The sequence below is a fragment of the Mustela erminea genome, chromosome 3 (assembly GCF_009829155.1).
Source record: "Mustela erminea isolate mMusErm1 chromosome 3, mMusErm1.Pri, whole genome shotgun sequence".
Taxonomy (NCBI): domain Eukaryota; kingdom Metazoa; phylum Chordata; class Mammalia; order Carnivora; family Mustelidae; genus Mustela; species Mustela erminea.
In genome coordinates, this window is record NC_045616.1 from 4,080,124 (window position 1) to 4,224,302 (window position 144,179).

Below are 144,179 nucleotides of genomic sequence, written 5' to 3' on the forward strand. Positions count from 1 at the left end.
CACATCCTCTCCAATATTTGTTGTTTCCTGTCTTGTTGATGTTGGCTAACTGGTATAAGCTGGTATCTTAATGTGGTTTTGATTTATCTATAAAGAACTCCTCAAACTCAACACCCAAGGAGCAGATAATCATATCAAAAAATGGGTAGAAGACATGAACAGACACTTCTCCAAAGAAGACATACAAATGGCTAACAGACACATGGAAAAATGTTCATCATTAGCCATCAAGGAAACTCAACTGAACTAGTTATTTTATCAGCAAGAATGGGTTTATTCCAGGATAAGACAGAATTGCAATTCCTGGCACTAACGATTTCTCATCGGCTGGACTGAAGGGTGGTCGATTTCTGGTAGAACATGCAGTGCATACCTTTTCCTTCCGGGCCTGTAACTGATGACTTTCTGGTTGAGCGTGCTTCTCTTGGGGTCTGTGATTCTGAAATGACAGCAATTCATGCACCCCTTCTGGCCTCCCTGGCTAGCATTCGAGTCAACTTTAGGGACTCTTCCCTTCATTTTCACTTTCTTGCCTTACAGTTGCTGCCCCCACCCTCCCCAGGGCATCTGGGCACCTCTACGCAAGGATCGGCCTCACCAACTTCTGTGCCAGTGTGTGGCTAGGCCACTGTATGTGGGTGGGGCAGCCTCAAGGGCAGTAGTGTTGGCTCTGTGAGCACTTCCCGGGAGGCCTGTGAGGCCCTGACCCTCCTCCACCTACACCTGGGTTTCTGCGCCCTGCAACCAGAGGGACACAAGCCCTTTGCTCCTTCTTGGGAAGATGCACTTTTCCTAACCTCCCTGTCTGCTCCAAGCAGGTCAATTGGGGAAAGCAAGCCATCTGTCCTTGGCTCAACTTCTCTTCTTAGGGTGAGAGAAAAAGGCAGAGGTGGGGACAGGAGATGGTGAGCAACATCTAAAGGACCCTGCGGAGTCTGGTGGGAGAATGAGCCAGAGGGTCGGTGTGGAGCCACTGCCCTGGGATGGCAGGTGTGCCTGACAAGGCACCAACTGTGCTTGGAGGACATGCTTGCCCACACCTGCTGGAGCCCTGGGCGTGCAGGCCTGGCTGATGGAGCCCAGTCTACATGCTGGTCCTGCCCACCACTCCCTGCCCCCGCAGCCTAGGGCTGCTTACCGGGCAGCATGGCCCCCCACCCTGGACACGGAGCACGGCCCGTGTGGCTCTCCTGGGCTGGGAGGAGCTCCTGGGATCTGCAAGGCGATACCCTCCCTCTGCTCCTGCCTGCCTGCTTGTGCTGAGGAAACCAGGGGCCAGGACTGAGCCGCCCTTCTGGGAAGCAGGACCACCCTTGCCTCCAGCCCTGTGGCTTTTCACTTTCAAAATGAATCAGGGAAAATTACCTCCTGGACAGGCTCACTGCTGTTCCAAGTTTCCAGATGGGTGCCAGAAGTTTGAAATACTATGTGAATGTGGAAATCAGTTGCAAATGTGAAAACTGACTACAATTTGCATCTTTCAAGTTTTACTCAAACCTGTAGCTAATAATTAAACTGGCAGCAGGTGAGAATGGAGGGGGCTCCTTGCAGGTGAGGCTGGTGGTCTCACGCCAGGATTGAGCCCCAACCAACAGAGCTGCCTCCGAGAGGGAGTTTTATCAGACCCCAAACCCAAGCAAGAGCCCCCACCCTGACTGCCTGCACATAGTCAAGTTTTGGTGTGTGTGGTGTCTGAAAATCTCAAGGATGTTTGTTTTTTTCTCTCCTAAAATTTCTGCGTGTGCGGATTTGGGGGCCTGTAGAGAAAACCACTGTAGAAACCAGCACCAGTCATTTCTCCCCTCACCCTCCTCCCCTCTCCCAGCTCTGCCTTTTAAGGGGATAGGACTATTGTCATCGCTACAGCCTCTGAAGCTTGGGGCAGCTGAGCACGGACCAGGAACGTGTGGGGATGTCTCGGCCCAGGCCACACTCGAGTTTGGGGCTGAAGAGGGCCATGTGTCACCCTCCAGGACAAGGCCAAGTGCAGCCTCATAAGGAACACACACCCCTGTGCAGGTGGTGGGCCTGCCATGCATCCTACAGCTTGCGTGCTGGGACGAGTTTAAAATTCAAGTAGTTCAAAGGTAACATCCGGAAAAGAAACATTTCACAACACATGGAATTAATGCCACTCAGATGTCATGGGCAGCTTTATCTGAACACAGCAAGCCCATCTGCTTACAGGTCCAGGCTGCTGTCTTGTAAACAGCCACCTCAGGTGCTGCAATAGGCATCCCACGGCTCAAAAGGTGAAGGAGTTACTTTGGGCCTTTTATAGAAGATATGTGCCCATCCCTGCCCCAAAACACTGAGTAACTCAGGACTGTTTGCTCTTGAGAACCAGCAGTCTGTCAGCACAAGGCTGGAATAGCAGTTGCAAAGAGTCTTGCTTCTAGCCCAGTTATGCCGAGCAAAACCCAACTTAAAGCATGTTGTGTTTCAGGGTGTGCACACACCTCACAGGGTGACAACGGACCAACACAATCCCACTCATCAGTTGAAAGGCAAACAAATTTTGATGCAGGAACAAAGCACCTGGGGACCTCAACCCCACACCAGGACTGAGTGCCAACATCAGAGTTCAAGTGCACAACAGGAAAGTAAAACAGGAAGGAGGAGATGCCAGAGGCCCCATTCCAAAGAGACGGCTGTTGCTGACTATGGTCAGACCAGGATGGTCCTCCTCACACTCCCCAGAAAATCTACTCACCTGACCCAGAGAACTCGGCTCCAGCCAACACAGCAATTCCCAGGCTACCTGAAGATCACAGGAGAGACCCTAAGCCAGACTACTCACCTGCTTCCCCTAGTCCAGCTTCCAGGAGCTATGTTGTGGCCACTCCCAGTTATGTTCTCGACAAGACTCCAAAACATGGAGGCAGAGGCAGGCAACCCAAACCAGGGTATAGTAGGAGGAGATGGAGTGAGTGCACATAAAGAGAAGAGTGATAGAGATAAAGTTAAAGCACCTGAAGAGGGGAGCACTGAAGAGTGCAGTTAGAGCACTCTGGGTGGGAGCAGTAGAGGTGCAGTTAGAGCACTCTGGGTGGGAGCAGTAGAGGTGCAGTTAGAGCACTCTGGGTGGGAGCAGTAGAGGTGGAGTTAGAGCACTCTGGGTGGGAACAGTAGAGATGGAGTTAGAGCACTTGGGGTGGGAGCAGTGGGGTGGAGTTAGAGCACTTGGGGTAGGAGCAGTGGGGCGTGGGGTTATAGTACTTGGGGTGAGCAGTTGGGGTGGAGAGTTAGAGCACTTGGGGCGGGAGCACTGGGGGTGGAGTTAGAGCGCTTGGTGTGGAATAGTGGGGGTGGAGTTAGAGCACTTGGGGTGGGAGCAGTGGGGCATGCGGTTACAGTACTTGGGGTGAAGAGAAGTGGGGATAGAGTACTCAGGGTGAGAAGCAGTTGTGGGAACAGTGGGAGGTGGGGGGTACACCTGGGCTGTAGTTGGGCTTGAAGTTACTGCCTGGTTTCAAAGTGTTTTGTACTTTTGTGTCTACCATGGAGACGAGCAGTCAGTGCCATAGGTAGGGTTCGGTGCTGAGGCTCCAGGCAAATCGGGTTTGGCTATGGATTTTTTGCCACTGGAAGGGTCTAAGGTGAACACATTGGGGTCAAATCAAGGTTAGTAAATACTATGAGAAGATCCTGATGGACCTTTCTTTTCAACACTCTAATTCCGCAGAGAAACAGAGTGTAGTTTCTATCACTGAGGTGTTTGTGGGAGAGAACAGCCCAGACAACAGCCCTCTAATAATGGTACAATGCCTCAGTCCCACAGATCTTCTCGCCTGGTGTCCAGGGTTGTAAGCATCCCAACAGCAGCAGACTTGCTTTGGGCAGACTCCTGTCACTGGCCAAAGTGTGTGCAGTCCCTGGGCCCCACAGGTGCTGAGCAGTGCCTGTCTTCAGGACAAGTGGACGCTGGCTGACCTCCCTAGCAGCACCCTCTAGCAATTCAGGACAGTGTCACTGATGAGGTTTGTTTCCCCTCGGCTCAGGGCTCTCTCCACAGGTGGATATGGAGAGAGAGAGCAGTCCTCATCCTCACTGTGCTGGGAAAGCTTGGGAGCAACCCCTCGCACCAGTGCCAGAGAGGACAGGAACACTTCTCATTGGGAAGGTTGTGGAGTACAGAGCAAATACGGCAGCTGGAGATGAGGAACAGAATTCAGGACACAGAAAGAGGGAAGAACTGGAAGGACCCTGGGAAGGCTATTCTCTGTGACTGCTCCTTCCTGTGTCTTCAGGAACAGGTCAGCCTCCAGAAGGCAAAGTGCTCCTAGATGACTCCACCAAACCTTGGAATGCGACCTTAGTGGAAACTGCCATACAACACAAAGGTGGGCCCAATGAGAGAAGGGATGGGGGATTTCAGAGTGGGCAGTGGCAAAGGCCAGGATGGGAGGAGATGCAGCCATGGGCCCAGGATCCCTGGTCCCGTCCCCCCCGAGCTGGGAGAGGCAGGAGGGAGCCCCTGGAGCCTTCAGAGGGAACAGGGCCCTGTGACATCCTGCTGGCAGACTCCTGGTCTCCAGACCCAGGAGAGGACATAGCCTGCTGTCCTAAGGCCCCTCATTTGTGATCACTCATTAGCAGCGCCAGAAAACCAGCTGGGACTCAGAATGCCAGGACAGGGCCTGTGGAGGAGAACCAGAGAAAAGGCGCCTCAAAGGGTCAGCTTGACAAGGCTCAAGGGCAGCTGTGGGTGCACTGCCCTCAGGGACCCTACTCCAACGGCAGTCTGGAGGGGGCCTGTTCTGCCAGGACAGGGGAAGGGGTCACCTTCTTCTCCACTCTGCCCTGTCTGTCCTTCTCCGAGGGGTCCTCCCAATAAGACACTCAAAGCCAAGCAAAAAGCAGCAGAAATGCATGTCTTCAAAATATATTCTAAAACTATGATTGCTCTTTTGTTTCAGGATAGAAATGGGGCATTTTAAGAAAAAAAAAATCAACAGTTTTTAAAATAGGTACAATATGTATTATCTTCACACTTGGCTATAGGTGAGCAGTGAAAAGAATATCCCAGTGTTCGCAGGACAACTTTGAGACATACTGGACTTCAGGTAAAAAGTCAGTCTGACCAACAAGAAACCAGCCTCTCTGTCAGAGAAAACCAGAACCTGCGACTAGGGAGGGGCACATGCAGAGGAGCCTCAGATGGGAGGCGGGCTTGGGCCTAAACATGGTCCTGGAGAAGAAGTTCTGTGAACACAGAAGGCAGGGTCCAGGTGGGCGGACTCAGAAATCAGCACATTTCTTTCACAGAGATTTACACTGCCCTTTTACAGCTAGCAAGAACAGAAAGAGAAGACAATTCAGCCAGTGGGGATGCTGGCCATGCAAAGCAGTCAATGAGTACTCTGTGCAGCCGGCCTTGCAGGGAAGGGCTGTCCTGCTGCTGTGACCCTCTGAAGCGCTCAAGTATGAGTGGGGAGCCTGGGCCTGCCTAGAGCCGGGCAGAAGGAGCTGTGCCCTGCAGGGAGGGGGTCAGAAGGAGCTGCGGCCTGCAGGGAGCAGGGGAGAAGGGAGCCGGAGCCTGCAGGAGGCAGAGGAGAAGGCAGCTGAGGTCTGCGGGCACGGGGGCAGAAGGGAGCTAGGGCCTGCAGGTTGTTGAGGGGGGGCGTGGGAAAAGGATCTGGGGCCCAGGGAAGCAGGGGAGTAAGGAGCTGGGGCCCGTGGGAGGCAGCGGGGAAAAGGAACTGGGGCCCTCAAGAAGCAGGGACTTGCAGAAGGCAGGGGAGAAGGGAGCTGGGGCCTACAGGTTGCAGGGGAAGAAGGAACTGGGGCGACCATAGTGGGTGTGCGGCTAGAGGGTGGCCTGCTGGATCTGCAGGCAGAACTCCCCTCTCCGGGGCCTCCTCCTTCCTGCATGTGCTGTGCTCTGGGTCACATCACACAAGCCCTCCACCCTGAGGCAAGCCTGTGCCTTCTGGGGCACAGCCTCTGACTACTAACGGGCCCCTGGGGTGACTCCCGTGTGCACGTGCTGAGAACAAAGTACTCAGGGCAGTGACTGTCATCAAAACCAGTCACTTCTTCGCTCCCCTGTGCTAGGTCAGTTTTTTGGCACGTCGGGTGTGCTTGTCGATGGTTAAGGTGGTCCGGTCAACGGCCGCAGTGATGCCGTCCAGGGCCTCATCCTGCCTCTCCAGCTCTGTCTCCGTGTCCAGGGCGAGACTCTTCAGCTTCCTCAGGATCTGTAAGAGTAGCGCACAGAGCAGGAGGGGCTGTCATTTCTTAAACTCTCAAAAACAGACATTATCTCTTTCCATCACTTTTACAGTACTTTGGAAATTGTGAGTTGGGGGGATGACAAACACTCTGTCCTCCCATCCTGGGTTTGGGTCTCAGCTCTGCAGCTCACGAGCACTGACCCCCAGGGTGGCACCAACCCCCAGGGAGCTCTGGCCCCCAGAACACACTGAACCCCAGAGAGCTCTGACCCAGGATGGCACTGACCCCCAGGGAGCTCCGACCCAGGATGGCACTGACCCCCAGGGAGCTCTGACCCAGGATGGCACTGACTCATAGGGGGCACTGACCCCCAGAGAGCTCTGGCCTCCAGGACGCAGTGAGCTCCAGGGAGCTCTGACCCCTCGGGAGCTCTGGCCCCCAGGATGTACTGAACCCCAGGGAGCTCTGACCCAGGATGGCACCAACCCATAGGGGGCACCAACCCCCAGGAAGCTCTGGCCCCCAGGACGCAGTGAGCTCCAGGGAGCTCTGACCAAGGATGGCACTGACCCTCAGGACACACTGAGCTCCAGGGAGTTCTGACCCAAGATGGCACCAACGCCCAGGAAGCCCTGACCCCTAGGACACAGTGAGTCCCAGGGAGCTCTTACCCAGGATGGCACCGACCCCCAGGGAGCTCTGGCCCCCAGGACACACCAAGCCCCAGGGCAGCAGAGCTCAAAGAAAGGTGAGGAATCAGCCCTCTGGCCCTGCTCCAGGCCACAGCCCCCATGCCTCCTGACAAAGTCCCTGGGGCACTGCTTGCTCTTCCAGTCACATAGCAGTAGGGAGGGCTGGCCCAGGGCACAAGCATGACCCAGTCCTGGTCTTCATTACCTGTCTACACCCATGTCCTGACTGCAGAATGGGATTTAAAAGGAAAAGCCAGCCCTGTTTCTTGTTGATCTGTAGAAAACACCTCACTATACCTCCACATGGCTTGAGGGGAGGAAGCAGCTACCAAACACAGCCCTGGGGGCACTGTAAGAAGAGCGGCTAACCCTGGAAAAGCAGGCCCCTCAGCCTTCTGGGGACTCACGTCATGCTGCAGGCGTCTCAGGCACTGCTGGAACGGCCGCTTTCCTGCAAGCCCGTCGAGACTACTTGCACTGTGAAATGTGGTGAGCCTGTGCTGAAAAATTTAATACCCTCAAGCTGACAACAAAAAGGAATGATTTTAAGAGGAATCATAATGACCACCTACTTGCAGTTAAGTGTTACTACCTCTTGGAAGGAGAGTTTCAGGCCCCTGGCTGCGTTAGGATGAAGGACCTACAGACTGTGGGTCCTCTGAGGAGTCCTGGGTACCATTTACCAACTCCCAAGGGATCTAGCGGGTACAGCTGCGTTCCAAGTCCGCTGCCCCATGGGGATGGGAGTCAGCAGTGAGGGCCCCAGACCTAATGCAGCCAGCAGCACGCCACACACGGATGTCATGGTCATGGCTCGGCCGGTGGCACTGCAGACTGGGAGCAGCCCAGGCCTAGGAGAGCATGTGGCACCCTGAGGGCAGGGGGATGGCGTGGCCACAGTGCCCGTGCGCTTCCATGAGGCAGCCTTGTGCCACCCACCACCACGTGGACCAGATCAGAGGCAGGGAGGTGGTCAGAGGCTAGTAAGATCAAGCCCTTCTTCAGGAGCGGGGAGGCTGGAATGAGCTCACAAATGCGAACAAGCTGTGAAAACTATGAAGTGGGGCGTGAGGAGCCCCCGCCAAGTCCTGGAAGGCTCCGCGGCAGGGGCCCCGCTGCACCCGTGCCATGGAGGGTCTGAGGCTGTGTGCAATCAGGTGTTCGGACACAGGCAGGCTATACCGCACCTCTGTGTGCACACATGGACTCATCCCTGGGAGCCCCGTTCGGGCGCAGGGACATATCCCCGACCCAGGCAGCAGGCTCAGACGCCAGGCTCTGTGCCCTCTGGGAGCCGCTGAGTCACTGGAAAACCTGGACGTGGCTCTGGAAAGTACATTGTGGGGTCAGCCGGCTCCGAGGGATGGGCTGCATGACCTCATGTAGGAGGTCTTTTCCACCGCGTTCCTATGACCTCATGTGGCTGAGGCCCAAACGGCACAGTAAACAGTCAGCTCAGCACCGTGGGAGGCAGGTCCTCAGTGCCGCTCTGCTCAAAGACCCCTCTCCATCGGCCTGCAGGTCCCCATGCACCGGGCACATGCACACCACAGCCTTGGGGAGGCTGGCCGTGGACACAAGCTCACACCCGGCTTAAAACCCACGAACGGCCTCTGCCCTGTGTGGGTTCCTCAGGCCGCATGTGCTGTGGACAACCTCTGTGTCCTCGTCAACCACCATGATGGTCCTTCGGGCTCAGTAGGCTCTGTGAGCTGTCAGCACTGTCCTGCTCCAGGACTCACGCTGCAATAAGGTCAGGACACAGGACTAGAGAAGAAAAGGAAACGTCCTGAACCCGCTCAGATGAGCAGTGGCACAGGGGCGTGACCCTGTCCACGCAGCTCCGTCTCCTGCTTCCTTGTCCCCACCTGTACTGAATGAGGGTGAGGGCCGCGGGGCTCTATGAACCCTTAAACGGACTGTTTCACACACTGGGCTGAGAGGGCATGCCCAAGACCCCACGCTCTGTCTGCAGCTGGCCCACAGCACGGCCCAGATGCAAAGAGCCGACACTTGCGTGTCCCCACGTGATGACACAGACGTCACAGCACCGGCACTGACAGGAATAGCACACGTCCCTTAACAAGGCAAACTGACCTTCCCAGGGATCAGCAGCCATTCAGACAGCCCCTGGAAGGGGGCTCGAGAGCCTGGTTTGCTCCTGGAGCTGAGAGCAGCTATGGCAAAGGTCCCACGTAACCACGTGGTGGGTATTAGAGAGGGCACGGATTGCATGGAGCACTGGGTATGGTGCAAAAACAATGAATACTGGTTACAATGAAAAGAAATTAAAAAAAAAAAAAAAAGGTCCCACATAAGGAGAGCCACACCTGTGACTTTAGATTCTCCAACGCTCACATTCTTAACGGTAAAAAAGAAGCATTTCTCAAAATGCTTTAAGTATTTCTTTAAATAATCTCTACATCCTCACACGGGGCTCGAACTTATGACCCCAAGATTAGTCGGCTCCAATGGAGCCAGTTGGTGTCCTGCAAAAATGAGAAACACCGCTGGTGTGACCCAATCAGATAAAAAGTCATCGTCTCCACACGAAAATAACACACGGAATAATGCATGAGATTGGTCCTTTGCTACTTGATGAATGGTGTGCTCTCTGCACATGTCCATAGGGCTCCCTGGCTGAGGGCCCTGCTCTGGGATGGCCCCACTATCCCCCGCCCAGAGGAGAACCACCATGGCCCACAGGTGACCCACTCACGCACAGACACGCAGCAGTAACAGGTACTGCACTCCCTTTGTGAGCAAGACCAATCAACTCTAACCCTTCATGGAGTCTGGGGCATCCACACAGGGCTCGTCCCCGCCGATTGGTCCAACCGCAGTGCTGTCTCACTGGGACCCCCCCTCCCCGTTCAACGGTCCAACTGCGATGCCATCTCATTGGGACCCCCAACCCTGTCGATTGGTCTGACCACAATGCCGTCTCTTGGGACCCCCTCCCCGTCCAATGGTCTGACCGCGATGACATCTCATTGGGAACCCCGACACTGTCGATCAGTCCAACCGCAACGCTGTCTCACTGGGATCCCCCCTCCCTGTTCAATGGTCCAACCATGACGCCGTCTCATTGGGACCACCCCCCCCCCAGCAGCTGTGAATGCCTCACACTGCACCTGAAATGACCTCACAGTGCAAAACCCCAAGGGACCTGCACGGCTCGTGAGTCTGCAGAGAGGACTGAGGAAGCTTCCAGCTAGGGTCCCTCTGGAGCACTGACTGGTCCGGCGCTTTTCCCTTTAAGGAAGAACATGGGTGGAAAGAATGGGGAACGCCAAGTCTGGCCAGACCGTCATGCAGCTGTGACTTCTGCGGCCCAGAATGACAAGCTGTCCAGTCATCAGTGTGTCAGGCTGCCAGACTCTGAAGTATCAGCTGGAAGGAGGCTGTGCGCTTTCTTCCTGGAGCCCCTGCCTCGCAAGAAGTGGGCCTGCAACTGGCCCTGTCTGCGGATGCATCTACCCCCACACAGCACATGCACAGAGCTGAGGGGGAAGAAGCGCAGACTCTGTCCTGGAGCAGCATCAGGAGAGAAACTGCAGAAATGCTCAGTGATCTGGAGCCCGAGGGCCGCAGACGTTCCACCAGGTCTGCGCACGGATGGGGTGCATCCGAGACCAGAAGGCGGTGGGGACACGCGCATCTAGAGAGCCTGGGCTGGAAGCGGGATATGGTCCCCGGGACAGAGCACACACTCCTGTGGTTTCTGCTGCCCTGGCCACACATGGTGTGATGGCTTCTACCTGCCAACAGCAGACACAGAGACGTCTCCGTTGTGTGCATATAGACGGGGGAACGGCTCCTCCATCCAAGGAGGTACGCTCACTGAGGCAGATGTGCTCAACCACACGTGTGACCCTCGGGGAGGCCGTCCCAGTGTGGGCTTCGGGGAGCCCGAGGTCCTGGAGGGCTCCGCCTTGGGTGTCCACCACGTACCTGCAGCAGAGGAGGGCACACAGCGTGTTCCCACGACCCTGTAGTGTGCTTGTGGCCTCACCCAGGGTCTGAAGGAAGACGTTCTGTTCTACTTTGCGATGAGACTCCAGGATTCAGAGCACTCCTATGTTCACAAGAAGCACCTACAGTGAGTTTAGCATGAGCTAGACTGTCTGCCCTCATTTTGTTTTGCAGCTGACTCACTGGAAAACTGTGAATTTTCTTGCAGTGAGAAATTAGCAACCATTTAAGAACAGAGCTGGGATAAATCAAGCTGTCTGCACGTCCAAACAGTTCTACCAGTTGGGGCCATTAAGTGCTACAGAGAAGGCAGAGAGGGAAAAAGTGGCTTCCAGCACAGTCAGAATTCTGGAGACTGTACAGAACATTCTAGGCTACGATATGTCACATTCAGCCCTCACAGACCACCCCCACGTCCCACCCGTCCCTTCGGCTGCATTCCTGCAGGCCACAAGGGCCATCTGTGGACAACAGCACAGGCTTCCTTCCAGGGAGGCCCCTGCCGCGGCCCCTCCTCCACAACCCTCCGAGCAGCTGTAGGGGAAAGCTGACGCTCCAGGTCCCCATAGCACTGCATTCCCAAAGCCAGACTCTGAGCATGCAGTTCTCAGGGATCTGTCGGCCCTCACTGCAGCTCCCAGTGGCCTCCCAAGGTCCAGACACAGCCAGCATATGGTGAACACCTCCCAGGGCTAGAGGGGGACCCTGGGGACTGGCCTGCTCGTTACCAGGTCACGATGGGTCCAAATAGGATTCATCCCAGAATGTAAGAAAATAGATGAAAGTCCTAAAAACCACACATCGCACTGAAAGAAATTAAAGAAGACCGAAACAGTGAGGCGGGTCCTGTGTTCCTGGATGAGCAAGATGCCCAGACGCCTCCAAGTGACCTACATAGTCAACGCAATCCACATTAGGTTTCCAGCAGCCTCTTTACCCGCCCCAGAAATGGAAAAAAGGATCCGCAAATCCATTCAGAACTGCGGGGAGCCATAACAATCCTTTTCTTTATTCGTGTGAGAGTTGAAGCAGGGAGAGCTGCAGAGGGCGAGGGAGAAGCAGCTTCCCTGCAGGGCGGGGGGCCCAATACGGACTCTATCCCAGGACCCCAGAATTGTGACCTGAGCCAAGGCAGGCGTCTGCTTCACTGACTGAGCCCCCCAGGTGCCCCGGAGGAATCCTGAAAGAGAAAAAGGAAGCTGGAAGACTCACTTCCCTCACCTGTTGCCGGCGGGAATGTGAAACGCTGTGGCCATTATGGAGAGCAGCCTTGCTGCTCATGAAGTCCACGTGGAATTATCCCAGAACGGAGCAATTCCACACTGTGCATGCTATGTGCCCCCGAGGAGCAGAGACATGACCCACAGATGCCATGTGTGATGTTTGCATGACCGCTGCAGACAGCGAGCTATCCTGCAGTATGCACTACTCCACTGTGAAAGGAAAGACAGATCAGCTTGAAAACACAGCGGGAAGTGAGGACAGCCAGGCATGGAAGGTCATGTGTGTGAGAGAGAGAAGACCATCTGCGGCGGGGCAAAGCACAGCGCTCGTGTGCCATCGCTGGGTGGAAAGGCAGTAGTCACCACCCTAAAATCAGCATTCTAGAAGACAGCCAGGCGCTCAACAGTAAGACTCCCGCACATCAGAGGTGAGCACTTCAGGAAGATGGGAAGGCGTCTGCTCCCTGGCCCTCAGAGGCCCTTGCGCTCCTCCCGCTCTGAAGATGCTTGCTGAGTCATGACAATCTCTGGAACCCTAAGGCCCCGTATCTGGCACTCCCACCCCGTTCGTGTTTCTGGGACAGTAGAGGGGACAGGATGTGGTCCGTGCCTTCACGTGGTCCAGCTTTGTCCCAGCTCAGTCAGTGAGGGCAAGGGCCCACCAGCCCAGACAGCACACAGGCCTGCCCTGGAGTGGGGGCCACTGCTGACAGAACGTGAGCCCTGAAGCAGTCCAGCCCAGGGGAGGGGTGCACAGGAAACCAAAGGGGGCCGGGGCGGGGTGGATGGGGGGGTGTGACAGCAGGCTCAAAGCTACCAGGGACCACGGTAATGGCACAGCAGATGGGAAACCCATGACGTTGTCCTGTGAGTCAGTTTGCGTCACTGTGGACGTTTCTGCAGAAGGCAGAGACTGGCCCAGGGAGGCACGCGGCCCCCCCAGGATGTTGGGGTTGACAGGGCAGGGGCTCATCCTGTGACACATGTCCTCTCGCTGAAATGTCAACTGTCACAGACATCATAAACTACAAGGCTGCTCCTGGGTCATCCCCATGACCCAGGCTCTTCTCATGGTTTAATAGATGACACAGGACAGGACGAACACTTGTGAGTAACACCTGGCCTGGTATTAAAGCCACAAATACAAACACTGACAACCTCCTCCCCTTTTTACTGTGCCCCGAGAGTAATGAAAGGAACGAACCACCTGGAAAACAGCTCACAGGACCTGTCTCCCCTGCCTGGCACAAAGGTGCGGGTCGGTGGGTTTGTGGACACGAGTGGCTCTTCGCATAGCCCACTCCAGCAAGGCACCTACATGCCCTCCCAGGGCTGGAAGGCATCAGCCCTAGCCTGCACTCTGACCCACTTACCCGCACAGCCAACCCCTCTTCCAGGGACATGTCAATTCTGGAATGCCTGTCCTGCCATCGCTACAGATGGGAAGCACGGTGGCAGGCTCCATGGCTGGCGTGATACCCCGGGACTCTGCGCGGGTAGCCATCCAAAAATCCAAGCTCTGTCGTCCCTCCAGACGTTAACACTCCCAGACCATGGAAAGTGCGACACGGACAAGACATTAATTTTGAGGCGAAGAACAATGTGTTAAGCCCGATGCTCTTGGGTCAAGGCGGTATGGGAGAAAGGCTGAGAAAGGATACACGGGCACTAGGACAGGCTTGAATACTGGGTATAGACAAGGGAGAGCAGAGCTGACGTGAAAGGCATTCTACTCCTCCTACACGGGAATGAGACACTAGTTCTGCAGAATCCCAGCATACAGCCTGCACCAGCAGGAGAAGGCACAGGCAGAAGGGATGCTGGTCCTTGAGCTGCTCCTGTGATCCCTCCCGCCATGAGCCCTACCCTGTGTCATCTGTGAACCAACCCCAGTCTCCCTGCTGGATCCTGGGCTCTGTGGTTCCTGCTTATGGAGAATCACACGTGGATGGCAGAATGCCTGCACTGCCTAACCACAGGTAAGTCCAAAACCACGACCTGAACCCTGGGGCCCCGCGCTGCACCCCCGCCATGGGGGCTGCGACCCAATGCCCAGGGTCCCTGTGTCACCCCACCACAGAGGCTGCAACCCGAAGCCCCGGGTCCCCGTGCCGCACCCCCACCATAGGGACAGCGACCTGACGCCCCGAATCCCTGTGAAGGACAGGAGCGCCTACTGTCCCGTCCTGTGCCGTGCTCAGTTTCTTCAGGTCTGGGGTGCGGAAAGGCAGAGGCGGGACCGGACAGAGCAGTGAGGGGAGAAAGTCTGGAAGAGAAGCTGGGGACACTGGGATGCCCTGAGGCAATAGGAGCGACATAACTAGGGGACAGACACAGATTTCGTAACAAAGCAGCAGCAGCAGCTCTAGGGCAGGACAGGCCAGCACATCAGACCAGAGAGGGTTCAGGGCGCTCTGCCAAACCCATCCCAGCACATCCACTTCCTTTCCGGCTGCCGACACCACACACCCTCCCCATGGCTGGTAGACGCTGCAATGACGGCTGTCCGGGGCTCTGTGTGGTGGGAGCTGGCACAGGCAGGGAGCACACTGGCCCCGGGGAAACCACAGCCGTTTGTGTCTCTCAGCATCCTGCTGCAGGGCAAGTCACCAGGACCCACTTCCACGTAAGGACGGTAATGGCATCCACCACAGAAACCACAGCTGAACATGGGGGGGGCGGTTCTTGCATTTCTGTTTTCCCCAGAAATTTACCTCATTCCTACTTATGCTAGAGCTTCAAGTGCACAGCTAAGAATTCTTCTCTAAATAGGAAACATGTGTTTTACCTCCAGAAGACAGTCTCTGGGCGAACTGGACAGTCCCTGCAGGGAGGAGGACGGGCAGCCAGCCGATGTGAATCCCTGCTCTCCCGCGGCAGCCCTCCCCAACCCCACGACTCAGGGGTCACCACTTCCCCAGCCTGTGTTCAGTGTCCTGACTTGTGGCCTCTGCTGCTCCCAGTACAGACACCAGAAGGCTCAGGGCTGAGCCCACGGTCCCTCTCTCGTGGACATAGCAGCTTGTATTTTCATCACGACCACTGCCGTCTCAGCTTCTAGGGCAGAGACTGCCGGTTTGACACAAGGGCCCTCTCAAACTGCACAGCCATCACCAGAATTTACAGAGAGAATCCTGACATCTCCCACACAAAGCCATGGGATGCCTTTGCACAAGGGTGGGCAAAGGGTCCTCAATCCCACCAACCTGAGGCATGTTGGCTCGCATCCACCCTCAGGAGAAGGGGAGCATTTCCTGCAGAGGATTAGGGTTTCTCAAGCCCCGAAGGCATGTTCTGGGGTTAGTAAGCTGCAGAAGCTGCAGGCTGCAGCGAGAAAGCAGCGTTTTTGTGGGTCGTCACTCAGAGTGACTAAGTTAGACCGGGGAAAGAGTGACAAATCGTGCATATTTAACATATCCCATAGCAAAGATGAGTGCTTTTTTTCCAGAAAGGAAAGGGCCAAGCTTAAAGGAGGCGATGCTGATGCAGACACGTCAGGAAGACTTCTTTAAAAACGTGGGAAGACACACAGTCCCCCTGTGCCCTGGTGGAAGTCTGCGGCACCATGATGACAGGGCCTCCTCACGTAGAGCCCGGATTTGCAGAACCCCTGAGCAAGGAACCAGGGGCAAACCAAAATCTCAACGGAGAAACAACATAGTTTTCCCTACAAATACACCGAGAAGCAAATGGCAAGGACAGAGGGAAGCCATACCCTAAGACAGTCTTTGCTGAGTGGCCGGCACAGGCCTCAAGTCGGCTGTGAGCCAATAAACACGCAGCACATGTCCCTGAACCAGACTGGTGTCTGATGACCTGAGGCAAGCACACCATGGCGTAGGGCTTTTTAAGAGTTCTACGTCCTAGGGGCGCCTGGGTAGCTCAGTGGGTTAAAGCCTCTGCCTTCAGCTCAGGTCATGATCTCAGGGTCCTGGGATCGAGCCCCGCATCGGGCTCTCTGCTCAGTGGGGAGCCTGCTTCCTCCTCTCTCTGCCTGCCTCTCTGCCTACTTGAGATCTGTCTGTCAAATAAATAAAATCTTTAAAAAAAAAAAGAGTTTCTACGTTCTAAAGATGTGCACGGAGGATGCGTGAGTGATGAGACACAATGTCTAGGCATCTACTTCAGAATTACTTGAAAAGGAAAAAGAAAAAGCACTGAATCATCTAGCCCTAGGTTGAAGAGAACCTAAAAGTAGTTCTATCAAACATTGTTTAAATTTCTACTTGCTGGACACAAAGTGGCAAGCAGCCTCAAGAATCCACTGGCAGGCCCTTGAGAGAGATCTGGGAGAGTGAGCATGCTCCGCTGTACGTGTACCTGTGGAGCCATGCCCACACAACGACAGGCCCGCAACACACACAGCACGCACATGGACACACGCACAGTACACACATGGATAGACACATGGACACACACAGCATGCATGCGGATACACACAGCATGCACATGGACACACACATAGCGCCCACATGGATAGACACATGCATAGCGCAGACACATGCTTAACACTCATGTGGAGAGACACATCCACAGCGTGCACACAGACATGCAACACACACAGCATGCATACAGACAGACACACGTACAGTACACACATGGATAGACACATGCACAGCATGCTCACACACAGACAAACCCGCAACATGCATAGTATGCACACAGACTGACATACACACATGCACAGCATGCACGCAGACAGATACACACAGACACACACAGTTCACACATGGACAGACATATACAGCATGCACATGGAGACCCATACACAGACGCATGCATGGTACACACATGGATGCATGCACGGCATGCACATGGACAGACATACACACATACAGTACACACACAGACACAGACATATCATTCACACACGGACAGACATGCAACACGCACAGCACGCACACGGACACATGCACAGCACACACGTAGACAATTACACAGTATACACACGGAGAGACATACGCACAGCATGCTCAAACACGGATACACATGCACAACATGCACACAGACACACCTGCACAATACGCACACGGACGCATGCACAGTATGCACACAAACACACACACAGACAGACACAGCATATATACAGAGCACACACATGTGCACACATGTACCTCTACCACACACGGGGACGGCACACACATACACACACACAGAAAGCCACCATGTGCCTGCATATCCCACACTCACACAGCCCACATGTACATGGGCATATGCACACATTCTAAAGGGGGATGCAGCCATAGGCTGACCGCATGTGCATGCCAGGAAACACAGGAGCTTCTACTGGGCACCGCTCTTGCTCTATGTTCTCCAGCTCCAGAGAGGAGAACAAAGCGGGTGGGCACACGGCAGGCCCTGTTGATGAGGGGCCAGCATCACGCAGCGGGGAGCTGTGTGCAGGCAGGAAGGAGCCCCATGCAGGGGCATGGTGACCCTGTGAGTACACAGTACCTGTCTTAGCTCCTGGGCATCCCCCTCGGAAACCAATGGCTCACTCATCTGCGGTGGAAGCAGCTGGGCCTCCTGGCTCGCCAAGCAGGGCTCGCGGTGCACAGCATGGTCCATCAGCCCAGATGCTGAAATGGAAAACCAAACGGCAATGACATCGTCCAGAGGTGTGAACCACGTGAGAACTTTCAGACCTTCCCATGGGAGGCCATCAGGGCTCTCTGGACAGACGCAGTGTTTCCAGCTCACCCATGGTCTGGCAGGGCTTAGCTCTGCTATGCTGAGCTGGGGTAGGGGCTGCCTCCGTGCCCTCGGACCCCTGTCCAAGCTGCCTCCACACCCTGCGGGCACAGACTATGCTCTGGGTTTGGCTCCATAACTGCTCTTGCAGGAAAGGGCCTTCATCGGCGTGCAGACATTTCTCTTCTCTGGGGGAAGGGCTATAGGTAGGAGCCTGGAAAAACGCACACAGAACACCCTGCTGGAAACTGCGGCATCATCTTGTCCCCCACATGGTGCTGAGGCTCTCTGAGTGCAGGAAAGGGCCAGTGGGCTGGGCCAAGCCACACTGGTTGTGTGGCTGCATGGATGCGGGGGTGCATCAGAGCCCTGCACATGGCCAGGCCCCACTCAGGGGCCTGCACCTGGCCAGGCTCCCCAAGGGGTGGAAGGGCAGCCTGGAGATGAGGTTATAACCAAGAAGATCTCGGAGACTGCCGTGGCGTGCAACCCGTCCTTTGTTTGAAGCGCTGACTCGAACCCCAACCCTGGCACCACAGGGCCCAGAGAAGGGCCTGCGCCTCCCCCCAGGACACAGCACAGCCACATTCATGGACAGCAATGTCGGGAGGCAGATGGCTGTCCGGAGGCCAGACCAGCTCCTCTGAGCACTTCTCTGCTCCTGAGCAACGGGAGGCCCAGAGGGCCCATAGGACCCTGGCAGCAGGGAGCAGAGCTGCGTGATGAACACACCATCAGGAGGGGAAGGACCAGGCCTGAAGAGTAGGAGCCAGACTGGCCATCCCCAGCACACACAGAAATATCCCTGCTATGCTCATTTCTCAAAGTAATCCCTGAAGACAGCCTGGCTGAGCAAAGAAAGCATGGCCTCATCCAGGAGAGACACAGGCTGGAGCGAGAAGACACAGGGTTCTCAGGGTTCTGGAGCAGAAGAGGGACTAGGCCCGATGAGGAACGCTTGGGGACTGGTGCATGAGCAAGAGCTGTGCAGAGGCAGGACTACGGGTTCCGGCCTGCCTCTGCTGGAGGAAGCTGTGTGTAGAAACCCCCCTGCTCTGTGTGCGCCCTGGGAGAGCCTACAGAGACCCACCACACCGCAGGTGTATTCAGGAAGCCAGAAAAAACCCTTACTGTACACCATGCAACGGATGCCTGCTTGTCTACGTCCTTCTGTAAGAAAAATAAAAGCTGATCGCAACCCAGCAAACTGATCTCACAACCTGTGTTCTAAACCTCAAAGCTCTGTCCGAGTCCCGCTCCCTAACGGCTTTTAATTAGCAAGGAACTTTCTGCAGCATGCAAATCAGCACTGTTCAGCCTCATGGGATCTAAATGTCACTACCTAAAATGTTACATAATGACAAGCACTTTTCTGAAACCGTCAGAGTGAGCTGGAAGACATGATGGCAGAAATAGCAAACGCAGACGTTAACTACCAGCTATTATTAGCCTCAAGAAAAGGCCAACCCATGCCCACGATGTTAACCAGTCCTTGGTGCTAATGTGATGACAAACGCTGGTTCCACCTCCCTACTCGGCCTTGGCTCTCCCCTTCCCAGCTTTCTACTCCCCAGGCTCCTGGACTCCTGCTCCAGCCAGCCTGGCAGCCCCATCCTTGGAGGCTCACACACCATCCCCGGTCCCCATCCCTAGCTCCCCATCCACGGCCTGCTAGTGCCCTGTCCCCGGCACCCCGTCCCAAGCAAGCCCCCTGGTCCTCTGTCCCTGGCACCCTGTTCGTGGTCCACTGGCCCTCTGTCTCTGGCACCCTGTCCCCGGCTCACTGGTCCTCTGTCCCTGGCATCCTGGCACCCTGTCCCTGGCCCACTGCCACTCCGTCCCTGGCCCCCAGGGCCCTGCCCGCCCTGCTCCTCATCTGCACACATCACATACACAGACAGCCCCTAGCACAAGTGTGACTGTGTCTCTATGAGAGACAACCTTCCCTCATCTGTCCTGCCATCATTCCACTTGCGCACCTTTGATATTAACGTGCTTGGTACCGCACTGCTTTTCTGAGACCAAGGCCCACGTCTGACTCACATGTGGGCCTGGCCCTGGGTCCCTTTAGCACTGCTGTGCTTTCCATTCCAAGACCCAGAGCTATCTTCCGGAGGGACATGCTAATATTTCTTCGAATATTTAATGGAACAGGTTTTACTTAAGCAGAAAGCCCAAACAGAATTTTTCTTCCTGGAATACACTGAGTCACAGTATCTTTCATAGCCAGCAGGATGACACCTGGCACGGAGCTTGGCACCCCTGGTACTCTGTATTAAGACCTGAGTCACCGACTCAGTTCAACGCTGTGAGCTATCTTCTGAAAACATTGATTAAGATGGTTTCTGTCTCTAGAGCCACTAATGATCACAGTCAAACACAATCAGCACAAAGTGTTCAAGCTGCAAGGGGACTTATGCATGATCTCATTTCCTGGGAACAACAGCTGGGCTAGCAGGGGCATCTGCAGATGCCAGTGTCCTTTATGGACAGGTCTGCATCTGAGCAAGAACTCCCCAGCCCACCCTCACCCGAAAGCCTGTCTGCTCACGGGCCCATCTTCCCCCTTGTCCCTGGGACCCAAAAGCCTCATCCATGACACAGGGAAGGAAATGCCTACCTTACCCAGGGATGGACCCAGAAGATTAGAGAACTGGGGTGGGAAGCCCTTCCACAAAATCCCAAGTGCCCAAGCCCTCAACACTGCAGGAAGGTAACAGAGAGGGCAAGCCTACTCAGCAGAGTGAAAGTAAATCCCTCGGCAAATGTATCTTGGACCCAAGCAAGAGTCCTCGGAAAATCAAGTGGGTGAGAACCGACAGCCCCCAAAGATCCACAGGGGCCAGGGGTGGTCTGTGAGAGGTCAGCGTGGTGTCCGTGTCCTAGTGACCGCACAGTTGGGGGGGGGTCTGTCAGTGGTCAGCATGGGGTCTATGTCCTAGTGACCACACAGGGAGGGTCTGTGGTCAGCATGGTGTCTGTGTCCTAGTGACCACACAGGTGGAAGGGGGGGTCTGCCTGTGGTCAGCATGATGTCCGTGTCCTAGTGACCACACGGGTGGGGGGGGAGGTCTGCCTGAGGTCAGCATGATGTCCGTGTCCTAGTGACCACATGGGTGGGGGGGCCTGTCTGTGGTCAGCGTGGTGTCTGTGTCCTGGGATTGGAACTCTACCACTTAAAGCCCAAGTCTTAAATGACAGTGTCCCTAATGTGTATTACTGTGACATAGATGTGTGTGCTCCTGATGCCAGGGGCTGTTCTGGGTACTGGAGAGGTGGTCATCAGGAGACCAGCTGGGTCCAGTCCGGAGAGTACATGTCCCAGCGTGAAAGTGTGGCAGACCACCAGAGGGCGAGTGTTGTCTCTTAAATGAGGTGGTCAGAGAAGGCTTCTCTCCAAGGCGGCAGTTGGCAAACAACAAAGACAAAAATAAGTACCAAAAAGACCATAAAATGCTACGCACAGGCCATGCTGTGAAGTCTTCTTCCTAAAACCTGTCATGCCAGGACCCTGAGACAACATGAAACAGACTGAGAGACAGTCTATAAAACTTCAGCACAACTCCTGCAAGCTGCTGAGACCCTCAAAACAAGGAGAGCTCAGGGAGCTGCCACAGGTCACATGAGTCCAGACGAGGGTCCTGGGACAGCAAGCACGGGGGGATCTGGAGAGATGGTGGACAGACTTGCTAGCTGTGCCAGAGAGGAAGGCAGCTGCAGGGGACCATCCTCCCAGCTTGTCCCCAAGCCTGAAAAGACCCTACTTTAAAGGTGCTATACACACAAACAGCCATTTTCCACTGCTTTTCCCCAGGGTGGATGCAGTCCACCAGTGTCATTCCCAGCCCCTGAAGCCCAGGAGACCCTGGCGCCTGCCCCTGGCCGGTCCACCTCCACCACGCGGGACTGGAGGTCTCTGGAAAGTTCTCTAGATGCTGACTCAAGGCAAACCCGGGTCCCGTGGCAACACTGCCACCTGCTGGCCATGCATTCTACCCAACCGGCTTCTGGAGGAGAGGCATCTGTTTCTGAGAAGTCAAGTCATGGTTTCCACCTCCACGGCCTCTGTTTTCCAGCCTGGGAGAGGGAAAACACCGGTGCTGGCAAAGAGCAGTAGGGGAGACAGAGAGGGCCTGCCCAGACCTCCCGCGGAGCCCTTGGCAAGCAGGACACTGTCCCACGTGTTGGACTCCTCCCTGCTTCCCCTCCTCCCCCACAAGCATACCCATACTCTGGAGGCAGGGTGCCTCACCGAGGGAAGATAGCACCTCTCGGTCCACGTAGACAAGACACACTGTGGGAACTCCCCCTGCTCCCGCCCCCGAGGCTCAAGTGAGCACCAGGGTGAACACCCATCTGTCATCACAATGTGGTCCCATTCCCTCTGCACACATACTGTGGTCTGTGACAGTGATGGGTGAGGCCACATATTCCCAGTCCAGATCCTGCTGGGAAGGTGTCTGAGGATGTGGTGAGGGCCCAGCACCGGCTGACCTTTCGTGAGGGAGGCTGTCTGTGCTCTCCCTGAGGAGGAAGACGTGCAGCCCGTGTACCCTTCCCAACGGCAGGCCCTGGGGAACCTGCACTCACCTGGCTTCCTGCCGGGGGACCACAGTCCTGGCATGTACCTTCCACCCTCCCTCCCTGTCTGCACCTGGACACGCAGGGTCAGAGCGGGCCCAGCCAGCCTCTTCTCCCCTGTATGGTATGTGCTTCCCCTGCCAACTGTCTCGTGACACTCTGTGCCGTGTCCTCTCTCTGGAACCACCCACGGATGTGCTGGAGCTCTGAGAGAACAGGATGGCGAGTGCCTGGCCCAGGGAGTTCCCCATAAGCACTGGCAGAATGAATGGCTGGAGGCGCTACCAGCCCTGGGGCTCCTCATGACCCAGGCCCCTCCCAGAGAAACAGGAGGGTAAGGGCAGACAATGTCCTGCCTGAGGCCTCTCTCAGGCTCACTGCGACTGCCCACCCTTCTCAGCCCCTTTATGGGCTGCCCAGTGCTGCCTTGAGAAAAGGGCCAGAGAAAAATCTGGAAACGCCACGAAATTATATTTGTACACTAACACTTTCGATACTTTGGTGCTTATGGGACCACATCTATTTTCAGGTACATTTCTCTTGAAACATGAAGTCATGTAGAATAACATAAAAATATTTATGTGTTAGGGAACCAGGTTACACATTAGCACTGAAAAACAATCACTTCAGAGCAAAAAGAACCTAGAACAGTCATAAGCATACTCCTCTTGTAACAGGCATCCAGCAATCAGAGTTAATAAGGAAGGACTATTGGCCTCTTAGCAGGATCACGGTAACACAGACACAAGGTCACCTGGGACAGTAGCAGAAAATAGGGTATTCTGTGACTCTGTGATTTCTCAGGCTGGGCACAAAACAAGCTGATGGGGAATTTACCCAGGTAAGGATTTCTGTCATGGAGAATGACAATCTGGCAGAGGGACAGGTAGCTTCCGAAGCCAACGGGACGCACAGCTACAGCATGGCAAGGACTCCTACAGAGCCAGGAAACCAAGCAACAGCAGAGCAGAAAACAAACACAGACAAGGCAATCCACAGAGAAAACTCATGATGCCCGAAAACAAGTAAGCGGCATCAGACTCTCGATGTCACCGTCAATCACATGAGAACACACATGAACGAGATGCCACCTGACAGCATCCAGATGGCAAACCCGGGATGTCAGACGACCATGGGCTGGGACCCTGGACCCAGGACCCCTGCTGCAACTGCCCAGCTCCATGCTCCCCACAGAGAGACGCGGAGGGACAGGAGAAGACCTGCAGACCCAAAGAAGCTATGCTGCAGTTTTCAGAGATTGATTTGTAAACAAGTCCCTGGAAGGTGGGCCGGGATGACTCTGATGCTGCGCTCAGGAGTGGAGGGACTGGACACCCACCAGGGTGGGCAGGTCGGTGCCAGCAAGTCCCATGGAGGAAAGTAGGAAAGCCTCATGTGGAGCCTTCCTCTGTTCTGAAAGGGCCACCAAGCCCTGCCAACCTCAGGCACAACCTATCCAGCCCTCAGGTGCGAGACACACCAGAGCTTTGGGACTAGGGAGAAAGATCTGCAGGGTCTTCATTTACAAACAATGGACAGTCAGTGGTGCACTGCAGGCGTGCTGTGTCCGACCTCGACCTTGGAGACCAGTGCGCAGGCCGAGCCGGGCCGGAACTCACTCACCCGCCTGCCAGACGGTGCAGCCCTTCTCTGCTGGGGAAGACATTCTGGCACTTTTGGGCATCAAGGCGCCTTCTAACAACTCCATCTTCTGGCTGAACTGCACCTCCAAAATGGGGAGAGCCTCTGGCATCCTGGCGGATATTAGGCGATAAGTTATATCTGGCTTCCCAATGAACCGCTGGCGAATGCTAATTTCATAAGGCGTGTGAACCTTAATGTCATCTATATCTTCTCTTTCAAATCTGTGCATGAGCAAAGAGCTTGAGTCATGGATTTCCAACCCCGACACAAGGAGGGTGAGACTTCCTGCTTTAACATGACACCCAGTCCCCTGGGAGACAACAGCAGGAATTCGGACCACCACCCCTTCTTTTCCAAGAGCTTTGGGACCAGCCGTCGCGGTGCCTTTCTTGGGCTTCGATTCTGCCGGCATCTTCCAAAGCTTGGAGCTAAAGGGCCACCAAGAAGGGGACTCCAGCTCTGTCAGCAACCTAAAAGCCCAAACAAAACATAGAAACACAGTGAACTGAGTGTTAATGTTTTCTTGAGAACCACTTTAGCCTTTATAAAGCAGTTAGCCTTTTTATAGTGTTCTTTTCCACAAGCAACCCACGAAGCAGAAGAGCAGGAAGCACTCTGACTGTTTCAGAAAAGAAAACTGAGGCTAAGAGCAGCGTCTCTTAGGGTTACAGACACAAGCCCATAAGCAGTAAACACAACGGGAACACACGTCTTCTGACTAGAATGCTGCCCTTTTCACATCGGACTCTGGGAAATTCTGACTCAAAATAATCTGCAGTAACCTGTCCTGTTCGATGTGGTAACAAGCACATGGGTCTACAGGCACCCGAGTGTGACTGACGTAAGGGGGGACTGAATTTTCAACCAAAGTACCTGTGGCTAGTGGCTACCGCCTGATGGACCACTGTGAAATATCCACGAATACCAAGAGATCTACCTCGTAGCAAGAAAATGGAAGCAGAAAAGAAGAGCAAAGGAACACAGATCAAATGGCATAAGCAGAAAATAAAATTCAAGAGGGTGAGGTTAGACTCCACCATATTAGTAATTATGCTACATATAAATAGATGAAATCCTCTAAAGCAGATTGTCAGCCTGGATTAAAGAAAAAACCAACAACATACAGCGGCATCTTCTTCACATTAGAAACTGTGAAACATAAGGACACAGAAACATCAAAAACACTGGGGACGGGGGCGGGCGGGGGGAGATACATTGTGCCAAAAGAAAGCTCTCAGACAGAGCGTGTTACCAGGGAAAAAGACAGACAACACACAAAAAGAAAGTCAATTTGACAAAAAAACTTAGTGCTAAACATGAATATCTAACAAAACTCCTAAATGCACTGATCAAAAATTAACAAAATTATAAGGAGAAATAGACAATCACAGTTGTAGACTTTAACAAATTTTCTCCATAATTAATATAGCAAGAAGACAAAAATGACTAGTAAGAACATAAACACTATTCAATTTACTCAGCCTGGTGTTTACTGAACATTATCCAACCACTGAATGCACTCTCTTTTAAAGTACTTTCAGAAAAAAGAAAAAATTATTTAATTTCAATAAATTCCAAGGTCTGAAACCCTACAGAGCATACTATCTGTCCCCAAAGAAATGAAATCTGAAATTAATGACAAAAGACTAATACAAATTCCTCAAATATCTGGAGATTAAGCATAATTCTAAATAAAGGGAATCGGAAAAGTGAATGAAACAAAATGGAATGAATGAAACAAAACCTTATGTAGGAAATGGCAGGATGCAAACAGTGCAGTCATGAGGAAAATTTGTAGCTCTTAATGCATGCATCTGAAAATGTCTTAGAAAGGGTTAAAATCAGTGATTTACGCTTCTGATCCAAAAAGTTATAAATTAAACCCAAAGTAGAACAGAAAAGCAGAAATCATTGAAATTGAAAACAGAAAAAAGAGAATATTAACAGAGCCCAAAGATGGTTTTTTGAAGTTATTTTTAAAAAGTAAACCCTTACAAGAAATGATCAAGAATAAAACAAAGAGGGACGCCTGGGTGGCTCAGTTGGTTAAGCCTCTGCGTTCGGCTCACATTGTGATCTCAGGGTCCTGGGATTGAGCCCTGCATTAGGCTCCCTGCTCAGCAGGAAGTCTGTTTCTCTCTCTCCCTCTGCCCCTCCCCCTGCTTGTGCTCTCTTGGTCTCCATTAAATAAACAAATAAAATCTTAAAAAAAAAAAAAAAGAATAAAACAAAGAAACTGCATATTACCAATATCAGGAACAAAAAAGGCATTACCATAGATTCTTTAGCACTTGAAATAAGGGGATATCATATCCAACTTCACACCAAGAAATGGGACAACTTACATGAAACAGATAAAGTACTCCAAACACCCAACCTTCCAAAAGTGCAGCAAGAGGTAGTTTACGACTATAAATACCCGGGCGCCTGAGTGGCTCAGTGGGTTAAGCCTCTGCCTTCCGCTCAGGTCATGATCTCAGGGTCCTGGGATCGAGCCCCACATCTGGCTCTCTGCTCAGCGGGGAGCCTGCTTCCTTCTCTCCCTCTGCCTGCCTCTCTGCCTACTTGTGATCTCTGTCTATCAAATAAATAAATAAACTCTTAAAAAAAAATAAATACCCATAACGAAGTGGCAGCAAGAGAAATTTGGAAAAAATCCCATTTACGAATATTCCAAAAATACCTTATGGATAATTTGAACCAAGGAAGCGAAAGACTTGTATTCTGAAAACAAAAACAAAAACTGAAGACACAAACAAATGGAAATACATACCATGCTCACGGATGGCAATAATTAATACTGCTAAAAATAAGTCCACATTACCCAAAGCAACAGACAGATTTGATGCAATCCTTATCAAAATACTAGAACATTTTTTTCACAGAACTGAACAAATAATACTAAAATTTGTATGGAACGACGAAAGACCTCAACTAGCCAAAGTGATCTTCAGAAATAAGAACAAAGCTGGAGGTATCACAATCCTAGATTTCAGGACTTATGACCAAGTTGTAGTAATCGTAACAGCATGGTACTGGCACAAAAACGGACATGCAGATCAAAGGAACAGACCAGAGAGCCCGGAAATACACCCACACTTATGCGGTCAGTTAATCTGTGACAAAGGAGTCAAGAATAGACAACAGGACAGTCTCAACAAATTCAACAAATGGTGTGAAAACAGCCACATGCAAAAGAATGAAACAGGACCCCTTCTTATACCAGACACAAACATTACCTCCCAATGGATTAATGGATTAAACGGAGACTTGAATCCATAAAACTCCTAAAAGAAAACATATACAGTAAAATCACATTGACATCGGCCTTAGTACCATATTTACAGATACGTCTCCTGAGGCAATGGAAACAAAAGTGAAAACAAACTATTGCGACTACATCAAAATAAAAAGCTTCTGCACAGTGAAGGAAATCACTTACAAAACAAAAAAGTAGTCTTCTGAATAGAAAAAGATATTTGCAAATGATACATCTGAGAAGGGGTTAATATGCAAAAGATATATAACTCATAATCAAAACATACAAACAACCCAATTAAAAAATGGGCAGAAGATCTGAATAGGCATTTTTTCAAAGACAACATCCATGTGGCCAAAAGACACACCAAAATATCTCAACATCACTCATCATAAGGAAATACAAATCAAAACCACATTAAGATATGGAATGGCTAAAATTAACAAAACAGGAGAAAACAGGAGTTGGTGAGCATGCAGAGAAAGGGGAACCCTCATGCACTGTTGGTGGGAATGCAAATTGGTGCAACCACTCTGGAAAACGGTAAGGAGGTTCCTCAAAAATTAAAAATAGAATTACCATATGATCCAATAATTCCAGTACTGGGTATTTACCCAAAAATAAAAACACTAGTGATAAAGATATCTGTATCCCTATGTCTACTTCAGCATTATTTATAGTAGCCAAAATAAGGAGGCGACCCAAGGGTCTCTCCACTGATGAATGGATAATGAAGAGGACACACACACACACACACACACACCAGGGACTATTACTCAGCCACAAAAAAGAATGAAGTCTTGCCATTTGCAAGACTCCGTTGTGGGTGGAGCTAGACAGTATTACGCAAAGTGAAATAAGACAGAGAAAGACTAATGCTACATGACTTCACTTACATGTAGAATCTAAACACCTAAGCAAAAGAATAATCAAAGAGCAGAAACAGACCCATAAATAGAGAAGGGATGGTTGCCAGAGGGCAGGGTTGGGGGAGAGGGTGGTACAGGCTTCCAGTGTGGAGCAAATAAATGATGGAGGTAAAAGGTACAGCCTAAGGAATATGGTCAATGATACTGTAATACTAACACAGATGGTAGCTACGCTTGTGCTGGGCACAACATTCACCTGTCAAATCACTGCATTACACACCTGAAACTAATACAACATTGCGTGTCAATGATACTTAGTTAAAAAAAGGCGGGGCATGGACGTCCTCCCTCAGTGAGCTGTCCTGTAGTGTGCTTTCCCCTAATTGGAGCAGTGTCTGAAAACGTATGTGAGGAGTCACAGGTAACAAGGGAAACTGTACCGGCTCAGTAGAGGGGGCCAGTAACAAGACCCCACCCTAATTCTCCCAGCCAGGGTACAGGTGCAGGGAAGTGAAATCTCACCCCCAGCCAGCAGTGACAGGTGTCTGTAACTACTGTAAGGTACAAACTAGGGCCAAGTGGGGAATTGGGTCTCTTGCCCTCACATGGCAGTAAGAGGAATCAGTGTTTTTCTTTCTTTCTTTTTTCTGGAAGACAGAAGGCGAGAGGGGAAGGAGAGAGAGAATCTCAAGCAGGCTCCATGCCCAGCATGGAGCCCAACATGGGGCATGATCACACCACCCTGAGGTCACGGCCTGAGCTGAGATCAAGAGTTGGAAGCTGAACCCACAGAGCCACCCAGGTGCCCTAAGAGGAATCAGCTTCTTACTCCCAGGGCATCATCAGGGAAAACTAAACAAAGACCCAGAGTTGTCCAGGATACAATGAAGAATCACCCCGCCAAGAACCAGGAAATGTTCCTCTTAAATAAAAAATACAAGCAAATGCCAAAGCCAAGATGAAACTGATGGGATTACTAGACAGGGATTCTAAAGCACCATCATGTTGGAAATAAATTAAACCACAGTCTTAGCAGAGAAACAGAAGACACAGTAAAGTATCTGAGAATTTTTGAACTTAGAAATACAATTACTGATATAAAAAATGGGTCGATGGAGACTGCAGCTAGAGATGAAAGATAAAAGAATCCATGAGATTAAAGGTCAAAGAAGAGAACAACAGAGAGAAAACACTAAAAACAACAATGAGAACAAACCCAAGGGTCCAAAACAAAAGACTGAACATTCAAATCACCAGCACTCCAGCAAAAGAGAAAGACTACAAGCTGGAAAAGTACGCAAACAAATATTGGCTGACCATTTCCCAAATTAGGCAGAAATACCTAAGCCCGTAGGATCAAAATACACTAATCAGACCCACACAGCATACCAAAGAAATCACTATGACATTTTATGTTAAACAAACAAAGAAAAGATCTTGACAGTGGTGTGAGAGACCTCACCTACAGGAGAAAACCAAATCGAATGACAGCACACTTCTTGTCAGAAACCATGGAGCCAGAAGAAAGTGGCACAGTGGTTTTCAGTGCTCAAAGAAAAGAACTGTCAGTTCAAAATTCCACACTGAGTGAAACTTTTCTTCAGGAATAAAGAGAAAATGGAGTTACTCTCAGAGGAAGAAAACCCACAAAGAAACTGCTGCTAGCAGGTCTGCCCTGAAAGAACGTCTCGAAGAAGTTGTCGAATCAGAAAGGAACTGAAAAGGGTAGCTAGCAATTCTGGAACATCAGGAAGGAGGGTAGAGAAATAGAGTAAATATACAGGGAACTAAAATACACTCACTTTTTCTCTTGAGCTGGCTAAAATATATAAAAGTGGTTCTCAAATAGGTACACCAAGTTAAGATAATCACCCTACGGGATTCCCACAAATCGTCTGTAAGTTAGAGACATAAAGACAGGTTAGGTTCCTACACAGCACTGACCAGTTACACGTCAACGCCAGCACACTGTGCCCAACTGCACGTATACAACATAGTACCTAGAGTGACTGGCGAAGGGTCTATGTGAGGCACACTGGGGACAGTGCACGGAAGTCACCATGGAGTTCTGAGATAATATTCAGGTAACCTGTAGGAGGTGGGTGGGGGGAAGGAAAAAAACAACAGAGGGAACAAGTAACACAAAAATAGAGCAGCAGATGTCAGTGTTTTTACACCACACTAATAATTATATCACCAGGATGGCAAAACTGTTCCATGTTGAGTCCACTTTCTGTCAGACTCCTAGCTGGCTCCCGTGCAGAAGCTGGCCAGTGAACCCTAAAGTTCATAAGAAATGCAAGGGACCCGGAAGAGCCAGAATGGTTCTGAAAAAGAACAGAGCTGGTGGACCCCACCACCTGTGTGCAAACCCTACTACAAAGCTCTGGACATGAAGCTGGTGTGGTGCTGTCACAAGGTCAGACAGACGGATCAGTCTAGAAGCAAACCTTCATGTGGAGGGTCAGCTGGCCAAGAGCAAGGATGACAAGACAGCTCACCAGGGAAGCACTGAACTGAAATACTGCTGAGACCACTGGATATCCACATACAAAGAAAAGAAGTTCAGCCCATTTCTCATGCCGTGAACTCCAAGTGGATCACAGACCTTAACAGAAAAGCTAAAGTTTGGACCATGCAGTGAAGCAGACATGACACCAAAGGCAAATGATCAAAGAAAGTCAGATACACTGGACCTCGTAAAACTTTAAATCCTTTAGGTTGGCACCCAGGCAGGCTTGAGCCATAAGCAGAGGAGGCGGTCAGGCCCTGGGACTCTGGCATCCCGAGGAGGAGCTGAGGATGTGGCCAAAAACAGGGACCAGGTGCACGTCTGCCATGGTAATCTGTCACAGTCGAACCATGCTCCAGGGAGGGAAGTCTGCTTGGCAGTGTGTGAAGGAGGCAACTGCAAAGCTCTGAAATGCTCACTGCTTGAATGCAGAAGATCAGTGTTGCATGCCGTATCAAGAACATGAGTAAGAAAGGGACACTTGGTACTCTTATGCTGAAGCCAAAATAAAAACAACAAAGCATTTTCTCTGGTCACTTAAAACAGAGAAGCCAGAATAGGACACAGACACTCATCTGTCAGGATGGACCAGTTTTTCCCACAAGGAACACAGGAGATGGGGGAGGAATTCTGTTTTTTAACATGTACAAAGTAAACGATTCTCTTGCTCTAAGTTATTTTAGGAATAAAAAATGAACAGTTATGAGCTGGGAGCATCCTAACATGTTTTGAAAGCTGTTCTAAAGCAAAGTGGAGTACCTGGATGGCTCAGTCCACAGAGCATGTGACTCTTGATCTCGGAGTTATGACTTCAAACCCTACATTTGGCAGAGAGAATACTTAAAAAAATCGGAAGCACTAGAAGTGGACTCTTCAACCAAATGACACACTTTGTACATCTTTTGTGAATATCATGAAGGCCACTGATGGGACTTAAAATTGTTAACATGCAGTCTGAGGAGAAAATGTCTATTGGGAAAGTTGAGGATAAAACTTTCTTTCACTCAATCTGTCCTATTTAGTTCAAAAATAAATTGTGTTGGATTCCTTGGAGAAAAAAAATTAAAATTCTCTGCTTCAAAGAATATCTTCAAGAAAGTAAAATGGGGGCACCTGGGTGGCACAGTTGGTTAAACATCCAATTCTTGATTTCAACTCTTGATCATGATCTCAGGGTCATGGGACTGAGCCCCTGGGGTTCATACCTCTGTGCTCAGTGGAGAATCTGCTTGAGATTCTGTCTTTCCCCCTTTGTCCCTCCTCACTACAGGTCTAAAATAAATAAAGAAATCTTAAAAAAAAATAAGATGATAATCCACAGAAAGCAAACAATATTCTCAAATCATATATCCAATAAAGGGACTTCTTACAGAATATATAAAAAACTCTTACGGGGCACCTGGGTGGCTCAGTGGGTTAAAGCCTCTGCCTTCGGCCTAGGTCATGATCCCAGAGTCCTGGGATCGAGCCCCACATCAGGCTCTCTGCTCAGTGGGGAGCCTGCTTCCTCCTCTCTCTGACTAGCTTCTCTGCCTACTTGTGATCTCTGTCTTTCAAATAAATAAATAAATAAAAATATTAAAAAAAAAAACCAAAAAACTCTTACAAACTCCATAATAAAAACACAAGCACATAAAAGATGGTCAAAGACTGAAAACAAATCATACGCATGGAAAAAAGTGTATGAAAAGATACTTGTTATCGTGAGGAAAATGGAAGTCAAACCCCCCAGTGAGACGCTACCTCACACCCACTAGGAGGGTTACAACGGAAAAGACAGACGAGAAAAAGTATTGTGAGGTTGTGGGGAAACCAGAGCCCTCACACATTACTGGTGGGGATGTAAACTAGTGCAGCCACTTTGGAAAACTGGTCAGTTTCTCAAAATGCTGAGGAGACCCAGCAATTTCCCTCCCAAGGGAGATGAAAACAAACATCCACAGCAGCTCTACTCCTAACAGCAGCAAAGCTGAGACAGCAAATCACCTGTCCAAACTGGTTGACGGATAAATAAAATGTGATCCATCAGACAACAGAGTATTAGCCAGAAACACAGAGCAGCAGGATGCCTGGCTGGCTCAGTCAACAGAGCATGTGACTCTTAACTTCAGGGTTGTGAGTTCAAGCCCCATGCTGGGCACAAAGCCCACCAAAGACATGATGCTTATGCAAACTCTCTAGAAGAGACAAGGCTATGCACAAAGAGTAGATCAGTGATGCCCTGGGCAGGATGAGGACAGAGTGACTGCTAAAGGGCTCGAGGCAACTTTTGGGAGTGACGGAGAGGTCCTAAAATTGGACTACAGTGAAGTCTGCACAACTCTGTAAATTTACTAAAAATCACTGACTCGTTCACATACAACAAGTAAGTTTTATGGTATATAAATGGGAAGACTGTTGTACAAAGTCTACAAAGACACCTCAGAATAAAACATCGTGTATCTAGGATGGGCAAAACCAGCAGTCACAATCCTACCCAACTTAGCACTAACATACACGAGGAAGACAGTGGAAAACATCCTCAAAGTGCTGGGCTACATCGGGCTCAACCATGAAGTTAAACAGTCACTCAACAGTGCCACCCTCCAACATGTGACACCAAGGCCACACTGCTTACTCACACACAGCAGTGCAAATACAACCAAAGTAATCACAACTAGATTCTAGCCAACTCCTAATATCAAAACCAGGTTACCAACTTGGGTTCGTTTCATTTAGAGAGAGATACGGAATACCAGAAAGTAGGACATGTATATCCCAGAGTTTTAGCGTATATGAACAAATTTGTTATCTAGATGTCAATGGGGGCCCTCTGGCTGCTTTGAGTTGTGACCGTGGGGAGGTCAGCAGAGAGGTCTCAACTACCACGGACTGAGGCAGCTTTCCAGCCATATAGATTCAAGGGGGCAAGACCTATTTCCTTCTCCCCTCACAGGAGGCAGGTGTCTAAGAACATCTTTGTCAGTCCACTAGCTGAATGGAGAGAGACAAAGGAAGAGAAACTTCAATGACCACACACAAGAGAGACATGGTTTGCAAGCACAGTTTGGAAAGGACACAAAAGTCCACCCCGACCCTCAATAAGCAAAGACCACCGATCCCCAAGGAGTAGGAAAATTAGGGTTCCAGATGGAAAAAGTCAGCTCAGGCTGCTGTAACAAGTAGCACACATCATGGCCTGACCAACAGCCTGATTTCTCAGTTATGGAGGCTGCGAAGTTCAAGATTGGAGGGCCAACAGACTCAGTTTTGGGAGAGAGATCTCTCCCTTGGCTTGGTGATGGCTGCCTTTTTGTGTCCTTACACAGCAGAGAGAGACTTCCAGCCCCTTCCTCTTATGCCACTGTGGGGGTTCCACTCTCGTGACCTCATCTAACCCTAATCACTTCCCAAAGGCACTGCCTCCTAACACCATCACACCGAGGGGTGACCTCAACATATTAATTTCAGGGACACAAATACTTAGTCCATAACAGACTTACCACAACATAATAGAATGTGTAGTTCTCAAGAAAACAATTACAAAACATACAAAGAAAGAGGACATATGGCCCATTCATAAAGCCCATTCCCGTGTCTGAGGAACCTCTAATATTTTAATTAACTAGTTAAAGATGTTACACCAAAATCTTAAAATGTGTTCAACAAGCTAAAGGAACATAACAAATAATTGAAAGAAATCAGAAAAAAATGTCTGAATAAAATAACAACATCAGTAAAAAGACAGAAATTATGAAAAGGAAGCAAATTCTAGAGCTGAAAAATAACAATAACTGAAATGAAATACTGACCAGAGAGATTAAATAGCATATTTGAGCAGGGAGAACAGAGAATCAGTGAACTTAAAGGTAACACCTCTGAAATTGCCCAGTCTGAGGAAAGAAAGAAAAAAGAAGGAAGAAAAATGAAGAGAGCTTAAAGGGACTGTGGGACTCCAGCAAACATCTACAAATGCATTGTAGAAATCCTAGATGGATGAAAGAGAGAGGACAGAACACTCCTTTGAGGAAACAATGGTTGATGAAATATGATGAAAGGCATGAATGTGCACATTCAAGCTCAACAGAGGCCCCAGCTCCTGCCCCCAGAAAGATAAACATAAAAAGATCAGGACCAAGACATGCTATAGTTAAAGTGTTGAAACCAGAGCACAAGCGGCCTGCCACATTCAAGAGGTTCACCATAAGAAGTGGTCAAGTATCCAAGCTCTTGGATCGGAAGAATAAACATTGTTAAAATGTCTATACTGTCTAGAGCAATCTATACTTTTAATGCTATTCCGATCAAAATTCTACCGGTATTCTTCAAAGAGCTGGAGCAAATAATCCAAAAATTTGTACGGAATCAGAAGAGACCCCAAATCGCTAAGGAAATATTGAAAAACAAAAATAAAACGGGGGGGCATCACGTTACCTGATTTCAAGCTTTACTACAAAGCTGTGATCACCAAGACAGCATGGTACTGGCATAAAAACAGACACATAGACCAGTGGAACAAAGTAGAGAGCCCAGATATGGACTCTCAACTCTATGGTTAATTAATCTTCGACAAAACAGGAAAAAATATACAGTGGAAAAAAGACAGTCTCTTCAATAAATGGTGCTTGGAAAACTGGGCAGCTATATGTAGAAGAATGAAACTCGACCATTCTCTTACACTGTACACAAAGATAAACTCAAAATGGATAAAAGACCTCAGCGTCAGAATCCTAGAGGAGAACATAGGCAGTAAGCTCTTTGATATCAGCCACAGCAACTTCTTTCAAGATATGTCTCCAAAGGCAAAGGAAACAAAAGCGAAGATGAACTTTTGGGACTTCATCAAAATCAAAAGCTTCTGCACAGCAAAGGAAACAGTAAACAAAACAAAGAGGCAACCCACGGAATGGGAGAAGGTATTTGCAAGTGACAGTACAGACAAAAGGTTGATATCCAAGATCTATAAAGAACTCCTCAAACTCAACACACACAAAACAGACAAGCATATCAAAAAATGGGCAGAAGGTATGAACAGACACTTCTCCAGTGAAGACATACAAATGGTTATCAGACACATGAAAAAATGTTCATCATCAGTAGCCATCACGGAGATTCAAATTAAAACCACATTGAGATAACAGCTTACACCAGTTAGAATGGCAAAAATTAGCAAGACAGGAAACAACATGTGTTGGAGGGGATCTGGAGAAAGGGGAACCCTCTTCCACTGTTGGTGGGAATGCAAGTTGGTGCAGCCTCTTTGGAGAACAGTGTGGAGATTCCTCAAGAAATTAAAAAGAGAACTTCCCTATGACCCTGCTATTGCACTCCTGGGTATTTACCGCAAAGGTACAGATGTAGTGAAAAGAAGGGCCATCTGTACCCCAGTGTTTATAGCAGCAATGGCCACAGTCGCCACACTGTGGAAAGAACCAAGATGCCCTTCAACGGACAAATGGATAAGGAAGATGTGGTCCATATACACTATGGAGTATTATGCCTCCATCAGAAAGGATGAATACCCAACTTTTGTAGCAACATGGACGGGACTGGAAGAGATTATGCTGAGTGAAATAAGTCAAGCAGAGAGAGTCAATTATCATATGGTTTCACTTATTTGTGGAGCATAACAAATAGCATGGAGGACATGGGGAGTTAGAGAGGAGAAGGGAGTTGGGGTAAATTGGAAGGGGAGGTGAACCATGAGAGACTATGGACTCTGAAAAACAATCGAAGGGTTTTGAAGGGGCAGGGGGGAGGGAGGTTGGGGCACCAGGTGGTGGGTATTATAGAGGGCACGGATTGCATGAAGCACTGGGTGTGGTACGAAAACAATGAACACTGTTATGCTGAAAAAAAAAAAATTAAAAGAAAAAAAAAAAAGAAGTGGTTAAGTAACTGGCTGAACAGCCCACAGTGGAGACTCAGTGTTGGTCTCCAGACTGGGTATGCGGCAGTGGCCATGGCCAAGCTGGCCTTGGTGAGTTGGCATCCATGTTGCCGAGACCCATCATAGCTTCTGTCTCTGTCACCACGGCCACTTTACTCATGGGCCCACTGGGCAACCGCAGGAGACACTGGGGAAATAGGCTGACTGGGATCCGGAGAACAGGTCACCCTATCCTCTTAATTATCACAATCCTCCTCTGCTAAAGAGACACTGGTGAGTGTTCTCATGGAACGCATCTTTGCTTCCTGTCCCACTCACAGAAGTGGGACATCTAGCCACATTCTTCTACCCCAGACCTCCCTGTCATCAAGTTACCAATCGAATTTCTTCCCTTCCCCACATCCAGCCAAACCATTGGCCACAGTCCATCAGTATACAGCCGAGCCTCTGGCCATATGTCCTGCCAAGGAAACTGTTTAGCAGAGTACCACATGACGGTCACCTGTCAGGAACTCCAAACACTTCTGCCCATGTCATCTTGGTGTTGGAGTTACCACAGAACACAACATGGTCAGGCTTTGTTCAGCTTTGTTCACATACAGAAGAGAGAGTTGCAGTAGTGGACACTGGTCTCTCACCGCCAGCAGGTGCTCCTGGCAGCTGATGCAGGACAACTGGCTTACATACTTCCCTCTAATGCTGCAGTGCAATGACCACTCCGCCCTAACAGAGTCTCAACTACAAGAGGCTGGGGGGGCCTGAAAGCCATTGACAGGCATGTTTCCGTAGAACAAAGAGCCCCGGTTGAGCTTGTAACAAGGAAAGCTATATCCCTACAAGGGAATGAGCCTGACACAGGCTGTGTGTTCCCCCCCTAAAGCCCATTCTTAGGAGGCTGAGAGTGGGCTAACAGACTTTATGCACAAGACTGCCTTCCTGGCACAATGAATTTTCCAGGTACATGGCCTGAAGGGTTCCTGGGTGATGCCTACACATTGTTCAAAACCATCTGTAACCCAGGTCCCACTATTCTCCTCCTCAGTCAACTGACCGTGGGGCTCTCCCCATGTAGGAAGTGTGCCCTGGTGCCCTAGGTGCAGGCGGGGAGAGAGAGGCGGTGTGGCAGGAGTGTGGTCCCTGTGACCTCACCTGTGCTTTCAGGGCCTGCTTAAAGCCTGATCTCCTGCACCCAATCGTTCTGTGGTGCATGCCACACTTCACAGCTCAGTGGGTCAGACAACACCTACATCAGATCGCGTGATAATCTGGTTGTCCACGCTCAGGCGTTCTGTTTCTACAAAGGCCCAGAAGCAGGCCAAGAGCTGTTTCTCAAAAAAAAAGAAGTTATCCATAGAGGATGGCGGGGGTGCCTTGCTCCGAAACCCTATAGGCATGGACCGTGGCCCTGTGACTCCCTACAGAGGTGTGCCAGTGGCTCCCAAGAGAACCCCACAGATACCTGGCATGCCATGGCATCTACAGGACTGTGTGCCCCAGTAGCACCTGGACCTGCATGGAGCCTTCCTGCTCTGGGCCCCACTCAAAACTAGCAACTTTCTATGTCACTTGGTAAGCTGGCCAGAGCATCACACCCAAATGAGGACTGTGTTGCCTCCAAAATGCCAAGGGGCTCACTAAGCGCTGTGTCTCCTTTCTGTCTTGTTTTAGATTTTATTTTTCTGACAGAGCGAGACAGTACGTGCAAGCATGTGCGTGAGTCAGGGAGTAGCAGAGGGGAGGGCAAGAGTCTCGAGCAGACTCCCATCTCGGTGTGGAGCAGGACATGGAGCTCAACCTCATGACCATGCGATGACCTGAACCAAAACCTGGGTACTTAGCAGACTGAGCCACCCAGGAACCCCAGCTGTGCCTTCTTTCTCATTGTAAGAAGAACTTATCCTTCACCATAAAAGAGATACTTCAGGGAGCCCCACTCCACTGGCTCCCTAGAAATTTCCACGAGGAGGAAAGTCCCTAACTGCATGCAGAGTAGCTCCTGCTTCTTACTCACTTGACCCATGTGGGGCCCCCTAGGTAGTAGGCCAGCATGCTATCCTGGGATGGGAAAGACAGTTGGGGCCCTGTGATACACAGCAGGAACCAGGGCTGCAGAGCTGCAATCCCCAAGCGGGGATGGTGGCTGAAAGGTCTGCTGGTCCTCCCTGGCAGCACAGAAAGACAGCATTTGCCAGACGGACCATCGCACAGCAGGTTCCAGAGGCCGTGTTCATCCACGTAAACACCTGTGCAGTGGCTGGAGTTAGAGTGCCATGTGTAAGCTAAAGACAGCCCCTCCTGGTTCTGCACATCGGGTGCGTGAGCCCAGGGCCGGTGATGCAGGGTTCCCCGTCCACGCACCCTTCCAGTCCTCGCTGGGGACATGGACCTCCAAAATCCCTCCAAGAAGGGTTTACTCTTCTAGGCCATCCAGAGGCTCCTGCTTGGCCTCAGCCAGCAGAAAAGCCCTCACCACACAGGTCAGAGAAACCGTGTGGAATTCCGCCAGTGGCTCAATGATGTGTTCCCAGACTGGGAAAATAGCCCTGGGATAGGTCCAGGCCTACTAGGCCCACTGTGAGCCTGTGAGGTGGACCTGAGCCAAAACTCCACTGATCCTGTAACCCCCGGAAGCCCCTACTCTGGCTGGTCTGCTGGAATCAGCGTCCAAGGGTCCCGAAAAGTCTGAGGGCTTCCTGCTCCCCAACGCACAGCCACCCTGGTTTGATGCCACAATTTCTATGGGAGAAGGCTGGGAGAAAGAACAAAGGTGTAAGCCTCTAGCAGCAAACTGGGGTCCTTCCAGCTTCCCCCTCACTCAAGGGGTTTCAGACCTGCAAACTCAGTCTTCAAGTCTGGGAGCTGATTCAGGGGCCAGCACCACTTTTTCCATTCAAACTACAGGCTTGCTCACTAGGCCTAGCCCGAGAAAGAACTGGGTTGACTGTCCGTCTACTTCTCCTCCAAGGGCACAGATGTCTGGGAGTCAGACCATTCTGATCATGGCTCTGGCTCTGCTGTCCATTATGGTGATCATCCAGCTTGTCTTCAGTGGACAAGGGCCAGCATCTGGCCGCACCACCCCAGGATCTAGTTATGCCCACTGCGGAGTCCTCTATGTGGAAAGAGACAGAATACCAGGGATCTCTGAAAACAGGTGTGAAGTTGGGCCTTGAAACCCAACAGACTGGAAGTTCCCTTAACAAGAGCGTGCTCGGATCACCAACGTCACCCACTGGTGCTGCTAGGCTCCACCTCTGTCTGGTCACCATGGAAGAGGGTGTGCTGAGCTGAAAGCAGGAAATGGGAGCAGATGCCTCACCCAAGCTGGGACACATACCCCTGCCCCCTCCTGCAAAAGGCTATCCAGAAAATCCCAAGAGATAAAGAAAACAGCAGCCCAGAAAACAAAACAGTCTATCCAAAAAGGAACACTTGAAGATTAAATAAATCTTAGAAATTAAAAAGATCACAAAAATGGAAGGGTAGAAAGAAAACTCAAAAAGCAGTAGAATAAACAAGGAGAGAATGTGAACGCTATCAAAGATCAAAACAGAAAGGCCAATAGCTAGATGAGGAGAGTTCCAGAAGGAACACACTTTAAAAGGGAGAGGTAGAACATGTCTCATGCTCACCGAACACCTGAGCCAATGACCCCCACGAGCCAGGATGCCCCCACAAGCCAGGAGGCCCCTATGAGGAGGGCCCTTGGGCAGCTCTGTGGGAGCTCTCCGTAGAGCTGTGGTACGTATGGCCGGTGCACACCCCTCCAGCTCGGGCTTCCGCAGGTCAGTGCTCCCTGCGTTTTTGCCATCCTGCTACTTTGCCCATCTGAAAACTCTTAAAGTGGTGCTCTGCTGTCCACGTCTACGTGCAGCTTGGTTTTGTTTTATAACCCGGCTTTGAAGTGGATCCAAGTCGGTTTGTGCAGCTCCACAGGAATCTGAGCACTGCGTCTGAGTCAGCAGTGATGTGGGAAACAAAGGCAGAAGGACAGGCAGGTGAAATGAACTGTCCTAAACTGCAGCCCGCTGGCAAACCCGAGGCAGGCAGGCTATCCCGCTCCTCCAGGAAGCTCCCTTGTTATAAGGAGAACCACCTTGGCTTGACAAAGCAAGGGCTCCGGTATCCTGTGTCTTCCTTAGCAGACAAAGACCCTTCTGAACCTCCCTTGTCTTTACTTCCCCCACCCCCAAAGTATGGAACCCTCTGCTCATCGTAACCCCTGGCAGCAGGTGGCAGCAGGGAGCAGCAGGCAGCAGCAGCTCTCTCTGCCCACAGGTCCGGTGCCCAAGCTTTGATGCACTGAAGGTGTCTCAAGAACTCTTCCTCAGCTGGCAGCTCTGACTGACCTCCATTCAAATACTGCAGAGTTGTGACTCATCACTGCATCCCCTTGAGGGCCGAATGACTACGGCTGCCTCGGCACGTGTGCCCTAGCACATACACAGGGCTTGATCATGGGGTCTGTGCACCTTCGGCTTTGCTAGGTCCTACGGGTGGCCAAGCCAAGTCCTGTCAGTGATGGTGACATGAGACTTCTCATCCCGACCCACACCCTGTCCAGCCGTCGGTGTTATCCCATACCTACACGTGTTGGTTTAATCTACCTTTCTCTACTTACTGGGGTGCCAGTACCTCTCTTTTGTGGGCTGGGCTCACCCGCTTAAAGACAAGGCTGTGGGCCCTAGCCCTCCCTGTGCCACTTCCCAGTGGCTTGGGAGAATACTGCCAGCAGCTTCTGATGCAGCCATGGAGCCAACATGGGGCCGTGGGCTGTGAGCCAGAGCACAGCCCGCGACTTGCCCAAGATGCCGACCTTCCTCTGCACCTCTGTGTGGGGAAGCAGCCCCAGGATTGGTGGATCTCTGCAACAGCAGCTGGCTCTCAGTCAACAGCCTCCAGCCATCTCTCTACTGAATTCTGCCCTGCGAGCTCTCTGCCTCGCTAGGTATACATCCCTGGGTGGGAATGTGAATGCGTGTCACAAGCATCTTCTCCTCTCCTCAGGTCCGTCTTTTCACTTTGCCTTTTGTTAAAAGAACATTTCTAAACTGGCAGATTGTTCTCTGAAAGGGTTAACCAACAGCAGTGTGTGACAATGCTGATTCACTACTCTCCAGCTGGTGCGGTCTTCTTCCCTAGATTCTCACTGTCTAATGCCCATGTAGCTCTCTAGCGGAGGGCTGGAGCTGGACTGACTCCAGAAGACTATCTGGCCAGCTCCGCAAGGCCATGTGGCCACCAAGGTCCAGCTCAGGCCAGGGTCCCAGAGTAGGTTCTCCGCACAAGGCCACAGGTGAGGGAAGATGGATGGCAGGTGGGGTGGGAAGCGTTCAGAGACTAGGCCTGGAAGTGACCTACATCACTCCTGCCCACCACTCAGTCCCATGATGTCCCTGGCCCCAAGATGGCACAAAAGGGTAGAAACTGCCCAGCTATGTTCCCAGGATGGAAACTCACAGAAATCTGAGGACCTCCCACCTTGGCCGCCACAGGCACCCCTCCTAAGGGTAAGATCGGGGGCCCTGTCCCCTGCAGTGCTAGCCCTTTACCAAGCAGGCATTCAGGACAGAATATCCCGAAAAGTGGGGTCACATGGGGCTGCGCAGCTCTGATGTGAGGCTTGGTGCCTATGCTCAGGGCCCATAGCGAGAGGTGGCCACCTCGTTGGACCTCTCAGGCAGCCTTCATAAGCACTAAGTGCCTCTCACACAGAACGCAGCTTAGGGTCAGTGCTGCGCTGGACAAGCTGGGCTATCCGGGACCCTCTGGGGTCTGTTTCTTCACAGTGGCACCAGGTGCCACTCAGCTTTTTGCCCTCGCTGTCCTGTATGTGCAGAGAGCACCTGCAGCCCCGGGACACAAGAGCACACGGGAGGCAGGCTGCTGAAGCATGCGGGACGCCTGCCTGTGTCTGACAAAGTCCTTCTGGAAGGAGATGTGGAATCCTGATGGTGCCATTTTTCCCACTAATCGTGTCTGCTCCAGCAAAGCTAGAGCAGAGTACAAAGGTACTTATGTTATGAGGTCGTGGGTTTATCATCACGCTTTTCAAATGAACAGCTCATGATTTTTCAATGTCTCAGTTTTTACAAAAACATAGCAGGACTGGCATACATACTCACATAAACAACAGCCCCTTGGGGTCCCTGATGTTTGAAGGGTGGGGTCCCTGGTTTGGGAGTGGCTGTTGTGGCAGCAAAAGTGGCAGCTCCTGGAGCCAGAGCCTCAGCTCAAACCCTGTGGCTACAAGGCTGTGCAGAACAGCACACCTTGTGTGTGTGACCTGGCCTCTTGGCCAGTTTTCCCCATGGGATGAAATGAGCCATACCCCTTGTTCACATGAAACTGGAGCTTTGCACCAGGCCAATGCCCGCCCACTATAACCGTGCACGGCAGGGGCGTAACCCCTATGTCCGAAGCACCCCAGTACCTGTCAGCCACATCCAGGTCAGAGTCCATCTTCTCCAGGCCCCTGGTGATGCTGTCTAGCTGCTCACCCTGATGGTGGAGGACACGGGCTGTCTCTTCCAGGCGCTTCTGGGAACAGGCCATCAGACCTGTCAGCTGCTTCCCCTTAGTCGCAGGCACCGGCACTTCCGCCGGAGACAGCAACAACTCTCTCCAGAAATGCTCGATGATGCTGAAGACCACATTCCGGCTGGGCTGCAAGGAGCTGAACCAGTGCTTGACGTGGTCCTTCTCCAGAACAGTGATGGAACTAAAGACAAAGTGAGAAGCCTCCTTCTTGATCTCAATCACACTGGACAGGGGGAAGCTGACTAGGGCCTCCCCAGTTTTATCAGCTGCAAATCTCAGGGAGTGCATTGTTAACGAAAGCTTTCCAGAAACCCATCGCTTCTCCGGTTCTAAGTAGTAGGAGCAAGGCCAGGAGTGCACGCAGATCTCTCTGCTCATCTGGCTCCCAGGCTGGTCTGTCTCACGGCCACGGCCACTCCGCCTCTGGAGGAGAGGGACAGGTTAGTGGAGGTGTGAGGGGAGCATGTGTCAGCACACCTAGACTGCAGACAATAGGACAGCTCAGGGTGCTGGGGACACTGGGGACCCACACCACCCCGGTACAGGCAGGATGGAGGCCCACCCCACCCGAGCCAGGGTCCATGGCTTGATGCGACTGCCAGCCAGACCCTTCATAAGAACACCACTTCTGCTGTGACAACCCCACCAACACATACTCCTCACAAGTTCCCACACTACGATCTCCTCTTGAAGTCTTCATCATAAGGAAACCATCCTACGGGCAGACCTTTCTCTTCCTGCATTGCCCACAAATTTCATCATGTTCTGTGTCATCATCTAGCTCCAGGTATACATCTGTCTGCACTTTTACCCAACCATAAGCAGCGAAGGTGTACTGTTCACATCTACAGTTTGCGTTTGCTGACAGAGTCTGCAGTCAGGCATGATGGATGTGAGACAACCCTTCCAGAGCACCGTGTGCGCCCTCTCACTGACCAGAGAGCACCGACAAAGCCGGGAAGAAGGACAACCTCTGCAAGGTCACACCACAAGTACGTGATGAGGACTTGGCCACATCTAGGCTTGGGAGTGCCTCGTGCACCTCCCTCATGGCCTGAGGTCCAGTTGTCTGGGGCCTGTCTTCCACCCCCCTGCCTCCTGCTGCCACGAGCACACACGGTCATGGAATGGCCTCACTTGTAAACATGGGAGAACAAATCACTGTTGTCACCTCTTACGATACCAAGAAGTGTGGCCAGGGCCTCAGGGAGTCTCTGAATCTTGGCCGTGGGCTCTAGGCCCCACAGTCCCTGTGGAGCAGCAGGCCCTATGGAGCCGACACTGACATGGTCGCTGGCTGCTGCAGCTCAGGGTCCACAGAAACCTGACTGGCTCCTTAATGGAGTGACACTGTACTAGGACCCAGACTGCTCCGTGATGCCCCATCAGGCAACAAAGGATGGGCAAGATGAGAAAAGATCTTGCGTCGCAGGGAGCTTCCTAATTACACAGAACCAAGTGCCGGGGGAGTAAGCGATGCATCCAGCAGACAGCAAGCCCCCATGGGACCTCAGGAGGGCTCTGGGAGGGGCCAGTAAAGGCCCAACACCAAGTCACCTTCCAGAGAGCTCACACACGAGTCTTCCGAGCCTATGGGGCAGAGACACGGTGTGGCTGCCTCTCCTCTGGGATCTCGTCTCTCGCTGGACAGAGGGAACCAGAGAGCAAATGTGTCCTGCTCAGACATCTGTCCCCAGCAAGAGGGACATCCACCTGATTCTGGAACAAACACAGACTACAGGGTGCGGCCCGCCTGGGGGCCTATCAGCCCAGACCCGCGAGGTCCCCACCGGCACCCTGGTGCCATGAGGCTGCTGCTGTCACACGGACTGATCGGGGTGGAAAGACCTTTTATTCTTAGAACCAGGGGATACCAACTAAAGTTTTGGTGTTTCCCAGTCTAAGACCAAGGTCAGAGTCCAGGTGCTGGGGCCCCACCCCAGACCATGCTGGCTGTGCCGGTCAGCACCTGGAGCCGGTCTGGCCCTGGTCCTCCTGGCCGAAGGGACCCTCCTGCCACTCAGCCACTCGAGCCACACACCATCTCCCACCCACAAAGAGGGAAGGCCTATGTTGTTTAGCACTGTCTGTGTTGGCGAGCTTGCTGCGGTGTGGGCACTGAGTCCCTCCCAACAAAAGCCTGTGTCCTGCGGACTCCTGAGCTCCAACTCCAGTGATGGGGTAGGGCACTGCAGGGTCTGCAGCACATTACTTCCCCCTCTGGGCCTGTTTATCCTCCACTAAAGTGACTGAAGACTGAGGAACAGCACCAACTCTGAAATCCGCCAGAATTCAAAGACCAAGGACAAAGAGACAGGAATGAACCGTGAGCAGGAGGAACAGAGGACCTGTCACTATGTCCCCTGCTCCGTTCAAGCCACTCTTCAGACTGTGTACTGAATGTGAGGACTGTGTGTCCCCTGCTCTGCCCGAGCCACTCTTCAGACAGACTGTGCACTGCGTGTGAGGGCTGTGTGTCCCCTACTCCGCCCGAGCCACTCTTCAGACAGACTGTGCACCACATGTGAGGGCTGTGTGTCCCCTGCTCCACCTAAGCCACTCTTCAGACAGACTGTGCACCACATGTGAGGGCTGCGTGTCCCCTGCTTCACCTAAGCCACTCTTCAGACAGACTGTGCGCCGCGTGTGAGGGCTGCATGTCCCCTGCTCTGCCCGAGCCACTCTTCAGACAGACTGTGCACCGCGTGTGAGGGCTGCATGTCCCCTGCTCTGCCCGAGCCACTCTTCAGACAGACTGTGCACTGTGCGTGAGTGCTGTGGGGACAGCAGTCAGGCCTGGCGATTCCAGAAGAAGCACAGGGAGAAGCCATGGCCAGCGTGCTTTCTACCACAGGCTTACAGACGAGTAGACAAGATGAAAGGGATGGCCGGGGCAAGAACAACAATCCTATGCCCTCGCTCTCCCTCAGCTGCAAGCTCACCTGCCACACCTACCCTGGGTGTTCTGCAGGTGCCCTGTTCCCCAGTACTGATGGGGGGAAGCAGCGCCCCTGCTCTTATGCCCTTGATCCCATCCCATCCCAACAACACCCACCTCTCCATCCTTCCTTCCCACCCCTGGCCATCCCACTTCTCTGAATGCCAGAGAGTGAGTGCCTTAGGCTTTGTGAACCTATGGTCCCTGTGGCAAGAGCACAGCTCTGGCATCATACAGTGGGAGCAGCCGAAGATGGCAGACACAGGGCTGTGTCTGTCCTCACTCACCAGACAGGGGCCACGACGCTTGTCCTCCCTGTCCTAGACCCTCTCCCCAGTTAGCACAGACTCCCTAAGCTCTCCGCCTTAGGGCAGATCAGGGGCTGCTCCCCATCTCCCCACAGCCCTCTCCAATCACCGTTCCTCCCAGAGAGGGTCCTACCACCAGGTACCTCCCCCTGTATGGGTTGCTCCACCCAGGCCTCCAGGTGGCCAAATGTACTGCCCACCTCTGTCCAACACAGCATGCTTCCTCCCTGGTCTCTCACTCCCAGCCCCGAGGCCTCCAGCGGCCCCCTCCCCTCCTGCCCACGGCTACCTCCAAGGGCTCCCTTTCCCTGGTAACAGACCCTACACTAACCACATGGCACCTGCCAGAGCTCCCAGGAGCCTACATGCTGACAGGCTCTGTCTACACGCCAGACAAGGCTAACATGAGGAGGAGGGTGCCATGGGCACAAGGCCAGCCCATCGTGGGCAGCAGGTAAACACATGGAAACAGCGACTGTATCCACCTCAACTGGTCTTCCTCCTCCCTCCTGCTGACCTGGGTGTCTGATCTATGCTATGTTCCTGGAGGCCTTGTCTCGTCCTCGCCTCTTCAACCTGGAGCCTACGTCACCCTGAGCTGAACCTGGGATGGAGCTGAATGAGGATGGGAAGACCCCAGGACAGCACTCCAAGGACGCTCATGGCGAGGCGTGAGCAGGCATGTGAATGGGGCACGGTCCTCCGTACGATGCACTGTTGGATGTGGACGTCGCTCAGCGCCGGTGCCTGGCCTGTGGCCTGGAGTGGGCCTCGGCACCAAGTAAACAACCTATATTTAGTCAGTTTCCAGAGGGACAGAACCAGTGACGTCTCAGGCCCGTTCCAAGGCCTCCTGAACACAAGGCGGTCTGGAGGCAGAACAGTGGGAGCAGTGTCTCCCGGTGTCTGCGGCCACCTTTTCCATTACCTCTACCTCCTGCTCCCACTCTCGACCTGGGAGGTTCACATGAGCTGCTGGGGGGTCTCAGGGCCACAACATGGCCTTCTCACCCTCAGAAAGGAGAACGAGGATCTGTCCCTACTTCTGCTGCGTTCTCTCCCCTCCCGCTGTGGGCACATTGCATGGCTGGGCCCCGTCAGGGCTCAGAGCAGCGTCCTGCCCGCCCCCACGCTCTGACTCAGTAGGTCCGAGTGGGGCTCAAGAAAGGACGTCTCTCAGGGTTCCCAGAAGGTGCTGGGGGGCCTTTGGGGACACAGCTGGCGCTGCAGCCCAAGCTCCAGCACCAGAGGGCCACCGTGTGGACGAGAGGAAGCACAGCACGGAACACAACGTCCCATGTCCCAGCCTGGCTCCTGGCTGGGCTGTGCCAACAATCCTGGGGAGCACATGGACCTCTGGCCCAAAGCCTCCCCCTTTGTAGGAAACTTGGTTTCAAGACCCGAGCTTCAATGAGTCAGAATCCCGGGATTCTTTCCAGTCAACACCTATCTCAATTTCGTATTTCTCCCGAGACACACACTTTCCTCACGTTTTCTCAATCTTCGGACAACAGCAAACACTGCTTCCCACACTTTTCCTGACTGCCTCCCATGATCTGCATTCACAACTGCAATCCAAAAATCAAGGAGCATTCAGTCGACTTGCAGCAAGATGTGGACAGTGCATGGTCACTTTCTTTAAAAAAGCCTAGAAACAGTAGACGTTTACACATATACTTCAGAGACCACGTGTGTGTGTTTATGTGTGTATGGGGGGGGAGGAGGAGAGAGAAGGAAGCAATGAAGGGGTGCCTGTAAAAACAGCTGCATTTCAAAATGTGTTGAGGAGTCCAGCGTGCACAGGACCAGGGGGCTCCTCCCCACAATGACCGCCTCGCATGTTCTCCCTGACTCCATGCACACTGGCCCCGTGACGAACCCTACACATGCACCACACCAGGCACAGCGAGGCCACTGGGCAGGCAGCTCAGCACACACGGGATCACACACTCCGTGCTGCCCCATCTGCCCGCCTCGCTGGTGTGCTCAGCTCCGCCCAGGACGCAGACGCTCCCAAACTCATCCCATTCCCAGACCCCTCTCCTCTGCCTTTCCTGATCTGCGGTCCACCCTGCTATCCTTTGGGGTAAGCTTCAGGAAACGTGGCCAGGGTCCCCCTCCAGCCCCCACCAAAGCTCAGAGTCCCACCTGGGGAGAGCTCCCTTCTCTCCCCTGCAAAGGTAAACAGGGTGGCATCTTCTTCATTCGACAGAGGGGCAGCACTCACCCCACCCACCCCACCCTGTCACTCAGCGTGTCCCCTCTGTTCAGGAATGACGTACGACGGCACCCAGACTTCTGGAGGCATGGTCACCAAGTCAGAGCTGTAAATGCGCAGCTGCAGGGCTGAGTCAGGCCCCTCTCACCGCATGCAAGACTGCCCAGGTGCATCTGTCCCTCAGTCAGGGGGATGAGCGGCCCTGGTGGTTCCTTCCTGCGCCTGACCAGTTGGGAGACTGGGAAGGCTCTGCCCAGCCCTGTACCCTCCCGTGCCCGCTCCGCGTTTGTGCCATCTGCAAGCTCCCAGAGCAAGGAGCCTGCGCTCTTCCTGTCCAGACTGGGGGCAGGCTGGCGCTCACACGTTTCCTCTAGCACGCTCAGACCCCGACCTGTCACCCCTTCCTACGCACTTCCGTCCAGGTGTGCAGCCTCAAATCGTCACTTTGCATTCCCCACACAGGCATTCCCTTACCACCCACTCTAAGACTCCACCACCCCCTTGGACCCCAAGCATCTCCTACAGGTCTCCACAATCCCGCCGGTCCCCAATATCCCTCCAGGTCCCCCACTGTCCCCCCAGGCCCCCAATATCCCTCAGGCCCCCAGCATCTCCTCAGGGCGCCCACGCCCCCTCCGGGCCCCCACCGTCTCCCTCTCGGCCCCCAGCACCCCCTCTGGGCCCCCACCGTTCTCCCCTCTCGGCCCCCGGCATCTCCTCAGGATCCCCACTGCCTCCCTCCGGGCCCCCAGCATCCTCCTCAGGGCCTCCTCCGGGCCCCCAGCACCCCCTTCGGGCCCCCCGCCCCCCTCCGGGCCCCCACCGTCCCCCTACCGTCTCCCCTCTCAGCCCCCAGCATCCCCTCAGGGCCGCTATCGCCCCCCTCTGGGCCCCCATCCCCACTGTCCCCCTCCGGGCTCCCGCCGCTCCGCTCCGGCCCCCACCGCCCCCCGGACCCCACCTTTGGCCCCGGCGCCCCTCGGTCAGAACGGGAGTTCTTATCGCGGCAGCAGCAGCTGGCGGGACTAAGCCGGAGAGGCCCGGAAGGACTGCGGCCCAGGCCCGACCGCGGACTGGGGGCGCGGCTTAACCTGTGTCACCGCGAAGGTGCGCAGACGGCGAGACTCGGCTCTGGAGCTGTGGGACGCCGGACGGAGCCCTAGCTCCAGAGGTGCTGTGGGCCGCTGCCGCGCCTGCGCAAAACGGGGGCCGTGGGCTGCTCTGCGCGTGCGCCCAGGGTCCGGCGCACCGAGGTTCGTCCTCGGGCAGGAACTGTGGCAGCGTTCTCTTGATTCCGCTCGCCCGCGCCGGGCCGACCTCAGTCTCCAAGAGCCTGTGCCGCGCGGTTTTCGCACCGGCTGGCACGGAGGCGTCTGCTCCGGAAGTAGTTGTAGCAAGTACTTCCGCGTCGCCTCCTGGTTTAAAGGGCCGGGCAGCGAGGGGCCTGAGGCGGGGCCGGGCCGGGCCTGGCCGGGGATGGACCGCGAGACGCGAGCGTTCGCAGAGAGCCACTTCCGACGCCTGCGGGGGCAGCCGGCTGGCGGGGCAGGCGCGCCCCCGGGCCGCGTGGACTTCATCGCGAGCCCCGCCTCCTTCTCGTACGCTGACTTCTTCAAGCGCTACCTCCTCCCCAACGTGCCGTGCGTCTTCTCGTGCGCCTTCACCGAGGGCTGGGGCGGCAGGCGGCGCTGGGTGACGCCGGGCGGGCGGCCGGACTTCCAGCACCTGCTACGGACCTACGGTGCAGGCGCGGGCCGGGGGCTCGGGGCGGGGGGCGGCGCGGGGCGGCGCGGGGCTCGGGCGTCACCACCTGTCGGTGTCGCAGGGGACGCCGTGGTGCCGGTGGCCGACTGCGGGCGGCAGGAGTACAACGCGCACCCCAAGGAGCATATGCTGCTGCGCGACTACCTGCGCTACTGGACTGAGCACATCGAGAGCGGCTACTCGTCCCCGCGGGGCTGCCTGTACCTCAAGGACTGGCACCTGTGCAGGTGAGGGGCGCGGGGGGGGGCGTGCCCCACCCCCACCCAGGGTGGCTGGTCCTTCCCCAGCGTTCACCTCGGGCTCCGCCCCCCATGGGGCTGGCCACGCTCGTCGGGGGTTGGTGGGGAGCCCAGGTGGGCTGAGGCCGGTGCCTCCCTTGTGTCCTGGTGGTTGGAACCTCCCGTGCAAGCCTTACCCCTCTGGGGGCTGCCCTGGGCTCAGCCCTTCCGGGCAGCTGTGCTGCCGGGTCTGGCTTACGCTGGCTCCCCCCACTCCCTCCTGTCTGGCACCGTCTTGCTCCCCTGTCTCTGTTCAGCAAGGCTGGGCCTGGCCTGCACAGCGTCTTCCTCACTCACTAGCAGAGACCTGGGGTCCGGCCACAGCCTTCTTCCCTATGGGGAGCTACCACCGGTGCTCTGGGACATAGCTCACACTGGTGGGTGCCCCACCCCATCCACATCCATGCTCAGAGGGGTTGCTTGGGTTTTGTGCCCATTCCCCACCCAGCGGTGTGCTGGCACAAGCAGAGATCGTCTTCCTCACCCCAGCAGCTGTCACAGATACAGTACCGGCTCAGTCAGTTCTGTATAAGCGAGTCAGCGATTGAATTCTGGTTTTCCTAACGTGAAAACCAAGGCTCCTTTGTGGTTCCCAAGACCCGTGCAAAGGTGCATCTCAACCCGTCGTGCCCTAGATGCTCCCTGCCTTGCTGCATCTTGTCTGGCAGGGAGAGCTGGCCAGGGGGTGGATCAGGGACACCCGGCCCTGGTCGAGGCCCCCAGGGACTTCTGACCCAGGGGCACCTAGGACTCCTGGACCCAGTGCTCCTGCATGGTGGCTGTGGGCTTCAGTTAGGCAGTGAGTGAGTTCTGGGTATTACATGGGACATACTTGTTCTGGAGACTTGCCTGTTGCAGGGAGGTCAGTTTGGACTGAATATCACGTATTTTCTCTGGAAACTCTGGAATAAGCAGTATAGGGACGTCAGGAAGACAGAGGTGGCCCAAGGGCATGTGATACCTGAGCAAGGATTTCAGGGCTCCATGGGAGTCTGACGGTCGCAAAGGCATGGCGGCAGAGGGAACAAGAGGTTGGGTGCTCTTTGGGCTCTCCCTGATCGTGGCCTCCGACCGTAAGTGATGCGTGAGCTACTCTGGAAGCTTGCTCCATGTGTTGCTGGGAGAGGTGCACTCTGCCTGGGGCTGGGTTGGTGACTCCCCTTGGAGGGACCGTTGTTTTGGTGGTGGGGCAGGCTTTGGGATCAGGAGGAGTGGACGGCTGTGGGGTAGGGGAGAGGGACCTCAGCGGACATGGGCCACTGGTCGTGCATTCACTCTGCGGACTCGAGGTCACAGGCGCGGCGAGAGCATGGGTGAGGCCCAGGGGTCCTGGAGAGCAGCAGGATGCAGATGAAGTACTTAGAGCCCAGAGGTCCTGGACCTGGTCCAGGAGGGGGCTGGAACAATTGTGGGGCTGCCTGTGTGGGTCACCTAAGCAGCATCACGGCCCCCAATGCTGTTTCACCTGCTCATGATGGGGCTTCGTTCCCCAGACAGCGCTCAGGTGCGGTCACTTGGGGCTGTTGTCACGTGGTGGCTGGATGAGTGCAGGTGATCAGCCTTAGTGTGGACACTGGTTGCAGAAGGCGGCTCAGGGTCATTTGTGCCTGTCCAGACCTCTGGCTGTCTTACGGGCTTGTGGCACAGGTGCCAGGAGGGGGCCCTTCCCGCCAGAGGCTCATGGTATTCCCTGCAGGGACTCCTCAGTGGAGGACGTGTTCACCCTGCCTGTGTACTTCTCGTCTGACTGGCTCAATGAATACTGGGACGCCTTGGATGTGGACGACTACCGCTTTGTCTACATGGGGCCTGCTGGCTCCTGGTACGTGTGTCCTCTCCTGATCCCCTTTCTGCGCCTCGCCCTTGCCCCCCACACACTCTCCCCCCACCCTGTCTGCTCTGTCAGGGCCTCAGAGATGCCTGGGCCATGGGGAGGCTGCCCGGGTTCCCCAGTCTCCCTGCGCAATTTGCCCTGGGGCTCTCAGACGGGGGAGGTGTGAGCTCGGGGGCCTGTGTCTGCGGCTGTCTTCCTGAAGAGCCAGACCAGCTGTGGTTCACCAGATGCCAACAGGAGGTTCCACAGGTCACCGTTCCATGCCGACATCTTCCGCTCCTTCAGCTGGTCTGCCAACATCTGTGGGAGGAAAAAGTGGCTCTTCTTCCCTCCGGGGCAGGAAGAAGCCCTGCGGGATCGCCACGGAGGCCTGCCCTATGACGTGACCTCGCCTGCACTCCTCGACAGCCACCTGTACCCCAGGCGCAGGCACTGCAGCCCGGCCCTGGAGCTCACACAGGAGGCAGGCGAGATGGTCTTTGTGCCCAGTGGCTGGCACCACCAAGTCCACAACCTGGTAGGATGGGCACACCCCACAGCGTGTACACACCACACCACGTATACCTGCGACGTGGCCCAAACAGGTCGGGGGCCACCCTTTGGCTCCGGAGGACCCATCTCTCCATCCATCTGTCCCTCAGCCTGCCTGGCAGCACTACTCTCCCTTGACACGTTTTTAGATGCCTTCCACAGAGAGAGGGCCAGGGTACCCCTCCTGATCCCACAGTGGGCTGACTGCCTCCTGGGAGGGTCTGCACAGATGCCAGAGAAGGACGCCACCCCCGTCCTTGTTCCCTGGGCCACAGTGGGTCCCTATACACCGGAGTTTCCCTGGCTCCCAGGGAGCCCCGCTCCTGGTTAGCTGTGTACTCAGAAGACAGCTCCTATCTCCGCAGCCCTTCCCTGCTGAGGTGACTGGGGGGACCTCAGGACAGGGGCTGGGGACCGTCTGCAGTGGGCTCATGAGGACATCTCGCTCCACCCCGTACAGGAGGACACCATCTCCATCAACCATAACTGGGTCAATGGCTGTAATCTGGCCAATATGTGGCACTTCTTGCAGCAAGAGCTCCGGGCCGTGCAGCAGGAGGTCAGCCAGTGGAAGGAAACTATGCCAGACTGGCACCATCATTGCCAGGTAGGCTAGCCAGGGTGGGAGGGAAGGAGTGGGAGGGGAGGGGGCTCTGCAGGACCCTGGCAGGACCAGGGCTGGGACTGCCTCGGGGGCTGACCGGTGGAGCTCACTGTGAATAGGTCTGCAGTGGTGGAGGGCATGGGGCAGCCTGCATTCTCAGAGCAGGTTTTGGTCTATGAGAACAAGAGCTGTGGTCTTGGGGACATGGCAGCTGCTCTCCTGCCTGTGAAGGTCAGTCTGATCCTGAGGCGGGACGCTGGGGCTTCCAGGCTGCAAGACTCAGACCCATCTCCAACTGGCTCCCCGGAAGCTCTGGGCTCTGCCCATCATCCATAGACCCTTGTCTAGAGCTGTGGGCAAGCTGCGACTCATAGCTGATCTTCTCTGGCCAGGTCATCATGAGGTCCTGCACTGGAATCAACTTTGAAGAATTTTACCACTTTCTCAAGGTCATTGCTGAACGGAGGCTCCTCCTCCTGGCGGAAGGGACGGACTCTGGTGCCATGGAGGGCAGTGCAGGCTCTGGGCTGGGCCCCCATCAGGCTGCGTTTGATGTCAGCCGGATCACGGAGGTGCTGGCATCTGTGGTGGCCCACCCCGACTTCCAGAAAGTGGACACTGGCATGTTCTCCCCGCGGCCGGAGGAGCTCCTGCAGCAGCTGGAGGAGGTCGTGGCCAGCACTGAGTCTATCTAGTGCATGAGGCTTGGCCTGGAAGGCAGGCTGTCTGTCCCACAGTCCCTTCCGGAAATAAAGTTTTGTATACTGTGTGCCATGGGACCTGTCACCTTTCCGTGAGCCTCGTGGCCTCAGGTGTTCCAGCTGTGGCTCCTGCTCTTAAGGGTGTGCTCTTTTCCTGGCTCTCTGTTGGCATCCTGGGACCCTGGTGCCTGTGCAGAGGGCTTGGGCCCCTTGTCTTCATGAGGCTCGGCTGGGCTGAGTGCTCTGGATCCAGTGAGGGGTGGGTATGGAGGCGCTGCGAAATGAGATCTGCGGCCAGGAGGCCGCAAGAATGCCTGGGGACCCATGCGTGGGAGCAGCATGTGGCTGGATTCCTGACAGCCTCAGCCTTCCCTCAGCAACGACCAGCATCCAAGCCCACAGGCCTCCCATGGACAGCAGTGTGAGGCGGCTGGCTCATCTCGCGGGACCCCTCTGCAGTGGGACTGCGTCCCTGCTCTTCTACATCGTCCCCTGCAAGCCCCTCTGTGTGGGGGGGGCACTCTGGGCCCAGGGCCTCCATGTCTGTCCCCCCAGGACACCCACTATTTACGCAGAGCCTGCCTTCCCTCTACTGGCCTGTGTGTCCCCTGTACTCCCACCCAGAGTCTGCAGCTAAAGACGTCTGTGTGGTTGGGGCGCCGGGCCAGGCCTCCTACCTTGCCCTTCGTGCAGGCCCTCAGCCATCACAGGAACATCATTCACAGGCACCTCAGGGTTGGCTGGCCCTGTAACTACCTCACTTGTGACAGCACTGCCTTTGTCCGTCAGGCTCTGGGTCCACCTCTGCGATTGTGCACCCGGCGACGGCCTGGACCTTGCGCCAGGTATCCAGGGCCCCCTGTCATCCCTCCCTCACCCTTCCCGTGTGCTCGATGTCTGAGTCTATGACTTTGCTCAGAACCCCTGCACAGATCTGCACCATTCAGTGCCGCTCAACAGTGACAGTAGTAGTAGTAGGAAGTAGGTTCCACTTCCAGAGAAGTGGAACCCACAGGATGGAGCAAGAGATGGTGGGGGAAGGTGGGGGGAGAGGAGCAGGGCAGGCCAGGGACCCAGGGAAGGGGGACTTTGTGGTCTTGGGTCCAAAATCTGCAAACTCAGTCTGGAGGCAGAATTGCTTCCTTGGGAAACTTCTGTCCTTGCCTTCAGGCCTTCCACTGATTGGATGAGGCTCACCCTGATTGTTTATCAAGGTTGTTTATCAAGGTCTGTGCAGTTCAGAGTTAATCCATCTGAGGGGTACTTTTAGAGCAGCACGGAGACTGGCATTTGAGCAAGAGCTGGGCACTGTGGCCTGGCCAAGTCAAGGTGTCCAGCTGACCAACATACTCCCTCCCCTGTGCATTCTGGGACTCAGTAGGCACGCCAGTCTGTCCCATGCCCACCTCAATGCGCAGCAACGGCTCCTTTCCCAGCAGCCGTGGGCAGTCCTGCACTGCCCTGTGCATAGCCCTTGGCACCTGTCCCCCTCACACACACACACACACACACACACACACACACACACACTCTGCTGTTGGACATTATGCCTGCACACCTCCCTGTGTGCCGTCCAGCCATGCTGGGGCTCACACTTAATGGGGTGGTTCCGCTGTTCTTTGTACACTTGTTTGTCCCGTCAGTCTCCACCCCTGGAACTTCTGCTCTGCATGCACTCACTCCTCCCAGACACCCTACATGTCCCTCCAACACCAGTGCTCAGGCTCCTCTCCAGTCAGCTGCATGGTTTGCACACTTGCCTTGTGCAGCTCAATGACATGTGCGTGTGGGCTCCCCTCCAGCAAACCTGCGCGGTTTCACAGTTGCTCCTCCTCTTCTCTCCATCAGGCCTTTGGTTCTAGCACACCCACTTGGTGCTATTTGATGACATCTCCCTGAACACTCACAGGCCAGGTGCAAACTCAGCGTCGTAGTGCTCCTCGTGGTTCCTTCTCCACAGACACGGTGTGCCATCCAGCGGGGCTTGTGCCTCCACAGCCACGGTGTGCCATCCAGTGCGGCTTGTGCCTTCAGAGTGAAAGCCCATGACTACGGCACACGCGGTGATTCATCAGTCCTTCTGGCGCCTTCATGCTGTGCCGTCCACCCCACTAAACCACCCAGAACTTCCACGTATGGTTCACCAGCTGCCAGCTCCATGTTGCTCTCACTTCTGTCCTCCTCTTGGACACCCACTTGCATTCGACAGTCTGCACTGTCACTGGGCCTGGGCCTGGGCCTGAGCCGTGCTGGGCAAGTGGTTGACATCTGCAGCCATTGGGGAGGAGGGGGCTCACTCAGCATTGTCCCCGTCGTTCATCCGGCTCTTGCCTCTGCAGTGGGACATGTTGGCAGTAGGAGACTGGGTGCACTGGAGACTCCCTGGCTTGCCTGGTGCAGCCCTTCAGCTCCTTGTCCCGGGGAAGGACCTGGAAGGGCACTCCAGCCAGCTCAGGGCACATGTGTCTCCCAGCCGGATTGGAACATTTCCGGTATTTCATGGGTGAGGTAGTGTGCGTGCTGCCCGTGGATCATCCTTTCTGGTAGCTCCCCTCTGCTCGGGTTCTCATGGGAAAAGTTTGCACCCCTCATGACTTAACCAGGACACAGTCATCAGGCATCACCCAGTCAGGAGTGACCACAGTGGGTGCCATTCCCACTGTGAACTCTTGTGCAAGGCATTGTGGGGATGCTGGAACTCCTTGTGTACAGGGAGCAGGAATGCTTATGGAACAAGGTGACTCTGTGTCTAAATTCTGCATCACAAATCTTTACCGTGGATAAGAAACCAGCAGCAAAAGGAGTTCTGAGGTCCCAGACAGAACCCCAGGAGGATTTAAGTCTAGGTAAAGCAAAAAAACAGATGCAGTGAAAAGAAGGGGCACCCGCACCCCAATGTTCATAGCAGCAATGCCCAGTTACCAAACTGTGGAAGGAGCTGAGATGCCCTTCAATGGACGAATGTATAAAGAAGATGTGGTCCATATGTACAATGGAAGATGACTCAGCCTTCAGAAAGGTTGAATACCCACCATTTACATGGACATGGATGGACATGGAGGAGATTATGCTGAGTGAAATAAGTCAATCAGAGAAAGTCAACTATCATATGGTTTCATTTACTTGTGGAACATAAGGAATAACATGGAGGACATTAGGAGAAAGAAGGGAAAAATAAATGGGGGTGGTAATCGGAGGAGGAGACAAACCATGAGATACAGTGGACTCTGGGAAACAAACTGAGGGTTACAGTGGGGAGGGGGTGGGGAGGTGGGGATAGCCCAGTAATGGGTATTAAGGAGGGCACATGCTAAGATGAACACTGAGTGTTATACACAACTACTGAATCATTGAACAATACATCAAAAACTAATGATGACTGTACAGTGGCTAACTGAACATAATAATAATAAAAAAGTAAATCTAGGTAAAGGGTTGGCCGTGAGGCCTTTGGGAACAGTTACGGAGGCCATTTCCTGCCTGCCTTTAGTCCACTCACCAATCATCTTCCTTTGGCTTCATCCTTTCCACATTGCACATTCTCAACTGTTTCATTTTTGTTTTGTTTTTGCTTTTGTACGATTTTCCCCACTCAGGGCTGATAAAGTCCTGGCTTTTGTTCTTGAAAATTATAATTTCCCAATCGGTGGTTAGAAGAAATCTTAGCAAGAGAGGCAGAGTGTTCCCTCTTCCCCCAAATTGTCCTGAGAATGGGAATGGACCTGGCAAGTGCTATTATTAAAGGCTCCCAAATTTTAGTGGTCGCTATGCCTGTGAAAGTACCTTCAACCTCTAAAAGCCAGGATTCTGAGGGGCTGTCTCTGCTTGTGTCCAGGGTCCCCAGACTAAAGTGTCCTCCAAGCAAAGGGCATCTGGATGTGTCTCAGTGAATGGGGAGTGAGTCTGTGTTTCATTTAAACACAGGAAATGAAATAACGCAATCCCAACTGCCAGCTGTGGTAGAAAGAGGATTTTAAAACAGTAGTCAAGTGTAGCTTTTGCTATTTATGACCAATAATGTCCAAATCGGTAAACTTTTTTTCCTGTTGTACAAAAATTCAATTGCTCTTTTAGCTCTTCTGAAACTGTCCCTTCCCACTGACCACAACTCCTGTGGTCTCAAAACCGCTGGTGCCTGGCATTGGCAGGGGCACGAGAGAGTATCAGTGGGACACAGCTGCCCCTCCTCGCTTGGAAAAGAGCAAGGTGTGTGAAGAGGGTCTCTCCTCTCCTGGGCGAGGAGCGGGGGTGGGGGGGACTCTCGCTCACCTTTGGCCTTGATGATAGAATCTGAGATTCCACACCCTGAGAAAGTCTAGAGCAGTGGGAAACAGAGCCTGGACCCTCAGTATGGGCAGATGCAGACACGAGGAGACAATGGTAGTCATCAGACCCCCCCATGGAAGGGAGTGCTCTGTTGTGCCTATGGGCACAAGTGGCAGGGGACCATAGCTGTGCAGGGGTGAGGGGAATTCCTGGCTGCGGGCAGGGCTCTGTGCCCATTGGCTGTGCTCTTCGGCTGGGGTCAGCTAGTCCTCGGGCTCTCAGAAAGCAAACGGTGCCTAAGGCAGCAGGTGCTCCACAGTGTTCCAGGCTGGGCTATCAACCATAGCCACAGGGGAGGTTCAGCATCTGTGGTGACCTGGGCTGGCCTGCTGGGGGGAGGGGAGGCTGGCCTGGACCACTCCAGTTTGTGGGTGTTCAGCTACCCAGTCAGCCGTAGCGTAGAGATGGCAATCCTAGGTTGGCATTGCACTTTGTGAACTAAAACAAAGTAAACCTAAAAAGAATGTTAGAGCAGTGACTAACGTAACTGAGAATAGGAAAGCAGTAGAGAAAGTCAGCAGAAATTGCTTTTTAAAAAAATTGGAGTGGGAGACGAAGCATGAGAGACTGTGACTCTTGAGAAACAAACAGGGTTTTGGAGGGGAGGGGTGGGGGGTTAGGTGAGCCTGGTGGGGGTTATTATGGAGGGCACAGGTGTGGTGCATAAACAATGAATCTTGGAACACTGAAAAGAAATAAAATAAAATGAAAAAAAAATGAAAAAAATTGTAAGAACAGCTAGATTGACTAAGAGAAATGTAGACAGGACTCAGATAAAAGGGTTTATTATAAGAGACTATGAACAACTGAACATCAAATTGGATAATCTAGATGAAATACACAAATTCCTAGAATCAGAGAAAGTATAAAACCTTTTACTGGTGAATCCTACTAAACATTTAAAGAAAAATTACCTCCAATTCTCATCCCCCAAATAAGAGACCAAGATGTTTGCCCACCGGTAGACAGCAACTCTCCAGACCCTACTTTGGCTGCTTCTCTGTGGCGATCTTCTAGGCAGAAGAGGGAAAGGGACCATCTCTGTCAGTCTCCTTCTTCATAATAAGGACTGTCCCCTCCTTGGGGGAAGGACTGCTCCTCCAAGTATGGGCTATAGGGGTTTGTATGGGTACTGCTATGGGCTCCTCTGCCTGGGTGTCCTCTGAATCTGCTGCCTGTCTGCCTTCCTCCAGCACCTTCTCCCCAGTCCTGGCTGCCTGGCTGGACTAGTTCCTGGAGGGTTTCTGCTAGTGGGCCAAGCAGACCTGAACATGCTAGTTTGGACCTGCCTCACTGCCCAGATGCTCTTGCCTAGCTGGACCCCATGGAGGCAGAGCCAGAGGGCCAGGAGACCTAGCCAGATGACAGTGAGGGGGATGGCCAAGTAAGACAGGAGCAAAGAGTGACCTCAGCCCATGACTCTGGTGAACTGCAGTCTGGGGACACTTCTTAGGATATGCTTCTGGGGTTGGTCTGGGTTTCTCCTCAAGGCAATGGGGGTGTTTTCTGTTTTGGGGAAGTCACATGGTAAGGTGATCATATGGGTTAAACAGTCCTCTGCCTGCAGCTCAAGTCAGCTTTAAGGCCAGTTCTAGAGCTAACGACAGCTGTGTCGTCAGCACAACCTCCAGCACCAGCTCCAGAACCAGGTGTAGACCCAGAGCTGCCTCTGGGTTCCATTCCAGGGCCACTTACAGAGTTATAACCAGCTCTGCAACCAGCTCCAGCTCCAGCACCAGAACCAGTTCCAGAATGAGAGTCAGCTCCAGCTCCAGCACCAACTGCAGAACTAGCTCCAGCTCCAGCTCCAGAACCAGTTCTGTGCTAGCACAGCATCAGTCTAGCACCAGCTTCAGAGCTGAGTCCCATCCCAGAGCTATCCAGCTCCAGAGCTAGCATGAGCACAAGCTACCAGAATAGAGAAAGCTCCACTGCCATCTCTACCATAGCTCCAGAGCTAGCTCCAGCTTCAGCACAAATATTAAAGTGAAATTCAGTTCTAACATCAGCTCCAAGTGTCCCGACAGCTCTATTGCCAGCTTCAAAATTAAAAAGCGTCAAAGCCAGATCCAGAGCCTGGCACTATATGCAGTGCCAGACAGAGAGATGGAGTCAACTGCCGCACCAGCTCTTGCCTCAGCTCTCAAGTTAGAGCAGCACTGGCACCAGCTCCAGGCTAGCTCTGGAGCGAGGGTCATCACCATCTTTGAAGCCACCAAAGATGCCAACTCCAACATCAGGTCTGGCACTGACAGAGACACAGAGACAGAGACTGCAACACCACCAGCTCCTGTGCTGGCTCCAGAAAGGGCTCTTAGTCTAGAACTAGTTCCAGAGCTAGAAACAGCCCCAGATTCTGAGTAAGAGCTAACTCCACCACAAGCCTAGAACTAGTTCCCACCAGACACCAGAATAACCATCCCTTCCCTATTGCTCCCTTGGGGCCCTTGGTGGATAACATTCACACTGCAGCTCAAGTGGGATGCTGGGGAATAAAATTCACCTGTGGGCGTGAGCAGGCGTGGCTCCCCAGTGCCCTGTGGGCAGAGGAGTGGTTCCAGGGCTAGGAGAAGGACTGTGAGCCTCCCCTGTGTCCCTGGGTGCCCAGTTCACTCCAAAGCCATCTTATTAGGCCTGGACAATGATGATGGCCCCACTGCCAAGTGAAGACCCAAAGCTCTAATGAGGGTGGTCGTCTTTCAAGACTCTGGCTGGATTTGGAGTCTAATGCTCGGCCACATTCTGAACCACTCCAGCTCCTTGATCTCCTGAGTCCCTAAGCCACTTTACTAGAAGGACCACCACGGGTCTTCAACACAGTAGGACATCCCTGGAGGAGTCCAACAGACACTTTCTGATCATGCGGAATGCTTCAGGTGACCTGTTTCATACACCCAACTTGTAGAGGAGGAAATAGACCTTCTCTCCTGTAGTCCATCCACATGAGGGTTGGGCACAGGCCCTATCCTCTCCAGGATGCTTCACCAATGGCCCTGACGCAGGCAGGCCCCATGGTGTGTCAGCCTGGCATTTTCCCCCTCCTCTCCCTCTGGGCCTGGGCATCCTGCTACTAGGCTTGCAGAGCTGTCTTCAACCTCTTTCTCCTCCACCTTTGCCACCTCCAGCGTCTGCTCCTCCTCAGGCTCCCCACCCATGATCCCCACCTGGAAGTCTCTGCATGTGAGGGCTGGGGTGGGAGGATGCCCAGAGGAACAGAGATTACAGCGGAGATCCATCATGTTCCTGGGAGATCTCATTCTCAAAACATAGCCTGTGGGAAGAGTTGAGTGATCATAGTAGGTTGAAATATAGAACCAGTGGTCTTGTGTCAGAGACAAGGGTGAAGTGTGCTGACCCAGACCAGGCAATACGGAGTGGGCTTCTGGGCTGGAGTAGAGCTGCAGTTTCTGAGGGTCTGTGTTCAGGTTGGAGTGTGGGTTTAGTGCTGAGGGTTCAGAGTTGGAGCAGAATTGCGAGATCATATATTAAATCTATATTTAGCTTTTGGACGAACTGCTGGACTCTTTCACAGCAACTGAGATGTTTTACATTCTCATTAGTGATATGCTAGGGTTCCAGTTTCTTCACATTCACCAACTCATGTCCATTGTTTTTATAATAGCGCTTCTGATGGATGTGAGGAGACACAGGCTGTGGTCTTGATTGGCAATCCCTTGAAGGGCTGTCCACTGCGACCCAGCCATCTTGCCACCTATCACCCTACTCTATTCACCTGTCCCATCTGCTCTTGGTCACTGTTCTCCTCAGGATCTCTGATGTCTCCTTTTCCATAATGTCCTATAGAGGGAAGCGCAAGCATATAATCCACTCAGCTTGGTTGCTTTCATGTAATCATATGCATTAAGATCCATCTGTGTTCTTGCATGGACATGAGAGATCATTCCTTCATACTGCTGACTAGTATTCCATTCATGGGTGCTTACATGTACCTCACGAGGCTATTAATTCACCTTTTGGAGGATACCCTGACTTTATTTTTGTAATTTTTATTTATTTTTAAAATTTCTCTTCAGTGTTCCAGACTTCATTGTTTATACACCACACCCAGTGCTCCATGCAATACTTGCCCTCCATAATAGCTACCACCAGGTTCACCCAACCTCCTACCTCCCACCCCTCCAAAACCCTCAGTTTGTTTTTCAGAATCCACAGTCTTGCATGGTTCATCTCCCCTTCCAGTTTCCCCCAACTCCCTTCTCCTCTCCATCTCCCCATGTCCTGCATGTTATTTGTTATGCTCCACAAATAAGTGAAGCCATATGATAATTGACTTTCTCTGCTTGACTTATTTCACTCAGCATAATCTCTTCCAGTCCTGTCCATGTTGATACAAAGTTGAGTATTCATCCTTTCTGATTGAGGCATAATACTCCATAGTGTATATGGACCACATCTTCCTTATCCATTTGTCCATTGAAGGGCATCTGGTTTTTTTCCACAGTTTGGCGACCGTGGCCATTGCTGCTATAAACATTGGGGTGCAGATGGCCCTTCTTTTCATGACATCTGTATCTTTGGGGTAAATACCTAGTAGTGCAATTGCAGGGTCATAGGGAAGCTCTATTTTAATTTCTTGAGGAATCTACACACTGTTCTCCAAAGTGTGCACCAACCTGCACTCCCACCAACAGTGTAAGAGGGATCCCCTTTCTCCACATCCCCTCCAACACATGTTGTTTCCTGTCTTGCTAATTTTTGGCCATTCTAAGTGGTTTAAGGTGGTATCTCAATGTGGTTTTAATTTGAATCTCCCTGAGGGCTAATGATGATGAACATTTTTTCACGTGTCTGATTTGTATGTCTTCATTGGAGAACTGTCCGTTCAAGTCTTCTCTCCATTTTTTGACATGAGTATCTGTTTTGTGTGTGTTGAGTTTGAGAAGTTCTTTATAGATCCTGGATATCAACCTTTTGTCTGTACTGTCATTTGTGAATATCTTCTCCCATTCCATGGGTTGCCTCTTTGTTTTGTTGACAGTTTCCTTTGCTGTGCAGAAGCTTTTGATTTTGATGAAGTCCCAAAAGATCATTTTCGCTTTTGTTTCCTTTGCCTTTGGAGAAATATCTTGAAAGAAGTTGCTGTGGCTTATGTTGAAGAGGTTACTGGCTATGTTCTCCTTTAGGATTCTGATGGATTGTTGTCTCATGTTGAGGTCTTTTGTGGATAATCTTTTTAATGTACTATTGGATTCTAGCAGCTAGGATATTGTTGAGAATCTTAGCATCCATATTCATCAGGGATATTGGTCTGAAGTTCTCTTATTTGGTGGGGCCTTTGTCTGGTTTGGGGATCAGGGTAATGCTGGCTTCATAGAAAGAGTCTGGAAGTTTTCCTTCTGCTTCAATTTTTTGAAACAGCTTCAGGAGAATAGGTGATATTTCTTCTTTGAAAGTTTGCTAGAATTACCCAGGGATCCATCAGGTCCGAAGCTCTTGTTTTTTGGGAGGTTTCTGATCACTGCTCAATCTTGTTACTAGATATTGATCTATTCAGGTTGTCAATTTCTTCCTGATTCACTCTTGGAAGTTTATAGTTTTCCAGGAAAGCATCCATTTTATCTAGGTTGCTTAACTTATTGGCATATAACTGTTGATAATAATTTCTGATGATTGTTTCTATTTTCCTGGTTTTAACTGTGATCTCTCCCTTTTCATTCATAATTTTATTAATTTGGGTCCTCTCTCTTTCCTTTTGGATTAGTTTGGCCAGTGGTTTATTGATCTTATTGACTCTTTCAAAAAGCCAACTTCTAGTTTCATTGATGTGCTCTACTGTATCTTTAGGTTCTATCTGATTGATCTCTGCTCCAATCTTGATTATTTCCCTTCTTGTGTGTGGAGTTGGCTTAATTTTTAGTTGTTTCTCCCATTCTTTAAGGCGTAAAGACAGCTGGTGTATTCTGGATTTTTTCAATTTTTTTGAGGGAGGCTTGGATGGCTATGTACTTCCCCCTTAGGACTGCCTTTGCTGTATCCCATCGGTTTTGGACTGAAGTGTCTTCATTCTCTTAGGTTTCCATGAATTGTTTAAGTTCTCTTTAATCTCCTGGTTGATCCAAGCATTCTTAAGCAAGGTGGTCTTTAGTTTCCAGGTGTTTGAATTCCTTCCGAATTTTTCTTGTGGTTCAGCTCCAGTTTCAAATTCTGATCTGAGAATGTGCAGGGAATAATCTCAGTCTTTTGGTATCGGTTGAATCCTGATTTGTGATGCAGTATGTGGTCTATTCTGGAGAAGGTTCCATGTACACTTGAGAAGAACGAGTATTCTGTTGTTTTAGGGTGGAATGTTCTATATATATCTATATCCATCTGGTCCAATGTGTCATTCAATGCTCTTGTTTCTTTACTGATTTTCTGCTTGGATGATCTATTACTGAGAGAGGTGTGTTAAGATCCCCTACTCTTAATGTATTCATGTCAATATGACTCTTTATCTTGATTAACAGTTTTTTTTTATGTAATTGGCTGCTCCCATATTGGGGGCATAATTTACAATTGTTAGATCTTCTTGGTGGGTAGATCCTTTAAGAATGATGTAGTGTAAAAAACAGAGGGGAGACAAGCTGGCTGGGAAGTAGGAGGAGGTGCCCTTTCAACCTGTACCCTAAAGTGAGCTGATTACCTTCCAAAGAACTCCGATCACCCACAAAATCAGCCTGAGATAAGAATTATACACATCTGGATCTCTACAGGGGCAGAAAACACCAGTGGGCAGGTAAAGCAGAGTGGGAACGTCGGACTGATATCAGAAGATAAACAAAAGGGGGAGGGAGCCACCAGTGGTGACTGATTGGAAAGCCATACCCCTAATATGAGAGTGCCCTGTGTCTGGGGACCAGTATTAACTTGGAGACTGGTTGAAAGCACTCAAAGAGAGCAAAGGATCGCGGGGGGAGGGGACGGAAATTGTGGGAATCCGAGAGGCTAGGGACAGGGACTTAATTCCCTGGACCCAGGACAGCCTCCCCTGGCGCTGAGCCAGAGACATTGCAGTGGAGAAACCAGGTCTATGTCCCTGAGCCGCCAGTGTGCCTGAGAACGCATGGGGTCTGGCTCCCATGAGGGGCTGGGAGCCTCGCCAGAGGGCAGAACACTGAGCCATGTTACAGAGCTTGAGATGTGCGCACCCCTCACCCTCCCCTGGGAGAGGTGTGTGAAGGCCCAGCCCAGCGCTCTTAGGCCCCTCCCCCAGAAAACCAACTAGGAAAGAAAAAAAAAAAAAAAAACAGACGACAAGAGAACAACCACCACTACTTCATAGGACAACTTTTATTTTTAATTCGTTCCCACTATTCTGGCTCATTTTTTTATATAGATAATTTTTTAACCGATTTACCATCACAGTGAGATGTCCAGTACATCAAATTCCACAATAACTTTCTAACATGAACTTTTTGATACATACACCTGTGTTTTTCTTTTGCATTTCTATTTAAAAAATTTTTTTTTAAATTTTGGTATAGTTCTGTCTAGTTATTCCTTTTTTATTTTTATTTTCTAATATTCATATAGAGTTAAAATTCAAGGTAATCCTCTTTCCCCAATCAATGCCACGCTATAGGTAAACCAATTCCTAATTCCCCCTTTTTTAAAATTAAATTTATTTATTTTCAGAAAAACAGTATTCATTATTTTTTCACCACACCCAGTGCTCCATGCAATCCGTGCCCTGTGTAATACCCACCTCCTGGTGCCCCAACCTCACAAACCCCCGCCACTTCAAACCCCTCAGACTGTTTTTCAGAGTCCATAGTCTCTCATGATTCACCTCCCCTTCCAAGTTACCCCAACTCCCTTCTCCTCTCTAACACTCCTTGTCCTCCATGCTATTTGTTATGCTCCACAAATAAGTGAAACCATATGATAATTGACTCTCTCTGCTTGACTTATTTCACTCAGCATAATCTCTTCCAGTCCCGTCCATGTTGCTACAAAAGTTGGGTATTCATCCTTTCGGATAGAGTCATAATACTCCATAGTGTATATGGACCACATCTTTCTTATCCATTCATCCGTTGAATCTTGGTTCTTTCCATAGTTTGGCGACCGTGGCCATTGCTGCTATAAACATTGGGGTACAGATGGCCCTTCTTTTCACTACCTCTGTATCTTTGGGATAAATACCCAGGAGTGCAATTGCAGGGTCATAGGGAAGTTCTCTTTTAATTTCTTGAGGAATCTCCACACTGTTCTCCAAAGAGGCTGCACCAACTTGCATTCCCACCAACAGTGTAAGAGGGTTCCCCTTTCTCCACATCCTCTCCAACACATGTTGTTTCCTGTTTTTGTTAATTTTGGCCATTCTAACTGGTGTAAGGTGATATCTCAATATGGTTTTAATATGAATCTCCCTGAGGGCCAATGATGATGAACATTTTTTCATGTGTCTGATAGCCATTTGTATGTCTTGATTGGAGAAGTGTCTGTTCATATCTTCTTCCCATTTTTTGATATGTTTGCCTGTTTCATGTGTGTTGAGTTTGAGGAGTTCATTATAGATCCTGGAAATCAACCTTTTGTCTGTACTGTCATTTGCAAATATCTTCTCCCATTCTGTGGGTTGCCTCTTTGTTTTTTTGACTGTTTCCTTTGCTGTGCAGAAGCTTTTGATTTTGATGAAGTCCCAAAAGTTTATTTTCGCTTTTGTTTCCTTTGCCTTTGGAGACATATCTTGAAAGAAGTTGCTGTGGCTGATATCAAAGAGATTACTGACTATGCTCTCCTCTAGGATTCTGATGGATTCCTGTCTCACGTTGAGGTTTTTAACCATTTTGAGTTTATCTTTGTGTACGGTGTAAGGGAATGGTCGAGTTTAATTCTTCTACATATAGCTGTCCAGTTTTCCCGGCATCATTTATTGAAGAGACTGTCTTTTTTCCACTGTATATTTTTTCCTATTTTGTCGAAGAGTATTTGACCATAGAGTTGAGGGTCCATATCTGGACTCTCTACTTTGTTCCACTGGTCTATGTGTCTGTTTTTATGCCAGTACCATGCTGTCTTGGTGATCACAGCTTTGTAATAAAGCTTGAAATCAGGTAATGTGATGCCCACAGCTTTATTTTTGTTTTTCAACATTTCCTTAGCGATTCGGGGTCTCTTCTGATTCCATACAAATTTTAGGATTATTTGCTCCAGATCTTTGAAGAATACTGGTAGAATTTTGATCGGAATGGCATTAAAAGTACAGATTGCACTAGGCAGTATAGACATTTTAACAATGTTTATTCTTCCGGTCCAAGAGCATGAAATAGTCTTCCATCTTTTTGTGTCTTCTTAAATTTCTTTCATGAGTGTTCTGTAGTTCCTCGAGTACAGATCCCTTACACCTTTGGTTAGGTTTATTCCCAGGTATCTTATGTTCTTGGTGCTATAGTAAATGGAATCGATTCTCTAATTTCCCTTTCTGTATTTTCATTGTTAGTGTATAAGAAAGCCACTGATTTCTGCACATTGACTTTGTATCCTGCCACATTACTGAATTGCTGTATGAGTTCTAGTAGTTTGGGGGTGGAGTCTTTTGGGTTTTCCATCTAAAGAATTATGTCATCTGCGAAGAGAGAGAGTTTGACTTCTTCATTGCCAATTTGGATACCCTTTATTTCTCTTTGTTGTCTGATTGCTGTTGCTAGGAATTATAATACTATGTTGAACAAGAGTGGTGAAAGTGGGCATCCTTGTCGTGTTCCTGATCTCAACGGGAAGGCTGCAAGCTTTTTCCCATTGAGGATGACATTTGCTGTGGGTCTTTCATAGACAGATTTGATGAGGTTCAGGAATGTTCCCTCTATCCCTATACTTTGAAGCGTTTTAATCAGGAACGGATGCTGGATTTTGTTAAATGCTTTTTCTGCATCGATTAAGAGGACCGTGTGGTTCTTCTCTCTTCTCATATTAATTTGCTGTATCACATTGATTGGTTTGCAAATGTTGAACATCCTTGTAGCCCAGGGATGAATTCCACCTGATCATGGTGGATAATCTTTTTAATGTGCTGTTGGATCCTGTTGGCTAGGATCTTGTTGAGAATCTTAGCGTCTGTATTCATCAGTGATATTGGTCTGAAATTCTCCTTTTTGGTAGGGTCTTTGCCTGGTTTGGGGATCAAGGTAATGCTGGCTTCATAGGAAGAGTCTGGAGGTTTTCCTTCTGCTTCAATTTTTTGAAACAGCTTCAGGAGAACAGATGTTATTTCTTCTTTGAAAGTTTGGTAGAATTCCCCAGGGAATCTGTCAGGTCCTGGGCTCTTGTTTTTTGGGAGGTTTTTGATCACTGCTTCAATCTCGTTATTAGATATCGGTCTATTCAGGTTGTCGATTTCTTCCTGGTTCAATTTTGGGAGTTTATAGTTAACCAGGAATGCATCCATTTCATCTAGGTTTCTTAGCTTATTGGCATATAACTGTTGATAACTTCTGATGATTGTTTCTACTTCCTTAGTGTTAGTTGTGATCTCTCCCTTTTCATTCATAATTTTATGAATTTGAGATTTCTCTCTTTTCCTTTGGATTAGTGTGGCCAATGGTTTATCGATCTTATTGATTCTTTCAAAAAACCAGCTTCTATTTTCATTGATACGTTCTACTGTATCTCTAGTTTCTACCTCATTGATCTCTGCTCTAATCTTGATTATTTCCCTTCTTATGTGTGGAGTTGGTTTGATTTGTTGTTGATTCTCCAGTTCTTTAAGGTGTAGAGACAGCTGGTATATTCTGGATTTTTCAATTTTTTTTGAGGGAGGCTTGGATGGCTATGTATTTCCCCCTTAGGACCGCCTTTGCTGTATCCCATAGGTTTTGGACAGAAGTGTCTTCATTCTCATTGGTTTCCATGAATTGTTTCACTTCTTCTTTGATCTCCTGGTTGATCCAAGCATTTAAGCAAGGTGGTCTTTAGCTTCCAGGTGTTTGAGTTCCTTCTGAACTTTTCCTTGTGATTGAGCTCCAGTTTCAAAGCATTGTGATCTGAGAATATGCAGGGAATAATCTCAGTCTTTTGGTATCAGTTGAGTCCTGATTTGTGACCCAGTATGTGGTCTATTCTGGAGAAGGTTCCGTGTGCACTTGAGAAGAATGAGTATTCTGTTGTTTTAGGGTAGAATGTTCTGTATATATCTATGAGGTCTATCTGGTCCAATGTGTCACTCAATGCTCTTTTTTCTTTATTGGTTTTCTTCTTCGATGATCTGTCTATTCCTGAGAGAGGTGTGTTAAGGTCTCCTACTATTAGTGTATTCATATCAATCTGACTCTTTATCTTGATTAACATTTTTCTTAGTAATTGGCTGCTCCCATATTGGGGGCATAGGTATTTATTTATTTATTTATTAAAAATTTATTTTTTTATTTATTTTTGGCATAACAGTATTCATTATTTTTTCACCACACCCAGTGCTGCATGCAAACTCTACCCTCTATAATACCCACCACCTGGTACCCCAACTCCCACCCACCCACCAATTCAAACGTCTCATATTGTTTTTTAGAGTCCATAGTCTCTCATGGTTTACCTCCCCTTCCAATTTCCCCCAACTCCCTTCTTCTTTCTAACTCCCCATTTCATCCATGCTATTTGTTTGGGGGCATAGATATTTATAATTGTTAGATAATCTTGGTGGATAGTCCCTTTAAGAATGATATAGTGTCCTTCTGTATCTCTGACTACAGTCTTAATTTAAACCTAATTTGTCTGATATGAGAATCACTACCCCGGCCTTCTTTTGAGGCTTATTGGCATGAAAGATGCTTCTCCATCCCTTCACTTTCAGTCTGGGTGTATCTTTAGATTCAAAATGGGTCTCTTGTAGACAACATATGGATGGGTCCTGTCGTTTTATCCAATCTCCAACCCTGTGCTGTTTTATGGGAGTATTTAGGCCATTCACATTGAGAGTGATTATTGATAAATACGTTTATTTGACATTGTGTTACCTTTGAAGTCTTTCTTTCTGTAGATTATCTCTATATTTTTGTTCATTGCTATTTTTAGAATTTTTCCTCTTTTATAGAACCCCCCTTAATATTTGCTGCAGTGTTGGCTTGGTGGTTGCACAGTCTTTTAAACTTTGCCGGTCTTGGAAACTTTTTATCTCTCCATCCATTTTGAATGTCAGTCTTGCTGGATAAAGTATTCTTGACTGCATGTCCTTCTCATTCAGTGCCCGGAAAATATCTTGCCAGCCCTTCTGGCTTGCCAGGTCTCTGTGGACAGGTCTGACATTATTCTGATGGGCTTTTCTCTGTAAGTAAGGAGTCCCTTTGTCCTAGCAGCTTTCAAGAGATTATATCTACAATTATGATTTCTCAATTTGACTATCAGGTGCCTTGATGTTTTTCTGGAATCCAAAATCTTGGGTGGAGACCGTTCGGCCTCTAGTACATGAGCGCTGGGTCCATTCGCGAGATTGGGGAAATTTTCATGAAGAACTTGTTCCACTATATCTTCTAGTCTTCTTTCTTTCTCCTCTCTTTCAGGGATTCCAATAATTCTGACGTTGGAACGTTTCATGGCATCATTTATTTCCCTGATTCTGTTTTCGTGCTTTCTAAGCTGTTTGTTCCAGGCTTCCTCCTGATCTTTTCTCTCTATCTGTTTGTCCTCCAGATCACTAATTCTATCTTCTGTCTCAGTTACCCTAGCTTTGAGAGAATTTATATTAAATTGGAACTCATTGAGAGCATTGTGTACCTCCTCCCTGGTAGCTTTAAGCTCCGCCCTAACATCGTGAACATCATCTCTCATCACTTTCAGCTCGGCCCTAATCAATTCCCCTTGGTCATCCATGGCTTTATCCAACCTAGCTATTGCTTGGATAATTGCTAGCCTGAATTCTCTTTCTGACATGTTGTCTATTTTGATACCCCTTAGCTCTGTTTCAGAAGGCCCATCCTCTGTATTTTCTTCTGTTAGGCATTCCTCCTCCTAGTCATTTTGGTGAGAGTTGGCTGAATGGATGTAGCTGGATGTATCGACCGTGGTGTAGTCAAGGTGTACCCTGGAGTGCTTCTAAGCAATCAGGATTCCCCACCCAAATGAGAGAAAAAAGAAAAAAAGAAAGAGAGAGAGAGAGACAGGAAAGAAAGGGAAGATGAAAGAGAAGGTTCAGCCCAAATGGGCCTCAAGGTAAGATTTATGTAGTATACAAACAAAAATGGAAAATCAAAAAGACTGATAAAAGTATATGACTAGAGAAAAAAATATATATATAAGCAAGTAAAGGAAGAATCTCGTCAAAAAGAACCCCGAGTCTCAGATTTATATACTATCATGACAAACACAAAAACACAGAAACACTGGTGGAAGAAAAAGATGGTAGAGTGGTTATAAATTCTCAGTTATAAATTCTCACTCCCAAAATTGAACCATGAAGAAATTGACAACCTGAATAGGCCAATATCTAGTAACGAGATTGAAGCAGTGATCAAAAACTTCCCAAAAAACAAGAGCCCAGGACCTGACAGACTCCCTGGGGAATTCTACCAAACTTTCAAAGAAGAAATAACATCTGTTCTCCTGAAGCTGTTTCAAAAAATTGAAGCAGAAGGAAAACCTCCAGACTCTTCCTATGAAGCCAGCATTACCTTGATCCCCAAACCAGGCAAAGACCCTACCAAAAAGGAGAATTTCAGACCAATATCACTGATGAATACAGACGCTAAGATTCTCAACAAGATCCTAGCCAACAGGATCCAACAGCACATTAAAAAGATTATCCACCATGATCAGGTGGGATTCATCCCTGGGCTACAAGGATGTTCAACATTTGCAAATCAATCAATGTGATACAGCAAATTAATATGAGAAAAGAGAAGAACCACACGGTCCTCTTAATCAATGCAGAAAAAGCATTTGACAAAATCCAGTATCCGTTCCTGATTGAAATGCTTCAAAGTATAGGGATAGAGGGAACATTCCTGAACCTCATCAAATCTGTCTATGAAAGACCCACAGCAAATGTCATCCTCAATGGGAAAAAGCTTGCAGCCTTCCCGTTGAGATCAGGAACACGACAAGGATGCCCACTTTCACCACTCTTGTTCAACATAGTATTATAATTCCTAGCAACAGCAATCAGACAACAAAGAGAAATAAAGGGTATCCAAATTGGCAATGAAGAAGTCAAACTCTCTCTCTTCGCAGATGACATAATTCTTTAGATGGAAAACCCAAAAGACTCCACCCCCAAACTACTAGAACTCATACAGCAATTCAGTAATGTGGCAGGATACAAAGTCAATGTGCAGAAATCAGTGGCTTTCTTATACACTAACAATGAAAATACAGAAAGGGAAATTAGAGAATCGATTCCATTTACTATAGCACCAAGAACATAAGATACCTGGGAATAAACCTAACCAAAGGTGTAAGGGATCTGTACTCGAGGAACTACAGAACACTCATGAAAGAAATTGAAAAAGACACAAAAAGATGGAAGACCATTCCATGCTCTTGGATCAGAAGAATAAACATTGTTAAAATGTCTATACTGTCTAGAGCAATGTATAATTTTAATGCCATTCCGATCAAAATTCCACCAGTATTCTTCAAAGAGCTGGAGCAAATAATCCTAAAATTTGTATGGAATCAGAAGAGACCTCGAATCACTAAGGAAATGTTGAAAAACAAAAATAAAACTAGGGGCTTCACGTTACCTGATTTCTGTCTTTACTACAAAGCTGTAATCACCAAGACAGCATGGTGCTGGCATAAAAACAGACACATAGACCAGTGGAACAGAGTAGAGAGTCCATATATGGACCCTCAACTCTATTGTCTAATAATTTTCGACAAAACAAGAAAAAATATACAGTGGAAAAAAGACAGTTTCTTCAATACACGGTGCTGGGAAAACAGGACAGCTATATGTAGGAGAATAAAAACTCAACCATTCTTTTACACCATACACAAAGATAAACTCAAAATGGATAAAAGACCTCAGCGTGATATAGGAATCCATCAGAATCCTAGAGGAGAACATAGGCAGTAATCTCTTCGATATCAGCCACAGCAACTTCTTTCAGATGGACGGGCCTGGAAGAGATTATGCTGAGTGAAATAAGTCAAGCAGAGAGAGTCAATTATCATATGGTCTCACTTATTTATGAAGCATACAAATAGCATGGAGGACATGGGGAGTTAGAGAGGAGAAGGGAGTTGGGGTAAATTGGAAGGGGAGTTGAACCACGAGAGACTATGGCCTCTGAAAAACAATCTGAGGATTTTGAAGGGGCGGAGGTGGGAGGTTTGGGGAACCAGGTGGTGGGTATTATATAGGGCATGAATTGCAAGGAGCACTGGGTGTGGCCCAAAAATAATGAATACTGTTATGCTGAAGAAAAATAAATTAATTTAAAAAAATAGAGCTTCCCTATGACCCTGCAATTGCACTACTGGGTATTTACCCCAAAGATACTGATGTAGTGAAAAGAAGAGCCATCTGTACCCCAATGTTTATAGCAGCCACAGCCACAGTCGCCAAACTGTGGAAAGAACCAAGATGCCCTTCAACGGACAAATGGATCAGGAAGATATGGTCCATATACTCTATGGAGTATTATGCCTCCATCAGAAAGGGTGGATACCCAACTTTTGTAGCAACATGGACGGGACTGGAAGAAATTATTCTGAGTGAAATTAGTCAAGCAGAGAGAGTCAATTATCATATGGTCTCACTTATTTGTGGAGCATAACAAATAGCATGGAGGACAAGGGGAGATGGAGAGGAGAAGGGAGTTGGGGGAAATTGGAAGGGGAGGTGAATCATGAGAGACTATGGACTCTGAAAAACAGTCTGAGGGGTGGGGTGTGGGAGGTCGGGGGAACCAGGTGGTGGGTATTGGAGAGGGAACGGATTGCCTGGAGCACTGGGTGTGGTGCAAAATCAATGAATACTGTTATGCTGAAAATAAAAAAAAATAAAAATGAGAATGCCATAGAAATGCCAGAAAAACAAAAAAAATACAAACAAACAGACAAAAAAACCCAAACCCCTACCCCCACAAAAACCCGAAACCAAAACCAAAACCAAACAAAAAAAGAATCATGTGGTGTCCTTCTGTGTCTCTGACTACAGTCTTTAGCTTTAAATCTAATTTATCTGATATGAGATTTGCTACCCCAGCCTACTTTTGAGGCCCATTAGCATGAAAGATGCTCCTCCATCCCTTTGCTTTCCATCTGGCTGTATCCTTACGTTCAAAATGGGTCTCTTGTAGACAACATATAGATGGGTCCTGCCAGTTTATCCAATGTGCAACCCTGTGATGTTTTAGGGGCTCATTTATTCCATTCATGTTGAGAGTGATTATTGAGAAAGATGTTTTTCTTGACATCGTGTTACCTGTGAAGTCTTTGTTTCTATAGATTGTCTCCATAAGTTTCTGTTTAATGATATCCTTGGATTTTTTCTGTTTTATAGAACCGTTCTCATATTTCTTGTAGGGCCAGCTGGGTGGTCACATACTTCTTTAAACCTTGCTGGTCTTGGAAGCTCTTTATCTCTCCGTCCATTTTGAATATCAGTCTTGCTGGATAAATATTCTTGGGTGCATGTTCTTTTCATTTAGTTCCCTGGATACATCTTTTTTTTTTTAATTTTAAATTTATTTTCAGCATAACAATATCATTATTTTTTCACCACACCCAGTGCTCCATGAAATCCGTGCCCTCTATAATACCCACCACCTGGTACCCCGACTTCCCACCCCCCGCCCTGAATACATCTTGCCAGCTCTTTATGGTTTGCCAGTTTTCTGTGAACAGGTCTGACGTTATTTTGATGGGCTTTCCTCTGTATGTACGGAATCTATTCCCCCTAGCTGCTTTCAAGGGATCCTGTCTAAAATTATGATTCATCTTTTTCACAATCAGATGTCTTGAGGTCTTTCTAGATTCTATGATCCTGGGGGAGCCCTTTCTGCCTCTAGGACACAAACACTGTTTACATTCGCCAGACTGGGAAAATATTCATGGAGATTTGTTTAACTATATCCTCTAGTCTTCTTCCTTTCTCCTTCCCCTCAGGGATTCCAATAATTCTGACTTTGGAACATTTCATGGCATCATTTATTTCCCTAATTCTGTTTTCATGGCTTCTAAGCTGTTTGTTCCAGGCTTTCTACTGATCCTTTTTTTTGTCCTCTAGATAAGTAGTTCCATCTTCTGCCTCAGTTACTCTAGCTGTTAGAAAATTTAGATTAGAATGGAACTCATTGAGAGCATTGTTAACATCATGCCTGGTGGCTTTAACTTCTGCCCTAATTAATTCCAATTTGTCATTAAAGGTGTTCTCCAACCTAGCCATTGCCTGGATAATTATTAGCCTGAATTCCCTTTCAGACCCACTGTTTATGTCCATATACAATAGCTCTCATTGAGAGGGCACAGTCTCTGAATTTTTTTTCTTTTGGGCATCCCTCCTCCTAGTCATTTTGGTGAGAGATGGCTGAAGGATATGTAGCTGAATGTATCGACCGTGGTGCAGGCAAGGTTCACTCTGGAATACTTCTGAGAAATTGGGAATCCCCACCAAAAATTAAGAGAAAAGAAGAGAGAGAGAGAGAGAGAAGTTAAAAAAAAAAAAGAAAAAAGAAAAAAGAAGACCCAGCCCTAATGAGTCCCAAAGGTAATATTTATAAAGTTTACAAACAAAAACAGACAAACAAAAAGACCAACAAAAGTAAATGACAAGAAAAAAAAAGAACACAGCCAAAATGAACCCCAAGTATAAGATTTAGATATTGCCAGAACAAAAACAAATACACAGAAACACTGAGAGAAGAAAAAATGGGAGGGTGGTTATAAATTCTCAGTGTGGGTGAGGAAGTTTATTTTTTATTCTTCCTGGATGTATCTTGATATCTTTCTTAAAGAACTCAACTTTCCTGAGATAAAGAGACATTAAAACTGGTTTATAATAGGGGTCATCAGAATCCTAGAGGAGATATAATAGGGGTAGCATTGATTGGGGAAAGGAGATTAACTTGAAGCTTATCTCTATATGAATATTTAAAAAAATAAAAAAATAACAGAAAAACAAAGAAAAACACAGGTATATGTATCAAAAGAGTTCAAGTTAAAAGGTTATTATGGAATTTGTTGTACTGAATATCTCATTGTGATGGTAAATAGGTTAAAATTATTAAAAAAATTGAAAAGAATGAGAATAGTGGGAACGAATTAAAAATAAGTTGTATCTATGAAGTAGTGGTGGTTGTCCTCTTGTTGGTTTTGTTTTGCTTTGCGGCTGGCTTTCTGGGGAAGGGGCCTCCAGCTTGGTTTTTCAGGTAGTCTTGCTAGAGTTGACTCCTCCTGCCCCCTATCAAGGGCCTGGGCTCTGAGGAAACCAGTTTTTTAGGCTTTTGTTCTCTGGAGGTTTTTGTTTGTTTGTTTGTTTTGTTTTTTCTTCCCTTGGCATCTTTTGGCAGTTCTTTGGAGGTTTAGAGGAAAGCAATCTGCACCCAGACCTCAGTCTCAGAGAGAAGCCTCAGTCTGTTCCCCTCTGGGTGCTCCAGGGCACATAAATTCTGCCAGCAGTGCATGTCCCTGTTTATGATCTCAGGGGTCACAGGAGCTCCTGCTTGTGTCCCAGTGTTACCAAAACCATGAGAAGTCCAGAGAGCTGGTTTCCAGCAGCTGCCTCTGCCGCAGCTTTCTGGGCAGGTCCTGACCACCAGAGAGGTCCCAACCAGAGACAGCACACTGGAATTTTCATTCTGGCCTGGGATATGAGTGTTCAGACTCTAGCGGTCCTAGAGTGCACTGGCTAGCACCTGCACGGACCTCTTTCAGGGGAGGGTGTGGAGTGCAACTCAGACCCCGGTCACGCAGTGCACATGCAGAGTGCAAAAGGCTGTGGTTCTAGAGTGCCGGCTGGCATCCACACCAGAATCTCTCATGGGTGCCGCCACCCAGACGCTCTCATGCACATTGGTGGCTCAGGGACTGAGGTCTGGCTTCTTCACTGCCCTCTCTCTGGCTCAGCACAGTGGTGGCTGTCCTGGGTATGTGGGCTAAGCCCTGTCCCTAAGTGCCTGATTCCACCAAATTCCCCTTAAGATATTTTCCTCTTTTTGAGTGCTTTCAACCTTAATCACAGGGCACTCTAGTATTAGGGTATTGCTTTCCAATGGGTCACTTCTCGTGGCTCCCTCCCCACTTTTGTTTATCTTCTGATATCAGTCCAATGTTCCCACTCCACTTTACCTGTCCACTGGCATCTTCTGCCCCCGTAGAGATCCAGAAGTGTATAATTCTATTCTCAGGCTGATTTCATGGGTGATAAAGTTCTTTGGCAGATGGTCAGCTCACTTTAGGGGACCAGTTGAAACAGCACCTCCTACTTCTCCACCATCTTGTCACCCCCGGGTACCATGACTTTTTAAAGGTGTTTGGCCATCATGAAGAAAGAGATGTACATAATTGCCTAGTGGCTTTTTCTTGGATAAGAATCTTCAAAGCAGTTGTCCAAATACCCAGAAATGCAATTGTTGGCTTTCATGATGAGAGCGTGTTTAGTTTTGGAAAACACTGCCATACTTTCCAAAGTGGCTGTACCATTATGCATTCCACCTGCAAAGAAGGAAAGGTCCTGCTGGTATTTTTTTTCCTGATGATCTTAGCTATTTTAGTAGGCATGTAGTGTTATGCCACTGCCATTTTTATTTGCTTTTCCCTCCTGATGAATTATGTTGAGCATTATTTTGTATACTTATTTATTTTATTTTATTTGTTATTATTATTTTTATTAACATATAATGTATTATTTGCCCCAGGGGTACAGTCTGTGACTCATCAGGCTTACACACTTAACAGCACTCATCATAGCACATACCCTCCCCAATGTCCATAACACAATCACCCTCTCCACGCTCACCCTCCTCAGCAAACCTCAGTTTGTTTTCTGAAATTAAGAGTCTCTTATGGTTTCTTTCCCTCCTGATCTCATCTTGTTTCATTTTTTCCCTTTACTACCCTGCAAACACACCACTCTGCCTCGTAAATTCCTCATATCAGGGAGATCATATGATAATTGTCTTTCTCTGATGGACTTATTTCGCTCAGCATAATACCTCTGGTTCCATACACATCATTGCAAATGGCAATATTTCATTTCTTTTGAAGGATCCATACTATTTAAATGTATATACCACATCTTCTTTATCCATTCATCTGTTGAGGGACACTTAGGCTCTTTCCATAGTTTGGCTATTGTGGATGTTGCTGCTATAAACATTTGGGTGCACGTGCTCCTTCGGATCACTACATTTGTATCTTTAGGTTAAATACCCATTGGTTCAATTTCTGTGTCATAGGGTAGCTCTATTTTCAACTTTTTGAGGAACCTCTATGCTGTTTTCCAGAGTGGCTGCACCAGCTTGCATTCCCGCCAACAGTGTAGGAGGGTTCCCCTTTCTCTGCATCCTCTCCAACATCTGTTACTTCCTGACCTTTTAATTTTAGCCATTCTGACTGGTGTGAGGTGGTATCTCATTGTGGTTTTGATTTGTATTTCCCTGATGTCGAGTGATGTGGAGCACTTTTTCATATGTCTTTTGGCCATCTGGATGTCTTCTCTGCAGAAATGTCTGTTCATGTCCTCTGCCCATTTCTTGATTGGATTATTTGTTCTCTGGGTGTTGACTTTGATAAGTTCTTTATAAATTTTGGATACTAGCCCTTTATCTGATATGCCATTTGCAAATACCTTCTCCCATTCTGTCAGTTGTCTTCTGGTTTTGTTGACTGTTTCCTTTGTTGTTCAGAAGATTTTGATCTTGATGAAATCCCAAGAGTTCATTTTTGCCCTTGCTTGCCTTGCCTTTGCCAGTGTTTCTAGGAAGAAGTCGCTGCAGCTGAGGTCAAAGAGGTTGCTGCCAGTGTTCTCCTTAAGGATTTTGATGGAATCCTTTCTTTCATTGAGGTCTTTCATCCATTCTGAATCTATTTTTGTGTGTGGTGTAAGGAAATGGTCTAGTTTCATTCTTCTACATGTGGTTGTCCAATTTTCCCAACACCATTTGTTGAAGAGACTGTCTTTTTTACATTGGACATGCTTTCTTGCTTTGTCAAAGATTAGTTGACCATAAAGTTGAGGGTCTATTTCTAGGCTCTCTTTTCTGTTCCATTAATCTATTTCTGTTTTTGTGCCTGTACTATACTGTCTTGATGATTACAGGTTTGTAACAGAGCTTGAAGTCTGAAATTCTGATGCCACCAACTTTGGCTTTCTTTTTCAACAATCCTCTGGCTATTCGAGATCTTTTCTGGTTCCATATAAATTTTAAGATTATTTGTTACATTCATTGAAAAAATTGATGGGATTTTGATAGTGATTGCATTAAATATGTAGATTGTTTTAGGTAGCATAAACATTTTCACGATATTTGTTCTTCCAATCCATGAGCATGGAACATTTTCCCATTGCTTTGTGTCTTCCTCAATTTCTTTCATGGGTACTTTATAGATTTCTGAGTACAGATGCTTTGCCTCTTTCGTTAGGTTTATTCCTAGGTATCTTATCATTTTGGGTTCAATTGTAAATGTGATTGACTCCCTAATTTCTCTTTCTTCTGTCTTGTTGTTGGTGTAAAGAAATGCAACTGATTTCTGTGCATTGATTTCACATGCTGACACTTTCCTGAATTCCTGTACAAGTTCTAGCAGATTTGGAGTGGAGACTTTTGGGTTTTCCACATAAAGTGTCAGATCATCTGCAAAGAATGATAGTTTGACTTCTTTGACTATTTGGATACCTTTAATTCTTTATGTTGTCTGATTTCTGAGGCTAGAACTTCTAGTACTATGTTGAATAGCAGTGGTGATAATAGACATCCCTGCTGTGCTCCTGACCTTAGCAGTAAAGCTCTCAGTTTTTCTCCATTGAGAATGATATACGCTGTGGGTTTTTCATAGATGGCTTTGATGATATTGAGATATGTACCCTCTATCCCTACACTTTGAAGAGTTTTGATCAAGAAAGAATGCTGTACTTTGTCAAATGCTTTTCAGCATCTATTGACAGTATCATATGGATCTTACTATTTTAAAAAAATTATGTATTTATTTTTCCATAAGATTTTATTTATTTATTTGACAGAGAGAAAGATGACAAGTAGGCAGAGAGGCAGGGAGATGGAGAGGGGGGAATTAGGCTCCCTGATGATCAGAAAACCTGATGTAGGGATCCATTCCAGGACCCTGAGATGATGACCTGAGTTGAAAGCAGAGGTTTAACCCAATGAGCCACCCAGGTGATCCATATGGTTCTTATTCTTTCTTTTATTAATGCATTGTATCACATTGATTGATTTGCAGATGTTGAATCAACCTTGCAACCCAGGAATAAATCCCACTTGGTCATGGTGAATAATCCTTTTAATGTACTGCTGGAGCCTATTGGCTAGTATTTTGGTGAGAATTTTTGCATCTGTGTTCATCAAGGATATTGATCTGTAATTCTTCTTTTTGGCGTGGTCTTTGTCTGGTTTTGGGATCAAGGTAATGCTGACCTCATACAATGAGTTTGGAAGTTTTCCTTCCATTTCTATTTTTTTCTATTAGTTTCAGGAGAATCAGTATTAATCTTCTTTAAGTGTTTGGTAGAATTCCCCTGGGAAGCCATCTGGCCCTGGGCCCTTGTTCATTGGGAGATTTTTGATGACTGTTTCAATCTCCCGTTATGGGTCTGTTCAGGTTTTTTATTTCTTCCTGGTTCAGTTGTGGTAGTTTATATGTCTCTAGGATTGCGTCCATTTCTTCCAGCTTGTCAAATTTGCTGGTGTATAGTTGCTCATAATATGTTCTTATAATTGTTTGTATTTCTTTGGTGTTGGTTGTGATCTCTCTTCTTTCATTCATGATTTTATTTACTTGGGTCCTTTCTCTTTTCTTTTTGATAAGTCTGGCCAGGGGTTTATCAATCTTATTAATTATTTCAAAGAACCAGCTCCTAGTTTCATTGGTATGTTCTACTGTTCTTTTGGTTTCTATTTCATTGATTTCTGCTCTGATCTTTATGATTTCTGTTCTCCTGCTTTAGGCTTTCTTTGCTGTTCTTTCTCCAGCTCCTTTGGGTGTAGGGTTAGGTTGTGTACTTGTGACCTTTCTTGTTTCTTGATAAAGGCTTGTTTCACTATATACTTTCCTCTCAGGACTGCCTTTGCTGTGTCCCACAAGTTTTGAACAGTTGTGCTTTCATTATCATTTGTTTCCATGATTTTTTTTTAGTTCCTCTTTAATTTCCTGGTTGACCCATTCATTATTTAGTAGGATGCTCTTTAGCCTCCATGTATTTGAGTTCTTTCCACCTTTCCTCTTGTGATTGACTTCTAGATTCAGAGCATTGTGGTCTGAAAATATGCAGGGAATGATCCCAATCTTTTGGTACCAGCTGAGACCTGACTTAGGACCCAGGTTGTGATCTATTCTGGAGAATGTTCCATGTGCACTAGAGAAGAATGTGTATTCTGTTGCTTTGGTATGGAATGTTCTGAATATATCTGTGATGTCCATCTGGTCCAGTGTCATTTAAAGGCTTTATTTCCTTGTAGATCTTTTGCTTGGACAATCTGTCCATTTCTATGAGGAGTGTGTTAAAGGCCCCTATTATTATTGTATTATTGTTGATGTGTTTCTTTGATTTTGTTATTAATTGGTTTATATAGTTGGCTGCTCCCACATTAGGGGCATAGATATTTAAAATTGTTAGATCTTCTTGTTGGACAGACCTTTTGAGTATGATATAGTGTCCTTCCTCATCTTTTATTATAGTCTTTGGCTTAAAATGTAATTTACCTGATATAAGAATTGCCACCCCAGCTTTCTTTTGTTGTCCATTAGCATGGCAAATTGTTTTCCACTTCCTCACTTTAAATCTGGACGTGTCTTTGGGTATAAAATGAGTTTCTTGTAGACAGCATATTGATGGCTTTTAGTTTTTTATCCATTCTGATACCCTGTGTCTTTTGATTGGGGCATTTAACCCATTTACATTCAGGGTAACTATTGAAAGATATGAATTTAGTGCTATTCTATTTCCTAATAAGGTGACTGTTACTGTATATTGTCTCTTTTCTTTTCTGGTCTATTTCTTTTACAGTCTCTCTTTGCTTAGAGGACCCCTTTCAATATTTCCTTAAGGGTTGGTTTGGTGTTTGCAAATACTTCTTTTTTAATATATATATTTTTAATTTGGCAGAGATCACAAGAAGGCGGAGAGGCAGGCAGAGAGAGAGAGAGGAGGAAGAAGCAGGCTCCCTGCCGAGCAGAGAGCTTGAGTGGGGCTTGATTCCAGGATCCTGGGATCATGACCTGAGCCGAGGCTTTAGGCAAAGGCTTTAACCCACTGAGCCACCCAGGTGTCCCTGCAAATACTTTTAATCTTTGTTTGTCCTGGAAGCTTTTTAATCTCTCCTTCTATATGCGATGATAGTTTAGATGGTTATAGTATTCTTGGCTGAATATTTTTCTCATTTAGTGCTCTGAATATATCATGTCAGTTCTTTCTGGCCTGCCAGGTCTCTGTGGAGAAGTCTGCTGCCATTCTAATATTTCTACCATTGTATGTTACAGAATTCTTGTCCCGAGCTGCCTTCAGGATTTTCTCTTTGTCACTATGACTTGTAAATTTTACTATTAGGTGATGGGGTGTAGACCTATTTTTATTGTTTTTTTGAGGGGGGGTTCTCTGTGCCTCCTGGATTTTGGTGCTTGTTCCCTTTGCCATATTAGGGAAATTCTCTACTATAATTCACTCCAATATACCTTCTTCCCGCCCCTCTCTTTTTCATCTTCTTCTGGAATCCCAATTATTCTAATATTGTTTTGTCTTATGGTATCATTTATCTCTCAAATTCTCCTCCTCATGGTCCAGTAGTTGTCTCTCTTTGCTCAGCTTCTTTATTCTCCATCATTTGGTCTTCTATATCATTAATTCTCTCTTCTGCCTCATTTATCCTAACAGTAAGAGATTCCATTTTTAAAAATTTTTTATTTTTTATAAACATATATTTTTATCCCCAGGGGTACAGGTCTGTGAATCGCCAGGTTTACACACTTCACAACACTCACCAAATCACATACCCTCCACAATGTCCATAACCCCACCCCCCTTCCCCAAACCCCCCTCCCCCCAGCAACCCTCAGTTTGTTTTGTGAGATTAAGAGTCACTTATGGATGGTCTCCCTCCCAATCCCATCTTGTTTCATTTATTCTTCTCCTACCCACTTAAGCCCCCATGTTGCATCACCACTTCCTCATATCAGGGAGATCATATGATAGTTGTCCTTCTCTGCTTGACTTATTTCGCTAAGCATGATATGCTCTAGTTCCATCCATGTTGTCGCAAATGGCAAGATTTCATTTATTTTGATGGCTGCATAGTATTCCATTGTGTATATATACCACATCTTCTTTATCCATTCATCTGTTGATGGACATCTAGGTTCTTTCCATAGTTTGGCTATTGTGGACATTGCTGCAATAAACATTCGGGTGCACGTGCCCCTTTGGCACGTAGGGTAAATACCCAGTAGTGCAATTGCTGGGTCATAGGGCAGTTCTATTTTCAACATTTTGAGGGGCCTCCATGCTGTTTTCCAGAGTGGTTGCACCAGCTTGCATTCCCACCAACAGTGTAGGAGGTTTCCCCTTTCTCCACATCCTCGCCAGCATCTGTCATTTCCTGACTTGTTGATTTTAGCCATTCTGATTGGTGTGAGGTGATATCTCATAGTGGTTTTGATTTGTATTTCCCTGATGCCGAGTGATATGGAGCACTTTTTCATGTGTCTGTTGGCCATCTGGATGTCTTCTTTGCAGAAACGTCTGTTCATGTCTTCTGCCCATTTCTTGATTGGATTATTTGTTCTTTGGGTGTTGAGTTTGCTAAGTTCTTTATAGATTTTGGACACTAGTCCTTTATCTGATATGTCGTTTGCAAATATCTTCTCCCATTCCGTCAGTTGTCTTTTGATTTTGTTAACTGTTTCCTTTGCTGTGCAGAAGCTTTTGATCTTGATGAAATCCCAATAGTTCATTTTTGCCCTTGCTTCCCTTGCCTTTGGCGATGTTTCTAAGAAGATGTTGCTGCGGCTGAGGTCGAAGAGGTTGCTGCTTGTGTTCTCCTCAAGGATTTTGATGGATTCCTTTCGCACATTGAGGTCCTTCATCCATTTTGAGTCTATTTTCATGTGTGGTGTAAGGAAATGGTCCAATTTCATTTTTCTGCATGTGGCTGTCCAATTTTCCCAACACCATTTATTGAAGAGGCTGTCTTTTCCATTGGACATTCTTTCCTGCTTTGTCAAAGATTAGTTGACCATAGAGTTGAGGGTCTATTTCTGGGCTCTCTATCCTGTTCCATTGATCTGTGTGTCTGGTTTTGTGCCAGTACCATGCTGTCTTGATGATGACAGCTTTGTAATAGAGTTTGAAGTCTGGAATTGTGATGCCACCAACTTTGGCTTTCTTTTACAATATCCCTTTGGCTATTCAAGGTCTTTTCTGGTTCCATATAAATTTTAGAATTATTTGTTCCATTTCTTTGAAAAAGATGGATGGTACTTTGATAGGAATTGCATTAAATGTGTAGATTGCTTTAGGTAGCATAGACATTTTCACAATATTTATTCTTCCAATCCAGGAGCATGGAACATTTTTCCATTTCTTTGTGTCTTCCTCAATTTCTTTCATGAGTACTTTATAGTTTTCTGAGTATAGATTCTGTGCCTCTTTGGTTAGGTTTATTCCTAGGTATCTTATGGTTTGGGGTGCAATTGTAAATGGGATTGACTCCTTAATTTCTCTTTCTTCTGTCTTGTTGTTGGTGTAGAGAAATGCAACTGATTTCTGTGCATTGATTTTATATCCTGACACTTTACTGAATTCCTGTACAAGTTCTAGCAGTTTTGGAGTGGAGTCTTTTGGGTTTTCCACATATATTATCATATCATCTGTGAAGAGTGATAATTTGACTTCTTCTTTGCCAATTTGGATGCCTTTAATTTCCTTTTGTTGTCTGATTTCTGAGGCTAGGACTTCTACTACTATGTGTAATAGCAGTGGTGATAATGGACATCCCTGCCGGGTTCCTGACCTTAGCAGAAAAGCTTTTAGTTTTCTCCATTGAGAATGATATTTGTGGTGGGTTTTTCATAGATGGCTTTGATGATATTGAGGTATGTGCTCTCTATCCCTACACTTTGAAGAATTTTGATCAGGAAGGGATGCTGTACTTTGTCAAATGCTTTTTCAGCATCTATTGAGAGTATCATATGGTTCTTGTTCTTTCTTTTATTGATGTGTTGTATCACATTGAATGGTTTGCAGCCCTGGAATAAATCCCACTTGGTCGTGGTGAATAATCCTTTTAATGTACTGTTGAATCCTATTGGCTAGTATTTTGGTGAGAATTTTCGCATCTTTGTTCATCAAGGATATTGGTCTATAGCTCTCTTTTTTAATGGGATCCTTGTCTGGTTTTGGGATCAAGGTGATGCCGGCCTCATAATATGAGTTTGGAAGTTTTCCTTCCGTTTCTATTTTTTGGAACAGTTTCAGGAGAATAGGAATTAGTTCTTCTTTAAATGTTTGGTAGAATTCCCCCGGGAAGCCGTCTGGCCCTGGGCTTTTGTTTGTTTGGAGATTTTTGATGACTGTTTCAATCTCCTTACTGGTTATGGGTCTGTTTGGGCTTTCTATTTCTTCCTGGTTCAGTTGTGGTAGTTTATATGTTTCTAGGAATGCATCCATTTCTTCCAGATTGTCAAATTTGTTGGCGTAGAGTTGCTCATAGTATGTTCTTATAATAGTTTGTATTTCTTTGGTGTTAGTTGTGATCTCTCCTCTTTCATTCATGATTTTATTTATTTGGATCCTTTCTCTTTTCTTTTTGATAAGTCTGGTCAGGGGTTTATCAATTTTATTAATTCTTTCAATGAACCAGATCCTAGTTTTGTTGATTTGCTCTATTGTTTTTTTGGTTTCTATTTCATTGATTTCTGCTCTGATCTTTATGATTTCTCTTCTCCTGCTGGGCTTAGGGTTTCTTTCTTGTTCTTTCTCCAGCTCCTTTAGGTGTAGGGTTAGGTTGTGTACCTTTCTTGTTTCTTGAGAAAGGGTTTTACCGCTATATATTTACTCTGAGAACTGCCTTTGTTGTGTCCCACAGATTTTGAACCGTTGTATTTTCATTATCATTTGTTTCCATGATTTTTTTTCAATTCTTCTTTAATTTCCCGGTTGACCCATTCATTCTTTAGAAGGATGATGTTTAGTCTCCATGTATTTGGGTTCTTTCCAAACTTCCTCTTGTGATTGAGTTCTAGCTTCAGAGCATTGTGGTCTGAAAATATGCAGGGAATGATCCCAATCTTTTGATACCGGTTGAGTCCTGATTTAGGACTGAGGATGTGATCTATTCTGGAGAATGTTCCATGTGCACTAGAGAAGAATGTGTATTCTGTTGCTTTGGCATGAAATGTTCTGAGTATATCTGTGATGTTCATCTGGTCCAGTGTGTCGTTTAAGGCCTATTTCCTTGCTGATCTTTTGCTTGGATGATCTGTCCATTTCAGTGAGGGGAGTGTTAAAGTCACCTACTGTCGCTCTCGCCAGCAAGAACGACCCGCAAAACGTGATGAGGAGCAAACTTCTTTATTAGGGTTTCTTTGTTCTCTCTTTGTTCTCTCTCTCTACAAGCAAGTTCTGGCAATATATACATGTAGGCGGTCCAGCCCAGCTATCCAATCATTGCCCTGTGCACACGGTCTCCTCGTGAACCCTTACGTAACCGCGCAGGGCTCTATTGTTCTCAAGCAGTAATCATGCGTTTCTCTCTTGGCTCCTGGTGCTGTTCATGTGTCAGCCACGAGTGCACCCATACCCTACCTAGCCAATCATACTCACTTCCTCAATCTGCAGGCATATTCGTCTACGTGACTCCTTGCATCTGCTGGATGGCTCTCCACACCCTACTATTATTGTATTATTGTTGATGTGTTTCTTTGATTTTGTTATTAATTGGTTTGTATAGTTGGCTGCTCCCACGTTGGGGGCATAGATATTTAAAATTGTTAGATCTTCCTGTTGGACAGACCCTTTGAGTATGATATAGTGTCCTTCCTCATCTCTTATTATAGTCTTTGGCTTAAAATCTAATTGATCTGATATAAGGATTGCCACTCCTGCTTTCTTCTGATGTCCATTAGCATGGTAAATTATTTTCCACCCCCTCACTTTAAATCTGGAGGTGTCTTCGGGCTTAAAATGAGTTTCTTGGAGGCAACATATAGGTGGGTTTTGTTTTTTTATCCATTCTGATACCCTGTGTCTTTTGATTGGGGCCTTTAGCCCATTAACATTCAGGGTAACTATTGAGAGATATGAATTTAGTGCCATTGTATTGCCTGTAAGGTGAACGTTACTGTATATTGTCTCTGTTCCTTACTGATCTACCACTTGTAGGCTCTCTCTTTGCTTAGAGGACCCCTTTCAATATTTCCTGTAGAGCTGGTTTGGTGTTTGCAAATTCTTTCAGTTTTTGTTTGTCCTGGAAGCTTTTAATCTCTCCTTCTATTTTCAATGATAGCCTAGCTGGATATAGTATTCTTGGCTGCATGTTTTTCTCGTTTAGTGCTCTGAAAGTATCATGCCAGCTCTTTCTGGCCTGCCAGGTCTCTGTTGGTAAGTCAGCTGCCAATCTAATATTTTTACCATTGTATGTTACAGACTTCTTTTCCCAGGCTGCTTTCAGAATTTTCTCTTTTTCACTAAGACTTGTAAATTTTACTATTAGGTGATGGGGTGTGGGCCTATTCTTATTGATTTTGAGGGGCGTCCTCTGAACCTCCTGAATTTTGATGCTCGTTCCCTTTGCCATATTGGGGAAATTCTTCCCAATAATTCTCTCCAGTATACCTTCTGCTCCCCTCTCTCTTTCTTTTTCTTCTGGAATCCCAATTATTCTAATGTTGTTTCATCTTATGGTGTCACTTATCCCTCAAATTCTCCCCTCGTGGTCCAGTAGCTGTTTGTCCCTCTTTTGCTCAGCTTCTTTATTCTCTGTCATTTGGTCTTCTATATCACTAATTCTTTCTCCTGCCTCATTTATCCTAGCAGTGAGAGCCTCCATTTTTGATTGCACCTCATTAATAGCTTTTTTGATTTCAAATTGGTTAGATTTTAGTTCTTTTATTTCTCCAGAAAGGGCTTTTATATCTCCCAAGAGGGTTCTCTAATAACTTCCATGCCTTTTTCGAGCCCAGCTAGAACCTTGAGAATTGTCATTCTGAACTCTAGATCTGACATATTACTAATGTTTGTATTGATTAGGTCCCTAGCCTTCGGTACTGCCTCTTGTTCTTTTTTTTGTGGTGAATTTTTCCGCCTTGTCATTTTGTCCAGATAAGAGTATATGAAGGAGCAAGTAAAATACTACAAGGGTGGCAACAACCCCAGGAAAATATGCTTTAACCAAATCAGAAGAGATCCCAAATCGTGAGGGGGGAGAAAGGGGATAAAAAGAGGTTCAAAAAGAAGGAAAGAAAAATCAGGAAAAAAAAGAAAAGAAAAGAATTAAAAAGAAAATGAATAAAAAAAATAAAAAAGAAAAAATATATATTAGATAAACTAGTTAAAAAACGTTAAAAAAGAAAAGGGTAAAAGTAAAAAAAATTTAGCAGAAGAAGAGAAAAAAATTGAAAAAGAAAAAAATTAAATTAACTGCAAGACTAAAAAAAACCACAGGGAGAAAGCCATGAGTTCTGTGCTTTGCTTTCTCCTCCTCTGGAATTCTTCTGCTCTCCTTGGTATTGAAACCGCACTCCTTGGTAGGTGAACTTGGTCTTGGCTGGATTTCTTGTTGATCTTCTGGGGGAGGGACCTGGTGTAGTGATTCTCAAGTGTCTTTGCCCCAAGCGGAATTGCATTGCCCTTACCAGGGGCTGAGTAATCTGCTCAGGTTTGCTTTCAGGAGCTTTTGTTCCCTGAGTGCTTTCCGTAGAGTTCCGGAGGACGGGAATACAAATGGCGGCCTCCTGGTCTCTGCCTGGAGGAGCCGAGAGCCTGGGGACCCACTCCTCAGTGCGCCCTCAGAGAACAGCGCCCAGTAACTCCCGTCTGACTGACCTCCAGCCGCGCTCCAAGCTCACCGAGCCTAAGACCGGTTCAAGGTAACCCCGAGCTGTGATTTTACTGTCGGCTCTGTCTCTGTAGCCGACTTTCCCGTTCCAATACCCGCAAGCTCTGTGACACTCAGACACCCCCGATCCTTCTGTGACCCTGTGTGACCTGAGGCCACGCTGACCCCGCGTGGGCTTCGCCCCGGTTTAGCCTCTGGAGCGATGTCCCTCAGCGGAACAGACTTTTAAAAGTCCTGATTTTGTGCTCCATTGCTCCGCCGCTTGCCGGGAGCCGGCCCCTCCCCCCGGGGTCTATCTTCCCGTCGCTTTGGATTCACTTCTCCGCCAGTCCTACCTTTCAGAAAGTGGTTGTTTTTCTGTTTCCAGAATTGCTGTTCTTCTTGTCTTCCATCTGCCAATGGATTTGCAGGTGTTTGCAATCTTTAGATAAGCTATCTAGCTGATCTCCTGCTAGCTGAAGTAGTCTCAGCCTGCTACTTCTCTGCCATCTTGACTCTTCCCAAGAGCTTCCATTTTTTATTGCAACTCATTAATAGCTTTTTTGATTTCAAATCGGTCAGATTTTCGTTCTTTTATTTCTCTAGAAAGGGATTTTATTTCTCCAGAAAGGGGTTCTCTAATATCTTCATGCCTTTTTCCTAGCCCAGCTAGCACCTTTCAAATCGTCATTTTGAACGCTAGTTCTGACATATTACCAATGTCTGTATTGATTAGGTCTCTAGCCATCAGTACTGCCTCTTGCTTTTTTTTTTTGTGGTGAGTTTTTCTCTAGTTTTATCCAGATGAGAATATATTAAAGAGAGAATAAAATACTAAAAGGGTTGCAAAGACCCCAGAAAAATGTGTGCTAACCAAATCACTAGATATCCAAAACTAGGGGGAGAAGAATGGGGGAAAGAATTAATCAAAATCATATATATAATATATATGATATATATATTATATATATGATATATATATATGATATATATATATTATATATATATATGATTTTTATTAATTCTCTCTCTCTCTCTCTCTATATATATATACATAATCTCCTCACTTGATTTTGGGTGTCTTTTGGTCTTTTCGAAGAAACTACCTCCCAAAATTTTAAAGAAAGAAAAAGCTATATATATACAAATAAGGGTAAACATATGAAGGGATGGAATGTGACTGTAAACATGAAAATTAAAAAAAAATTCTAAAAAAGGAATTGATAAGTTGGTTGGAAATAGGAAAAAAAGGAGGAGGTAATGAGCTCAGGCTGGAGACTAGAACAAAGCTGTGTGCTTGATTAGCATATGTTTTGATCTATTAGAAAAAATTGATCCCCAAAATTTTTTAGGAAAAGAAAACTATATGTATACAAAAAATAAGGTGAAATACAATGAAGGGATAAAATATGACTATAAATATGAAGGTTTAAAAATATTTTTTAAAAGGTATTGTTAAGATGAACTACTTAAAAAATGTTAAAAGAAGAAAGAGGAAAAGTTAAAAAAAAATAGAATAAGAAAAAAATAAAAAAATTTAACTTTGAAAGACTGAAGAATCATGGGAAAAAAGACATGAATTCTGTGCTGCTTCCCCCCTAGCTCTGGAGTTCTACAGTTCTCATTGATCAGTGAAGTTGGTCTTGGCTGGATGTTGTTGCTGATCTTCTGGGAAGGGGTCCTGTTTCTATGATTCTCAAATGTCTTTGCCTGAAGAAGAATTGCACCACCCTTGCCAGGGGCCAGGCTAAGTAATCTGCCCAGGTTCACTCTTGGTGTTTTTGTTCCCTGAATGTTTCCAAGGAGCTCTGGAGGACGGGGATGGAAATGACAGCCTCCCAATCTGAGACCTGGAAGATCTGAGATTTGGGGGTCCCACTCCTCAGTGTGTCCTCAGAGACAAGCAATCACTCTTCCTCCAGACACACTCTGAGCTCACCAAGCCTGTGACCCAGTGTTTATGCCTCTGGGGCACAGCCCTGTTTGCAGTCTCCAAACTCAGTAGATTCCTTTTGAGCTGCTCCTCTCAGAGCAGGAAGGTGGGGTCCCTGCATGAAGAGCAGTGGCCCAACTGTGCCTTGGATCACAGTTTAAGGTAACCCCAATCTGAAAGCTCACTCCTTGGCTCTGTCTCTAGTTGGCTTCCCTGCTGTGATACCAGGAAGCTCTGCCACACTCAGACACCCCCAATCTTTCTGTGACTCCATGGGACCCGAGACCACACTGCCCCTTGAGGGTTCCACCCCCACTTAGCCTCTGGAATGATGTGCCTCAGTGGAGCAGAAATCAAAAAGTTCTGATTTTGTGCTCTGCTGCTCCACAGCTTGCTGGGAGCTAGCCCCTCCTCCTTCATTCTATGTACCCATGGCTTAAGATTCACTTCTCTGTATGTCCTACCTTCTGGAAAGTGGTAGATTTTCTCTTGCTAGAATTGCTGCTCTTCTTCTTTTCTATCTCCTGTTGAGTTTGTAGTTATTTGAAATGTTTTGATAACTATCTAGCTGAACTCCTGCGAACTGATGTCATTTCAGTCAGCTACTCCTCCGCCATCTTGCCTCTCACTTCTTGTATGCTTATTTGTAATCTGTATATCTTGTTTGGTTAGGCGTGTTTGCAGAGCTTTACCAATTTTTAATTGGATTGTTTGTTTTGTTTTCTTTTGGAATTTCTTTGTATCTATATTTTTTCTAGGGTCTCATTCATAAGGGGACCCTTGTGGGTCATTGAAAAATGTGGGGGTTAGGGCTGCCACCCCTCCCTGCCCCAGTGGAGAACTCATTTATCATTTTACCACTAAAAGGCTCAAAGCCTGCAGTTGTCCAGAAGCATTGTTGATTACATGAACAGTTGATTAACATGTATTTTGCCTTTATATATTTTATATACTCTTGCCTTTCAATAAAGGAAGCTAGAGAAAATAACATTTTATTGAAGATATCATAAAGAAGAGAAAATGTGCTTACAGTGCTGTACTGAATTTATTTTTATGAATCCATGTATAAGTGGACCTGGGCATTTCAAAATCTTGTTCGAGGGTCCACTATCATCCCAGTTACAAGGACACCATCTTAAGGACCTATTCACCTGGAGACCCGTTGCTCTGGCACCATCACAGTGGGTATTTAGATTGAATATATGCACTTTGAGGAAACACAGATGTTCATATCATAGCACTGGTATTAGAATAATTTCAGTTGAAACTGGCATTAATGAAAAAATAGTATGATCTATTGTTAATGTTATTTTTCTCTGCTATATTTTAATCCTTTTAAAATTTCATGTCACATTGCTTGCCACACTGCCATGCCATGGTATGATTCTTTTTTTAAGGTTTTATTTATTTATTTGCTAGGGAGAGAGAGAGCACAAGCAGGGGGAGCAGCACCAGAGGGAAAGGCAAACTCCCCACTGGGCAGGGAGTCCAACATAGGACTAGATCCCAGGACCCTGATATCACAACCTGAGTGAAAATCAGACACTTAACTGACTGAGCCACCCAGGCTTCTCACCACTGTATGTTTCTTCTGGTTAAGACAGAGAAGAGTCTCCTCATAATTTCAGTACTTATGCATTCAATGAATTGTGATTGGCCTTGGATGAAAATTCTCTTTAGAATATACCGACATCAGAACATTTATAATACATCTAGAGCACTGAATCATTATTGCCTATAAATAGTAATTGGACACAAATGAAAAATTGCACACTCACCATTCAAAAAGAAACTATGTACATTGTTTGAAAATTGACAAGATGTAGAAGCAAATACACCCATGCACAGAATGCTGGTCAGGCATCTTGAGAAATGTGCCACAGTGACAGCACTCCTGCCTCACCTTCCCCCACATGCTGTGCTCTGCAGGACCACACAGCCCTGGGATCACTGCAGTCATACCAAGTTGAGGTCCCTGACCCAGGGACCAGCCACCCTTGGAACCAGAAAGTGGGGCTATGGATATGGACACAGGGTTTGGGTTCAGGTCAGCTCAGTCCTAGGTTTGGGTTTGGGTTGTAGGGTTCAGGTTTGGGATCCAGGCTTGGATTTGGGTTAGGGTTATGGTTCAGATTAGGGTTAGGGCTCATGTATGGGTCAGGTTGAGGTTCATGTTTGTGTTCTGGATAAGGATTGGGTGCAGGTTCAGGTCAGGTTTGGTATCAGGTTACGGTTCAGGTTAGGGTTAGGATTTGGATTCATGTATGGGCTCTGGCTGTGGTTTGAGTTAAGATTTGGGGTTTGAGGATTGGTTTCTGTTTCAGGGTTAGGATAAGGTTTAGTTTAGGAATAAGGTTAGGGTTTGATTTAGGGTTCCAGGTCAAGTTCAGGTTCTGGTAAAGCTCATGTTATGGTTGATGTCCTGGTAAAGTTTCAGATGAGTACTTGGTTTTGGAATTTGAGTTCAGTTTTTATTTTCCTGTTCATTTCTTTTTTTCCCCTATTTTTTAAAATCATGTAATGCTAGTCAACATACAGTACATCATTAGTTTTTGATTTAGTGTTCCATGATTCATTGTTTGCATATAACACCCAGTGCTCCATGAGATATGTGCCCTCCTTATTATCCCTCATGGAACTAACCCATCCCATCACCCCTCCCCTCTAAAACCCTCAGATTGTTTCCCAGAGTCTATAGTCTCCCATGGTTCATCTCCCTCTCCAATTCCACTCTTCATTTTTCCCTTCCTTCTCTTAGTGTCCTCCATGTTATTCCTTACGTTCCACAAGTAAGTGAAAATCGTATGATAATTGACTTTCTCTGCCTGACTTCTTTCACTCAACATAATCTTTAGTTCCATCCACATCAATGCAAATGATTGGTATTCATCCTTTTTGATAGCTGAGCAATATTCCATTACATACAGGACCACATCTTCTTTATCCATTCATCTTCTGAGGGGCATCTTGACTCCTATGCTTTGGCTATTGTAGACATTGCTGCTATGAACATTGGGGTGGTGTTCTCTCTCTTATTTATTAATTTTTTTGGCCATTCTGACTGGTGTGAGTTGTATCTTGATGTGGTTTTTATTTGTATTTCCCTAATGGCAACTGATGTGGAACATTTTTCATGTGTCTGTTGGCCATTTGTATGTCTTCATCGAAGATATATCTTCATGTTTTCTGCCCATTTTTTGACTGGATTATTTATTTTTTTGGGTGTTGAGTTCGAGAAGTTCTCCATAGATCTTGGATATCAGCCCTTTGTAGTGTCATTAGAAAATATCTTCTCCTATTCTCCTCTTTCTTTTGTTGACTGTTTCCTTTGTTGTGCAGAAGATTTTTATCTTGATGAAGTCCCAAAAGTTCATTTTAGCTTTTGTTTCCTTTGCCTCTGGAGACATATCTTGCAAAAAGTTGCTGTGTTCATGGTTGAAGATGTTTCCCCTGTGTTCTACTCTAGGATTTGGATGGATTCCTGTCTCACATTTAAGCCTTTTGTCAATTTTGAGTTTACCTTTATGTATGGTGTAAGAGAAAGATCGAGTTTCATCCTTCCGCATGTGGTTGTCCTTCTTTCCCAGAACTATTTTTTGAAGAGACTGCCTTTTTCTGTTGAACATTTTTGCATGCTTTGTTGAAGATTAGTTGGCCATAGAGTTGAGTGTCCATTTCTGGGTTCTCTATTCTCTCCCATTGATCTATATGTCTGTTTTTGTGCCAGTCCCTCAGATTAAAATGATTTTTTTCCATTTGACAACACGTTCTTTTAACTAAAGTTTTATATATAGAACAAAATCAATGTAAGAAGAATCTGAACTGATAAATGGTTGGGGAAGAAATCTTTAGAAATAAATATACAGAACAAAGAAAAAGGAAAAAAGAATCTTGAAACTGGGGCACCTGTGTGGCTTGGTCAGTTAAGCATCTGCCTTTGGCTCAGGTCATGATCCTGGGGTTCTGGGATCGAGCCCCACATTAGGCTACCTGCTCTGCAGGGAGCCAGAGGAGTCTGTTTCTCCCTCTCCCTCTGCCTGTCCCTCCCCCCAACTTGAGATCACTCTCTCTCCTTGCCAAACAAATAAATAAATCATAAGATCTTAAAAAAAGAATCCTGAAAAAGTACAATCAGGAGAACAAATAAAAATTAATGAATTTGGAAATGATATAAATAAAGTTGAGAGAAATGAAGATATTAAGGGTGAGCCTGGTGGTGGGTATTATGGAGGGGATGCATTGCATGGAGCATTGGGTGCGGTGCATAAACACTGAAAAAAATAAAAAATAAAGTAAAATAAAGATAAAAGATAAATAAAGATAAAAAAGATAAATAAAAATAAAGATAAAAGAAAATAGCTTAATAAGTATAAAAGTGAAAGAGAACCATTGAAAAGATGTAGCTGATTCAGATGTGAAACAGAAAAGTGTATCAAAAATAAAAAGATGAGAAAAAAAAGATGATTTTTAAAGTTTTATATTATTTTATTATGTTTCATTGTTGTTTTTTTAATTTAAACTTTATTTTATATTTTCAGTATTCCAGATCTCATTGTTTATGCACCACACGCAGTGCTTCATGCAATATGTGCCCTCCTTAGTACCCACTACCAAGCCCAATGTTCATAGCAGCAATGGCCACAGTTGCCAAACTGTGGAAAGAGCCGAGATGTCCTTCAACAGATGAATGGTAAAGAAGTTATGGTCCATATATACAATGGAGTATTATGCCTCCATCAGAAAGGATGAATACCCAACCTTTGTATCAACATGGATGGGACTGGAGATTATGCTGAGTGAAATAAGTCAAGCAGAGAGAGTCAATTATATGGTTTCACTTACTTGTGGAGAATAAGGAATAACACGGAGGACATTGGGAGTTGGAGAGACGTGAGTTGGGGGAAATTGGAGGGGGAGATGAACCATGAGACTGTGGACTCCGAGAAACAAACTGAGGGGTTTGGAGGGGAGGGGGCTGGGAGCTTAGGTGATCCTGGTGGCGGATGTTAAGGAGGGCCCCTATTGCATGGAGAACTGGGTGTGATGCATAAACAATGACTATGGGAACACAGAAAAAGTAAAAAAAAAAATTTTAATGTATATTTTTCCTGTAGTTAAGGTCACATAAGTTATATCACGGACCTCATGTTGAGAATTTGGTCACTGAATGAGACAAAGAAATATGCTTGCTTTACATGAAAGTTTTAGAAACTTGAAACTCAAGTCTGAAGAGTCACCATCCCAGCCTCAAGGATGCTGCACTGTGACCAGTGTAACACTGAGGATTGGCGTAATTCTGGTCACTGAGAGAACTAAGCTTCTGGTTAGTTCTGGAACCCTGAGGAATAATTTACCACTTGGTTCAACTTGGGAGCAATCTGTTACATCAGAAGGTAATTGTGCCCTATAGCTGATGATCTTAATGACCCTAAGAGGAGACGCTCCTCACCAAGGAGTAGAGTTTGGGCTCCTGTGTACATGCCAGGCTGAGTCTTTGTACACAAGGCCATTTACACTTTGGATAACAAAGTAGTTAGTGCCCAGGGGGAGATGAAGTCACTCAGTCCCTTCCCCATAACACTGACATCCTGCTATTGTGTTTCAGCACAGCCTGTGAGAGTCGTCCTCCTGCACTGGGTCCACAGGCACTGGCTTTGGTAAAGATGTTGCTGCTGCAACCAGGGATCAGGGCTGCAAAGGAGATAGTAAACCCTTTCCAGAATTCTACCACTCACTTTATTCTCTTTTTCCAAGTCTAAACATGATCCTCTGTCTCTTAAAATTCCCCCTCTGTTTCAGATTTCTTCTTTATATTAATTAATTTTATGGTACAATAAGCATTTTGGTTTTACTATACCAACTTTTAAAATTTGTTTATCTTTTTCTATTCTATTAATTAATTGCATATTAACTAAATTCTCATCTCTATTTTTTTAAATTTTATTTCATTTTTTTCACTGTTCCAAGATTCATTGTTTATGCACCATACCCAGTGCTCCATGCAATACAAAATTTCTCCTTTGGCTTTTTTTTATATTATCCATCTTTCTTCTTTAATTGAATTTATTTAAAAAATATGTCTATGTTTAATTGAGATAACTTTATGAGTTTATTGCCTTATATAAACTTGATGACAGGTTGAAATATACCATGTATTAATTACATCACCTATTCTTTGCCTTCTTTCTTGTCATCCCTTCCTGCTCCTTCACACTTTGGAGCTTGTCTGACTTATTACTCATTCTATTTCTGTTCTTTGCTTTCTTTCTTTCTTTTTTTAATGTATTTTTTTAAATTATGTTCAGTTAACCAGTGTAGAGTACATGATAAGCTTTTGCTGTAGTGTTCAATGATTCATTAGTTCCATATAACACCAAGTGCTCATCCTAAGATGTGCCCTCCTTAATACCCATCACCTGGTCTCCACATCACCCCACTCCCTCCCTTCTGTGTCCCTCAGTTTGTTTCCCAGTGTTCACAGTCATTCACGGCTTGTCTCCCTCTCTGATTTTTTCCCATCCAATATTCTCTCACTTCCCCTGAGGTCCTCTGCTCTATTCCTTATGTTCACACATAATTGAAGCAATATGATAATTTTCTCTCTCTGCTTGACTTAGTTCACTCAGCATAATCCCCTCCAGCTCTATGCATGTCAATGTAAATAGTGGCTATTGCTTTCTTTCATTGGTTACACTTTCTTTTCAGCTTTATGCACTTGTTTTGGTGGTTGTTGTTTTGTTTTTAAAGTTTTCTGTATTTATTTGAGAGAGAGAGACAGACAGAACATGGGGTGAGGCAGGGACAGTGGGGATGGAAACAGAGTCTTGAGCAGACTCCATATTGAGCATGGAGCCAGGTAGGGCTCACTCTCTCTACCCATGAGATGATGACCTCAGCCAAAACCAAGAGTTGGATGCTTAACCAACTGTGTCAGCCAGGCAGCCCATATGCACTTGTTTTTAGGGCTTTGCTTTAATACTTTTCAGTCTTTTATTTCTTTTAAGTATGCATATAATCATGCCCCCCCACAAGTTAGTACTTATATGTAATTTTTCTCTTTCTTCCATTTATCTACTTCTATAACCCCATCACTCTCTCCCTTTCTGCTAATAATTACAGTATTTCTGCTGTTGCCAAGAACTTCACTACCATACTCTATTTTTAGAGGTATATTTGTTGTTCTTTTGCATTTCCTCCCCTTTTCATTTGTTTCTTTTATACTTAATACTCTACCTTTTAGCTTGAATACAGTGTGCATCTCCAAAGACATTCTACTAGCTGTAATTTGCTGTTATGTTTGTGGCAAGTAGCTCCTCCTCCCTGGGGCTTGTTAGCACACTCACTTTATATTCTTCATTTTAAAGTGGTAAAATCTTTTAATATTTTTATTTATATTTATGCTTTTTACAAATTTAAGAAAAACATATCTGGTCTAATCTCTTGAAGATATTCTCTGTATAAATTCTAAAATATTTAATGGATTTGTTTTTACAGCTAAGTGTTCAATGCATAAGAAAATGATATTTTATAGGACATTATATCAGAAATATCTCAGGTCATATTTAGAAAAGAGCTAACACTATTGTTGTAAAAGCCCCTTCTTTTCCCACTTCTCTTCTTTACTGCATCATGTATGAGGACTAGAAAAATGTGTTGATTGACTGCTGGGTACTCTAATTTGTTTACTAGATGGCTCCTAGCACCAAACCCATCATATCTTAATGATGTAGCTTCATACTCATTTACCTTGATTATTCATGGAATAATTATGTAAATACTTTTCTTCTTTTAAAGTTGCTTTGACTATTTTTGACCTTGTGCATATCACATACATTGAACAGTTGGTAAACTCATTTTGAGAATCATATCTGGATTCTATACTATTTATATATAATTTTGGAAATGTGGACATCATTTACATATTATGTCTTTGAGTCTTTGAACATGAAAAGTTACATGCATTTTCTCTTACTGCTTTCACATGTCTCTTGTTTTTATTTATAGTTACTTGATATTTTTATACTGTTTATGTAGTTTCTCAACCTTAAACTTTGTTTTATAGAAATAGAGTTTGTTTCTGATATAGAATTGCAAATGATTATTATATTATGATATTTTTACCCTTTTACCTTGTAAAACTCTCTTCTTTTTACATTTTAAACTCTAGAGTCTTAGGGAGTTTATAAATAGAAAATAATATCATTTAATGAGAAAATTGTGGGTATTTTTTCCTTTCCAAAATATGAACTAGTCATTTTTTTTTTTTTTGCCTTAGGTTGTAGATCAGCTCCTCTGGTACAAAAATAATGAAAAGAGTTAACGTATTTTCCCACTCACAGAGAGTCTGCAGTATTTTGTCATTTTGCAGGGTGATTAGGGCATAATTAGGCCCAGATTATAATTAATTTCCTGGGTTAAGAATGTGCCATTTTATTCTTAGTTTTCTATCATTTATTTTAATTTTAAAACTATTTTGAGTTTTATTAGGGATTTTGTTTGTTAGTTTGTCTATATTTTCTCTGTTAAAGTATTTTTTTATTTTTTTTTATTATGTTATCTTAGTTACCATACAGTACATCGTTAGTTTTTGATGCAGTGTTCCATGATTCATTGTTTATCTATAAGACCCAGTGCTCCATGCAATATGTGCCCTCCTTAATACTCATCACCATGCTCACCCATTCCCCCATCCCCTACCTCCAAACTCCTCAGATTGTTTCCAGGAGCCCATAGTCTCTCATGGTGCATCTCTCCTTCTGATTCTCCCTCTTCATTTTTCCCTTTCCTTCTCTTGATGTCCTCTGGGCTATTCCTCACCACAAGTAAGTGAAACTGTATGATGATTGACTTTCTCTACTTGATTCTTTAGCTCAGCATAATTTCCTCCAGTCCCATCCATGTTGATGTAAAAGTGGGGTATTCATCACTTCTGATGGTTGAGTAATATTCCATTGTATATATGGACCACATCTTCTTTATCCATTCATCTGATGAAGAGAATCTTGGCTCTTCCCACAGTTTAGCTATTGTGGATGCTGTTGCTATGAATATTGGGGTGCATGTGACCCTTCTTTTCACTACATCTGTATCTTTGCAGCAAAGACCCAGTAGTGCAATTTCTGGGTCATAGGTTAGCTCTTTTTTTTATTATTAAGTTCTTAGCCAACATATTTTACACCATTAATTTTTTTAGAAGATTTGATTTATTTTTTATTTGACAGAGAGAGAGAGAGAGAGAGAGATCACAAGTAGGCAGAGGGGCAGGCAGAGGGAGGGAGAAGTAGGCTCTGAGGTGAGCAAAGAGCCCGATGCGGGGCTCAATCCCAGGACCCTGATATCATGACCTGACCTTAAGGCAGAGGCTTAACCTGCTAAGCCACCCAGGTACCCCACACCAATAATTTCTGATATAGTCTTTCATGATTCATTAGTTGCATATAACACCCAGAACTCATCAAGGAATTTTGATGCAAGTGTTGAGAAGATCGTACTTTAACTTTGAATATAGTTAATTTTATTAACTAATTTTTCCTAGGAATAGGGCAAATTTGTTTTCTTGGGGAAACCTAACTCATTCATAGAAACTATCATTTTGTATATTGTTGGATTAATTAATTGATTTTGCTCAGGATTACATCTTCATAAATGGTTTTGTTATGTTACATATTTTCATTTCTTGGTTTTATTTAAAAATTATACTAGTGTAATAAAATGAGTTGTGGAATGCTCACAATTTTAACTACTGCCCACAATGTAAGTGTGGAATTACTCCTATATTGACCATTGAATAGAGTTCACCATGATATTCCCTGGGTTTACAGTTTACTTGTGGAAGGGTTTTGGTGACTGTGCTGTAGGGGCCACTTCTTAGACTCCAACTTAGGACACTGGTTCTTTAGGGGAAACATTTCTTCTACCTGAAAAACATTATTTAGAATTTCCTTTTGTAGTGACTGTGTGTGTGCATGCGTGTGTATCTGTGTAGTGTGGTGTGTTTGCATGTGTGCATATGTGTCTGAAAATGTCTTCAGTCTACCTTTACTCCTAAGTAACATTTCCATTGGTAATTAGTTTCTAGGAGTTATTTTTTTTTGTCACACTAAATATATAGTTCTGTTCTCTGTGATTTCCACTAGAAGTGTTGAAACATTCTCAAGAATGATAATTTGTCTCAACTTTGAGCTAAGTTCTATTTTTTTCTTCATGGTTTTACTGTGATAAAATACACATAACATAAAATTAACTCTTGACCATTTTAAGGTCTATAATTTAGTGGCATTACGTACATTCATAATATCAGGTGACCATTACCACTATCTAGTTTTGGAACATTTTCATTATTCCAGATGAAAACCTCATGTCATGTGGGCAGTTATTTCTCATTCCATCTCTGCCATGGCTCTGGAAACTGCTACTCTCCCCTTCATCACTGTGGATTTACCTATTCTGGATATTTATATTATATAAATTTATACTTAGTATAAATAGAATCATACAATACGGATGCCTTATGTCTGGCCTCTTTTGCTCGGCATAATGTTTGCAAAGCTCGCAGTGTGTATCAGCACTTCATTCCTTTTTATAGCTGAATAATAGTCTAGCATATGAATGTACTAAATTTTGCTTATCCATTCTTCTGGGCAAGTAGGTTGTTTCCACCTTGGAGCTATTGAAACTGGATATGCTATGAATGTTTGTGTCCACATTTTTGTTTGAACACTTATTTCCCCTCAAGTATATGCCTAAGAGTATAATTGCTATTATTTAATTGATATAAAATTGCTATTATATAATTATATATAATTAATATATAATTGCTATTATATGATTAATATATAATATATAATTATTATTAATAATAATATGTTTAACATATGGAGGAGCCACTAAATATTTTCCATGAGGGCTGACTACTTTACATTTCCACCAGCAATGTGTGAGAGTTCCAACTTCTCACATACTTGTCGTTATTTTCTTTCTTTCTGATTATGATACTTGTAGTGAGTGTGGAGTAGTATCTAATTGTGGTTTTGATTTCTTTGCCTTTCCCTAATGAATAATGGTATTGAACACATTTTCATGTTTTTCTTGGCCATTAGAATATCTTTGGGGAAGTTTCTGTTCAAGATTTTTGACCACATTTTGGTTGAGTTGCTTGCTTTTTTGTGGTTGGGTTTAACAGTTTTTTTTTTTTCCTTTTTTAATGTATTGCATATAGCAGACCCTTATCAGAGACATTATTTGCTAATAACTTTTTCTCAATCTTTGGGAAATCTCTTTATTTGCCTGATAGTATCTTATGATGTACCAAAACTTTTGATTTTGTGAATTCTAATTTAATTATTTTTCCTTTTGCTACTTTATGCTTTTGTTGTCCTATTTAAGATAACATTGCTGATTTCAAGAACATGAAGATTTGCCCTATGGTTCTTTAGTTCTTTGATCTATTTTGGGTTAATTTTTGTGTATGATGTAAAATAAGGGTCCACATCACTAATTTGCATGCAGATATTAAGTTGTCCAACACTGGACACTGTTTCCCCCCAGTTGGTTGTCTTGGGACCCTCGCCAAAAATTAGTTGACTGTTGATACAGAGTTTGTTTCTGGACTCTGTATTCCACTCCATTACATTCATCTATATGTCTATCTTTATGCCAGTACACACTGCTTTGATTTTAGCTTTGTTGAAAGTTTTGAATTCAGGAAGTGTGAATCTTCAGCCTTGTTCTTTTAAAAATTGGTTTAGCAGTTTGAGGGTCTTCAAAATTCCATAAAAGTTTTAGGCTCAGTTTTTCCATTTCTGCAAGAATGACCATTGAGATCTTGGTTGGGGCTAAATCGAACCTGGTGATTATGCCATTGTAACAGGGAGTATTGCCATTGTAACAAGATTAAGTCTGCCACAAATTGAGGCTTTTAGATGGGAGGGGTGTGGGGGGATGGTTAGCTGGGTGATGGGTATTAAGGAGGGCATATATTGCATGGAGCACTGGGTGTTATATGTAAACAATGAATCTTGGAACACGACATCAAAAACTAATGATGTATTTTATGTTGACTAACATAACACATTAAAAATATTAAGTCTTCTAATCCATGGACATAGGATGTGTTTCTATTCATTTGTATTTTCTTTAACTTCTTACTGTTATGTTTCTTAGTTTTTAGTGTATAAATATTATACCTCCTTGGTTAAATTTATTCCTAAGTATTATGATCTTTCAAATGCTGTTTTAAATTTTGCTGTCCTAAAAAAATACTTAGATTGTTCAGTGCTAGTGTACAGAAATACAGCTGAATTTTGTGTGTTTATCTTGTATCCTGAAAATTTGCCAAATTCACATACTTTTTTCTTCTTCTTCATTATGATGATGATGATGATGATGATGTTATGTTAGTCATCATAGAGTACATATTAGTTTTAGATGTAGTGTTCCATGATTCATTGTTTGCATATAACACCCATTGCTCTATGGAATACATCCCCTCCTTAATACCCATCATCAGGCCAACACCCCTCCCCTCTAAAACCCTCAATTTTTTTTCAGAGTCCACAGACTCTCATGGTTCATCTTCTCCTCCAATTTCCCACCCTTCATTTTCCTTTTCCTTTGCTAATGTCCTTCATACTATTCCTTATGTTCCACAAGTAAGTGAAACCATATGATAATTGACATTCTATGCTTGACTTTCTTCACTCAGCATTATCTCCTCAAGTCCCATCCATGCTGATGCAAAAGTGGGGTATTCGTCCTTCTGATGATGAGTAATATTCCATTGTGTATAAAGGCCACACCTTCTTTATCCATTCGTCTGTTGAAGGGAATCTTGCCTCTTTCCACCTTTTGGCTATTGTGGATATTGCTGCTATGAACACTGAGGTGCATATGTCCCTTCTTTTCACTACATCTGTATCTTTGGGATAAATACCCAGTAGTGCAATTGCCTGGTCATAGAGTAGCTGTATTTTTAAATTTTTGAGGAACCTCCATGCTGTTTTCCAAAGCTGCACCAACTTGCATTCCCAACAACAGTGTAAGAGGGTTCCCCTTTCTCCACATCCTCTCCAACACTTATTGTTCCCTGTTCTGTTAATTTTTGCCATTCTCACAGGTGTAAGGTGATATCTCAGTGTGGTTTTGATTTGAATTTCCCTGATGGCTAATGATGAAGAATACTTTTTCATATATCTGTTAGCCATTTGTATGACTTCTTTGGAGAAGTGTCTGTTCATGTCTTCTGTTCATTTTTTGACTAGATTATTTGTTTTTTTGGGTGTTGAGTTTGAGAAGTTTTTTATAGATCTTGGATATCAGCCCTTTGTCTGTAATGTCATTTGCGAATATCTTCTGCCATTCTATGGGTTGCCTTTTTGTTTTGTTGACTGTTTCTTTTGCTGCTTTTGCTGTGCAGAAGCTCTTTATCATGATGATGTCTCAGAAGTTCTTCTTTTTACTTTTTCTTTTTTAAAAAAAATTTATTTCTTTTCAGTGTTCCAGAATTCATTGTTTATGCACCACACCCAGAAGTTCTTTTTGCTTTTGTTTCCCTTGCCTCTAAAGATGTGTCTTGAAAGAAGTTGCTGAGGCTGATGTTGAAGAGGTTACTGCCTATGTTCTCCTCTAGGGTTTTGATGGATTCCTCTCTTGCACTGAGGTCTTTCATCCATTTAGAGTTTATCTTTGTGTATGTTGTAAGAAAATGGCCAAGTTTTATTCTTTTGCATGTGACTGTCCAGTTTTCCCAGCACCACTTATTGAAGAATCTGTCTTTTTTCCATTGAATATTTTTTCCTGCTTTGTCAAAGATTAGCTGACCATAAAGTTGAGGGTCAGATCTGGGTTCTCTATTCTGTTCCATTGATCTATGTGTCCTTTTTTCTGTCAATACCATGCTGTCTTGATGATCACAGCTTTGTAATATACCTTGAAGCCAGGCAATGTGATGTTCTCAGTTTTATTTTTTATTTTTCAACATGCCCCTAGCAATTTGGGGTTATTTTCTGGTTCCACAGAAATCAGTTGCATTTATAAACACTAATAATGTAACTGAAGAAAGAGAGATTAAGGAATCAAATCCATTTACAATGGTACCAAAACCCATAAGATATCTAGGAATAAACCTAACCAAAGGGGTAAAGGACCTATAGTCTAGAATCCACAGAACACTTATGAAATAAATTGAGAAAGGTACAAGGAGATGGAAAAACAATCCATGCTCATGAATTGGAAGAATAAACATTGTTAAAATGTCTATGGTTCTCAGAGCAATCTACAATTTCAGTGCCATTTCTATCAAAATACCATTGGTCTTTTTCTTATAGCTGGAACAAACAATCCTAAAATTTGTATGGAACCCCTGGCTTCATTTTAAACAAAGTTTACTTTTATTAATTTTTCACAGAACATGTGATATTCTTCATAGACATTGCATTCTCTTCCTTAACAGTTCTGTTCTTTAAGAATCTCGATGATCCATTGGTCTGGTATAGCTGTATATTTGCTGATTCTGCAGGAAAACTCCCTGAAACTTGATAACTGACTCTTCAGTTTCAATCACCTTTAATATTTACATTCATAATCGAATTATTTGTCTATGGGATGTACTGAACTTGGTTTGAAGATCTAAGCAAGACTGAGAGATGATTTCCAGTGACATAATTTTTGGGATCTTCTTTATCTTTCAAACTTGTATTGGTTTCATGGGGAATTCTTTGTTATTTACATTATATATGTACATCTTCTTAATTCTTCCTCATAAGAAGAAGCCTTTAGATATGATTCTGGCCCACTTAACTTTGGCTAATGCCCTGACACTCATATTCAGAGGGATTCCAATTATAATGTCATCCTTTGGAATTAGGCTGGAGATGGGCAATGCTGGATGCAAAATAGTGCTTTATATTCAGAGAGTTACCCGGAGTATTTCTCTGTGCACCACCGCTCTTCAGAGTATGTTTCAGGCAGTGACTATCACTCCAAGTAATCATAAATGGGCCTGGTTCAAGCACAGAATCTTCATATTCATTCAACCTTCCTTACTTTTCTTCTGGATGATCAACATGGCCATCTATTCTGTGGTCATTTTACAAACCGAGGCCAATAGGAATGCTACTGTTGATGGACTTGGGTATTACAGTCCTTATTGCAAATACAATGCATATGGTCTCCATATAGCACCAGTATTTCTAAGTACAATATTCATTCGAGATTCTTTTTTTCTCTCTCTGATGACATGTAATAGTATCTACATGGTAAATATCCTTTACAGACACCACAAAACAGCTCAGAATGTTCGCAATACCATCCAGTCTTCATCACCCTCTCCTGAAAACAAAGCTACCCATGTTATTCTCATACTGGTGAGCTGCTTTGTTTTCTTTTACTGGACCAACACCTTTCTTACTATTTATGCATTTTATACAAGTAAGAAAAAGCAGCAACTGGAGAAATTTAGCAACTTTTTTTCATCATGTTACCCAACCATCTGTTCTTTCTTTCTAGTTAAAAATGAAAATAGAATTTCTACCAGAAATTTCATGAAAGCAAGAATCAGAATTTCCTCTTCTTGAAGAAAGTTAATTGATCATAGGAACACTCCTTAGCATTCTGCTACATCACAGTACTCATTTGTATGAATGCAGAGGAGTAGGCTTATCAGTGACATGAGTTATATTTATGGACCCCATTGAACTGAGTTACCAATCCAAAGAAATAATTTATGAAACATTTTAGACATTAACCGTAAGGTTCACATTATGAAGCCATGTTTATAACTTTTAAAATTTTTAAAAAGCAACAACACATAAGTAATGTAGAAAGTTTTTAATATAAGAAACACTACTTATCATACAATTACAGAAATCAATACCCCCTTCCCCCAAGGATAATGGTTACTTTTTGGTGTAAGGTAATGCTAACCCTGAGCAAGGAGATGAAATATGTGTGTTTATTAAATTGTGATCTGTACTTTGGTATGTCAGAAATATGTCTGAGAGTCAGTATAAAGGAAACATAAAAGTTTTGAGAGACAGAGGTACAACTTAGTTCCTTGGGAAAGATTGGTTTAAAAGATTGGTCTAAAAAGATTGGTCTAAAAAGAGAAGGTGAATCCCAGTCTCCTTGAACTGTGAACTGAATGAACTGTGGACAACTAAGAAGTTTATACCTACATATTAATTATTAGACATGGTGATAATGTAGGAAGTTGTTTATTTGCACAGCAATGTAACTGGCACTCAAACAAACTTTCTTGTAAATCCAAAAGAAGAGATATGTCATATTTAGTTTTCAAAATAAACAGAATTATTAATATTTGCATGTAAACTCAGAAATGTGTTCAAATTTGCAATAATTTACCTAGTTTAGATAAAGAAAGAACACCAGAAAATAAACAAGATTCCCCAAACATCTAGAAGATTATTGTCCTGAGAACTGTTGAACATACAGGTGACAGGTTTGGATTGAAGTGTGAAAGAAGGAGGCATAATGGTCCACACCCAAGAACTAGGTATCTCCCACAGGCAGAGAAAATCGGATAGCTTGTCACAATTACACATTAAAATCAAGTGCTACATGTTCAACCTATGGCATAGTAGGGTAGTGAAGAGCAGATGGGTCTGTTATATGCTTAGGAAATAAGATGCTGATTTGGGTTTGGGCTTAGAGTCAGGGTCTGGGGTTGGCATTTGGGGTCAGGGTCAGGATTAAGTTTAGACATAACTGGCCCTTTTCCCCTCCTCCATCTCCCTGGGCTTCCAGGGTGGACAGGACTTGCCCAGTGTCACACATGAGTCCAGGATTGAGATGAATCCTTGGTTCTCTGTCTGTCAGTCCTGGGCTCTAATAGAAGAGTGAAACATCTCCCTGGTCAGTGAGTGGTTCAAATTCAACCCAACCCCTGTCAAGGGTTGTGGATGCCATCAGAGGTCATGGATTCTTCTTTTCATTCTCCCACCCAGGAAGAGTTCTGCTGGCCCTATTCTGCTAGGGCAGCTCCAGGTGCCAGCACAGCTCTGATCTGTGAGGGCACTCAGTACACATGTGTGGACTGGGTACAGGAACCCTGCAGTCCCCACGTTCACCCTTTTTGCAGACTGGTGGGGCCTTCCTTGCACCCTTCCCTTGGATGCACCCATTTGCTTATGGATTCATCTATTGAAGGACTTCCTGATAGAGCTCCTGTGTACCATCGCATGCTAGTTTTTGTGAGGAAAGTTTCTCAAAGCACTTGTCTAAATACTAGAATTGTGATTATTGGATACTCAAGTGACATTTATTTATCATTGATAAAACTGCCAAATTGTTTTCCAAAGTGGCCGTATGTGTATCCCCAGCATGAAGGAGCATTCCTGTCATTCCCCACTGCCAGGAACCAGTATCCTCATCTTCTGGACTGCAGCATTTACCATCGGTGTGCTGCAACATTGCACTGTTGTTTACATTGAGTACTTCCTAATGATAGAGGAGGGAGAGTGTATTTGCATGCTTATCTTTTATCTGTACATCTTCTTTGTCCAGGTGGCTTTGCAGATATTTACCCAGTGTTAATTAGGTCATTTGTGCTCTTGCTGTTGAGTCCTGAGAGTTTTTTGTGTGTACTTTGAATACAGATCGTTTATCAGATGTGTGTTTGGCAAATATTTCTCACAGTTTGTGGGTTGTGTTTTGGTTCTCTGAGCAAGGTCTTTCACAGAGTATTAGTTTTAACTGTATAAATTTCACACCATAACTTTTTTCTTTCCTGGACAGATATTTGGTGTTGTGTGTTAACACGAATCACCAAATCCAAGGTCGTGTAAATTTCCTTTCATGTTTTCTTTCTGATATTTTGAAAGTTGTATATTTTAAATTTGTGTACAATTTTGAGTGAATTTTGTTGGAAGTTGTAAAGGTTTTGTCTAGATTTCATTTCTTCATTTCATTTAGTTTTTCCTTGAGTATTTCTGGAGACGCCAGGATATTGTACTCTATTTCAGTTACAAATTTCCAAGGTTTATTGGGCTCAGCTGGACGAGGAAGGGGCTAGGTGCATCCTTGCAACTAAGTGCACCGCCCACTGCACTGCCTCCTGCACTGCCTGCGCCGCCCGCAGGGGGTGCTCTGGCGGAGCGCCTGACCACCCCCTTCCCTCCCTGGGCTTGCTTACTCAAGAGGCCTTGGGTACCTAGAGTAACGGGGAGCCACCCTGGGTTTGCACGCTTCTGGAGGACCTGGGGCCTTGTGGGCACTACAGGAGCCCCAACCTCACCTGGAACCACTGTGGAGAACGTGCGGCCGCCTCCACGCTGCGAATCTAGGCCCTCTCATGATTGCTAAGGAGTCTTTGAGTGGATGTGGGTTCACCACCATGATATAGGAGCCCCACCTCCTCAGGACACGCTGTGGATGCTTTGGGAGGATTGGGGCTGCCTTCACACTGCAGGAGCCTGGGCCTCGTCGAGAACTCCTGTAGAGAATGTGGGTCCTCATCCACACTAATAGGACCTGCTGTGGATGTGGATCCAAGTCCATGCTGACAGGACCTGCTGTGGAGGATGTGGGACTGTGCCCACACTGACAGGACCTGCTGTGGAGGACATGGGGCCAAGTCCATGCTGACAGGAACTGCTATGGAGGATGTAGGTCTGTGTCCACACTGACAGAACCTGCTGTGGAGGATTTGGGTCTGTGTTCATTATGACGGAACCCACTGTGGAGGATGAGGGGCTGCCTACATGCCAACAGGAGCCCAGCCTCCTCAGAACCAGGTGCGGGAGGAGAAGGTGAGGAGAAGCCATCCGAGTAGGGACTGATGAGGGCATGCGCGCTTGCAGGGCCCTGTGGAGGAAGGGCATGCTGTGTGGATGGTGGGGCTTCTGTGGCTTTGTGTGTGGTGATGTGGCCTTCTGTGGGGCTGTGCGCAGGACTGTGGTGTACCCCCTTTCTGGGCTCAGATGTTACTGGTCCCATGACTGTGTTTGTGCGCCCACAGATTCAGTTCCTGGGGTTCCTCACTCTGCAGTCAGGGAGCGGCCACCCACCTCCATGCTCATGCTTCCCCTGCCTTGGCCCAGTGAGTCTTTACCACATCCACATCCCCTGCAGGGTTGGTCCAGAGTCTGGGAGTTTGGGAGTGGCATCTTCCCATGGGTCTCTTGCTAACATGTGGCCTCCTGCGAGGGTGAGTGGCCTGTCCATGGTGGGTGACCTGGATCCGGGAGGCCTCTGCCTCCATCCTGAAGTCTGATGTCCTTTCTGCTTCTGTGATGTGGTGCCGACATGGATGTTTGGAAGACTCGTTTCCTCTGCGATGATTTCAAAGTACAGTTCACTTGTTATAGCAACAGAAATATGCTTTATCTCCACACTCAGACTCCCCATCTGTCATTTCTTTACCATGTTTGACACTTCACATGGGCTACTTTGGTGTGTTTGACCTCAGACAGAGACACTGTCTTGCAGAACCACCATGTAACCCCAGGTGAGGAAATCATGATGGTTTCCATATCTAAACCCAGACCACAGACCCACTTCAGCTGTTGCCACCTGCCCCACTGTCTGAGATGTCTTTCTCCATTATGATCTGGTTTTCATTTTCTAAAACTGCTCCTGAGACTTTCCCCTGTTTGCACAACCTTGATGGATTTTTTAAAAAAGATTTTATTTATTTGATAGACAGAGATTACAAGTAGTCAGAGAGGGAGGCAGGAAGAGAGGAGGAAGCAGGCTCCCCGCTGAGCAGAGAGCCCGATGAGGGGCTCAGTCTCAGGACCCTGAGACCATGACCCAAGCCAAAGGCAGAGGCTTTAACCCAATGAGCCATCCAGGTGCCCCAACACTGATGGATTTAAGGAGCACAGAAGGCTCCAGTCTGAGTGGTATTTCCATATGGCTTTTGTCACTAGGGCTGTTTTCAGTGTCCATCCATGTTGTGACATGCACCAGTTCTTCATTTTTTTCACTGTGACTAAACATCACATTGACCACTTCAGACATTTCCAGTACACAGTTCTCTGAGTTCCCATGACTGTACATCATTCTCCAGAACTTTTTCATTCTCCCCAAGGGAGACTGTATGCATGAAACAGCAACTCCCCATTGCTCTTTCCCCTCAGCCCCTGCAGCCACATCCAACTTTGTGTCTCCAGATACCTCATCCAAGTGGAATTATACAGTATCTGTCCTAATGTGAAAACCAGCATCCTGTCCTTGTTCCTGATTTCAGAGTAGAGCTGGCAATTTTCATACTTGAGCATGGTGTTTGATATAGATTTATTGAAAAAAAATTACCCCATTTTCCCTCTTTCATGAGTGTTTATATCAGCAACAGACATCAAATTTTGGTTAGAATATTTTCTGCATTAATTAATATGATCACATGTTTTTACTTAAAAATTCATGGTGGGGGATAACATTGCTTGGTTTCATTTTATTGAACAATCTTTGAGATGTTTGTGAAGAGAAACTACTTATGGGGCACTATATATATATATATATATATATATATATATATATATATATATTTTAATTTTATTTATTTATTTGACAGACAGAGATCACAAGTAGGCAGAGAGGCAGGCAGGGGAGAGGGGAGGCAGGCTTGCTGCTGAACAGAGAGCCCAATGCGTGGCTCAATCCCAGGATCCTGGAATCATGACCTGAGCCGAAGGCACAGGCTTTAACCCACTGAGCCACCCAGGCGCCCCAGGGCACAATATATTTAAGAGCTCTTGGTTTTGAAATTTTTCTGATCAGCCTCCTTACACGTATTTTAAGAAAGGTATAGGAATGTATTTTGCTGACTTTGTGTGGATTTCATTGGGGTTGGTATTAGTGGTTAGGATGGTGGTTAGGGTTATGGTTGGGTTAGGATTAGGGTCTCTCTGTCCTCTCCTTCACAGAGCCCATTCTCCTCTGGTAACCAGAGTGATCTTTTTGGAACATAACCTTTGGGCCTCTCTGTGGTCTGTTCCCCTCCTGTGCTTTGTCTCCAGCCTCACCTCTCCCACTGGGGCCCTCCCTTCTATGGGCACCTAGTGCCATTGGCTGGGCCTCGCTTTGTCCCTTATGACCTGACCATTCCTGCTGTGTGTGTGTGTGTGTGTGTGTGTGTGTGTGTGCTTGCCATCTACTTAAATGTAGGGTTCCATGGGTTTCCAAATTTCTAAGCCTTAGAGTCTTCTTTGTAAGATGGGGTGCTGATGGCCCCATCTCTGGGAGCAGGAGGCAGGGAGGCCCCATGGGCAAGCTCACTCAGGACAGGCTGGGAGAGTGGCTGTTGCTTAAAGCAGCCCAGGGATTGCCCCCTTGAATAAGGTGCACATGTGCATGGCCCCCAGCTCTGGGGTCCTGCTTCCAGCCTCTGGAAGTGACCCTCCTCACACCTTGTCCCCTGTCCTTGTAGCTATGTGGTCTTCCTGGAGCTGTTATTGACAATGGCCGAGAAGCCCTTCATAGTGGGACACAGGGTCACCTCCTACATCTTCACCGACAAGCTTGCTGTGAGGCCTGTGTGCCCGTCCGGGAGGGCTAGGGGGTGGTTGACCTCATGGTGGACACGGGGTCACCTACTACATCTTCACTGACCAGCCGGTTGCCATGCTCATGTGCCCCTCTGGGAGGGCTGGAGGCTGGTGGTCCTCGAGGTCTGCAGTGCCCCACACTGGCAGGATGTGTCCATGCAGCACATGTCAATGGTCAGCTGCTTCTGTGAGCAGCACTTACTCTGCGAGGTGGATGACTTGGTGGGCAGATGTAGACCTGAAGTTCTGTGACAACATTGGTGTGGAGATCCTGTCCCACCTCTTTGGCACCCTGTACCCCAGTTTCTACCAAGATCATGCAAGGACTTCATCTATGAGTGCCAGCTGCAGTGACAGGCCCACATCCCCAGGGATCAGGGCAACATTTACTACATGGGGGGCTTTTTTGGGGTATCAGCAGTGCAGGTTCACTGACTGACCTTGGTCTGTGTTCATGCAATGGGGGTTGACCTGGCCAATGGGATGGAGGCTGTGTGGTGTGAGAAGAGCCACCTGAACATTTATTTGCTGGACCACAAATTCACCAAGATGTTATCCCTGGATGACCCGTGAGACCCATGGATGCTGGGCTGTCCCTAGAGGACCTGTGGAAACCAGAGGTTCTGAGATACTCCCGCACCCCCATCCCCCATCATGAAGAAGCTGAAATTCATGGCCATGCCCAAGAATCACCAGGACACCAGGAATGTGTGAGGGCTCTCCATCAGGGGGTGCTTTCAGTGGAGCCCTCAGAGAAATTTCCTTCTTCTTTCCTTTCGAGGGAGACTGTGAAGTCCAGACATCCAGAGCCCCCATTGACACCTGCACATGCTTGGGGACACAAGCTCCTCTCTTTGTGGTCACTACATTTTGATAACTTCTGGATCATTTGCAGCTATGACAGGTTCCATTTTTATGTCAGATGTTTTTCTGTATCAATGTGGAGCAACTGTGTTTAAAAAGAACAATTGAATTTTCAGACCACAATGCTCTGAAGCTAGAACTCAATCACAAGAGGAAATTTGGAAAGAACCCAAATACATGGAGACTAAACAACATCCTTCTAAAGAATGAATGGGTCAACCAGGAAACTAAAGAAGAATTGAAAAAATTCATGGAAACAAATGATAATGAAAACACAATGGTTCAAAATCTGTGGGACACAGCAAAGGCAGTCCTGAGAGGAAAATATATAGTGGTACAAGCCTTTCTCAAGAAACAAGAAAGGTCTCAGGTACATAACCTAACCCTACACCTAAAGGAACTGGAGAAAGAACAAGAAAGAAACCCTAAACCTAGCAGGAGAAGAGAAATCATAAAGATCACAGCAGAAATCAATGAAATAGAAACCAAAAGAACAGTAGAACATACCAATGAAACTAGGAGCTGGTTCTTTGAAATAATTAATAAGATTGATAAACCCCTGGTCAGACTTATCAAAAAGAAAATAGAAAGGACCCAAATAAATAAAATCATGAAAGAAAGAGGAGAGATCACAACCAACACCAAAGAAATACAATTATAAGAACATACTATGAGCAACTCTATGCCAAAAAATTTGACAATCTGGAAGAAATGGATGCATTCTTAGAGACATATAAACTACCACAACTGAACCAGGAAGAAATAGAAAGCCCAAACAGACCCATAACCAGTAAGGAGATTGAAACAGTCATCAAAAATCTCCAAACAAACAAAAGCACTGGGTCAGACGTCTTCCTAGGGGAACTCCACCAAACATTTAAAGAAGAACTAATTCCTATTCTCCTGAAACTGTTCCAAAAAATAGAAATGAAAGGAAAACTTCCAAATTCATTTTATGAGGCCAGCATCACCTTGATCCCCAAACCAGACAAGGATCCCATCAAAAAAGAGAACTACAGAGCAATATCCTTGATGAACACAGATGCGAAAATTCTCACCAAAATGCTAGCCAATAGGATTCAACAGCACATTAAAAAGATTATTCACCACGACCAAGTGGGATTTATTCCAGGGCTGCAATGTTGGGTCAACATCCACAAATCAATCAATGTGATACAACACATTAATAAAAGAAAGAACAAGAACCATATGATACTCTCAATAGATGCTGAAAAAGCATTTGACAAAGTACAGCATCCCTTCCTGATCAAAAGTCTTCAAAGCGTAGGGATAGAGGGCACATACCTCAATATTATCAAAACCATCTATGAAAAACCCACCACAAATATCATTCTCAATGGAGAAAAACTTAAAGCTTTTCCACTTAAGGTCAGGAACACGGCAGGGACGTCCATTATCACCACTGCTATTACACATAGTAGTAGAAGTCCTAGCCTCAGCAATCAGACAACAAAAGGAAATTAAAGGCATCCAAATCGGCAAAGAAGAAGTCAAACTATCACTCTTCACAGATGATATGATAATATATGTGGAAAACCCAAAAGACTCCACTCCAAAACTGCTAGAACTTGTACAGGAATTCAGTAAAGAGTCAGGATATAAAATTAATGCACAGAAATCAGTTGCGTTTCTCTACATCAACAACAAGACAGAAGAAAGAGAAATTAAGGAGTCAATCCCATTTACAGTTGCGCCCCAAACCATAAGATACCTAGGAATAAACCTACTGAAAGAGGCTAAGAATCTATACTCAGAAAACTATAAAGTATTCATGAAAGAAATTGAGGAAGACACAAATAAATGGAAAAAAATATATAATATGATAAATATAAATGAATAGAAGATTCACTTTTTTGCATAGAGTGACATAAGAGTGTCTATTTATGAAACATTAAATGAATGGGAAGTTATACCATGGAAAAAGATAATGGAAGCACATAAAACTGAAAAAAAATTACTATATATGTAATCTCCAAAAACTGTTAAGAAAATTATGTACAGCTCATTGAAAAATGGCAAGAGACTTGAATACCTACTTACAAAAGAGAATATTAAAATGGTAAATGAACATATCAAATAATGCTCAAATTCATTAATAATAAAGGAAATGCAATGAAAAAAAATGTTCCATGCTCCTGGATTGGAAGAAAAAATATTTTGAAAATGTCTATGCTACCTAACGCAATCTACACATTTAATGCAATTCCTATCAAAATACCATCCATTTTTTTTTAAAGAAATGGAACCAATAATCCTAAAATTTATATGGAACCAGAAAAGACCTCAAATAGCCAAAGGAATATTGAAAAAGAAAGCGAAAGTTGGTGGCATCACAATTCTGGACTTCAAGCTCTATTACAAAGCTGTCATCATCAAGACAGCATGGTACTGGCAAAAAAAAGACACATAGATCAATGGAACAGAATAGAGAGCCCAGAAATAGACCCTCAACTCTATGGTCAACTAATCTTCGTCAAAGCAAGAAAGAATGTCCAATGGAAAAAAGACAGCCTCTTCAATAAATGATGTTGGGAAAATTGGACAGCCACATGCAGAAAAATGAAATTGGACCATTTCCTTACACCACACATGAAAATAGACTCAAAATGAATGAAGGACCTCAATATGAGGAAGGAATCCATCAAAATCCTTGAGGAGAACACAGGCAGCAACCTCTTCAACCTCAGCCACAGCAACTTCTTCCTAGGAACATCGCCAAAGACAAGGGAAGCAAGGGTGAAGATGAACTATTGGGATTTCATCAAGATCAAAAGCTTCTGCACAGCAAAGGAAACAGTTAACAAAATCAAAAGACAGCTGACAGAATGGGAGAAGACATTTACAAACGACATATCAGATAAGGGGCTAGTGTCCAAAATCTATAAAGAACTTAGCAAACTCAACACCCAAAGAAAAATAATCCAATGAAGAAATGGGCAGAAGACATGAACAGACATTTCTGCAAAGAAGACATCCAGATGGCCAATGGACACATGAAAGAATGCTCCACATCACTTGTCAACAGGGAAATACAAATCAAAGTCACAATGAGATACCACCTCATACCAGTCAGAATGGCTAAAATTAACAAGTCAGGAAATGACAGATGTTGTGAGGATGTGGAGAAAGGGGAACCCTCCTACACTGTTGGTGGGAATGCAAGTTGGTGCAACCACTCTGGAAAACAGCATGGAGGTTCCTCAAAATGTTGAAAATAGAACTGCCCTATGACCCAGCAATTGCACTACTGGGTATTTACCCTAAAGATACAAATGTAGTGATCCAAAGGGGCACGTGCACCTGAATGTTTATAGCAACAATGTTTACAATAGCCAAATTATGGAAATAGCCTAGATGTCCATCAATAGATGAATGGATAAAGAAGATGTGGTATATATATGCAATGGAATATTATGCAGCCATCAAAAGAAATGAAATCTTGCCATTTGCGATGATGTGGATGGAACTAGAGGGTATCATGCTTAGCAAAATAAGTCAATCAGAGAAAGACAACCGTCATATGATCTCCCTGATATGAGGAAGTGGAGATGCAACATGGGGGGTTAAGGGGGTAGGAGAAGAATAAATGAAACAAGATGGGATCAGAAGGGAGACAAACCATAAGTGACTCTTAATCTCAGAAAACAAACTGAGGGTTGCTGGGGGAGGGGGTTTGGGAGAGAGGGGTGGGGTTATGGACATTGGGGAGGGTATGTGCTATGTTGAGTACTGTGAAGTGTGTAAACCTGGTGATTCACAGACCTGTACCCCTGGGGATAAAAATACATTATATGTTTATTAAAAATTAAAAAAATTAAAAAAAGATAAAAATAGACAAAATAAGGTAAAGCAGGAAATGACAAGGATGGTGAGGATGCCAAGAAACTGGAACACTTGTGCACTTTGGTGGGGATACAGAATGCTATAGCATCTGTGGAAAATTTGATGGCAATTCCCAGAAGTACACAGAGAATTGTGATATGATCCAGCAATTGTGCTTCTCGCTATACACCCCAAATAAGTGGAAGAAGGGACTTGAACAGATAGTTGTACATCTGTTTTCACAGTAACATTATTCACAATAGCTAAAACATAGGGCAACCCAAATGTCCATTGATAGATAAATGGATAAAACAAGCATGACACATATAGGAAATAGGATATTATTCAGCCTTAAAAAGAAGGAAATTCTTGGGGACATTTGAGTGGCTCTTTTGGATGAACATCCCACTCTATTTTAGCTCAAGTTATGATCTCAGGGTTGTGTCAAGGAGTCCTGTGTCAGGCTCCATGCTCAGCTGGGAGTCTGCTTGAGATTCCCTCTCTCCCTATCCCTCTACCCCTCCCCTCCCCTGCCAGGGCTCACCCAATCCCTCTTTCTCTCAAATAAATAAATCTTTAATAGAAAAGAGGAAAGAAGTACTGGGGAAATTTATGAAAAATGTAAATGACCCTCATACTTCATATCCACTTCAAAAAAACTCTCTGAAATATATTCATTATTTTTATCAGTGGCAATTCTTTTTCTTTCCAAAAGAAGCAACTGTTTTTCGATGCAAGTGGTTATTGAAACAAGTGATGATTCCACTTTCTTTCTCCATCTTCAGAGTTTAGAGGCAGGCAAACGAATGCACTCTTTTTAGCTTAGAAATGGTATTAAGGATTTCTGAAGTATATATTCTAAGGAGCAAAAATTTTTTTTTCCTCGTGCAGTACAATATTCCCTTTATTTGTATTTGAAAATAGTCAAGTCTTTTCTTTTGCAATACTGTTTCTGATTGATCCACAGGCATCAGGAGTAAAATATTTGTTCTACCCCTTTACAGTTAGTTTGTTTCTACCCCTTTACAGTTAGTTTTTCTTTAATTACAGGAAACTCTCATTATAAATATGCTCCGTGTTATAGCGCAGCATGGGCTTTTTGTTACTTAGCTTGGCAGGCAAGTTTAATTTAGTTTTTAGAGCTCCTACATTCAAGAACATTCCAACTTCTCCCATGTCCCTTTAGAGATTGGGTAAATGGCCGAACTGCAAAGGATCACTCTTTTTTAAAAAAATTTATTTATTTTCAGCATAACAGTATCATTATTTTTTTCACCACGCCAAGTGCTCCATGCAATCTTTATTCAATGATAGAGTAGCTTCCCATGAGCACAGGTAATATGAAGCAACTAATTTAAGGTATTTAAAGTGGTGCTCATTTTTGCTATTGCAAAATATGTGGTATCTTGAGACGAATGTGTACTTAATCACGACCACAAGAATGTTATGTCATTATTATCCCTTTAGACTTTAGGAAGCCATTACTGTGTGCTAGATCATTTATGATGTTGTGATGCAAATGGCTGACAGATATGGTTATTGCTCCCCAGAAACCTACCATTTTTCAGAGGCAGTCTATGGATTGACCTTGGTTAACTTTACAGAGTTTTGTGGTTGGAATGCTTCAAGATCAGTTTTGCCCACAACCAATACTGCCAGAGAATGCATTCTTTAGAATGTATCTCCACCTCTTGTAGTGTGAGGACTGTACCACACAACATAGCATCTGCAGTAACATGACATTAGGATTCCATTGTTGTCAAGAACATAATTTTACTATTTCAAGAGTCTTTTGTCCAAGTAAATAACTGGATTGTTTGTTACAGAAATTTCTCAAAAAGATCCATCAAGTCTTCAACTAAAAATATCATGCAGAACTTCCCAGTCCCAAGACTCCTTAAGCCTTTGCTTCAAAATGCTGCCATTCCTACCCCTCTCAAACTATGACACAAAAATCCTTATCTGGCCCTACTCAATTCCTGGCTTTGAAAAACCAGCCTTGAACCCAGACTTTAAAATTCCAATGAACTAGAACTTGCCCTTCCTTCAAGTCTGTGGTATTCACAGCAGCCAAAACATGAGACAGTGATGACTCAAAGTCAAACATCTATCAATGGAGGAATGGAGAAACAAAGTGTGGTATATCCATACAATGAAATACTATTCAGGTATAAAAAATCAGAGTACTGATATGTGATGTAGTGTGCAGAAACCACAAAAAGATTACACTCAGAGAAAGAAGCCAGACACAACAGGTTTGTGTGGTTGTGTGGTTCCATTTATATGAACTATCCACATTGGGTGAATCTATAGATAAAGAAGGCAGGCGAGTGGTTGCCATGGATTTGGGGGCATGGTAGGGGAACAGGTAGCAACTGCTTAATCATTAAGGGATTTCCTATGGGGGTGATGCACATATTTTGGAACTAGATAAAGGTGATGGTTGCACAGTATTGCAAATTTATGAAATTCTACATAACCGCACACTTGAAAATGGTTGACTTTATGTTATATGAACTTCATCTCAAGTAATACAATTTTTTAAATCTATGGAGTTATGTTCTTTCTTAGCTTGATAAGGAATAAACTGTCTTGTATTATTAACAGGTTGTTTTACTGATATTTGGGGAGCCAGCATTTTACTGGTGTAATTAAAACCAGAGCCTTGTTTGTGTTTTGAAAATAGATCACAGTCCCTTTGGTTGGGACCGTCAATGACTTTCAAAGATGGAATTCAGTTTCCCTTGAGTTTATTCCCCTGTGAATAAATGGTCCCCCTTTTGCCAGGATGTTTTATCTTTTATGTCTCATCTTCTTACACTTCAGTGATCTTTCAGATGTTTTTCATTTCAAGGCACTCTAACTTGTAAATTCCAACCCTGTTTGGTTTCTCTGGCATAGTTCATTATGATGTCTCAATCCTTAAAACATCTGTTATATATAATATAGATATAGATATATCTATATCTATATGTATATCTCCAATTTTGGTTTGTTTTGCTTGCTTGGAACCTTTGAAAAAACTATAATTTTTAAATTTAAGTCTAATTTCTTATGTTGAAAGCACAGAGACTCTTTCAAGACATCTCAGACCAGGAGATCTGTTACAAGGACCCTCCATTTAGTTGAATGGGAACAGGGCTCAAATGGCAACTGCCGGGCCTGGCTAGGCTCTGCTTCTCTGAATGCAAATGTGAGAGGTGTGAGTGTGTAGGAAATAGTCCCCATTCCTGTCTTACTTGTCCATGTTTTTTTTTCTTTGTTGTTGCTGTTGTTTGTTTGTTTGTTTGATATGCTTCTCCTGACTCTTATTCCATTTTTCCCTGATGAATTCTCAATTTAATAAAAATATAACATAGCCAGAAAGGAGTTATCAGCATGAGGATGGGCTTGACTGTTTTGTTGTCCATTATTTTCCCACCCTGCAGAGTATACTCTGATTTAAACATGTTCTAAGCCACTGATAATTCATATAAGTGTGTGTCTGCTTTGTTCAAAGACAACTGTTTCATCCTAAAGCCCCAGATCACTAGATTTATCTTAAATAATTACTGGGCTTTGATCACCCTGGAATTGGTGGTGTCACGTGGTATGTAACTGTCCTTTCCCAGGGCACTTCCCTTACCAAGATACATGTCTGTTGATTTGCAGGAAACTCACTGTTTTTTGTTCCTGACAAATTCCAGTGATTAAAATGTAGTACTTGCTCTTGTTTCCCTGATAAAGGTGACAGCTGCGGGGTTTCCAGTGCTGTTGGATGGCGCCCATGCAGATTGCTTTTTAATGAAAGCAATATATTATCTTACCTAGAGGCCCCAAAGCCTTACCTTGTTAATGTATTCTGGCTTGGCACCACATTTTTCTACAAATTAGTTGTATTAAACACACTTCTTACTATTTATACAGCCTTTAAAGAGTTTCTCTAGTGGGAGGATTTTTGCTCCCTTTCTTCACCTCCACTATTGTTATGCCCAGTGACAACCCCACCCATATTTTTGAAGTGGAGTTTGGAATAAAACATTCCCAGGAGGGAAAAAAATATGACTACCACCATACTCAAGAACTTCATAATCCTTCTTCACACTTAGCCATAAAAATAAAAGAGAAGGTGGAATTCATTAGAGAACCAGCCTTGCAGTTGAGTGTCCTAAAAATGTGCAATAATTCTGAAATCAAAGCCCACTAAATAAACCAAAAGGAAGAAGTCCATTTAAAATTGAGATTGTTGCCTAGGATGTAATCAATTCAATGCAAATAAAAACAGAATAAAAAAATAACATTGAGACTGTAGACATTCAACGACATTCAAAGGTTGATATCATTGGAACCCTCCTATCTGTACAGAGAAAAAGCAAAAGAAAATCCTGGAATATCTGAAAAGACAAATAATCCCCAAACATGCAACTCTGTTATCTCCAGATCTCACAGGGGGTGTATATAACAGTGCCAGGTCTACTGTGAGTGGTCACAATTCTATGGGAGGTGAATGGCATCTATTGTCCTTTGGATGAGGACTCCACAATGAGCTGCAAACTCCACACTGTGGCTTTGGAAACAGTTACAACACCCAGTCCTTGTAATGACCCATGAGCTGAAACTGGCAACAAACAACTTTTTTGCTGAACGTGTCCTCTCTGACCTAAACACAATATTAAACTTTTTACAGAACTATAAATCAAATCCATTAAAAAGAAGCCAATGAACCAGTCTGAACTAAATCCAAACCTACATATTTTCTAAAACAACTGAACTGTAGCAAAACTAAACATCAAAATATTCTCTAGCCTGAATCGATATTTCATTTGTTTTGAGTCTCAGAACCATATTTTCTATTTCAAGACAGAATTATTGTTAACCATAAACCAGTACTTTCAAGAGGAAATACAGAAGAGAAGTTAAGGCCATACTTAGCACTGAGACTGAATAAGAAAAGTCTGTAGTAAGATGTGTGAAAAACCTCCATTTCATGAATTATTGAGTTAAACAGGCAATCATTTAAGGAGAAGCCCAGAAAAAAATTGCTGAGAAGAAGCCAATGCAATAATCAAATTTGTGAACAATAGAGAGGATATGGAAGAATCAATACAGATCCCTTTTAGGAGGTGATCAATTCAATGGGGAGTGAACTGATTCTATAACATGGTAGAAGAATCCAGCAAGAAATTACTATTAAGTGCTGCTGACATCAACTTATATTTTAGATTCCAGGGAATTATTTTCATTCTTGTTAGAATTTTCCTTATTTATTGACTACTTTTGTTGATTACAAATTTAAGAGAAATAAATAGTGAATGGGGAAATAGTTTTAGAATAACCTTTGGTCTGTATGAATAAAAGACTACAAAATTCAAAAGTCAAGTATTTGAACTTTTAAGGAGGTATTCTAGGCAAGTAAAAATATGGATGATTTTCAGAACAAATCTTTGTTTCAGAAAAGATTCTCCAACATCCAAACTTTTGTAAATTGTCCTTTTGTGGTATGTAAACATGAATGTCTCTAGAAATAAACAGAATGTACTTTCACATTATATTTAACTAGGCTTTGACATATACATACATAATTATGCACACAGAAATTTATCTAGAAAAGTCTATTTTCTATCTATGGAATATCATCAGGAAAATGAACACAGGACAGAGAGCCTGTGGATCCATGATTTTTCCTGAAAGGAAAGCAGAGTCCCCAATAAAAGTACTAACATATTCAAACTATCTACCATTTAGGGCTGCAGTAAAAAGCTGGAAGACTGACATTTGCTCAAAATACTTATAAAATATTAAGGTGATTCTCTGGAATCACAAGAGAAACAATCTCATTAGAGAAATTTTTGGAAATTTCTCTTCAAGAAATAATCATGAATATGAAAGTTACTCACAAGGATTATCTACAATCACTATGCCATTGAAACATTAACTAATCACCAAAACCATTTCTTTATTTTTCAAGGCACACGGCTAATGCACATTTCCCAGCCTCCCCTGTGGTCAGAGATGACCATCTGATTAAGCCCTAGCCAATGGAATGTGAACATAAATGATATGTGATGTGTGTCACTTCTAGTCTCATTGGTAATTGTTTATGCTCCTTTCCTTTCCATGTCAACCTTGAAAGCCACATGTTAAAGATGGTGTATCCCTAATATGGGAGGATACTCATCCCTGAATCATGATTTGAAGGTGATCAGAAACACTGGTTTGGACTGTATGTGAACAATAAATAAGCAATCAATAAATAAGTGTGAAATCTACAGAGATTTCAGGGTTTTTTTCTGGAGACATGTCACCTTAATATGCATCTTTTTTAATAGTAGCAAATAATTGGAGACAGCCTAAATGCCTAACAAAGTTGTAGTGACTATCTAATTTGATTAACATTGATAATTTTCATTTTTCTTCCTTGAATTGTTCTGGATAATCTCCACTTTCTATAATTCATACATAAAACATTTAGAATAAGTACATAAATTTATAATATTGACATTATAAAAATCTAATTAAAGGTGTATAGTGATGGTATATGGTATTGATGGTATCCAGAGTGGTAGTTTAAATAGAAGGAGAACATATTTTTATGCTCATAATATGTTGTATGTATTTGGGAAAAAGAAAATAAATTATTTTTATTATTCTCACGGTTTGAATTGACTGCATTCAATGGAGAACTTGTGATTTTAAGTGGAAAAATGTTATTGGTTGGCTCCCGCATACATATTGCTAAAAGTAGTGTGTGTGTGTGCATGTGTGTGTGGTATCTAATTGTTAAGTGTCAAATCAAGATTTGACCAAGCAAATGACTCTGGGATGAATGGATTCTTAGTATTCCTGAAAATCATATGAATGGGAGCCTAACTGCTGTGGAAAATATAAAGAATCATTTATTATTAGGTGACTAATATAAGAATAGAAGAGCATATTGAATTTTCTTTTATATTCATTAAATTTTATTTTAGGTATCAATTATGCTGTTATTACCCCTTTTTGTGGTTGTCATTACCTATAGTACATAATCAGCTTTAACTAACTACTTTTATTAAATCTAGGTGCATGTTGTCCTTTACTCACATAGTATGTGCTATCTTTTTATAAATTTAAAAAAATATATTTTATTTATTTATTTGGGAGAGAGAGAAATAGAGAATGAGCATGAGTGAGGCAAGGTGGTGGGTGGAAAGAGGCAGAGGAAGAAGCAGACTTCTTGCTGAGTAGGGAGCCTGGTGTGGGGCTCAGTCCCAGGACCCTGAGATCATGACCTGAGCTGGAGGAAGATGGTTAACCAACTGAGCCACCCAGGCATCCTGATTTTGTATCATTTTAACATGAGCTGTTCTGTCTCTTCCTTTCAAATTCAAGTGAATCAAGCTCACTTGTGATAATTCTTCCACAACGTCTACCCCCTATCTTGATTCTACCCATCAAAAAGCCAGGAACAGAGCTGATCCATTCAAAACCTCTCTCACAAGGCAAAGAAGTGTTCAGCCTGAGCTGCCAAAGATAGAGTTCTCATTGGCAAGAGAGAGAAAGAGGGCAGACGCATATCACTTCATAGATCACTTTCCATCCTATCCCAATAATGGACAAGAGCCATTACTATGCTTCGAGGCATATATTTCTTTTTAAAAGATTTTATTTATTTGACAAAGAAAGTGAGAGCACACAAATAGGGGAACAGTACGCAGAGGGAGATGGAGAAGCAGCTCCTCACTGAGCAGGGAGCCTGATGAGGGGCTCGATCCCAGGACCCTGGGATCTTGATCTGAGCTGAAGGCAGACACCTAACCAAATGATCTACCCAGGTGCCTCTAGAATGTGCTATATTAACTGGCTGGTACATAGCCAGCTTAACCAGAATATCCATGTCCTCTTTGCACTGATAAACCAACATTTTGATTAAATTCATTTCATATCAAATGCATGTAGTTAAGAGGTTATCTTCTAATACCTCTGCATATTTCCAGAACTAACAGTTGAACTGTATGCCTATTGAGGGCTGTTGGGTCTGAGATTTGACTTTTACTCTACTTACAAGCTAGTAAATCAGGCTGTTATTATTTCAAGGATGCTGGCAGAAGACAAAAGACTTTCGGTTCAGAGACAAAACACTTTATTAGTTATGGTGTAGCAAGCAACAGGAACATCAGCAGATTTGCAGGAGTTATCCTTACTTCCAAGCATCACTAGGACAATATGATCGACTACACATGCAGACAGTTTGTGTTAAAGCCAAAGAACATAAGAGTTGGGGAATCTACTTGTCTTACAGCAATCAGTAAGCAAACCTCCTCTGTGTCTGGGCAGAGATGTAAACTCATCTCCCAGTGTTGCTGCAAAAACAACCCTGAGCAATGATCTGAATGGACGAGCAGTCAGAGTCTTTTGTTCTTGACAAAGTAGTTTTTAAAAATTGTCCTGAAATACAGTGCAAGGGAGATAGTTACAAAATACTGGTAAATACCACATCCAAATCTAGCTGGCTCTTATGTTAAGATGACATCACAAATTTTAAAAGCACTCACTGCATTTTAAAGAAACTGGAAATATAAATCACAGATCATGCATTCTGGTGTATGAAGTAAAGTCCACAAAGAATTGCATAAGTATAGACATGCTCAAAGTAATGGCATTAAGTGAAGAGGTTGGCAAATAAATGTACATTTATGGCTTAAGTTAAAAAATATATTTAAGAAAGGCATGTACAGGCATAACTTGTATATGGTGTAAGTTCAGTTCCAAGTGATTGCAATAAAGTGAACACTGCAATAAAGCAAGTCAAAGATATTTTTTGGTTTGGTTTCCCAGGGCATATAAAGGCTGTGTTTCACTGGAGTTTATGAAGTGTACAATGGTGTTGTGTCTTAAAAAACAATGTACATACCTTGATTGAAAAAATACTTAATTGAAAAAATACTATTGCTAAAAAGTGCTCTCCTTTGACCTTTTAGTGAATCGTCATCACTGTTCACAGATCATCAAAACAAATACAATAATCATAAAAAGATTTGAAACATTGTGACAATTACGAAAATGTGACACAAGACTCAAAGGGACCAAATACTGTTGGAAAAATGGCTCTGATCAATCTACATAACATGGAGTCATCACAAACCTTCAATCTGTAAAAAAAGAAGTGTCTATGAAGTACACTCAAGAGAAATACAATAAAACAAGGTATACCCACGCAAGTGTTTTTGACTCAGTCACTTGCTTTAACCCACCTTCTCAATTAGTTATAGTTCCAACTAGTCTACTGCTCTTCCTTTCCAAGAGTTGTTTGTTATCAAATGATACCTACTGATGGCCTCTGGACTCACTAGTGGTAAAGAACTAGACTCTCTCTGGGTATTTCCAAGAATGTGTCTAAGCACAGAGTATCTTACAGAATGCCTGAAACCAAAGCCACATTACTCCCTTTTTGAAGCAATTTCCTTTCAGAAAACATTTTTCCTCTCTCAGAAAACACGCACCTCTCAGGTTGTTGCAGGTAACGGCAAACCTAGCTACCTTAAGAGCTTGTTTCCAGTTTATGAATTACTCACAGGAAGACATTTGTTGGGGGCACCTGGGTGGCTCAGTGGGTTAAAGCCTCTGCCTTTGATTCAGGTCATGATCCCGGAGTCCTGGGATCAAGCCCCACATCAGGATCTCTCTGCTCAGCAGGGAGCCTGCTTCTCCCTCCCTCTCTGCCTGCCTCTCTGCCTACCTGTGATCTCTGTATGTCAAATAACTAAATAAAATCTTTAAAAAAATAAAAAAAAACAGAAGACATTTGTTGATAACCAGACAACTTCCATATAGAAGATCCAATGAAAATTGAAAGGCATAAGGGGTCTTACTGGCTACACTCTGTATCCTCATGGAATTATTTATGTGATTTTTTGGAGAAATTTTCATGAATCACCAGCTTCCTTTGGCTGAGCTGCCCTTTTCCCCATGGACAGATGATATCAAGGTTCACATCTATCTAGCCTGGGGCTTGAAGCCTGGGACTGAGAAAAGGTTTGTGGATGGACACATGCAAAAATCTTCAAGCCACAGCCATTGGTATTATTGCATTCTATGAGCACCTCAAGTACAGCAAAGGGGATTTCTATTTTATAAGCCTAGAGGTCTCCTAATGGGGCAGTAGGCCCATAAACACAGTGACCCATTCACACTAATCACGTTCAAAGCCTTTAAAACTTAATCTTGTGTACTACAGTGAAGTGACTTGCAAATAGCTTACTCTCAATGGTTTCAGAAAACAAACTATGTTGAAAATGTTGTGACCTGATCCGGGTCACATACTGCTATGACCTGAGTTTATATGATGTTAAGAGATACTAGGACATAACTTCTTCGTGAGAAAAAAGGTTTGGCCATGACCTTGTCCAACAATTACAGAGTTCTGCAAAATATATGCAAGTAAATCCCTGAAAACCCCAAGGAGCCCATTGATCCTGTGCATCTGTAACCCCAGTTCTTGCTTTCTGACTTGCTAGCCTGCTGGGATGCTGTTTTGTTTTTTTTTTTCTTTTTCTTAAACATATTTTATTTATTTATTTGAAAGAGAGACAGTGAGAGAGGGAACACAAGCAGGAGGAGTGGGAGAGGTAGAAGCAGGTTTCCCGCCAAGCAGGGAGCCCAAGGCAGCGCTCAATTCCAGGATCCGGGATCATGACCTAAGCCAAAGGCAGATGTTTAACATCGGAGCCACCAGGAGCCCCTTCTTCTTCTTCTTTTTTTAAAATTTCTTTTCAGTGTAACAGAATTAATTTCTTTTGCACCACACCAAGTGCTCCATGCACTATATGCCCTCCCTAATACCCACCACCTGGATCACCCAACATCCCATCCCCCGCCACTTTAAAACCCTCAAGGTTGTTTTTCAGAGTCCATAGTCCCTCATGGTTCACCTCCCCTTCCAAATTCCCTCAACTCCCTTCTCCTCTCCATCTCCCTATGACATCCATGCTATTTGTTATGCTCCACAAATAAGTGAAACCATATGATAATTGACTCTCTCTGCTTGACTTATTTCACTCAGCATAATCTCTTCCAGTCCCGTCCATGTTGCTACAAAAGTTGGGTATTCATCCTTTCTGATGGAGGCATAATACTCCATAGTGTATATGGACCACATCTTCCTTATCCATTCGTCTGTTGAAGGGCATCTTGGTTCTTTCCACAGTTTGGCAGCCATGGCCATTGCTATAAACATTGGGGTGCAGATGGCCCTTCTTTTTACTACATCTGTATCCTTGGGGTAAATACTCCATAGTACAATTGCAGGGTCCTAGGGAAGCTCTATTTTTCTTTCCTTTTTTTTTTTTTTGCACATCTTTAAAATTTTTTTTCAGCATAACAGTATTCATTATTTTTTCACCACACCCAGTGCTCCATGCAATCCGTGCCCTCTGTAATACCCACCACCTGGTACCCCAGCCTCCCACCCCCCCTCCACTTCAAACCCCTCAGATTTTTTTTCAGAGTCCATAGTCTCTCATGATTCACCTCCCCTTCCAATTTCCCCGAACTCACTTCTCCTCTCTAACTCCCCATGTCATCCATGCTATTTGATATGCTCCACAAATAAATGAAACCATATGATAATTGACTCTCTCTGCTTGACTTATTTCACTCAGCATAATATCTTCCAGTCCCATCCATGTTGCTACAAAAGTTGGGTATTCGTCCTTTCTGATGGAGGCATAGTGTATATGGACCACATCTTCCTTATCCATTCGTCTGTTGAAGGGCATCTTGGTTCTTTTCAGTTTGGCGACCGTGGCCATTGCTGCTATAAATATTGGGGTACATATGGCCCTTCTTTTCATGACATCTGTATCTTTGGGAAAAATACACAGGAGGGCAATTTCAGGGTCACAGGGAGTTCAATTTTTAATTTCTTGAGGAATCTCCACACTGTTCTCCAAAGAGGCTGTACCAACTTGCATTCCCACCAACAGTGTAAGAGGGTTCCCCTTTCTCCACATCCCCACCAACATATGTTGTTTTCTGTCTTGTTAATTTTGGCCATTATAACTGGTGTAAGGTGATATCTCAATGTGTATTTAATTTGAATCTCCCTGACGGCTAGTGATGATGAACATTTTTTCATGTGTCTGTTAGCCATTTGTATGTCTTCATTGGAGAAGTGTCTGTTCATATCTTCTGCCCATTTTTTGATATGATTGTCTGTTTTGCGTGTGTTGAGTCTGAGGAGTTCATTATAGATCCTGGATATCAACCTTTTGTCTGTAGTGTCATTTGCAGATATCTTCTCCCATTCCGTGGGTTGCCTCCTTGTTTTTTTGACTGTTTCCTTTGCTGTGCAGAAGCTTTTGATTTTTTTTAAATTTATTTTTTATTTTCAGCATAACAGTATTCATTATTTTTGCACCACACCCAGTGCTCCATGCAATCCATGCCCTCTAAAATAGCTACCATCTGGTACCCTGAACTCCCACCTCCCGCCCCTTCAAAACCCTCCGATTGTTTTTCAGAGTCCATAGTCTCTCATGGTTCACCTCCCTTCCAATTTCTCCCAACTCCATTCTCCTCTCTAACACCCCTTGTCCTCCATGCTATTTGTTATGCTCCACAAATAAGTGAAACCATATGATAATTGACTCTCTCTGCTTGACTTATTTCACTCAGCATAATCTCTTCCATTCCCGTCCATGTTGCTACAAAAGTTGGGTTTTTATCCTTTCTGATGGAGGCATAATACTCCATAGTATATGGACCACATCTTCCTTATCCATTCGTCTGTTGAAGGGCATCTTGGTTCTTTCCATAATTTGGCGACCATGGCCATTGCTGCTATAAACATTGGGGTACAGATGGCCCTTCTTTTCACAACATCTGTATCTTTGGGGTAAATACCCAGGAGTGCAATGGCAGGGTCATAGGGAAGTTCTATTTTTAATTTCTTGAGGAATCTCCACACTGTTCTCCAAAGAGGCTGCACCAACTTGCATCCCCACCAACAGTGGAAGAGGGTTCCCCTTTCTCCACATCCCCACCAACACATGTTGTTTCCTGTTTTGTTAATTTTGGCTATTCTAACTGGTGTAAGGTGATATCTCAATGTGTATTTAATTTGAATCTCCCTGAGGGCTAGTGATGACGAACAGTTTTTCATGTGTCTGATAGCCATTTGTATGTCTTGATTGGAGAAGTGTCTGTTCATATCTTATGCCCATTTTTTGATATGTTTGCAAATATGTGGTGCATATATCTTCTCCCATTCCGTGGGTTGCCTTTTTGTTTTCTTGACTGTTTCCTTTGCTGTGCAGAAGCTTTTGATTTTGATGAGGTCCCAAAAGTTCATCTTCGCTTTTATTTCCTTTGCCTTTGGAGAATTATCTTGAAAGAAGTTGCTGTGGCTGATACCGAAGAGATTACTGCCTATGTTCTCCTCTAGGATTCTGATGGATTCCTGTCTCACGCTGAGGTCTTTATCCATTTTGAGTTTATCTTTGTGTATGGTGTAAGAGAATGGTCGAGTTTCATTCTACATATAGCTGCCCAGTTTTCCCAACACCATTTATTGAAGAGACTCTTTTTCCACTGTATATTTTTTCCACTGTATATTTTTTCCTATTTTTCGACGAAATTGATCATAGAGTTGAGGGTCCATATCTGGGCTCTCTACTCTGTTCCAGTTGATCCAAGCATTCTTAAGCAAGGTGGTCCTTAGCTTCCAGGTGTTTGAGTTCCTTTGGAACTTTTCCTTGTGATTGAGCTCCAGTTTTAAAGCATTGTGATCTGAGAATGTGCAGGTAATAATCTCAGTGTTTTGGTATCAGTTGAGTCCTGATTTGTGACTCAGTATATGGTCTATTCTTGAGAAGGTTCTATGTGCACTTGAGAAGAATGAGTATTCTGTTGTTTTAGGGTGGAATGTTCTGTATATATCTATGAGGTCCATCTGGTCCAATGTGTCATATGTGTCATTCAATGCTCTTGTTTCTTTATTGATTTTCTGCTTCGATGATCTGTCTGTTTCTGAGAGAGGTGTTTTAAGATCTCTTACTATTAATGTATTCATATCAATATGATTCTTTATCTTGATTAACAGTTTTCTTAAGTAATTGGCTGCTCCCATATTGGGAGAATAGATATTTACAATTGTTAGATCATATTGGGGATTGTCCCTTTAAGGATTATGTAGTGTCCTTCTGTATCTGACTACAGTCTTTAGTTTAAAATCTAATTTATCTGATATGAGAGTAGCTACCCCAGCCTTCTTTTGAAGCCCATTGGCATGAAAGATGCTTCTCCATCCCTTCACTTTCAGTCTGGGTGTATCTTTAGTTTCAAAATGGTCTCTTGTAGACAACATATGGATGGGTCCTGTCATTTTATCCAATCTGCAACCCTGTACGGTTTTATGGGTGCATTTATGCCATTCACATTGAGAGTGATTATTGATATTTACGTTTTTATTGACATCGTGTTACCTTTGAAGTCTTTCTTTCTGTAGATTGTCTCTATATTTCTGCTCAATGATATTATTGGGATTTTTCCTCTTTAATAGAACCCCCCTTAATATTTCCTGCAGTGTGGTCTTGGTGGTTGCATAGTCTTTTAAGCCTTGCCAGTCTTGGAAACTCTTTATCTGTCCATCCATTTTGAATGTCAGTCTTGCTGGGTAAAGTATTTTTGGCTGCATGTTCTTATTTAGTGCCCTGAATATATCTTGCCAGCGTCTTCTGGCTTGCCAGGTCTCTGTGGACAGGTCTGACGTTATTCCGATGGGCTTTCCTCTGTAAGTAAGGGGCCTCTTTGTCCTAGCAGCTTTCAAGAGATTATGCCTACAATTATGATTCCTCAATTTGACTATCAGGTGTCAGGATGTTTTTTTGGAATGTATAATCTTGGGTGGAGACCTTTTAGCCTCTAGTACATGAACGCTGGGTCCATTCGCGAGATTGGGAAAATTTTCATAAAGAACTTATTCCACTATATCTTCTAGACTTCTTTCTTTCTCTTTCTCTTCAGGGATTCCAAAAATTCTGACGTTGGAACGTTTCATGGCATCATTTATTTCCCTGATTCTGTTTTCTTGGTTTCTAAGCTATTTGTTCCAGGCTTCTTCCTGATCTTTTCTCTGTATCTGTTTGTCCGCCAGATCACTAATTTTATCTTCCTTATCAGTTACCCTAGCTTTGAGAGAGTTTATATTAGATTGAAACTCATTGAGAGCATTGTGTACCTCCTCCCTGGTACCTTTCAGCTCAGCCGTAATATTGTGAACATCTTGTCTGGTCGCTTTCAGCTTGGCCCTAATTAATTCCATTTTATCATCAAATCCATGGATTTCTCCTACCTCGCTATTGCCTGGATAATTGTTAGCCTGAATTCTCTTTCCGACATATTGTCTATGTTGATAGCTGCTAGCTGTTAGCTCTGTTGCAGAAGGTCCATCCTCTGTATTTTTCTTCTGTTGGGCATTCCTCCTCCTAGTCATTTTGGTGAGAGGTGACTGAACAGATGTAGCTGGATGTATCAACCATGGTGCAGTTAAGGTGCACCCTGGAACAGTTCTGAGCAATCAGGATTCCCCACCCAAATGAGAGACAAAAGAAAAGAAAAAGAAAAAGAAAAAAAAAGAAAAGAAGAAGAAAAGAAAGAGAGAGAGATTGAGAGACAGGAAAGAAAGGGAAGATGAAAGAGAAGGTTCAGCCCAAATGGGCCCCAAGGTAAGATTTATGAAGTAGACAAATGCAGCCAAACACAAAGACTGATAAAAGTATATGACAAGAGGAAAAAAAATATATGCAAATAGAGGAAGAACCTCGTCAAAAAGAACCCCAATTGTAAGGTTTATATACTATCAGGACAAGCACAAACACACAGAAACAATGGTGTAAGAAAAAGATGGGAGAGTGGTTATAAGTTCTCAGTGTGTGCAAGGAAGATTGTTTTGATTCTTCCTGGATGTATCTTGATATCTTTGTTAAAGGACTCAACTTTCCTAAGATAAAGGGGATTAAAAATTGGTTTACCTATTGATTGGGGAAAGGGGATTAGTTTGAAGTTTAACTCTATATGATTATTAGAAAATTAAAATAAAAAGGAATAAACTAGACTAAACTAAACTAAAATCAGTTGAACAGACCAGTGATACTAAGATCTAGTTCTTTGAAAGAATTAATACAATTTATAAAACCCTAGTCAGACTCATCAAAAAGAAAAGAGGAAGGACCCAAAGAAAATCATAAATGTAAGAGGAGTTACCACAACCAAGACCCCCAAAATGCAAATAATTAAAAGAATATTTTGAAAAATTATATGCCAACAAACTGGGAAATCTGTAATAAATGGATAAATTCCCAGAAACAAACAACCAAAACTGAAATGAAAAAAAAAATGAAAATTTGAGGAGACCCAATACAAGAAAAGAAATTGGATCAGTAATCAAAACTCTCCCAACAAACAAAAGACCAGGGACCAGATGGCTTCTCAGGAAATTTTACTAGACATTTAAAGAATAATTGATATCTATTTTTTTTCCTCAAAATAGATTCTAAAAAATAGAAATTGAAGAAAAATTTCCAAAACTCATTCCTTGAGGCCAGCATTACCTTGATTCCAAAACAAAAGACATCACTAAAAAGGAGAATTACAGGCCAATATCCCTGATGAATACTGATGCAAACCTCTAAGCACATAGCTGGAAAAGTTAAGTCAACAACACCTTAAAAGAATTATTCACCATGGTCAAATGGGATTTATTCTTGGGCTGCAGGACTGGGTCAGTATTTGCAAATCAATCAGCATGATACACAACATTAATAAAAGAAAGAGTAAGAACCATATGATCTCCTCAATAACACAGAAAAATCACTTGACAAAATTCAGCATCCACTATTGATAAAAACCCTCAAAAAACTAGGGATAAAGTGAACATTATTCAACACATTTAAGGCAATATATGAAAGAGACAGTGCTAATATCATCAATGGGAAAAACTGAGAGGTATTTCTCTAAATTAAGGAACAAGACAGGAATGACCACTGTTACCATTATTATTTAACATAGCACTGGAATTCTTAGTGACAGCAATCAGAAACAAAAAGGAATAAAAGACACCCAAATTAGGAAGGAATATGTACAAATTTCACTAACTGTAGATGATATGATACTCTAAATAGAAAACCTAAAATTCTCAACCAAAAATATTCCTAAAACTAATACATGAATTTAAAAATGTTTCACGATAGAAACTCAAGGTACAGAAATTAGTTGTATTTCTATACAACAATAATGAAGCATAAGAAAAAAAATCAAGGAATCCCATATGCAGTTGTACCAAAAATAACAGGATACCTAGGAATAAACACAATCAAAAAGGTGAAAGACCTTTACTCTGAAAATTATAGAAAAATTGTGAAAGATGTTGAAGATGACAAAAAGAAATGGAAAACATTCCATGTTCATGAATGGGAAGAACAAACATTGTTAAAAGGTCTATCCTACCCAAACCAATCTACATATTTATGCAACCCCTATCCAAATACCACCAGCATCTTTCACATGGCAAGAATAAACAATCCTAAAACACTTATGAAACCACTGAAGACCCTGAATAACCAAAGCAATCCTGAAAAAATAAAGTAAGCTGGAGGAGTCACGTTTCTGGATTTCAAGCTGTTACAAAGCTGAAGTGATCAAGACAATATGGTGCTGACATAAAAATAGACACATATATCAATGGAAAAGTATAGAAATCCCAGAAATTGACCCATAACTGTATGGTCAAATAATCTATTTTTTCTTTTTTTTTAAGTTTTATTTAAATTCAAATTAGTTAACATATACTGTACTGTTAGCTTCAGAGGTGGAATTAAGGAATTCGTCAGTTGCGTACAACAGTCAGTGCTCATTACATCAAGTGTCCTCCTTACTGCCCATACCCCAATCACCTCATGCCCCCATTCAACTCTTTTCCATCAGCCCTCAGTTTATTCTCTATAGCTAAGTGTCTCTTACAGTTTGTCTCTCTGTTATTATCCACTATTATTTTAGCCTTCCTTCCCCTATGGTCACCAGAATATTTCTTGAATTCCACAGATGAATGAAATCATATGCTATTTTTTTCTCTAATTATTTTGCTTAGCATTTTATGTTCTAGTTCCATGCAAAAATGTCAAAAGTACATTCTTATTGATGACTAATAGCCCATTATATCTCCATTCAGCTTCTGGGGGGGGGACAAGATGGCGGGGGAGTAGGAGGAGGCGCCTTTTCAGCCGGTACCCCAAAATGAGCTGATTACCTACCAAAGAACTCCGATCACCCATGAAATCAGCCTGAGATCAGAATTATACACGTCTGGATCTCTACAGGTGCAGAAGACGCCAGTGGGCAGGTAAAGTGGAATGGGAACGGCGGACTGATATCAGAAGATAAACAAAAAGGGGAGGGAGCCACCAGAGGCGACCGGTTGGAAAGTAATACCCCAATACGAGTGAGAGTGCCCTCGTCTGGGGACCAGCATTAACTTGGAGACTGGTTGAAAGCACTCCAAAAGATCAAAGGATCGCGGGGGGAAATTGTGGGAATCGGGGTGGCTAGGGACAGGAGCTTAAGTCCCCGGTCCCAGGACAGCCTCCCCGGCGCTGAGGCAGAGTGCAGCGGAGAAACCAGCTCTTGGTCTCTAAGCTGCCAGCATGCCCGAGAATGCGTGGGTTCTAGTTCCTGTGAGGGGATGGGAGCCACGCCTGTCGGCAGAACATGCAAGCCCTACCACAAAGCTTGAGATACGCGCGCACGTCCCTCATGCTCCCCTGAGTTACAAAGGCCTGGCCGGCGCTCTTTGACTCGCGCCATTGTTTCAAAGCCTAAACCACGCGCCCCAAACTCTCCCCTGACAGAGGTGCGCAAAAGCCCAGCCTGGTGCTTACGGACCAGCGCCCCATTCTCAGTGCCTGAGACGCTTGCCTGACCCATAGCCGCCTCTGAAAGAGGTGCGCGTAAGCCGGGCACTCCCAGCCCTGGCCAGCGGCAAAATCTCAGTGTGCGATTACTGCTTGGAACCTCTCTGGCGGTCGGGAGCTCCCAGACAGCTGCCACTGCCTTGGCTTTGGGTACAAGCAAAAAGATCCTGCGCCCCCAGGGTCTGCAACTTGGTCCTGCTCTGCCAGTGGCCGAGGGGGAACTTATTTAGGCTCTGCACCCAGACTGAGGCTTCTCTCTGAGAGGGAGATCAGGGTGCGGTTTGTTTTCCTCTAAAACTGCAAAAACCATCAAAAGCGGTCAAGGTGAGAGAAAAAAACGTGAAGAAACATAAAAACTGCCAGAGAACAAAAGCCTGAAAAAAACCAGTTCCTCAGAGCCCACCCCCTTGAGGGGGCGGGAGGACTAACTCAGGAAACATCATTGACTGACAATCCACGTGGCAGGCCCCTCCCCCAGAAAACAAACCAATAAAGAAAAAAAAAAGAGAGAGAGAGAGAGAGAAAAAAAAGGACTACAAGAGAACAACCACTACTTCATAGGAAAACTTGTATTGTTCACTCGTTCCCACTATTCTGGTTCATTTTCTTTTTTTTTACACATAGGTAATTTTTTAAACCTATTTACCATCACAGCGAGTTGTACAGTGCTTCAAATTCCATAATACCCTTCTAAACTGAACTTTTTGATACATACACCTATGTTTTTATTTTGCATTTCTATTTTTTGAATTCCTCTTTTTAAATTTTAGTTTAGTCTAGTTTATTCCTTTTTATTTTTATCCTCTAATATAGAGTTAAAACTCTAATATAGAGTTAAAATTCAAAGTAATCCCCTTTCCACAATCAATACTACCCTTATAGGAAAAGCAATTTTTAATCCACTTTATCTTAGGGAAGTTGAGTACTTTAACAAAGATATCAAGATACATCCAGGAAGAATCAAAACAAACTTCCTCGCACACACTGAGAATTTATAAGAACTCTCCCATCTTCTTCCACCAGTGTTTCTGTGTTTTTGTGTTTGTCCTGATAGCATATAAATCTTACACTTGGGGTTCTTTTTGACGAGGTTCTTTCTTTATTTGCATATATATATATATATATATATATATATATATATATATATATTTCTCTTGTCATATACTTGTATCAGTCTTTTTGTTAGTCTCTTTTTATTTGTCTACTTCATAAATCTTACCTTGGGGCCCATTTGGGCTGAACCTTCTCTTTCATCTTCCCTTTCTTTCTTGTCTCTCTCTCTCGCTTTCTTTTCTTCTTCTTTTCTTTTTTTGTCTTTTTCTTTTTCTTTTCTTTTGCCTCTCATTTGGGTGGGGAATCCTGATTGCTCAGAAGTGTTCCAGGGTGCACCTTAACTGCACCATGGTTGATACATCCAGCTACATCTGTTCAGTCATCTCCCACCAAAATGACTAGGAGGAGGAATGCCCAACAGAAGAAAAATACAGAGGATGGACCTTCTGCAACAGAACTAACGGCTATCAACATAGACAATATGTCAGAAAGATAATTCAGGCTAACAATTATCCAGGCAATAGCTAGGTTGGAGAAAGCCATGGATGACCGAACAGAATTGATTAGGGCCGAGCTGAAAGCGAAGAGAGATGATGTTCACAATGTTAGGGAGGAGCTTAAAGCTACCAGGGAAGAGGTTCACAATGCTATCAATGAGTTCCAATCTAATCTAAACTCTCTCAAAGCTAGGTAACTGAGACAGAAGATAGAATTAGTGATCTGGAAGACAAACAGATACAGAGAAAGGATCAGGAGGAAGCCTGGAACAAACAGCTTAGAAACCATGAAAACAGAATCAGGGAAATAAATGATGCCATGAAACATTCCAGCATCAGAATTATTGGAATCCCTGAAGGGGAGGAGAAAAAAGAATTCTAGAAGATATAGTGGAACAAGTCTTTCATGAAAATTTTCCCAATCTCGCGAATGGAAGCAGCGTTCATGTACTAGAGGCTGAACGGTCTCCACCCAAGATTATACATTCCAAGAAAACATCACAACACCTGATAGTCAAATTGGGGAATTATAATTGTAGGTAAAATCTCTTGAAAGCCGCCAGGGCAAAGAGGCTCCTTACTTACAGAGGGAAGCCCATCAGAATAATGTCAGACCTGTCCACAGAGACCTGGCAAGCCAGAAGAGGCTGGCAAGATATATTCAGGGCACTAAATGAGAAGAACATGCAGCCAAGAATACTTTATCCAGCAAGACTGACATTCAAAATGGATGGAGAGATAAAGAGTTTCCAAGACTGGCAAGACTTAAAAGACTATGCAACCACCAAGCTGATACTTCAGGAAATATTAAGGGGGGTTCTATAAAAGAGGTAAAATCCTAAGAATAGTATTGAACAGAAATACAGAGACAGTCTACAGAGAGAAATACTTCAAAGGTACCTCGATATCAATAAAAACGTATCTATCAATAATCACTCTCAATGTGAATGGCCTAAATGCACCCATAAAACGGCACAGAGTTGCAGATTGTATAAAATGACATGACCCATCCATATGTTGTCTACAAGAGACCCATTTTGAACCTAAAGATACACCCAGACTGAAAGTGAAGGGATGAAGAATCATCTTTTATGCCAATGGGCCTCAAAAGAAGGCTGGGGTAGAGATTCTCATATCAGATAAATTAGCCTTTAAACTAAAGACTGTAGTCAGAAATCCAGAAGGACACTACATCATTCTTAAAGGGACTATCCATCAAGATGATCTAACAATTGTAAATATCTATGCTCCCAATATGGTAGCAGCCAATTACTTAAGAAAACTGTTAATCAAGATAAAGAGTCATATTGATATGAATACACTAATCTTTGGAGATCTTAACATGCCTCTCTCAGAAATAGACAGATCATTGAAGCAGAAAATCAATAAAGAAACAAGAGCATTGAATGACACATTGGACCAGATGGACCTCATAGATATATACAGAACATTCCACCCTAAAACAACAGAATACTCATTCTTCTCAAGGGCACACGGAACCTTCTCCGGAATAGAACACATACTGGGTCACAAATCAGGACTCAACCAATACCAAAAGACTGAGATGACTTTCTGCATATTCTCAGATCACAATGCTTTGAAAGTGGAGCTCAATCAGAAGGAAAAGTTCTGAAGGAACTCAAACACCTGGAAGCTAAAGGCCACCTTGATTAAGGATGCTTGGATCAACCAGGAGATCAAAGAAGAAGTGAAACAATTCATGGAAACCAATGAGAATGAAGACACTTCTGTCCAAAACCTATGGGATACAGCAAAGGCAGTCCTAAGGGGGAAATACATAGCCATCCAAGCCTCCCTCCAAAAAATTGAAAAATCCAGAATACATACACCAGCTGTCTCTACACCTTAAAGAACTGGAGAATCAACAACAAATCAAACCAACTCCACACATAAGAAGGGAAATCATCAACATTAGAGCTGAGATCAATGAGGTAGAAACCAAAGATACAGTAGAACGTATCAATGAAACTAGATGATGGTTTTTTGAAAGAATCAATAAATCGATAAACCATTGGCCACACTAATCCAAAAGAAACGAGAGAAAGCCCAAATTCATAAAATTATGAATGAAAAGGGAGAGATCACAACGAACACCAAGGAAGTAGAAACAATCATCAGAAGCTATTATCAGCAGTTATATGCCAATAAGCTTAGTAACCTTGATGAAATGGATGCATTCCTGAAAAACTATAAACTCCCAAAATTGAACCAGGAAGAAATCGACCTGAATAGACTGATATCTAGTAATGATATTGAAGCAGTGATTAAAAACCTCCCAAAAAACAAGAGCCCAGGACCTGATGGATTCCCTGGGGAATTCTACCAAACTTTCAAAGAAGAAATAACACCTATTCTCCTGAAGCTGTTTCAAAAAATTGAAGCAGAAGGAAAACTTCTTGACTCTTTCTATGAGGCCAGCATTACCCTGATCCCCAAACCAGGAAAACACCCTCGGGAAAGGAGAATTTCAGACCAATATCACTGATGAAAATGCATGCTAAGATTGTCAACAAGATCCTTGCCAACAGGATCCAACAGCACATTAAAAAGATTATCCACCATGACCAGGTGGGATTCATCCCGGGGCTACACGGATGGTTCAACTTTTGCAAATCAATCAGTGTGATAGAACAAATTAATATGAGAAGAGAGGAGAACCCCATGGTCCTCTCAATGGATGCAGAAAAAGCATTTGACAAAATCCAGCATCCGTTCCTGATTAAAACACTTCAAAGTATAGGGATAGAGGGAACATTCCTGAACCTCATCAAATCTATCTATGAAAGACCCACAGCAGTAATCATCCTCAATGGGAAAAAGCTTGCAGCCTTCCCTTTGAGATCAGGAACAAGACAAGGATGCCCACTGTCACCACTCTTGTTCAACATAGTATTTGAAGTCCTAGCAATTGTAATCAGAAAAGAAAGAGAAATAAAAGGTATCCAAATTGGTAATGAAGAAGTCAAACTCTCTCTCTTCACAGATGACATGATTCTTTATATGGAAAACCCAAAAGACTCCATCCCCAAACTACTAGAAATCATACAGCAATTCAGCAACATGGCAGGATACAAAGTCAATGTGCAGAAATCAGGGGCTTTCTTATACACTAAAAATGAAAATACAGAAAGGGAAATTAGAGAATCTATTCCATTTACTATAGCACCAAGAACCATAAGATAACTGGGAATAAACCTAATCAAAGAGGTAAAGGATCTGTACTCGAGGAACTACAGAGCACTCATGAAAGAAATTGAAGAAGACCCAAAAAGATGGAAGACCATTCCATGCTCTTGGATCAGAAGAATAAACATTGTTAAAATGTCTATACTGCCTAGAGCAATCTATACTTTTAATGCCATTCCGATAAAAATTCCACCGGTATTCTTCAAAGAGCTGGAGCAAAGAATCCTAAAATTTGTATGAAATCAGAAGAGACCCCAAATCGCTAAGGAAATGTTGAAAAACAAAAATAAAGCTGGGGGCATCACATTACCTGATTTCAAGCTTTATTACAAAGCTGTGATCACCAAGACAGCATGGTACTGGCATAAAAACAGACACGTAGACCAGTGGAACAGAGTAGAGAGCCCAGATATGGACCCTCAACTCTATCATCTAATAATCTTCGACAAAACGGGAAAAAATATACAGTGGAAAAGACAGTCTCTTCAATAAATGGTGCTGGGAAAACTGGACAGCTATATGTAGCCGAATGAAACTCGACCATTCTCTTACACCATACACAAAGATAAACTCAAAATGGGTAAAAGATCTCGACATGAGACAGGAATCCATCAGAATCCTAGAGGAGAGCATAAGCAGTAATCTCTTCGATATCAGCCACAGCAACTTCTTTCAAGATATGTCTCCAAAGGCAAAGGAAATAAAAGCGAAAATAAATTTTTGGACTTCATCAAAATCAAAATCTTCTGCACAGCAAGGGAAACAGTCAAAAAAAAAAAAAAAACAAAGAGGCAACCCACGGAATGGGAGAAGATATTTGCAAATGACAGTACAGACAAAAGGTTGATATCCAGGATCTATAATGAACTCCTCAAACTCAACACACACGAAACAGGCAAACATATCAAAAAATGGGCAGAAGATATGAACAGACACTTCTCCAATCAAGACATACAACTGGCTATCAGACACATGAAAAAATGTTCATCATCACTATCCTTCAGGGAGATTCAAATTAAAACCACATTGAGATATCACCTTACACCAGTTAGAATAGCCAAAATTTACAAAACAGGAAACAACATATGTTGGAGAGGATGTGGAGAAAGGGGAACCCTCTTCCACTGTTGGTGGGAATGCAAGTTGGTGCAGCCTCTTTGGAGAACAGTGTGGAGATTCCTCAAGAAATTAAAAATAGAATTGACCTATGACCCTTCCATTGCACTCCTTGGTATTTACCCCAAGGATACAGATGTCGTGAAACGAAGGGCCATCTGTACCCCAATGTGTATAGCAGCAATGGCCATGGTCGCCAAACTATGGAAAGAACCAAGATGCCCTTCAACGGATGAATGGATAAGGAAGATGTGGTCCATATACACTATGGAGTATTATGCCTCCATCATAAAGGATGAATACCCAACTTTTGTAGCAACATGGACGGGACTGGAAGAGATTATGCTGAGTGAAATAAGTCAAGCAGAGAGAGTCAATTATCATATGGTTTCACTTATTTGTGGAGCATAGCAAATATCATGGGGGACAAGGGGTGTTAGAGAGGAGAAGTGAGTTGGGGAAATTGGAAGGGGAGTTCAATCACGAGAGACTATTGACTCTGAAAAACAATCTGAGGGGTTTGAAGTGGGGGTGAGTGGGAGGTTTGGGTATCAGATGGTGGGTATTTTAGAGGGCACAGATTGCATGGGGTACTGGGTGTGGTGAAAAAATAATGAATACTGTTTCTCTGAAAATAAATAAATTGAAAAAATTAAAAAAAAATTAAAAAAATAGAAATGCAAAAAAAAAAAAAAAAACCCAAAACAAAAACCACAGGTGCACGTATCAAAAAGTTCAGGTTAGAAGGTTATTATGGAATTTGATGTACTGGACATCTCACTGTGTTGGTAAATAGGTTAAAAAATTATCAATATAAAACAAAGCAAAACAAAACAAAACAAAACAAAACAAACAAACAAACAAACAAAAACCAGAATAGTGGGAATGAGTTAAAAATAAAAGTTGTTCTATGAAGTAGTTGTGGTTGCTCTCTTGCATTTTTTTTTCTCCTTTCTTGGTTGGTTTTCTTGGGGAGGGTCCTGCCATGTGGGTTTTCAGTCAATGATATTCCCTGAATTACATCCTCCTGCCCCCCTCAAGGGTGTGGGCTCTAAGGAAACTGTTTTTTTTTTTTTTTTTTGAGGCTTTTGCTTTCTGGCAGCTTTATGTTTGTTCACTTTTTTTTTCTCTCACTTTGACCGCTTTTGATGGTTTTTGTAGTTTTAGAGAAAAACAAACTGCATCCTGGCCTCCCTCTCAGAGAGAAGCCGCAGTCTGGCTTCAGAGCCCAAATAAGTTCCCCTTTGGCCACTGACATTGCAGGTTCCAAGTTGCGGTCCCTGGGGATGCAGGACCTTTTGCTTGTACCCAAAACCACAGCAGCGGCAGCTGTCTGGGCAGCTCCAGACCGCCAGAGAGGTTCCAAGCAGGGATCGCACACTGAGATTTTCCCACTCGAAGTGGCCGGGAGTGCCTGGTCTTTCTGGGTCTAAGAGTTCCCGGTTTGCATGAACCTCTTTCAGGGGAGGCTGTGGGTTGCACACGGTTTTCAGGCTCTGAGAACGGGGCACAGGTCCAAAAACACCAGGCTGGGCCTTTGCACACCTCTTTCAGGGGAGAATTTGGG

The 144,179-nt window shown here is 45.2% G+C and overlaps 3 protein-coding genes and 1 pseudogene across 5 annotated transcripts; 3 read left to right on the plus strand and 1 right to left on the minus strand.

Annotated features, from left to right (window-relative positions):
* Nucleotides 1-4,958: 4,958 nt before the first annotated feature.
* On the minus strand, nucleotides 4,959-49,783 carry SNAP47 (synaptosome associated protein 47). 3 transcript variants are annotated; one of them, XR_004283781.1, is made up of 6 exons: nucleotides 49,458-49,783; nucleotides 42,926-43,455; nucleotides 23,963-24,453; nucleotides 17,522-17,646; nucleotides 10,824-10,947; nucleotides 6,117-6,200 (listed from the first exon to the last, which is right to left on the minus strand). XR_004283781.1 is itself a non-coding variant. In XM_032335140.1 (5 exons), exons 2-5 carry the CDS (start codon nucleotides 43,408-43,410, stop codon nucleotides 6,054-6,056), a joined length of 1,248 nt encoding a protein of 415 aa, XP_032191031.1. In that variant the 5' UTR covers nucleotides 43,411-43,455; nucleotides 49,458-49,783; the 3' UTR covers nucleotides 4,959-6,053. The 3 variants fall into 3 exon arrangements, 2 of the variants coding, with proteins under 2 accessions (XP_032191031.1, XP_032191032.1); XM_032335140.1 differs by lacking the exon at nucleotides 10,824-10,947 and having other exon boundaries at nucleotides 4,959-6,200; XM_032335141.1 differs by lacking the exons at nucleotides 10,824-10,947; nucleotides 17,522-17,646 and having other exon boundaries at nucleotides 6,114-6,200.
* Nucleotides 49,784-49,887: 104 nt separating this feature from the next.
* Nucleotides 49,888-54,322, plus strand: JMJD4 (jumonji domain containing 4). The gene is made up of 6 exons (XM_032335139.1): nucleotides 49,888-50,237; nucleotides 50,322-50,487; nucleotides 52,235-52,360; nucleotides 52,622-52,889; nucleotides 53,364-53,510; nucleotides 53,900-54,322. Exons 1-6 carry the CDS (start codon nucleotides 49,973-49,975, stop codon nucleotides 54,200-54,202), a joined length of 1,275 nt encoding a protein of 424 aa, XP_032191030.1. The 5' UTR covers nucleotides 49,888-49,972; the 3' UTR covers nucleotides 54,203-54,322.
* Nucleotides 54,323-106,248: 51,926 nt separating this feature from the next.
* On the plus strand, nucleotides 106,249-107,178 carry LOC116585759 (vomeronasal type-1 receptor 1-like). The gene has a single exon (XM_032335021.1). It carries the CDS (start codon nucleotides 106,249-106,251, stop codon nucleotides 107,176-107,178), a length of 930 nt encoding a protein of 309 aa, XP_032190912.1.
* Nucleotides 107,179-110,284: 3,106 nt separating this feature from the next.
* LOC116585760 lies at nucleotides 110,285-113,682 on the plus strand (annotated as a pseudogene).
* Nucleotides 113,683-144,179: the final 30,497 nt, after the last annotated feature.

Coding starts and splice junctions, on each gene's coding strand:
- SNAP47 (XM_032335140.1), bottom strand. CDS start 43,410: ATGAGCAGAGAGATCTGCGTGCACTCCTGGCCTTGCTCCTACTACTTA. Junction 24,454..42,925: donor GACCTGGATGTGGCTGACAG/GTACTGGGGTGC, acceptor TTGGGCTTTTAG/GTTGCTGACAGAGCTGGAGT. Junction 6,201..17,521: donor ATGCCCAGGAGCTAAGACAG/GTACTGTGTACT, acceptor CTACTCTTACAG/ATCCTGAGGAAGCTGAAGAG.
- JMJD4 (XM_032335139.1), top strand. CDS start 49,973: ATGGACCGCGAGACGCGAGCGTTCGCAGAGAGCCACTTCCGACGCCTG. Junction 50,488..52,234: donor AAGGACTGGCACCTGTGCAG/GTGAGGGGCGCG, acceptor TATTCCCTGCAG/GGACTCCTCAGTGGAGGACG. Junction 53,511..53,899: donor ACTGGCACCATCATTGCCAG/GTAGGCTAGCCA, acceptor TTCTCTGGCCAG/GTCATCATGAGGTCCTGCAC.
- LOC116585759 (XM_032335021.1), top strand. CDS start 106,249: ATGATTTCCAGTGACATAATTTTTGGGATCTTCTTTATCTTTCAAACT.